The sequence below is a fragment of the Dendropsophus ebraccatus genome, chromosome 2 (genome assembly GCF_027789765.1).
Source record: "Dendropsophus ebraccatus isolate aDenEbr1 chromosome 2, aDenEbr1.pat, whole genome shotgun sequence".
In the NCBI taxonomy this organism is placed as follows: Eukaryota; Metazoa; Chordata; class Amphibia; order Anura; family Hylidae; genus Dendropsophus; species Dendropsophus ebraccatus.
This window is the reverse complement of record NC_091455.1, coordinates 173,066,467-173,210,645: the sequence shown is the minus strand read 5'-3', so window position 1 is coordinate 173,210,645 and position 144,179 is coordinate 173,066,467. Positions and strand designations below refer to the sequence as shown.

At 42.5% G+C, this 144,179-nt stretch overlaps 1 protein-coding gene across 1 annotated transcript; it reads right to left on the bottom strand.

Annotated features, from left to right (window-relative positions):
• Positions 1–25,931: 25,931 nt before the first annotated feature.
• On the bottom strand, positions 25,932–134,503 carry HIBADH (3-hydroxyisobutyrate dehydrogenase). The gene is made up of 8 exons (XM_069960438.1): positions 134,365–134,503; positions 125,014–125,171; positions 119,270–119,379; positions 112,571–112,692; positions 43,615–43,748; positions 43,454–43,530; positions 29,109–29,265; positions 25,932–26,555 (listed from the first exon to the last, which is right to left on the bottom strand). Exons 1-8 carry the CDS (start codon positions 134,435–134,437, stop codon positions 26,397–26,399), a joined length of 990 nt encoding a protein of 329 aa, XP_069816539.1. The 5' UTR covers positions 134,438–134,503; the 3' UTR covers positions 25,932–26,396.
• Between the last annotated feature and the right edge of the window lie 9,676 nt (positions 134,504–144,179).

Genomic DNA, 144,179 nt, shown 5'->3' with positions numbered 1-144,179 from the left:
AAAGATGCTTGTAAAGCAAAGCTTTGGCTGTCCAGGCATGATGGGAATTGTAGTTTTGCAACAGCTAAAGGGCCCGAAGGTCAAGCCCATCCCTCGTCTATAGCAAAAAGTTAACTCTTTTTGGACTTTATTCCTTTATTTAAAATACAAGATCTCTTGAGATTTTATAGAGTATTTTAGAGTATTTTTTAGGTATTAGAGCTAACTAAGCTTCGATTTACTGGAGACCACATGCCTCCAGTCTACTGATCGAATTCCCCTTATTCTCCATTAGTCATAGGTGATCCTGCACTTTCCCCGATCTCTTTCCTTTGCTATTTAAAGTTGATTTTCCCACTGAGGGAGTCTTTACGGAGATTTGTTGCTGTGTATTTTCATAACTAAGGCTAATTATCCCTTTACTGTTAGGTGTGATGTCTGCTACACTACTTATTGCTGGAGGCTTAAGAATAGACTATTTCACGCCTCCGGGACCATAGATGAGCCTGCAGTTCCCTCACAAAGACTTGTTTTCTTCATATCAAGTCTTTTGCCTCCCGGCTATGGTATTAGCTACAAGCAGCTTGGGAGATTCTAATATTACCACAGGAAATGTATATATCTCGTCCTATTACTGTCTGTATCTTCTTTATGCTTCAGTGAGTTGTTTTTTTTGTCCCAGCAGGGAAACTGACTGGTGGAAGGTGTGCTGGTTTCTTAGCTAAGTCTATAATTAGGTCCCTATCTGATTTAATCAGAAGCTAACCTTGTCCCTGGTTATACTGAAATCTTTACAAATATTTTCTGATTGATGCCCCATTGGGACAACTTGGCTGTGCGCTGATTTTACATTCTTTACATTATATATATCTGGAGGCAATGTCACATCTTATGGAAGACATCAAGTACAATTGGTTTAACTAAAACTGTGTTGTTGGCAAGTACGATTGGAATGGAAAAAATTGGATTGTCATCTATGATATCTCCAAATCCATTAAAGTATTATTTTTTAAACTTTTTTTATTATTATTATTTTGAAAAAAATATTTAACGAAAACAGGAAAATAATAAATTGCAATTACATTTTTTTTCTTACAAAAATGAAAACAAAAGTTCATATTTTTTTTTTTTATTTTACAAACAGCACATTTGCACAAAAATGTCAGACTTTTGGCAGGGTCTGTGCCATGCTTTTCAAGTGGGTGGGCAGTGAGAGGGTGCGGTATGATGTGAAGGGGGGTGTAATTTGCTGTATGTGTGTGTGTAAATAAGAAGTTGCAATATATCTGCCCAAATTGCACATTGTTTGTTGTTTTGTTGGGATCATAGTAAGGATCCCAATAACGACTATAGCAACGATCGCAACTAACGACCATCTTTCTGTGTAATATGGTGAACGATTTCAGGTTAAAGATAAACAATCTCGTTTGCGATCGTTTATCGTAAGTCGTTAATCGCTCTGTGTATAAGAACCCTAACACAGGAGAAAATGGAAACCAAAGGGTAAGAGCAAGGTGGTACTACAGCTCTGGGAGGGCACAGGTAAGTATATATTTTCTATTACGTTTCCACACACCCCTGCCTGCCCTGTATTAATTGTTTTCGCCGCAATTCTCCATTTCTAATTTCTAATTTTCAGTGATCCCTAAGCTAGTGGGTGAAGCCTAACCTTTATAATGGCTCGCATACACAATACAGAGAAGAGGAGATCCTGCCCTTTTATTCCTTTATAGTACTTCCATAGAAACAACAGGAGTATAAGGACATTATAGAGCAGTTCTGAGCATTCTAAGTTGTGAATCAAGCCATGGGTCAAGATGTAACACTTGTATTAAGCTCTCCTGTAGTCTCTTTGCAGTCTCTGTGTACTTCTTGCTCTCTCCATTTACTCCCCCATTCAACTCGGGGGAAGCAACAAAGTGTCTCATTAAGAGCAGAAATAAATACTTTCTCTGATACATTACTTTTTTTTTTACAATTGCTTTTCTGATTGTAATATTGTATAATATTTACAGCAAATCCTACGGGTATAGGCACAATAGCACAATAGTCTGGAGCAGACAATATTCACATAAATGGTTTTAAGCATGCTCAGTAACCTACTTAGAGGTCTTTCCATAGGGAGGGGGAGACTGAAATCTGAGCTTCAGCTATTATGAAAATCATCTCTTATCTATACATTGGTGTCACTGTAACTCTGCTATGATAAGGAGGACACTGCTGGAAAGCAATCTGTACAAAATAGGAAGTCTTAGCTTATTATTTGGCTTAGTCACCAGATTAAAAATTGCCAACCACTGTTAAAAATATGGTGTATTCTTTGTCTAGTCCAAGTTATACTTTTGATCAACATCCTGAGCGTGTTTAAACTTTTGGCAAAAGTGAAGAACAAGCCTGGAGAAGACTGCGCCAAGCACTGTCCTCTCCAGCTCTATGTCACTTGATGAGTCGGGCTCATAATGTAAGTCTATGGAGCCAGACTGATTATGCTGACACAGAACGGGGAGCGGACGGGCTGCAGCACAGTCCTCTCCCCACTAGTTCTCACAATTGCTACGGGTCTGAGTGTTCAGACCTGTAGCGATCATCAGAACGAGTGGGGAAAGGACTGTGCTGCAGCCCGTCTGTGTCAGCATAATCAGTCTGGCTCCATAGGCTCATAAATTTTTGACATGACATGTCAAATGTTTTTTATGATGACAGTGACACTTTGTATTTTAAGACAATATTTTATTATATTTTATGACGCCCTCAAAGAGAACAGCATAAATTAGAAAACAGGTTAATTTTAAAAGAAATACAAACAGTAGGTATAATTGAGGTATACTGACCAAATATATATACAGAATCCCAGGCTGTATAATTTTAAAAGAAAAGCAGATGTATACTATACATAATGCATAGACTCTAGATCTGCTAGCATCAGCGCTTTCTCAACACTTCTATAATCACCATTGATGTGTTGCTATGTGGCATTGCTGTTGTTATGGAGTAATTGCTGCTAATTTGATCTCTTTTAATGAAGCGACATGAGAATACTACTTGGGGGAAATTTGTAGAACAGCTTTTAAGCTTCCACAGATTTCCTTCTCATCTGCCCCATGAAGCTTGGACAACCTTTATATGAATTACAAATAATGCTTTATTGGTTCATTAACATACAGATATATTGTTGGCAAGCTGTTCCCAATGGATCAATACAATATATTACAGTTCATCTACAGTTATATGAGGCATATTCGATTCAATTGCTTTTATGTTATAGACTTGTGGTTGACCTAGCCAGTTCTAATACACCTCTGGGTGGCATGGCCACCAATTATCATAAATAAGTAAATAACCATCTAGATACAGGTTTACGTATGAGCCATAATATTAAAACCATTGATGACTGAAGTGAATAAAACAGATTATTTCTTTACAATGCCAGCTATCAAGGCGGAAATGATATTAGTCAGTGAGTGACCAGTCCATTCTGTGACTCTCAAACCCATAGCAACAAACTTGTGATGGGTAGATCACTGGGTCAGGGCAACACAGCAGGTCATGTGAGGAGGACGGGGGATGGGGGAAGATGAGAGGGATAACTGTTGGGAAAAAAAAATTTTACAGTTAATTTCATCTGCTTGAATGTGCATTTTTGTTGCAAATCTCTTTTTTTGTACAATTTATTATCTAATTCAAATTTTTATGAAGGTGCTTGCCTGTTTTAATATTTAAATGATATATTATACATAGTATGGATTCTCAAAAAGTTTAGATTTTGGTAACTTATTGGTCATTAGTAGGGATGAGCGCAACTTGAGCATAACTCGAGTCCAATCGTTCGGCATTTGAACACCAATGGCTGAAGATGGATGCAGCTGCAAGGCTCCCTGGAAAACCGTAAGCTGTATCCATGTTTTACAGGACTCCCTAGGGCTCTATTCAACTTCTTCAGTCACCAGTATTCAAATGCCAAATGATTGGCATCAGACAGTGGATTATATGATAGCAAAATAAGGGATCAGGTATGTTGAAGAACATTCTGCCCAGTCCTTATTCACTTATTCAATATCTGCCACAATGCCCACATATACATTCATTTCTTGCATATGGGCATATTGTTTCTTTTCATTGTACTCGGTCCAGCTCCTCTCAGGTTTGATCACACTGTTCAGCTTTTGTACTGCATTTTGGGAAACTATAATGGGGTCTATGATTTTTTATCATTATTATCATTAGTAGTATTAGTCGTTTAATAACATTTTGAACCTAGTCTAGCAGTATTAAGGGTGTAGGTCTAACACATTCTACATCTACATTTCACAAGTACATTTTCCTTTTAATTGGTACCATTTACTATTTGCAGTCTTCAGTAAAATTAACTAGTATGTAGCCATGGAAAATAACAGGCCGAGCTAGCTTCATCTGCTAGCCTAATTAAAAACTACACGTTTGATGTCGGGTACAAAGTGAAACTTTACAGGCAAACAAATGGGAGCAGTGGCCAATAAAACCACACTTCATTCTAAAATCTTACCTGGCGGAGAAGAAAGACAGTGTAGTGAAATGTCAGATATTAAGCAAGTCCCATATTATAGTCTCCATGAATTGATTAAGGATTTCACAAGTGTTGAAATTATTTGCAGGCTATTAAGTGACTCCTGTCTACTCCTGCTGAACCTAAGATGTGGCCCCGCATTATATTAAAGCAGCATGCCAGGTTCCAAACTGCTGACACAATTAGATAGCTGTGCAATTAGATGTGCAGACACATGGTACCTTTCATATATCCAGCTGTGCTTCCATAGCATAGAAAAATGCCTATTTTCTTTAGTGCTAAGTGTCAAAGAGGCTCTCCTAAGCCCCTGAACTGCAGATATATAAAAGGTATCATTTGTACTCTTGATCTAACAGCTATCTAACTGTGTCAGCTGTTTGGAATGTGAATTTCAACTGACAGATTACCTTTAAAGGGATACTCCGGTGAAAATCTTTTTCCCAGTAATTGAAACACATTACAAAGCTATATAACTGTGTAATAATTGCCTATCTTTTCCCCCCTCAATGCCTCACCAGGAAGTGAAGTAAACTCATTCTTATCTAATGACTATTGATCCCAGTCTTTTCTGTGGCAGCCATTTTGTGACAATGACATCATTGAGAGGGAAACTGGTCTAAGCCCTGTTAGGCCAGTTTCCCATTGGCTGAGCAAGCTGTAAGCCATCTAACAGTTCTACAGAGTCAATTAGACATCACAGGAGACAAAGTGCATCATGGGAAAGCCCAAACCAGGAAGTGAAGAAAAAATGAAGCCACCAACTAGAGCTTCAGTTCAGTTTTTTTTTATCAGTGTGTGAGTTGTCCTTTAAATGTCCAACTCTCCTGATTGGCTGAACAAGTCCACATGGCCATATGTGTTGTGCTTTACATATCAAAAATCACATGATCTTATTTGGCCATATACCTTCAACTATCTTATTTGGCCAACAGCTTTCTTTTCCAATCTTCCTATACACATGAATGTACAGCATATAAACCACTCTTCTGAAAACTGGCATGCATTTTGCAAAGATTTTTAAACTATACAGTCAAAAGAGAATCGCTAAAGTTTGATAGAAAGGTTAAGTCAAGATCCTAGGCTCACATTGAGCAAGTAAGGCTGGGTTCACACTACATTTTTGCAATCCGTTTAACGGATTCATTTTTTTTAAGTCGACCACGTTTTGTGTCCGTAAAAGAAAACGGATCCGTTCTTTTTTTTTGTAATGAAAGTCAATGGAAAAACGGATGCACACAGTTGCAACCAACTGATTGCAAAAACGTAGTGTTAATGGATTGCAAAAACGTAGTGTGAACCTAAGCATTCAAACTCTTCCTTAAAGTGGTTGTCCAGAGAACAGAATATGGCTGAAGCCTTCTGCTCCCTGGCACTCACTCTCTGGCCACATCTCAGAAGTAAGCCTTCTGAGATGGGGGGGGGGCATCTTATAACTGTGCTGAAAGTCATTTAGCTCTATATTACAGTTTACTAGACTAAAGTTTATGTAGGGCTCTTGCATGGATGTATGTGTGTAAAAAGGCCAAACATAGAGGGAGATTTATCAAACATGGTGTAAACTGAAACTGTCTCAGTTGCCCCTAGCAACCAATCAGATTCCACCTTTCATTTTCCAAAGAGTCTGTGAGGAATGAATAGTGGAATCTAATTGGTTGCTAGGGGCAACTGAGCCAGTTTTACTTTACACCATGTTTGATAAATCTTCCCCTATGAACATTACTCAGGGGCATAACTACCACTGTAGCAGCTACGGGCCTACCACATCAGGGGGCACAGTGGCCCACTCCTGCAATACACTGAGCCCCTTGAGCCATCATCATTTGCAGCACCCGGTGGCCGAGCAAGCCTCCCAGGTTCTGCAAATATTGCCTGACTACACTTGATGGCTTAGTGGTTAGTCAGGAGGGGGCCTGATCAAAAGCTTGATATGGGGTCCAGCCATTTCTAGTTATGCCCCTGGTGTTACTTATATTGCTCGAAAATGTACTTTGTAATTCCTACCTATGTAGGCATTGGGGCAGCCATCAGCTGCTAACTAGCCACTTCTGCAATCATGCCGGTGATTGGGGACAGCCCCTCTGTGATGATGCAGGCTCCTTTACGCAGAGGGAGGCGTGAATGCCGAAGAGCTGTCCCACCAGCTGTGACTAGTTAGCAGCGGTGGACCGCCCCCATACCTACATAGATATTATTTACTATGTACATTTTTGTGCCATATAAGTAACACTTATAGCTCATGCCTGAAAGTAAGTAATGTATTTATAGCTGTAAGAGCAATTTTAGTCATTTCTCACATGCCTCTATAGGGCGGCACAATATTATAGATCTATGTCTATTTCAGGTATACTAAAAATAATATAAAGTACAAGATTGCCCTAAACTGCTAGAAATCCTATTGCTACTCCACCTGGAGTTAAGTATGTTATATGTATGACATTTCTATAATGCTCTATTAAGAATGACAAGGAGCTGTACTCTAAGCATCTTTGCTTTTCTGATATATTTAGGCTAAAACATCTGTTACTAAAAGCATCAACTTGCATGAAACAAGACAGCTAAATATGCCCCAACAATAATCCAATGACAGTTTGGCAATTGTGTTATTTCAATATCAAAGAAGACATGTAAATTAGTTACAAGGGCCAACTCTATTCATATGCTATTAGGAACACATCCCAAAGGAACTGACTCAGCCGTTAGTGTGCAATTGGTTCTTCTAGACACGCACACAGCTTTATGCAGTGTTTACCCCATTCTCCTTGATTTGCCGTACTGAGGTTTTAGAATACGCTTGAGCATTTCTCTTATATGTTTCCCAGCCTTCTAGCAAATCCAGATTTGATCATGAATAAACAGAATCCGAATCCATTTCATAAATGTGTTTTATAACCACTATAGCCCCTGGAGAAGATTCAGATGCCTCATCTAGGTTTAGTTATCTGGTTTTACACACAGCGTTTTTGCACTGTTTTTAATCCCTTTTTTTTCTGTAATGTCTGCATATACAGTATTTTGGCTTATGGTAACTTTTTGTTAAGTTATTCTTTTTTTGTTAATTTTAACATACACTATATTTGCCAATTCTGCTATTTTTCTTCATACTCCTCCCTATAGATTGTCAAAAAGAGCACCACAACAAACTGCTACTGCAAATCTGCGTGCAGAAGGTTGCGTGTTGGCTTAATAAATTAGGTAAGATATTGACCTCTATTAAGTTGTGAGTTAAGTTGGGAGCAAAGCAGATATGGCTAGGAGTGGTGTAGAAATAAAAAAGTCATACTCACCTACCTTGATCACCTGCAGCTGCCATTCAGACAGCTTCAGTTCCCGGTTCTTCGTTTACTTATTCACTTATTAAAACCCAAACAAACAAACAAACAAGAAATCACATGTCCAACCCAAGAGAAAGATTAAAAATTATCACAGGGTAATGTAAAAACAAAAAAGAAGTATTGTCTTGTCCCTTGTCCTTATTCCCCACAGCTTCCTGGTATATTCATCCTGCAGGATCACCATCTTAGCCAGCAGTGATCCACCATGCTAGTGATTGGCTTAGCAGTCAGTTTCTGTGGTGTCAATGCATAACATGAACCAGCAGTTAGTGGTGGGGAAAAGGAACATCAGAACTGCATTGGCCAGGGGTGGTGATAGGTATGACTTGTTTTTTTGTTTCACCGTGAGCCTTTTTTTTTCTTTTTGTGTAGGAAGGGGGGAGGTGCGGTGACTGAAAACTTTTTTAAGCAGTCACGGGAGTTTTAAATGGTGAGTAAAAATAAAGATATTGCAGCTAGAACCTATTACCTAGTACAACTTCAAGAACAGTACACAAATATTCATGTGAAATCTTCACACAGTGTTTTTAATGTTGAGATGAAACTATTTTTAAACCCACCAGATGCTGGAGAAATCCAAGTATTTTTCCTACTTGCCAATAATTAGACATATCTAAGTCAATATGAAAGGACACATGGTAATATGCTCCAATTGCAACACCAAGAAGGGCAAGCTGGAAGTTTATGCAAATATAGATAGTATCAGGGGTTGCAAAGATCTGCAAATTTTCATGATTTCTCCTAAGTGTTCCAGGAGCCGTATTTCAACATGGCATTGTAGGGTTGCATGTGGCTCATGTTAATGTGTGCAGCCTACATGGCATAAATGTGCCACTGTAATGCCGTCAGACGATATTTACCATCAGCGCCCTGTTCACTCTTCTGCTGCTTGTCCGGGGGCTGGTTATCTCTGCCTGTGTCCACGTACAACATATGTGTCCACGTGTTTGACTTCCTCCCTGCTTCCTTCTTTTGATACCTGTTGCAATGACACCTCTGACCACTAAGATGCATGCGTGGCCCCCTGCTCTGGACTTATTGGCCCAGCTTGTCTCCACCTTCTGGTGCCTTCTGCCAAACTCCACCTGCATCTATTTAAAGTCTGTCTGCTTGCTCCTTTTTTGCCTGAGTGTTGTTGCATTACTGCATTCTAAGAAAAGGTGTCTTTCTGTGATTCTGCTGACTCTGTGTATCCTGACCTGTGTCTGTTTTTTGGTTTATGATTTCTGCCTGACCCTCATCAGTACTGTCTGCCCTTCCCATTGCCGAATTGCATTGCCTGACCTGTCTTAAAGCTACAAAAAGTGATTTAAACAAATCAACCAAAAATTATGCCATAGAAGTGCTAGGTGAATATGTACCTGGGCTCCATGATCAGAGGCTGTCGGCTGTCAGCTTAGCTGTGATGAAGGCTTTTGGCCACAACAGGTCTAGCATAGGTGAGCAATCACCACGTTTGTTATTTATTGTATTTTTGACTACTAAATGAAGGCTTTTTTGGACGTGGTGCTGGATTACCTTTTTCTTACTTTACTGTCTTAACGCAGCCTGTACTGATCCTTTGCCTCTTTGACTACGATTCATGTCTTATCCCTGGTACTGCACTTACTGTCCACTGATGACTCGACCCGCTGAAAACGTATACTGAGCCTATTCCCCTTGCCCCAACTCTGTGAGTTCCTAGGGGCGAAGCTTATGGAGCAACCTGGTGTCCTCCCTCCACAACCTGCAACGGGATAAAGGGTGAAGACCTGGAAGGCACTTAGACTCTGCTCCTTGTTCGGCCATAAGCCAAACCAGTTGAGTAGCACAGCGGGTCCACACTTGCTGTCTGTTACAGCCACTGTACAACAACTCAGGACTCCCATAAGATCTTTCAGCATGGCAAAACATTTCTCAACCATTCCATTAATAACCTCATCGGTAGCCAAGGCTTGTGCGTGCATGTATTTCTGCACATGATGCTCATATGCGATGCTGAATAAAGAGATTTCTAATCTTTTGTTTCCTTTTTTTATTTCATAATTCAATGACTTCTTTTTGGTGTAGCTTGGCTCAGTCAGCAAAACATGAAAACATTGTAGTGGAAATCCTGCCATGTCACAATAATCAAACATAGTAGGACATTAGGTAAATGACGGTACAAGCTTAAAGGGGCACGGGCAGAGATGGTAAGCAGATATAAAAAAGATCAGCATGTGGTGCCCAAGGAACTAAGGCCTAATAGGTAGGACTACATGTGGAGGAGGCAAAAAAGACCAACCATTCTCTCCATATAGTAGAATATGCCTCAGACATCAGCATACAGCACAAATTAGGTATTGCTCTGAACCAATCTGTAATTGATGGAAAATAAGAGTTCTTCTTTAGTCTAAGGATTACCATTATAGTGGCAATACAGAAAAAAACTATATATATGATATTATATTTGGCAGCTAGGATGATGGGCTTCAAAAGGCTGCAGGTTTTAAGTATAAAGTAAGGAGGTGGCATGGGTGGGAGAAGTTTGACTTCTGAAAACGTTTTAATGGATGTGAGAGATCTGTGCAATTACAGCTGTCAAATGAGAATATTAGAGAAGTGTTGGATATAACAGGACCCTGTCTGCAGTGTGGGGCGACATGGGGACAATGTCTGTGTAAGGTTTCAGAGAGGCAGCAGTTGTAACATGATGAGTATGAAAGTACTTATCAGATAGGGCACTGACAAATACAGAAGATAAACCTGGAGGAAATTCTAAGTTGTCCATAATAGGAGATGTATGAATCTGGGCTATAGAGTGTAGTTCAAGCAGTGAAAGGCATACTCAGAAACAGGGGATAGAAAGAGGACTACTGTCAGTGGAAGGGTAGCAAAGGATACCAATCCGAACTGTTTCTTAATTTTTATGTGGTGAAACCAATCACCAGTTCTCGTTGCTCGTAAAGGGAATCAGTCAGCTCTTTATTATAGTCAGAGCTCGAGTGTCACAGAGGCAGAGCTTAGCTGTACCTAACAGTCTAAGAGGCATGTCTGATGCCCCATAGTGGTCTGGCTTTCACTTTACACTGCCTAAGGGCCTATTACATGGTCTATTTAGGAGCAAGCGAGCGCCAACCTGTCAGCTGTTAGCTTACGTCAGGCAAAGATTAAGTGTATGCAGGACTGTATTTACCACTAGGCACCTGAGGTCCGGTGCCTAGGGTAGCACCTCCCAGGGGGGCAGCACGTGGGAGCAGGGGGAAGGAAAGACCTTTTTTCATGTTTTTATTTTTTTTAGTCTTTCACCGCCAGTTCAGACTTTTCGGGGAGGGGGGGGGGCTTGTATAGCGGTGTTAACTAGTCACAGTATGGCGGTATTGGTCTGGTATAGCGGTGTTATCCAGTCACAGTATGGTGGTATGATTCAGGTCTGGTATGGCGGTATTATCCAGTAACAGTATGGCGGTATTGGTCAGGTCTGGTATGGCAGTAGTAAATGTGACGCCTGGAGCTATTACCTACCAAACTACCAATCCTGTGGTGAGAATTCCTTCAGACAATATGCAGACTGCTCTAAACATTGATTTAATGTAAAAATGTTTATGTTTAAGCAGTTAAAAACCCTGAAAAACGCAATTCAGACGATGTTTCTACATGTAGAGAAATGCATGTGGCTGAAACCAGGCTTCCATTTCTTCCCCAGTAGTCATGTGCTGTTACCAGGATTAGTGCTCATATGTCTATTGGTTATCGCATGAGGGTCTGGTTTTGGCTGCATGTGGTGACATACAGTAAATGTGGAAACATGGTCTAAGACTGATCACATATCAATATGATGTTCAGAAACTAGAAAATCCTGATAATAATAAACTGCATAACCATGGGACGTCTGCAGGTTTAGTGCCTAGGGCAGCAGCAGCTGTTTATACGACCCTGTGTGTATTTATGGTGCTTTAGGCCACAACTTCTTTCCAACCATGTCATACCCTTTTCCCACAGCGACTCAGAACAGTATGAGGCTCCATTCGTAATTCCACGGTGGATATAATGACAGTCTATAGGAGGCTTGCGCGTCTCCTCTCAGGGGTGAGGAATGGACATGAGAGAGGAGACGTGTGAGCCTCCTAAAGACTCATTATGACACGGAGGCTAGCTGGGGATTCCACGGCGGAGAATTATGCCTGTTTTGCTCAGTGTGAACGGAGCCTAGAACAAAAAAATGTCTTTTTTGCTGATGATAACCAATCACTGCTCGGCTGTTATTTTACTTGTGCACAAAACTCAAAGCTCAAATTTATTCAAAACTGCTCTTTATTCATAACATTACTGTGGTGTTTCAATTAGTTAAGGGGTAGAGGCTGAGTCATTTAGTTGTCTGGGGTCTGATCTCTAAATAAATTTAGGAGTTTGATTTAACTCGCGGTCTGGTCATTAATTTTTCAAATTACTATTTTTTTCAGGTACAGTGAGTTATAGTATAGTTAGTATATCAGTATAGTTATTAGATATATTTAGGGATTTTCTGATACAATTTTGCTTCAGACCCTCCACCATTTTTGTACCTGTCTTTGGAAATGTTCTGGAGAGGTCTCTAGAACTGGACAAAGTATTCCAGATGTGGTCTATACACTAGAGCTCTATACAGCAGGGTCACAATCTTCCTCTTTCTCTTGGTTATACCTAAAGCTACAGTATACAGCCCAGCATTCAATGAGTTTTCACTACTAACTGGCTGCACTGGCGACTTATTTTGAGGCTGCATGAAATGACTACCCCTAGTGCCCCTGTGTAAGCCTACATTCACATGTTCAGTAGTTTTCCAGGACTGTATATGATTGTCCGCAATCATCCGTAATCTGCAAAAAAATCATCTGTAATGCATCTGAAATCTGTATTTTTTTTGGTGATTACCAAAAAAGAGCAAGGTAGTTTTTAAAAAAAGTGGGAATGGTTTAAAATGAATACCCATCCATATTTTTTTATGGGTTTGCAGACATTACAGACGTTTCATACGCTAAAATTGATATGGATACTCACATAGATTTCTATGGGACAATCTGTGCCATCCATTCTAGAGTTTGTCAGTAATTTTTAGGGGTTGCGGATCCATAAATATATGGACAGTTTGAACATTCCAATGGAAATCAATGGTCAATTATGTACAAAACTACGTGTGAATGTAGCCTCAGTCTTCACCAACACAGAACTTAAATACAGTTCTCCAGTAATTCTTTTATAGTCGGAAATGTTAAACTGTGGTTTCCTTTATTTTGATCATTTATCCAGTAAATCTAAATCATTATCTATACACAAAAATGTTAAAAGCTATCCACACAGAGGTACTTAGCTCTAACATTACTTTTTAATTTAACAAAGCAATGTTTGATTTGTTTGCCTGTCATCAACTGGAACTTGGCAATAGCTTTTAATTAGCTGCTTCACTTCAACTTATTTTGCATAATAAACACATTTGTATTTAGACTAGAAATCAACCCATTGGGAAAAGTGGTCTCCAATTATTTATTGCACATCTCGATGGGGCCTATATGGGACAAGAATGTAGGGAGGAAGTGGAGGAAAGATTATTATTTTTAACTACAGTACCACATAACTATCAATTTCTACTTGTATACCATACCCATGGTGTTCTACACTTTACTGTTATTTATGTTTATTTATAATGAAACAATTTGGTAAGTTAGAGGAGATGTCTTCTCTAAACAGATCATTATAGTGCTTGAATAGCACTATATTGTAATCCGTATTCTTCTTCTTCTTCTTCTTCCGTTTCTTCTTCTTCTTACAGCTATTTTTCTGCGCGTAATACAGCCCGAACCGCTTTATGCACAGACTCCCTTCAAACTGCGTTTCGAAGCCCTCGGCGGTGTGAGGTGTGCTATCTATTTTTCGTTTCGATCAGATTTGTCGTTTTTAAGAAATTTACGTTTAAAGACCCCAAATTTTCCATAGAAAATAATGGCCCATTGCAAATAATGGCCACACTCTAACCGCTAACAGCCAATCACAGCACATATGCAAATAGCTGAGATATAGCAGCCAATAGGAACTCTAAGGTCTCGTCAGGCAAGTATCACAACATCCACAGTCACATGTCCACTATTGGCCAATAGAAGATGTAATATATGGAAGGTTCTTAACGATTTTGTCTCACTGACATGAGTAAGGTTGTCATGGTAACCGAGCAATGATCTTTACTATTATAAGTACCCAGATCGCTCTTAAAGGGACCCAGGTCGCCCTTAAAGGAACGCAAGTCGCTCTTAAAGGGACCCAAGTCGCTCTTAAAGGGACGGGAGCCATGTCGCTCTTAAAGGGATCCAAGTTGTTCATAAAGGGACCCAAGTCGCTCTTAAAGGGACGGGACCCAATTCGCTCTTAAAGGGACGGGACCCAAGTCACTCTTAAAGGGTCCCATGTAGCTCTTAAAGGGATCCAAATCGCTCTTAAAGGGACGGGACCCAAGTTGCTCTTAAACGGACGGGACGCATGTTGCTCTTAAAGGGACCCAAGTCACTCCAAAAGGTATGGGACCCATGTCGCTCTTAAAGAGACCATGTCACTAGAGCAACCTGGGTCCCTTTAAGAGCGACCCGGGTCCTTTTAAGAGCGACCTGGGTCCTTTTAAGAGCGACCTGGGTCCCTTTATGAGTGACCTAGGTCCCTTTAAGAGCAACCTGGGTCCTTTTAAGAGCGAAATATGTCCGTTTAAGAGCAAAATGGGTCCTTTTAAGAGCGACCTGGGTCCCTTTAAGAGAGAGATGGGTCCCTTTAAGAGTGAAATTGGTCCCTTTAAGAGAGAAATTGGTCCCTTTAAGAGCGACCTGGGTCCCTTTAAGAGCGACCTGGGTCCCTTTAAGAGTGAAATGGGTCCCTTTAAGAGCAACCTGGGTCCCTTTAAGAGCGAACTGGGTCCATTTAAGAGCGACCTGGGTCCCTTTAAGAGCGACCTGGGTCCCTTTAAGAGCGACCTGGGTCCCTTTAAGAGCGACCTGGGTCCCTTTAAGAGCGACCTGGGTCCCTTTAAGAGCGACCTGGGTCCCTTTAAGAGCGACCTGGGTCCCTTAAAGAGCGACCTGGGTCCCTTAAAGAGCGACCTGGGTCCCTTAAAGAGCGACCTGGGTCCCTTAAAGAGCGACCTGGGTCCCTTTAAGAGCGACCTGGGTCCCTTTAAGAGCGACCTGGGTCCCTTTAAGAGCGACCTGGGTCCCTTTAAGAGCGACCTGGGTCCCTTTAAGAGCAAAATATGTCCCTTTAAGAGCAAAATGGGTCCCTTTAAGAGCGACCTGGGTCCCTTTAAGAGAGAAATGGGTCCCTTTAAGAGTTAAATTGGTCCCTTTAAGAGCGACTTGGGTCCCTTTTAGTGTGAAATTGATCCCTTTAAGAGCAAAATGGGTCCTTTTAAGAGCGATCTGGGTCCCTTTAGGAGCGATCTAGGTCCCTTTAAGAGCGAAATGGGTCCCTTTAAGAGTGAAATTGGTCCCCTTGTGTTTAAAAGGCCATAGCAAAAATTCAAAGTGTGGTGAAATTGAAAAAAAAACGCATTTCTTTTATTTGGGGGAACTGGGTTTTTACGCCATTCGCCCTGGGGTAAAACTGACTTGTTATGCATGTTCCACGAGTCGTTACGATTAAAACGATATATAACATGTATAACTTATATTGTATCTGATGGCCTATAAAAAATTCAAACCATTGTTAACAAATATACGTTCCTTAAAATCGCTCCATTCCTAGGCTTATAGCGCTTTTATCCTTTGGTCTATGGGGCTGTGTCTGGTGTCATTTTTTGCGCCATGATGTGTTCTTTCTATCGGTACCTTGATTGCGAATATACGACTTTTTGATCGCTTTTTATTAAATTTTTTCTGGATTTGATGCGACCAAAAATGTGCAATTTTGCACTTTGGGATTTTTTGCGCTGACGCCGTTTACCGTGCGAGATCAGGAATGTGATTAATTAATAGTTCGGGCGATTACACATGCGGCGATACCAAACATGTTTATTTATTTATTTGTTTACTTTTATTTAAAACCTGGGAAAAGGGGGGTGATTCAGACTTTTATTAGGGGAGGGGGCTTTTTACTATAAACAACACTTTTTTTTTTTTTTTTACACATATACTAGAAGCCCCCCTGGGGGACTTCTAGTATATATACTTTGATCTCTCAATGAGACCTCTGCAGCATAGATATGCTGCAGAGATCAATGAGATCGGCACTCGTTTACTTCCGGCTGCTGCAACCGGAAGTAAGCGAGTGCCGAGCCGGGGACGATGCCATCTTGGACGAGTCCCCGGCCGGCATCAGTAACGGAGATCGCTCCTCCGGGACGTTGTCCCGGAGGAGCGATCCCCCCCACTAGACCCCAGGGAAAGGTTGCCTCCGGTAATCGGAGGCAGCTGTCAACTTTGACAGTGAAATGGGTTCCTATAAGAGTGAAATTGGTCCCTTTAAGAGCTAAATATGTCCCTTTAAGAGCGAAATGGGTCCCTTTAAGCGAGAAATTGGTCCCTTTAAGAGCGAGATGTGTCCCTTTAAGAGCGAAATATGTCCCTTTAAGAGCAAATGGGTCCCATTAAGAGCGAAATTGGTCCCTTTAAAAGCGACCTGGGTCCCTTTAAGAGCAATCTGGGTCCCTTTAAGAGCGACCTGGGTCCCTTTAAGAGCGACCTGGGTCCCTTAAAGAGCAAAATGGGTCCCTTTAAGAGGGACCTGGGTCCCTTAAAGAGCGACCTGGGTCCCTTAAAGAGCGACCTGGGTCTCTTTAAGAGCAAAATATGTCCCTTTAAGAGCAAAATGGGTCCCTTAAAGAGCAAAATGGGTCCCTTTAAGAGCAAAATATGTCCCTTTAAGAGCAAAATGGGTCCCTTTAAGAGCGACCTGGGTCCCTTTAAGAGAGAAATGGGTCCCTTTAAGAGCGACCTGGGTCCCTTTAAGCGTGAAATTGATCCCTTTAAGAGCAAAATGGGTCCTTTTAAGAGCGATCTGGGTCCCTTTAGGAGCGATCTGGGTCCCTTTAACAGCGAAATGGGTTCCTATAAGAGTGAAATTGGTCCCTTTAAGAGCTAAATATGTCCCTTTAAGAGCGAAATGGGTCCCTTTAACCCTTTAAGGACATGGCCCATTTTCGTTTTTACGTTTTCGGTTTTTCCTCCTTGTGTTTAAAAGGTCATAGCACTTGCATTTTTTCACCTAGAAACCCACATGACCCCTTATTTCTTGCGTCACTAATTGTACTTTGCAATTACAGGCTGAATTTTTGCATAAAGTACACTGCGAAACCAGAAAAAAATTCAAAGTGTGGTGAAATTGAAAAAAAAAAACGCATTTCTTTTATTTGGGGGAAATGTGTTTTTACGCCATTCGCCCTGGGGTAAAACTGACTTGTTATGCATGTTCCTCAAGTCGTTACGATTAAAACGATATATAACATGTATAACTTATATTGTATCTGATGGCCTGTAAAAAATTCAAACCGTTGTTAACCAATATACATTCCTTAAAATCGCTCCATTCCCAGGCTTATAGCGCTTTTATCCTTTGGTCTATGGGGCTGTGCGAGGTGTCATTTTTTGCGCCATGATGTGATCTTTCTATCGGTACCTTGATTGCCCATATACGACTTTTTGATCGCTTTTTATTACATTTTTTCTGGATTTGATGCGACCAAAAATGCGCAATTTTGCACTTTGGGATTTTTTTGCGCTGACGCCGTTTACCGTGTGAGATCAGGAATGTGATTAATTAATAGTTCGGGCGATTACGCACGCGGCGATACCAAACATGTTTATTTATTTATTTATTTGTTTACTTTTATTTAAAACCTGGGAAAAGGGGGGTGATTCAGACTTTTATTAGGGGAGGGGGCTTTTTACTATTAACAACACTTTTTTTTTTTTTTTTACACATATACTAGAAGCCCCCCTGGGGGACTTCTAGTATATACACTGTGATCTCTCATTGAGATCTCTGCAGCATAGATATGCTGCAGAGATCCATGAGATCGGCACTCGTTTGCTTTCGGCTGCTGCAGCCGGAAGTAAACGAGTGCCGAGCCGAGGACGGCGCCATCTTGGACGCGTCCCCGGCCGGCATCAGTAACGGAGATCGCTCCTCCGGGACAAGGTCCCGGAGGAGCGATCTCCCCCACTAGACACCAGGGAAACGTTGCCTCCGGTAATCGGAGGCAGCTGTCAACTTTGACAGCTGCCTCCGATTAGCTAATTAGCGGGCACGGCGATCGGACCGTGCCCGCTAATAGCGGCGGTCCCGGGCTACACGCGGCACCCGGGATCGCGGCACTTCAAAGCGGGGCCGCCGCGCGGCCCCGCTTTGAAGTGCTAATGAGGACATAGGACGTACCGGTACGTCCTATGTCCTTAAGAGGTTAAGCAAGAAATTGGTCCCTTTAAGAGCAAAATGTGTCCCTTTAAGAGCTAAATATGTCACTTTAAGAGCAAATGGGTCCCATTAAGAGCGAAATTGGTCCCTTTAAAAGCGACCTGGGTCCCTTTAAGAGCGATCTGGGTCCCTTTAAGAGCGACCTGGGTCCCTTTAAGAGCGAAATGGGTCTCCTTAAAAGTGACCTGGGTCCCTTTAAGAGCGAAATATGTCCCTTTAAGAGCGAAATGGGTCCCTTTTAAGTGTGAAATTGGTCCCTTTTAGAGTGAAATTGGTCCCTTTAAGAGCAATCTGGGTCCCTTTAAGAGCAAAATGGGTCCCTTTAAGCGTGAAATTGGTCCCTTTAAGAGCAAAATGGGTCCCTTTAAGCGTGAAATTGGTCCCTTTAAGAGCGATCTGGGTCCCTTTAAGAGCGAACTGGGTCCCTTTAAGATCGACCTGGGTCCCTTTAAGAGCGAAATGGGTTCCTTTAAGAGCACCCTGGGTTCCCTTAAGAGCGACCTGGGTCCCTTTAAGAGCGACCTGGGTCCCTTTAAGAGTGACCTGGGTCCCTTTAAGAGCAAAATATGTCCCATTAAGAGCGAAATATATCCCTTTAAGAGCAAAATGGGTTCCTTTAAGAGCAACCTGGGTCCCTTTAAGAGCGAAATGGGTCCCTTTAAGAGCAAAATGGGTCCCTTTAAGAGCGACCTGGGTCCCTTTAAGAGTGAAATATGTCCCTTTAAGAGTGACCTGGTTCCCTTTAAGAGCGACCTGGCTCCCTTAAAGAGCAAAATGGGTCCCTTTAAGAGCTAAATGAGTCCCTTTAAGACCGAAATGGGTCCCTTTAAGAGCAAAATGGGTCCCTTTAAGAGCTAAATGAGTCCCTTTAAGACCGAAATGGGCCCCTTTAAGAGCAAAATCGGTCTCTTCAAGGGCGACCTGGGTCCCTTCAAGAGCGACCTGGGTCCCTTCAAGAGCGACCTGGGTCCCTTTAAGAGCGACCTGGGTCCCTTTAAGAGCGACCTGGGTCCCTTTAAGAGCTACCTTGGTCCCTTTAAGAGCGACCTGGGTCCCTTTAAGAGCGACCTGGGTCCCTTTAACCCCTTAACGTCATCGGGCGTAAATTTACGCCCCCGCGCCCTGGTACTTAGCGCAAATGTGCGTAAATTTACGCCCGATGTTTCCCCGATCGTTGTGTGTTCACACACAGCGGTCGGGGAAGATGGCCTGCTATAATGTACAGCAGGCCATCTCTGCTTGTCGGCACGGGGGGTGATTAACCCCTCCCGTGCCGACGATCGCTGCTATAGGCTGATCAATACAGATCAGCATATAGCAGCTAAATTCAGCTTTCCGGGTCATCGGTGACCCGGAAAGCACTGGCGATTGGTACTGTCCGAGACAGCACCAATCACCATTAGTGTCCAGGGAAAAGATGGCGCCGATGCCACCCCAACGATCGCCGTGATAGGCCGGCCAGTACCGGCCGGCCCATCACGGCGGTCAAACAGTTAAAAACAGTGTCCCCGGATTCTGCACCTCTCAGCTAGGTAGCTGAGGGGTGCAGAACAACTGTGTATAGTGTAGGTGCACTATACTCACCAGATCTGGGCGTCCGGAGCAGCGATCGGGTTCCGCGCGTCTTCACTTCCGGGTTCGATCGGCAATTTCCGGCTCTTCGGGCTTTCCCGTGGCCCCTATCTTCGGCAGTCTTCGTCAGCTTCTCTGTACTGCCCCCTAGCGGCTGATCAGTGAATATCATTCACTGATCAGTTGCTTTAGGTTAAAAAAAAAAAAAGTTTCGTTTTTTTTTTTCAAATTTTTTTTTTTTTACTTTTTATTTGCCCTAACGCCGCCGAGTGCTGATCAGCATCGCACGTAAGTGCGCCGCTGATCAGCAACTCCTCCTTTTTGGCGTAGGGGCGTATTTCCCCCCTATATCCTACCGCCACTGTCTGCTGATAAGTACCGCACACAAGTGCGGCATTTATCAGCAGCTTCTTTTTTGGCGTAGAGATATTTTTATCTTACTGTCAAAAAAACGTAAAAAACACTACACTACACCACACTACATGAAATAGTTTTACACTACACCACTACACATTTACATACCCCATATACCAATCCCCGTATAAAGATGGCCCCCACTGCTGAATAAAGGTCACCACCTACACCTACAGTACCTCGCTGCCCGAGCTACTGTAGCTTGCAGCACGATCCGAAAATATCAGAAGCAGTAATAGAGCCCTAATATTTAGCAGCCATGGAGCGGACCCAGCGCTTCTGGATATGAAGGACCCCGTATCGCACCAGGACAACATTTTCCAGGTGACGTCCCCCACACTGGAAAACAGGAGACCCCAGAAGAAGTGCAGAGTGTGGCGTAACAGGGGGATCAGGAAGGACGCCATTTTCCAGTGTGACACCTGTCCTGATCCCCCCGGCCTCTGCATACTGGATCGCTCCAAGGCGTACCACACGTCACTGGGGTTCTACATGATCTAAATTCTGTCCCTTATTCCTATTTCAGGGGTCACGTTGATCCAGTGATTATTCTGATCGCCATTATGGAGTCAGGAAGGAATTTTTCCCCTGTGATGAGCCTACTGTTGTCTGCCTTACAAGGTTTTTTTTTGCCTTCCTCTGGATCAACACAGGTTGAATTTGATGGACACCTGTCATTTTTAACCTTATAAACTAATAATTGGCCTAATACCCCCAAAATAAATTAGAATTGTCCCTTTTCCCCAGCTAAATAGGTATGGCCGCCATTCCCATTAGAGGATGCCATGATGCAATTACAAACCCTCGACAAGTGACCCCATTCTGGAAACTACACCCGATAAGGAATCTAACAAGGGGGGCAGCGGGTATATGGCCCCCTGGTGACGGGCACATTTGGGCCGTGAAATTGAAAAAAATTGTATTTTTTATTTTCACGGCACATGTTCTACACATGTGCCCATCACCAGTGGGGTCCATATCCTCACTGCACCCCTCGTTAGATACCTTATGGGGTGTAGTTTCCAGAATGGGGTCACTTGTGGGGGGTTTCTACTGTCCTGGCAGCACAGGAGCTTTGTAATTGCGACATGGCCTCCATCCTCCATTCCAGACTCTAAATGGCGCTCTGTCCCTTTGGTCGCTTGCCCTGTCCCCATATGGCGCATTATGTCCATATGTGGAGTATTTTCGTACTCGGGGGAAATTAACCTACACGTTTTGCATTCATTTTCTTTTTTAACCCCTTGTGGAAATGGAAAAAATCAAGGCTAGACCAACATTTAGTGTAAAAAATGTTTGATTTTTACACTAAATCATTGATCTTGTCTTGATTTTTTCATTTTCACAAGGGGTTAAAAGATTAAAAAAACACAAAATGTGTAGAGCGATTTCCCCTGAGTACGAAAATACCCCACATGTGGACATAAAGCGCCATGCGGGTGCAGGGTAAGCCTCCAAAGGGAAGGTGCGCCATTTGGCTTTTGGAGGCTGGATTTGGCTGGAATGGATTTCGAGGGGCCATGTTGCATTTAAAAGGCCCCTGTGTTGCCAAGACAGTTGAAACCCCCCACAAGTGACCCCATTATGGAAACTACACCCCTCAGGGAATGTAACAAGGGATGTAGTGAGCATATGGACCCCACTGGTGACGGGTACCAATATGGAACAATGTGAAAATGAAATATTAAATTTTTTACACTATAATGTTGGTCTAGCCTTGAATTTTTCATTTTCACAAGGGGTTAAAAGAGAAAAAAGCCACAAAATGTGTAGAGCAATTTCTCCCAAGTCCATAAATACCCCACAGGTGGACATAAACCGCAATGTGGGTGCAGGGCAAGCCTCCAAAGGGAAGGAGCGCCATTTGGATTTTGGAGGTTGGATTTGGCCAGAATGGATGATGAACACCATGTCACATTTACAGAGCCCTCATGCTGCCAAAACACTGGCAACCCCCCACAAGTGACCCCATTCTGGAAACTACACCCCTCAAAGAATCTAACAAGGGGTGCAGTGAGGATATGTACCCCTGGATGAAGGGCACATATGTGCCGTAAAAGTGAAAAATATGAAAATTTTCACTTTCACGTCACAGTTTTCTACATTTGTGCCAGTCACCAGTGGGGTCCATATGCTCACTGCACCCCTTGTTAGATTCCTTGAGGGGTGTAGTTTCCAGAATGGGGTCACTTGTGGGGGGTTTCCAGTGTTTTGGCAGCACAATCGCTTTGTAAATGCGACATGGCCCTTGAAATTCATTCCAGTGAAATCCAGCTTCCAAAAGCCAATAGGCGCTCCTTTCCTTTGGAGGCTCGCCCTGCACCCAAATTGCGCTTTATGTCCACATGTTGGGTATTTCCGTACTCGGGAGAAACTGCGCTACACATTTTGTGGGTTTTTTTCCTTTCATCCCTTTGTGAAAATGAAAAATTGAAGGCTAGAGCAACGTTTTAGTGTAAAAAATAAATTTTTCTTTTTTCATGCCATATTGTTAGGAAAATCTGTGAAGCACCTGTGGGGTCCAGATGCTCACCGCAACCCTTGTTACATTCCTTGAGGGGTCTAGTTTTCAAAATGGTGTCCCTTTAGGGGTGTTTTTTAGGTTTTGGCACCCCAGAGCCTCTGCCAACCTGAAGTGGTACAGTCAGAAATGACCAAATATAACGGAGCCATTGAAATTCACTAGGCGCTCCTTTATATCTGAGGCTTGTGGTTGCGTCAAATAGCGCAATAGGGCCACATATGGGGTATTTCTATAAACTGCAGAAACGGGGCAATGAATATTGGGGTGCATTTCTCTGGTAATAAGTTTATAAATATGAAAAATATTGGATTACAATAAAATCTCTGCACAGAAAATAAAAATTTTCAAATTTCTTACGCACTTTTATTTCTGTGACTCTCCTAAAGGGTTAAAAAACTTTCTGGATGTGCTTTTGCAGAGTTTGGGGGGTGCAGTTTCTGAAATGGGGTACTTTGTGGGGCTTTCTAATATACAGGCCCCTCAAATACACTTCAAACCTGAACAGGTCCCTAAAAATATCTGATTTTGAAATTTTACAGAAAATTTGGAAATTTGCTGCTTATGTTTTACGCTTTCTATTGCCTAAAAGAAAATGAAATATAGTTTAATAAATGCCGCCAACATAAAGTAGACATGTTGCTAATGCTATTTAATATATAATTTATGTGGTATAACCACTTTCTGTATAAGCAAAAAAGTTTCAAAGTTGGAAAAATGCATTTTTTCACAATTTTTCACATTATTTGGTTTTTTTTCATAAAGATTTGTTATAAGTATAGACTCCAATTTACCAGAAATGTAAAGTACAATATGTCACGAGAAAACAATCTCAGAATCAGCCGGATAGGTAAAAGCATCCCGAAGTTATTAATGAATAAAGTGACACTGGTCATATTCCTAAAATTTGTCTCTGTCATTAAGGCCATTTCAGGCTCTGTCTTTAAGGGTTTAAGAGCGACCTGGGTCCCTTCAAGAGCGACCTTGGTGCCTTTAAGAGCGACCTGGGTCCCTTTAAGAGCGAACTGACCCAGGTCGCTCTTAAAGCAACCCAGGTCGCTCCTAAAAGGGACCCAAGTCGCTCTTAAAAAGACTGCACCCAGGATTAAAGTTTCTCTTAAAAGGAAGTCACTGGTAAAGGGGCGCTCTGGAAGTCACTGGTAAAGGGGTGCTCTGCAAGTCACTGGTAAAGGGGCGCTCTTTTCAAGCACTATGTATTTCCCTGGAAATGCAAATCTAGTTATGAGTTACTGTATTTTTCAATTTATAAAGATGCCCCAAGATTTTAGAGGGGGGGAAATGGTAAAAGCTGTTTGGTGTCGTACTACACAGTGAAGGAAGTTTGTCTCCTCATTATTTAACAGTCGTAATATATCTGCAGCTCAGCACACATTCAAGTGAATAGGAGCTGAGCTGTTGTTACAGCTGTGTAGTTCTATGGACAAAATGTATCAGGATGTTCTGAGAACTGTGGTGCCATGAAGTTAACCTGTAAAGGGGTACAGCTCATTGAGGGTTAACTCCCTGGCACTACTACTCCCAGAACAGCACTTGTGCTGGGTAGCTTGCTAGAGGGTTGGAGGGTAGAGGAGGAGGGACTCCATAGTGAAAAACAGATCTAGGATATACAAATGTCAGCTCAAGCAGCAGCCAACAACAGATCACAGCAGCTGCAGGACGTCCACTCACCCACTGCAATGATCTGTTGGCAGCGCTGGATGGTAGAGACTGATTGGCAGCGGCCTGAGGAATACTTGGGGCAATTTTGTTATCAGGTGGGCAGCGGGGAGAAGGAGGAGTGGCAGAAGGAGGGCAGAAGGAGGAATCCTAGAGCGCTGGGGGAGGTTTCTGGGACAGTGCCCTGCGGCCTGAGAGGTTTTAGCAGCAGCATTTTGAATTTGGCAAGAGCCGCTGACGGATCAGCTAGCAGAGCCATCCAGCGCTGGAGGAGGCTTCCCTGGGCTGGTCAGGCCAGTGGCGCTGTCCCCGTGGTGGGGAAGAGGTGGGAGGTATGGCTCTTTGGACTTTGCCGCGGCCGGCATCGGAGGCCACAGGTGTCAGCCATGGAGAGGTGCAAGGGGGGCATGCCAGCATTTGGCACAGGCATGTTCGCTTTATGAGCCGTACCACTTTGGGGGGGAAAAGTAAATCATATAAAGCAAAAAATATGGTAGATCCCTCACCTAACTTCCGCTGTCATTGTCAATCTATTCACATGTAGTGTGATTTTTACCATCAAAACAGCATTTCAAAACCACATTTACATGTTTCAGAAAAATGGGAGTGGAATAAGTCACCATACTTCGGCAAACAAGAGGGCTGTGGAATATAGAACTGTAGGGGCTTTTTTATCTCACCCATGGCTTTGCTTTGTACAAGAGGCCTCAGCAGTCTTAAATGGGCACAATTGTTAAAAAAAAACAAACAACTTTTGATCAGTCGGGGTCTGAGTGTTCAGATCATGACTGATCAGGAGAACAACCCAGGAGAAGTCAATGCATTCAGCTTTGCGTCACAATCTAGACAAAAATGCAAAAATACTGCAGAGACACTACCACTTGTTTCTCAAGATAAGTGAGCTAGCCAGAACTTCTACTGGGAAGGAACAACCAAGCCACAGTCAAGAATTACATGACTTAGGAAATACCCAAGCAAGGTATCCATTCGCAGTATTTTTTGCATATTTGTCTTCCTAGGAAAAAATGTTCCTAGATTCACTGACATTGAGAAACTCGTGATGGTGTTCCTTTGAATGTATTCTAGACAGACTTTCAATGTGAGTTTATGGGGACCATCTAAGACACAGAGCGGGTAGAGGAGAGTGCAGCAGCATGGTCATCTCCCTGCTCGTTCTACTGATTGGTCAGGGTCTGAACAGTCAAGACCCTGGATGATAAAAACCTTTGACTTGTCCCCAAAAATTTTTTTACTGACAGGTACTCTTTAAGGTGGCTATACAACTTTGATAGCTGTCAGTCAGATATCCCCTCCTAGGCCAATCACTCTCTCCTGTCCACCCCATACACATAAAAGCTTGGACAAATTTTCTTTAATGTGCACGTGGGCCTTTAAGGACATTTATTGAAAAACAAGTCTGAAAAAATTCATATAGCGAATATACATGGAAATGATCTTTAACTCTTTCTTTGTTGCAGGGCTGAATACAGCAGCTTGTGATGAAAGAAGACATAAACAGTTTGTTATATTTGTTTATTAAAGGAGACATGATAATTTTTTTGTCAGAAAAGTCCAGAAAAAAATATTTAATACCATCATCCAATAAAACATATAGTAACAGACATATATTAGATCACAAACATACATATCATTCCCTACATACAACATGATGCATTGACAGTTGTATAAAAAATGTAAAACCCTACTGTGATCCAAAGTTCAGTACTCTAAATACTGAGTAAGAAGTGAGTAGACATTAGGGCAGGTATTGTAACCTTACTGTACAGCAATTTAAAAAAAATTGCCTATGCACTTTTACCACTGAGACAGTATTCAAGGGGATGGCTGTGTTCAAGACATCACTTCTGCAAAGAGTTTCTTTTCACTTAAATGATTACACTTTGCCATATACCTTATACCTGAAACTTTACAAGTCAGTTTTCCCGCCAAACAAGTCTATCTTTACCAGCTATGCTCACAAATTTTCTTCTTCACGTAAAAATTGGAAGATGGAGGAGAAGTCCTTCTGGGCATAGCCCTTGGCACACATTAGTCGATATATCTGATGTGAAAGGGATCCCAGTGGGGTTGGACTCTTTGTGTTTGTAGCAGAGTCTTGGGCTAAACCCAGATCCTATCATAAAAAAATATTTATTAGACAATGTTCAATTAAAAAAAAACATCACAAAACAGTAGCTTACATGAAATAGAAAGTTAAAGGGCATGGGCCAAAATGTCAGTGTATGATTTATGTGAAGTGTTAATTATTGTCATTGAGTCTAAATTGTTTTCACATCTCAGAAAGAGTCTAAAGGGTGAAGTTCTGAAGTCTGTTCTCTTTTAGGGTATGTTCACACTGAGCAAATACGGCAGAATTCCGCGCGGGATCTCTCTGCCGCAGAATCCCGCTGTGCTCAGTGTCCTGCTGTGAGTGAGGGCACTCGCTCCTCTGCTGCCGCAGCTCTCCGCTCAACGGAGTTGCATGTCACTTCTTCGAGCGGAGAGCGGCGGCGGCTGCGGAGTAGCACGCGCTCTCCCATAGACGGGCTACAGAAAACTCAGACAGGTGGGATTCTGCCACGGAATTCCGCCTGTTTTACTCAGTGTGAACACTCCCTTAATGTGAGTACACATAAGCAAATCAGCTTCCAATATCAGATGGTGGCAATTTACCTTTAGGGCCAGTTCACACGGAAAAAGTGGCGGAATTCGAATCACGCCTGCCTCAGTCTGTCTAACTGATATGTCAATTCTTTGAGCGGAGAGGCGCAGAGAGCAAAGGCGCGCAAGCCCTCCCATAGACAGACTGTAAGACACTGAGGCAGGTGAAACTCTGCTGCAGAGAGTTCCGACGCTTTTACTCCGTGTGAACTGGCCCTTAGTAAGGGTAGGTTCACATCACAATTTGCCGATATGAAGCATGCATATGTCTGCATCCTCTCAAAATAGGATGCCAATTTACACATGCACAGGCCAGGGCTATGAACTAAACCTTACAGACCTAAAAACACAGCATATCCCAGTATATACATCTGAAAAATGCTAATTTTTAAAAGGCATCCAATTTTCACTGTCATATATTATGGTACTGTTCAATGGCCATCTTATGAAAAGCTATAAGAACAGGTAATGACATGTTTATTAGATGTCTAATGGATGAATACATTACATTTTTTTATATTTTCTTTTTCAGGACTTTTTCAGTATTTTTGGTATGTAGTGATCAACGAACTTGCCGAAAGTTCAAGTTCGCAGAACCAGAATGATTGGCATTTGAATTTTGGTTGCATCCACCTTCTCCAGGCAACGGGATTCAAATGCGATTGTTGGAGTTCATGCGAACCCGAACTTTCAGCAAGTTCACTTATCTCTAATGGTATAATGATATATACTATATACAGGCAAGATCAAGGACAAACAGATATTCATTCGGCCTATTCTAGCAATGGACACAAACAGGGCCGGATTAAAGGGAGGGCACCAGGGGAACGTGCCCCGAGGCCTCCACCACTTAGGGGTCCCCACCAGTTCGAACCCTAGCAGAACGGTGCTGCTTACCCAGGATATCAGGCCATGTAATAGGGCCCTAACACAGTGGGCAACAGCGCGCAGAAGGTGCTGTGTTCTCACATTGCGTTAACACAAACACAATGTGGGAATACACTCTGATACTTAGTCCACCCCCCCCGCCTCTGCTCCTGTCTCTAGGGCCTGGCATCTACCCCTGTACTGCAGCCTCTAGTGACCATGTGCATAACAGAAGAGGATGCTGACTAGAGATGAGCGAACCTCGAGCATGCTCGAGTCGATCCGAACCAGAACTTTCAGCATTTGATTAGCGGTGGCTGCGGAAGTTGGATAAAGCCCTAAGGCTATGTGGAAAACATGAATATAGTCATTGGCTGTATCCATGTTTTCCAGACAACCTTAGAGCTTCATCCAAGCTCAGCAGCCCCAGCTAATCAAATACCAAACCTTCGGGTTCGTATCGACTCGAACCCGAACCCGGTTCACTCATCTCTAATGCTGACCCATACAGCCAGGAGCGAGGAGGGGTCTGTGCTAATTCACCTACAGTAAACAGCCATCTGTATAGATCCCGGTATAGTTTATTTATTTATTTTTTTGGGGGGGTGGGGGATTGTCGCCCGGGGCCTCCACCAACCTTAATCCGGCCCTGGACACAAACTATTTTGGCGAACAAACCTTAACAAAAAGACATGAGAAAAATGTCATTTTTGGTTACACGTATACAAGCTTTGATCCATTCTGCCATAAAGGTATTATATGGATACATGATGCACAATCACTTTATGTATAGGATGAATGGCACAAGTGATACAGGACTCAAACATGTACGATAAAAGCAGTTTATGGTTCATTTAAAATTTACGAGAAAAACATGGAAAGATATATGACCAAATCACTGTAAATTACTAGTATGTACCTACAAGAAAAGATGGTGTTATGCATTGTAGCAAAGTTGTTTAATTCCCATTCAATTTGATGGATGGCACAATTCATAAGAATAACCTCTTCTCTTGGGGGGAGACCTCTCTCTATGGAAAGGTCACCCAAAAGCATTCAATTGATTAAACAGTTTATTATTCTCTAAACACAATAAACCCAGTATAGTCAATTGTATACAGGGGAACAAAGTATCACCGCAATCTGCATAATAATCTACCTTTGCCATAAGAGTTGTTCCAAATCCACCCTGGTAATTATTGGCCGAGGGAACGCCTTCCATCACCCCAGGAACAGGATTATAGGTATCGCTTGACCAACAACGTCCAGAGCTCATGTTCAGGATTTTGGCCAACAGCTTTGGGTCAAGCCCTAATCTATAAAGGGTCAAGGAAAGCATATTAATGTCCAAATGCAACCAGACACGGATGAATTGTTTTACACACAAGCAATACAATGTCATTTTTCACTCTTTATTAGGTGTCCAAAAATGGTAGAGCATTGATATGAAAGATAGACTAGCCAATATAAATTAAAAGGCATAAATCCATCATCATGTTATGCTTCTTTGTTTACAGCTTCTATTTAGAGATTTAGCACATATGCTATGCAATGACCCGAGCGCTTTCATTACATAGCTAAATATCTTCGGCAAATGTATGAGGGGTTTCTTCTATTAATGAAACCAAAGCAAACATTGGAGCAATTTCCTAGAAATATGGCATTGGACTGAAAAAATATAAATATATGTAAGAATAAATGAAAAGTAAAGGTTATATGTATGAAATTAAAAAACATCCTAAAAAACTCAAAAACATACTGTACGACAGCACCTGTAGACTCTGTGCCTTGCTCTATGGTGCCCAACATGATGCTATATTTTGGGGGTACTGTCCCTTAAAAGCAATGATTCTAGAAGATAACAGTTAGGCTTCATTCACATGTTCCGTACGGAACACTGACATGGAATGCCTGTAACGGACTCTCCCCCGCCCGGGCAGCATCTGTGATAAGATGCTGGGAGTGGGGGAACTGTACAGATATGTGCCGTGCTGTAATGACACAACCGCGCGGCTGATTCATTACAGCGCGGCGCATATCTGTACAGTTCTCCCACTCCCAGCATCTTATCACAGATGCTGCCCGGGCGCGGGGAGAAGTCCATTACAGGCAGTCCATGTCCGTGTTCCGTGCGGAACACGGAAAGTGTTAATGTTGCCTAAGGGCCCATTCACATCATTATTTTGGCTACAAACTTTGCATTACCAGACATTTTCTGTTTCTGTGTATTCAAAAATGTGGCAGACAACTTTAAAAAAAATAAAATAAAACATTTCTATATGATTTTAAAGAAAAATACAATACATAAAGTACTACATACAGTACAAATTGTGAATTTAATATAGGTTCAAATATACAATATGACTCAAGCAACAAAGCAGAATAAACCCTTTACAGTGTGGCACCTCTAAGACTCCTAAATGCGCATAGTGGATCGCTCTCCCAATAGCATATATTTGGGAACTGGACTGAATGTAGTCACACATTGTACTATGTTTGTCCTATTAAAGGGGTTATCCAGTGCTACAAAAACATGGCCACTTTCTTTCAGAGACAACACGACTCTTGTCTCTAGTTCAGGTGTGGATTGCAATTAAAGAGGATGTCCCATCACAACAGTAATATAGACATATGCATACCATCCTGTCGGCGCTGCTCTCTAGAATCCGCCGCTGTGGAGCATTTTCAAATCCGTTGTTCGGTTGCTGTTAAATCTGCCGAAGTATAAATATGCTAATTAGCAGTGCTGAAGCACAGGAGGCCGGCCCGGCATCTGAGATTCAAGCTCCTCTCCTCCCCCCTCTGTGACGCGCCAGACGCACAGCCCCACCTCCTATGCTAAGCCACCGGGCAGAAGACAGGAGGCGGGGCTGTGTGGCTGGCGCATCACAGAGGGGGGAGGAGAGGAGCTTGAATCACAGACGCCGGGTCGGCCTCCTGTGCTTCAAGCACTGCTAATTAGCATATTTATATTTTGGCGGATTTAACAGCAACGGATTTGAAAATGCTCCATGCGTCGGATTCTAGAGAGCAGCGCCGACAGGATGGTATGCATATGTCTATATTACTGTTGTGATGGTACACCTTCTTTAAGCTCCATTCACTTCAATGGAACTGAGCAGAAAAACCCCGCACGAGCTGGAGACAAGAGTGGGGCTGTCTCTGAAAGAAAGTGGCCATGTTTTTGTAGCGCTGGGTAACCCCTTTAAAGTCAATGGACCTGCTGGCAACACGTCAAGCATCATAGGTTGCCAACTAGGGATGAGCAAATTTACATTAATAGTAAAGAACTTAGCTAGTCTCGGCGGTCAGCTTGTCAGCCAGCTGCCTCTGAACTCTGTGCCGCTCCGCGTTCCGGGTAAAACTGGATCCAATCCTGGCAAACTAAGAGAAGTTTTCCAGAACTGGATCTAGCTTTTCAAGGCACCTGGAGCAAAGTCGCGTGGAGTTCAAAGGCAGCGGCTGACAAGTGAACTAGTGAAGTGTTTCACTATTACTGTAAATTTGCTCATCCCTATTGCCAAGGTAAAGTGAGGTATGGGCAGAAAACATGATATGACTGGAGCCTTAAGCCCCTATTACATGGTGCGATGTGGAGAAAAAGTGAGTGGCGACCTGCACCTCGTTCCCCCGGCCGCTGCCGGTGCTATTACATGCACCGACATTGAGCGAGGAGGAGCGGGTAAGAGCTGGAGGGGGGGGGGGGGCCGGGTGGTCATCATATCGTCCGGGCAGCCTATAAAAGACAGTAGCAGTCTGCTGTCGTTTGCTGCTCCTCTTACAAAGCAGCAGATCATTGCCAGGCTGATCGTTAGCATTTTAGCCTGTTGAAAGACAACGATCAGCTGACATCAAGAATGTTAACTAATCGTTGTCTTCTATTACACAAATCGATTATGGTCCGTAACAGCCGATAGTCGTTTTGTGTAATAGGGCCTTTAGTAATACAGCAACTTTTTTTCTGTCAGTTAATATCTTCAACTTATAGATAACCAAGTACAGGAGTACAATAGTCACGTATTAGGGCTTCATTCTGAAGTTGTTCCTAGCTGTAGTATGCTCATGTATGTGATCACTATGTCATGTATGTTTGATCACCATGTGAAATCACAGACTGAAGAAAAAGCAAGGAAAAAAAACCCAACTTCCTAGCATAAAATAATAGCGTTTCCTATACTCACAGACACAGAGCTGGAAAAGGCCGCTAATGGCAAAGTTAAAACTGCCAGTTAATAGTTTACAAGATCCTATCCAGATAACACTCTCCGTACAGTTCTTGCATATGCTCATTATTAAATCTTCATTAAACTGTGCTGCCCAGGAAGCATTTAACATGGAGATGTGACATATGGTCTCCTTCTATTTGCAGACATGCACTGGAGTTCTGGGTGAACTGCTGATAAGGTTACTGCTCCTCATAAAACAAAGCTTGGCCATGCAGAAACACCATTTGTTCTACCGCTAGGATTATGGCATAAAATCATGTTCCTTGTAGCCATGAAGTTACTGTCCAGAATGTATTCTCTGCTATAGCAAATAAGATGATCATTTGGGCAATTTTTGTACCAAAATGAAAAGTTTGGGAGATACAGAGGTTAGTACTGCAGTGTAACACTGGGATCAGGGCTCGGAAATCAATCAAACCACTTTCTGCAAAAACTGTTTATGCTATTGGCTGTAGTGGTCATGTGTCCGTGTTGGCAGGGGTGATGCCGCAAGGTTCACCTGTTCCGCTAGTAATCACATCACAAAACACAACAAAAACACTATTGCTATTTCTGCAGTGTGTGTTTTTTTTAAGGGTGCACGTAAAGGATCTGCAGCAGATTTGATGTTGTGTTTAGTTATTTAGATTAAATCTGCTGTGGATCTGCAGCATAAAATCCGCTGCGATACAGTGTGTGTGAAGGTACCCTTAAAAGGGGTAGTGTGGTATAAAACCTTTTTTCACTAAATAACACACATTACAAAGTTATACAACAGTGTAATGGTGCGTTTATACAAAACGATAATTGGCCCGATCCTACGATTAACGATGTTGGAGTAACGATTTTTTTTTCATGACGATCAGCATTTAGACGGTACGATATATCGTACGGAAAAATCGTTTTGCGATCGCGCGCCCGCATGAGGGAGGGCTGGAGCAGTCAGGCCGGCGTCCTGAAGAGTGACGTGATCGTCCCAAGATGGCGGCCGGGGTCGACAGAGATTCCGTGAGTATACAGTATCACACTACCGGGTCAACGGTCAAGGGACCGAAACATGGGGAAGGGGGCCATTCACATAAATAACACACATTACAATGTTGTATAACTTTGTAATGTGTGTTATTTAGTGAAAAAAGGTTTTATGCTGCACTACCCCTTTAAAGAGGTATTTCCATTTTATTATTTTTTATCCCGTATTCACGGGATGGAGATACTGTAACTAGCAGATTTGTGGGGGACTGACTACTGGGATCCCCATAGATCCTAAGAACAGGGACATAATGGTTTCCAGAAGCAATCATACACGGCCAGAGCTCCATTCATTCTCTATGGGGCAGCAAAACATTTCCAAGTTTAGCGCTGTGCAGTGTTCGGTGGATCATACAGGATTACTGGAGCGATGCGTGCCATCTATTCCATTGACAGTCATGCCCTAATTTTTGGGATTGCTAGGGGTCCATGTGGTTGGACCAGCACCAATCTGCTAGTATTCCCCGTTTTGTGGAGAGAGGATCACCTAATGAGATAAGAATACCAGGTCTGAAAATCCAAAAGGCCCCCCGCCCTCTGCCACATAGGAAGAGACAAGTGTTATAAACAGCACATAATAGGAGGGCCTGGTTACAGATTTTGTACTGGGATTTATTTGCACCCAATGTGATCCTGATATGGATATATGAACTCATTTACACCTATAGGCTGGGTTCACACTACGTATATTTCAGTCAGTATTGTGGTCCTCATATTGCAACCAAAACCAGGAGTGGATTAAAAACACAGAAAGGCTCTGTTCACACAATGGTGAAATTGAGTGGATGGCCGCCATATAACAGTAAATAACTGCCATTATTTCAGCCGTTGTTTTAAAATAACAGCAAATATTTGCCATTATATGGCGGCCATCCACTCAATTTCAACATTGTGTGAACAGATCCTTTCTGTGTTTTTAATCCACTCCTGGTTTTGGTTGCAATATGAGGACCACAATACTGACTGAAATAAGTAGTGTGAACCCAGCCACAAGGCGCATATAAATTTCCAACCTCAAGGAGATCTCTAACCCATTTACCAATTAAACAATAAATGTTATTCCTTATACGGCACCACTGCTTACTGCACCAAAAGGGAACCTACCATGAGCACTAACTATTCAGGTCAAAAACCAACAAAAAATATCACATTTCATCCTGTTTTCATTATCAGGATCCACAAAATAAAAAAAAGCAGAATGGACATATGTTCCCACATTGGACTACCACTTTATAACTTTCCTTAGGGTTTCAACGGGGTGGGGGTGATGATTTGAGGCCCCCATATACCTTATATCTTCATTGGCTGTACCCTGCGCTCCTTTGTTCTGGGAGATGTAAGCTGCAGTCAGAGGTTTCTGGCTGAAGCCTACCCCTTCCCATAGAGAACACAGAATTGCTTGCTTAGATGTATATAGGGAGGACAGAGGCTGGACGGGAGAGATAACTGCCGGTTGAAAAATCACTCTGCCGTCAGGTATTGAAGCTGTATGGCCACCTTTAGAGTACCTTCAAACCAAGGTGGGCAGGGGGTAGAATGATGGGAGTGGTATGCTGGGTGACCAAAGACTGATCTAAATATGGTCATCAAAATGGTCATCTGTGGGTGCACTTTATTATGCTATAGGAACAGCAGCTCTGCAGAACTAAGTGCTGCTATAACAACTAATTTATGGCCACATTATTATTAGTACACAACAACTTAATCCAATATTTTCTATCAATTAAAGGATGTTTTTTTATTACAAGAGTGGTCTATGGGCCTATGTTTTTTTCTCTACATGTTAAAGTGACACTGTCACCTCCTTTTTGCATTCTGACTTCTCTACAGGTGTAATGGGTAAATTTAGCGGTTTTCATACCTTATTTTATATTATACGTCATGGTGCTTGTTCAAGTAAAAAGTGATCTTTTATCAACTGCAGATTGTGCTAAGTGGGCGGGTCTTCACAACAGCGCCACTTAGCCCCACTCACAGCGCCACCAGTGTCCCCCCGTGACGTCATTGGCACAAAGGCCCCACCCCCTCAACGCCTATTGGTATGGGCCGACCTAGAGGGGGTAGGGCCTAGACCTTTAGGCCAGCCTGTTCCAATGGTCTTCGAGGGGACGGGGCCTATGTGCCTATGACGTCACAGAGGAGCAGGGCCAAAGGTGGTGCAGCTAAGTGGCGCAGTTGCTGTGAAGCCCCGCCCACTTAGCACAATCTGAAATGGATAAAAGATCACTTTTTACTTGAACAAGCACCATGATGTATGATATAAAATAAGTTATGAAAACTGCTAAATTTACCTTTTACACCTGTGTGGAGAAGTCATAAAGCAAAAAGGGGTGTCACTTTAAACGCTGTACTAGGTGCTTATGACTGTACGGCTAATTTTGCACATGACAGAGCATTGTTTTCTGGATAAAGACGAAAAAACTCTATTCTCTCTTCTCCACTCATATTGAAGCCTGTGACAGGTTTCATTTGAAGCTGTCAAAGAAACGGTGTGGCACCTCTCATTCCTGTACATAACTACAACAAACATTATAAATGAGCTTCTATGGGCTCAGCAACTGAGCATCTGACTAATAGGGGATCCAGATCAATACAACTAAAACATATTGACTGCTAAATCTATGCTGGAAAAATTCATAAATGTCACCACTAACTGGGTGTTTCAAGCATCACAAAAGATTCAAAGAACCATGTATGATGCATTTCAGGATGGTGCGGTATCCCTGAATGTGATATATTTATTCACATCTGCTTCAAGAGATCAGGAGCCATGTAATAAATGACATCCTGCTACACAAAACTTATAGTTTAATAGCAACACATGCTTGATTTTAAATTGTTAGGTTTACCTGTGGTATATGCTGATATGGCTACAATGAAGTGGCATTAGGAAAACGGCAAAGCTTTTCTTTGGCTGTTTCTACATCTTTACTATAGCCATGGACACTCACTGATTGAATACTGGTGGCATAGCCTAGCTATATGCCCATCAACGTCTCAGAGGACATATCCCCTTGAAGATGTGGTTCTCTATCAGGTTACAAACAACCAATACGTCCACTATTAAAATTCCCATAAAAAACTTGCAACTTCACATTACAAAACAAAAATATATGCAAAATGTTTTATAACCAAGAAATTACAGCTATACCTCCATATCTGCTAATTCACTTAACCACACTGTGTGCCCTTCTGAGTAATGTAATTTAGCCCTGTCCAGGATGGTTTGTAACAGCTGTCTCGGCAAAACAATCAGGGAATGCCCCCAAAGGGCAAGAGTAGTGATGCCGACAAAGTTGTGAATTTATTCCTTTTCATATGGCCTAAGTCAATAGAAAAATTATATAAGAAAACTTGTAATATATCTTACCGGAGAAAAAAAGCCAAATTTTTCACATATGATGCTCTTTTCCTGCTTCCTTCTCCTTGAACTCGTTCTGTAAAAAAAATGCTGAAGTCCATCTCCAGACGAATCAGCTCGGAGTTTAAGGAGGGAGGAAGGAATGGCTGGAGATGCAAAAAGGTAGACACAGACAAAACCTAGTTGGTGCTGTATCTCACCCTAGTGCTTAATTCACAGATCATACTGATCTATTATGTCCTCCATGCTGCTGCTGATTTAAAGGGTTTGCTATAGATATATAACAGAGCAGGATTTCCCTTTTCTGTATAACTATATGGTGGTACATACTTTCAATCAAAGTATTTTAAAAGTGATACCTTTATTGGTCAACAAAAAATTCTTAGAATTGCGAGCTTTCGGGATTCAATTCTAATAATTTTTTTGTTGGCCAATAAATTTATCACTCCTAAAATGTCACTGATACCTTGGTTTTCTATACACCATCGGGAAAGATATCACATGGGGCAGAGGAAAACCCAATAATTGCTTCCATAGTTGTCATTTCTATTGGTGTACACTCAATAATACATATAAAACAAATTCTAGCATAACATCCAATACAAGTCTTCAATTACAATGAAACAAAATACCCAACAGAATCTTTGACTACCAAGGTTAAAAGTATGGTTTAACGAAACCACCCTCAAATATATATATACACAAACACACTACACACAAAATACATACATAAATATAATAAACACTAAAAAATTCTGTCCATGTTCTGGCAACTAGAGAGCTTAGATGACAGTCAACTAAATTATGCCAGAAGTGAAAAAATATTTGAAACAAGAATTCCTGCCATTTAAATGTCCTACTGGTGACAGAAAATGCATGTGGCCACCCTGAATTTGTTGGGTATAAAGCTGATAATGTCAAGATTGTATTTTGACCTCAAAATAAAATCTTTTGCCAAAGTGGTGAAACATTAAGGGACAAAGTTATGAAAGATTATGCTGAAATGCAGCATTAAAGGGAAACTGTCAGCTCTAGATCATGCTTAGAGCTGAAAGGTCAAGAGGCTGTGTTGAGCCGCAGGATGCAGTCTCCACCCTCCCCCACCCCTCCCTGCAGAAAGGGGTGGGGGAGGGTGTAGACTTTATCCTGCAGCTCTACACAGCGTCTTGACTGATTGAAGTGCATGGTTTAGTGCTTAATTACGAGCTGCACATAAATCAATCAATGCAGGGAGGGGTGGGAGGAGTTCTGAGGCTCATCACGCACTCTGAGGCTCATCACCACCTTCTTGACCCTTCAGCTCTACGCGGACAGTTTTCTGTTAAAGTCACTTTAACAGACTGACTTAAAAGGAAAGGGATGTCATTCAATCAAACCGTGCCTTTGAACAGCTTTGTTTAGAAGAAACCCTTCAACTTTTGGGGATCATCTGCCCAGAAAAACAGGCCATCAACATTACTTGAAGAACCAGGACCACATGAAGCAGATAATCCTTTTCATTTATGGTCAGAAGGTCAATGGTAGCCAAACACTACATCACATTGTCTACAATGTTTCATTACTGTCACATAAGTAATATTTATATAAAGTTTGTTCAATACTGTCCTGGGGCCAACTCTGGGGCATGAAACCTTTTCTGCAAGGCTATATTACACGTAGCGATTACCGTTTAAAGACTCGCCTTAATGATTAATTGCTACTGATAAATAGTGATTTTGTAGCGAACAGTTCTGAAGTTATTACATTCACCGATTACTGTTATTAATAATCGTTTTTAAGTCGTTATATGGTCCTAATCATTCCTCAGGAAAACCCACACAACATGTTTTAATCAGCAAACGACTTATTACATCAACAGATATGCTAACGATCGTCGAACTACCAACGCTAATTTTTCAACATGTTGAAAGACAAAAATGAATAATTTTTCATTCGTCTTTTGATCGTTGGGTCTTATTACATGGAATTTTTAAACGATAATTGCTCTGTGTAATAGGGCCTTTACTCTATAACCTATTAAATATTTTTAATGACAATGGTATATTAAGCATTTGCTCAAGTAGAATGTATTCACCTTATGGCACTATTCCACGGAACGATTATCAGCCGTATTCGGCCGATAATCTTCCCGTGGAATAGAAGGCAACAATCAGCCGACAACGTTCATGTCGGCTAATCATTGTCTCATTTGTCTTTCAATCATATTGAAAGACAAACTACTCAGTCGTGGAATAGGAGCAGCGGTAGCAGACCGCTGATGTATGCTATGGGCTCCCCGGATGATCTAGCGATCACCCGGGCAGCCCCTCTGCGGCCCCTCCTGCACTCACCCGCTCGCTGCTGCATGGAATGCTAATAGCGCTCGCTTGCTCCTCTCAGTCGGCCCGTGGAATAGGGCCTTTACTGATACTGTAGTCGGAAAAAAAGGCAGATTCCTTCCAGCTATGCCCCCCCAAAAAAATCAGCATCCCAGCATGAAAAAACATATTTTTTTTATGATTCAATCACATCACGGTTTATTGTTTATGGCTAGAAACATTGGGTAGTGTGTAATGACAAAGCCATTTTTGCCTCTTCTAAATTTCCTTAGCCATTGACATTCGGTGTAGTTTCAACTTAACAAGCACAAGGATCAGTTTATTTTAATTTTGTTTGCTGTCAGCCACGAAACCTATTACACTGGAAAATCCTGCGATAGCCACACAGCTTCATCAACATCAAATAAATACCACAAGAAAAATAAATTGTTAGCGTTGAAGGAGATGATGCCGGCAAAAAAAAGAAAAGAAAAAAAAAAAACATAACAAATCTCAACACAGAGTTTTACCAATTAATTACAGAGCTAAAAAATTACCGGGTGCCACCGAGAAGACTCCAATAAAGCACGTCAGCTTATACCTGCAAGTTTTCAGTATGACATATCCCCACTAAATGCTTATTTTCTTCTGAAAACCTGTACGGTGTTAAGCCCTTTTTTGAAAGCAAGTGTACCATTAAAAGAGCAAGCAGGAAGCATTTTGCATTTCATCTTTTTCTGTATTCTTCCTACTGGTTTCCACATAACTGACAGTGAAAATTAGACATGGTATTAAAATCAGTTACTGAAGTCCTCTGTCTTCCTCTAAGACCAAAGCATGTAATGGTCTAAAGCCGGCTGGAATATAATTGTCATTCAGTACGAGCCTTTCCTAGAAAGTCATGCTTCATTGGAGAAGACTGAGTTTCCATTTGAAATCAACAAATTAATCCGAGACAGGTATCTGAAAGGGCAAGTTTAATAGGAAGCAGCTACTGGGCTCTCAACCATGATAAAATGTTATTGCTGTTCCCCTGTAAATTGGCTGGGAACATATGATACTTTCTGCATAAGAGGCCCATTGCTGTTCGAGAGATATACTGCTGAAGCTATCAAAATGATGACAGTCTGTCAGTCCCCATAATAGGCTGCCAATGGCTTTGCTGTGTGAGCGCTACTGTTTACAATTGGGAACATTCTCCCAGCAGTAATAAAAATAACATAAAAGAAAGCCATTATTGTTACAAAATATGAAATAAAACACTGAATCGCTTGTCACAATTTCAATGAGGAAAAATGGAATGGGGAAAAGTACTTTAGAAGCATTAAAAGCTTATTCCCCCCCCCCCCCCTAGCTTTGATTTTAATATTATGCGTGGGCTTGACATAATCACAACACACATGGCTATAACCGCCATAATCATACTACAGAGTCTTACTGCTGCTGACTAACAGGTCGAAACAACAGAGCCAAATTCTGGAGAAAGATTCCAAAAATTAATAAACACACTCTCTCAAGGACCCAAAATATAGTATACGGGATGGGGGACAGTAGTCGGTATTTACGGTCAGCACTCTCAGGATTTCATGATCAGTGGAAAAAAAAGAAGTTTTGTAGTGTCTGGAATTACGGACAACTTCCAGATGGGCATCAGGAAATCGTCCGGAAATGAAGACAATTTCTGGATGCCCATTCTGAAAACATCTGTAATTCTAGAGGATCCAACAGACTTTTATGGTGTCAACCGTTCCAGAAGTATGGATGAAAACAGGACCTGATCTACATTTTCCAGGTCTAATTTTTGGAATAGACATCCTTCATGAAAAAAACACTGAAGGGTGTCTGTGCCTAATAAAACCCTATGGGTCTGAAAATGTATCCGTATTTTCTGATAAGAAATTCAGTTTTACAGTCATGAACTGGGGGCTTTAAGGGCCTTTTATACAGGCCAATTATCTAGCAACGCCCCTTTAGCTGATAAGTAGCCAGTGTAAAAATGACAGTGAGAACGCCTGATCCTCGACTGATCGCTTTGGGGTACAAATCTCTCCTCCAGAATCATGACCAGGGGTGATAACCTGCAAAGCATCGCTGTTCGTTATTTTAAGATGTATCACCAATAAAGAGTTAACTTTTTAAGGAGCTGTGGACAAATCTATATTTAGATTTACGGGTAACGGCCCACATCATTGGGTTCACGTGCTCTGCGGCAGGAGAACTACAGCTTTAAATGTACTGGACAGGGGTGAGCTGATAAACTTGTATATTTAAAAAAAAACACTCAAGACTAATATTCTATAGAAATGTGATAAAGAGTGGTTTGAACTAGTTGTCTATGATAATAATCATAGATAATCCATAATTGCAGGCCATGCATGAAACGTGTGAATGCCCCCTTACACTTCTGCTTCATATACTTCACAATAATTTTTATTATTTTATTTATATATAGTAATCATTTATTATATTATATACATTATATACATTTTCAATCATATTCCAACACAAATATCATCATATTACATATGTCACATGAACTACTCCTTAAAAAACTGTTTGTGAGTTCGCTGTCCACAAAAAAAACAGTAAAAAAGGAGAAGCCACCCAATGCCGTACCCCATATTTTCTTCATTAATTTGATTTTAGTACATTTTAAGAAAGTATATTTGTATTTAAAACCATTTAATGGATGTATAAATGTTACACTAGGTTCAGAAGTACAAGTTATAGCCTTTTCCAGGATCTATAAAACAGAAATTTATGTAAGATTTATATTTCGGTTCCACAATTACTATAAAAATGCAGGGAAATAAAAAAAATTATATAAGAAGTGTATACCAGATGGGAATACATTGTCTTTGTTTACTTTCCTCATACGCTTTCGAGATCTATTCCCATAACTTGTTCCTATTCAATTTTACAATGTTAAGGGTATTGATAAAACAATTATCACTGATGCAAAACAAATTTCCAGTTTATCTCAATTACTCTTTGACAAGGAAATAGCATAAAATAGTTTGCTAAATGCACACTTCAATAAAAACTCAATTTTCAGAACGTTAATTAATAGACGGCCGAAGTATGAAATGTAACCAGTCATCAGAGTGCTTCACTCATTTACAGGACTGTGCATATTAATCTTGGAGAAAAAAAAAAATGCAACCATAGTATAAAAAAGGCAATGAAACATGAGAACAATACAATGAGAAAGGCTCTGATCAAGCTTGATTTATACACCCTCTAAATTTGTATGGTCTCCTCTGACACTTTTCCTCCTCATCTTATACAAAATTACAGAGTCCAATAAGCATAGAAAATTAAGGTTTCAGGTCACGAATAGCCTGAAAGTCAAAAAATAAAACCAGGGTATGCCCAAAGGGCCCTATTACACAGGGCGATTATCTGCTGAATCAGGCCAATTCAGGCACATATCACTAAATGGAATAACAATGATCAGCCGAGGAGCCGATAATCAGCTGATTGTTGACTATAAATATTTTTTTTAAATCATCGGCCGCCGACCACTCGTAACAGTGACGTGCAGTCGATGACTGGTGACAGTGTAAAATAAATAATAAAAATTAAAAACTTACCTGTCCAGGCTCCTGCAGTGTCCCAGCTCACCACAGCCACTAAAGCTTCTGAAGCCATCTCTGAAAAGACAGGCCGCTCAGCCAGTCACTGGCCATGGGGCTGTCTAATCTTGGCCAGTGATTGGCTGAGCAGCCTGTCACTGCACAGACGTTTTAAGGAGCTTCGACGGTGGCTGTGGTGAGCGGGAAAGAGGCAATAGGACACCAGAGAGCATGGAGAGATATGTATATAAAGTAAGGGTGGGACGAAGTTCGCTAATAATGCCCATGCTGTTCTTACTGCACAATCATCAAGCTGTTTAATAGGCTCTGTAAGCGAGTGCCGATCTAGCAGATCGGTGCTCACTTACTGTATTAGGGTACAAACCCACTTGACGTATTTGCTGCGTGAATCAGTCTTAAAAATAAGCAGGCAAAACGCAGGTTGGCTTTATACAATTGTTCTGAGTTAAAATACGCAATTGCGTATTTTTGAAGCGTGAAGCATCAGTTGTTAACAACCTGTGCGAAAAACGCATGTAGCTTCACGCTTCAAAAATACGCAATTGCGTCTTTTAACTGATCAACTACTTTCAATGGATAAACTGAAAAAATAGCTGGGATCAGTTCTTACTCTGATCCCAACCCTTAGCATGAGAATATAGCTGTCAATCACAGCCACATTCCTGCTCTACATCAAGTGGGTACAGCTTTTATACCTGAGCGATCACTGGTGATGTACATCTACAGAACCATCAAAAAATTAAATGCCACCGTTGATGTACATGGACATAATCAGCTGTTGAGGGATAGAAACGGGAAGCCACATTTGGAATCCTCATCTATAAGTAAGAGTGGCTACGATAAGTCTTTTTCATTCTTCAGGACACAGCAATGTAGCCCATTTTTTTCTATGACGACTGTGTAATGCTTAAGTTTTTCCAGTTGTGACACTGCAGGTGAATTAAACATGTGCAGATAGGTCCCTCTCCAATTACACCCGATTACAAAAAAAATAATAATTATATTGTGTATACCTGATTCCAAGATTCATGGTCTCTGCTGTACCAATCATGCTAATAGCTAGAAGCATGTTGTTGCAAATTTTTGCTGCCTGAAAATACATTTAAAAGGTCATTAGTGAAGAATAAATAAAAAGTACCCAGAGCCTACAGTATTCCAGGTGGATAAATCATACCTGCCCTGTTCCAACCTCTCCACAGTAGATGACATTGGCTCCCATACATGTCAAAAGTTCCTTTGCTGCATCAAATTCTTGTTCAACACCACCAACCATAAAAGTGAGGTTTCCAGATCTGGCTGCACCAACACCTAGAAGACACAATGGAGACAACATATAGATTAGTGTAGTATACACACAAATCCAAAGCAAATATACTTTAAATCCTTCAAAGGCCTTAAAGGGCTTATCCAGCGTTAGAAAAACATGGCCACTTCCAGAGACAACACAACTCTTGGTGCGATTTGCAATTAAGCTCTATTCACTTCAATGGAACAGAGTAAAAAAACTCCACCCGAACTGGAGACAAGATTGGTGCGGTTTCTGGAGGAGCGTGCCCATGTTTTTGTATCGCTGGATAACCCCTTTAATTACACGTTCAGTGATTTTTCAGGTCTGCTTATAGGTCTGCTATTTTTACTCTGTGATCTGCGAAAAATGGTCTGTGATTGCATCCATAGTGCGTCTGCATCCGCAAAAATGCTAAATTGCTAAAAAAAAAAAAAGCAAGAAAAATGAACTAAAATAAGTAGTTAGTGTTTTTCACGGATATCGTGGATGTTTGACATTCATGAAAAACACGGATCCCACAGACTTCTATTCGCTAATCTCAATCCGCACTAGGACATGTCCTATTTTTTCACAAAACGAATTGTGGATCCGTGAAAAAGTGGAATGCCTACATAGCCCAATAGAAATCAATGGGCACTAAGCTGATCCGTGATTGCAGATCCACAATAACGGACAACTTTGTGGGATGTGTAAATAAGGCCTTATTGTTGCAGCGCTAACCTGTGCTTGTGTTCCCAAACTATCCCTGTAGCTATGATCTTAGAGATTAGCACTGAAGTGGTGAGGAACATGACTGCAGCGGATTATCACTTGGGAGTTTATATACCAAGACAGGTCAGAAGTTCACAATCCAATCCCAGGGACATTTTTGTAAGTACTAAAATATGTTTTCTCCACTTCAATATTTTACAGAAAATGATTGGATATGAAATATTCCATACCACTGACAAATGCAGACACAAAGTAGACTTTGTAGAAAAAAAAAAAAAAAAAAGCTTAAAAGACCACTCTATGGTACTCAGTTATAAAATTAACTAGAATTATTAAGAGGTGCATGATTCTTCTTAAATATCTTTTTGGATGTCTGTGCACCAGAAAGCAAACCTAGACCTCTGGGATCCCATTGCTTTACTAAACCCTGACCGCTTTTCTTGTCACCAGGACAGGAGAGGTGCAGGAGCGGGGGAGACAGGAGCGGTGACAGGAGAGGTGACAGGAGCTGGGGAGACAGGAGAGGTGACTGGAGCGGCGGAGACTGGAGCGGCGGAGACTGGAGCGGCGGAGACAGGAGAGGTGACAGGAGCTGGGGAGACAGGAGAGGTGACAGGAGCGGGGGAGACAGGAGAGGTGACAGGAGCGGGGGAGACAGGAGAGGTGACAGGAGCGGGGGAGACAGGAGAGGTGACAGGAGCGGGGGAGACAGGAGAGGTGACAGGAGCGGGGGAGACAGGAGAGGTGACAGGAGCGGGGGAGACAAAAGAGGTGACAGGAGCTGGGGAGACAGAAGAGGTGACAGTAGCTGGGGAGACAGGAGAGGTGACAGGAGCTGGGGAGACAGGAGAGGTGACAGGAGCTGGGGAGACAGGAGCTGAGGAGACAGAAGCGGGTGACAGGAGCTGGGGAGACAGAAGCGGGGGTGAGACTGTAGCGGGTGACAGGAGCGGGGAAGACAGGAGAGGAGACAGGAGAGGGGGAGAGATGGTAGTGGGTGACAGGAGAGGTGACAGGAGCTGGGGAGACAGGAGAGGTGACAGGAGCTGGGGAGACAGGAGCTGAGGAGACAGGAGCGGGGGAGAGACTGTAGCGGGTGACAGGAGCGGGGAAGACAGGAGAGGGGGAGAGATGGTAGTGGGTGACAGGAGCAGGTGACAGGAGCTGGGGAGACGGGAGAGGTGACAAGAGCAGGGGAGAGACGGCAGCGGGTGACAGGAGCAGGGGAGACAGGAGAGGTGACAGGAGTGGGGGAGAGATGGTAGTGGGTGACAGGAGCTGGGGAGATGGGAGCGGGTGACAGAAGCAGGGAGAGGCACGGATGGTATGAATGCACACATAGCATTAAATGGGCCCTAAAATTGTCAATGGTTGCAGATCTGTGAATAAGGCCATAGACTGTATCCATGTTTTCCAGGACTCCCCCTATTGCTACATCCACATGTCTACTGATCATTTATTTATTTTATCATAGAAATTCTTGAAAAACTTGCATTGGTAATATTTTTAATATTTTTCCATGAATCTAAGCAGCCAGTGTTTAGATACAGGTTTACTAATGCACTGAAAAGGCATCTTTAGCATTCTCTCCCAGTTGTCTCTCTGTCTCCTTTCAGTTCACACTACTTGACTGAGAAAAACAGCCCATTAATTACTGGCAATGATACTTTACTGATGCTTTAGCTGTGTTTATCCACAGTGCATAATAATGAATTCGAGTAATCCTGTGATATGACCTAAAACAAATTAAGATGACAATTCAAGCCAGATCTTACAAATAAAAGCCAGTATTATCCATCATAGGTCAACAGCTTTTTTATCTAGATTACAGGCTGCTAAATAGCTACAGAGAGCCATTTATTAGAGCAAAATTAATGCTGACAACAGCTCTCAGCTGGTTAATTCTTTGACAGCTGCACTCTCTCAGTTGTACAAACACTTAAGTTGTAAATAGCAAAAAATAAATTACTTAAGAAAAAACTACAGTATAAAGAACAATTAATCATTTCAGGGTAGGGAAAAAATATAAGAAAATTGATACTTCATTCCACAGTGAATTTTATTTAAAATTACTACTGTCCCTAACTTTGTATTAAGAGAATAAATTATGAACAGGCAAAAGTATGTGGCCTTTGAGACTTATGAAAAAAATAAAGTCCATTAAATAACTAATTCTTGGAAGGATAAAAAGGTAAGTGGAAGATAAAAGCAAGAATGTCTAATATTGTGTTAGATGGTGGTTCCCAGGATGTTATTTTCTAGGGTGGGTTCCTGCGTTGCGACTGTTTGTCTGGTCAAATACTGTGTAAGGTCAATGGGGTCTACTGGGCTCCGTACGTACCCAGCACGCATAAGACTGTCCAGCTCCGTTTACAGGTGCTCAATGTAATGCAACGGCGGCTACTGCAAAATTGTGAGGCCATTAGCCACTTCATGTGGATGTGGTTTTATCTACATGCAACCAAAAAAAAAGCTCAAGCTCTTAGTCTTAAGCCCCTATTACACTAAACGATTATCAGACGTATTCAGCCATTATCGGTAATTACGGCCAATAATCTCCTTGTGTAATAAAAGACAAAAATCAGCCAACATGCACAATGTCGGCTGTTCATTTGTCTTTCAGTGTCTTTCAACATGTTAAATATGCAAAACAAGAGTCCAAAGAGACTCTGTTTCGAGTCTCAAAACACGGGATAGCCAGATATCTCTAGTCTGTTGCCACGGGGTGCCTCCATGATGGGGAGACCACCACACCACCCTGATAAATAGCCCCTTAAGTCACACTCGGTTGCGAGTATTGGAACATAAATAGAGAAATACCAGGGTGGCCCCTTTTTGTCAATGTCGAACTCAAGGTACAAGTATTGCGATCATGACAAGGGCTTGCCAAGGCAGGCTTCCATCCACAGACAGCCGTTTCGGGGTATTTGCCCCTCGTCAGTGTGGAGTAGGATTCTGGCTAGTTGGGGCAATGACAAACTAACCCCAACTAGCCGCCAGAATCCTACTCCACACTGACGAGGGGCAAATACCCCGAAACGGCTGTCTGTGGATGGAAGCCTGCCTTGGCAAGCCCTTGTCATGATCGCAATACTTGTACCTTGAGTTCGACATTGACAAAAAGGGCCACCCTGGTATTTCCCTATTTATGTTCCAATACTCGCAACAGAGTGGGACTTACGGGGCTATTTATCAGGGTGGTGTGGTGGTCTCCCCATCATGGAGGCACCCCGTGGCAACAGGCTAGAGATATTTGGCTATCCCGTGTTTTGATACTCGCAAGAGACTTGTTTTGCATATTTAAATTTTTGGGGGCATCAGTGGAGACTCTTGATTGAGTACTTCATTGGAGTTTTTTTCACTGTTCTCCTTGAGTTCAGTGATTACTGTGTTTTGTTGGTTAGTCTTTCAACATGTTGAAAGACCAACGATCTAGACAGCATCTATATGCCGCCGTTGTGCAATAGGAGCGGCGGCAGCAGACCGGTCGGCCCTCGCTTGCTCCTCAAAATCGCCCCGTGTAATGGGGGCTTTAGGGTGTCTTTACACAGAGAGATTTATCTGACAGATTTTTGAAGCCAAAAGCCAGGAACAGACTATAAACAGAACAGGTCATAAAGGAAAGACTAACATTTCTCCTCTTTTAAAATCCATTCCTGGCTTTGGCTTCAAAAAACTGTCAGATAAATCTCTCTGTGTACAGACACCCTAAGGAGCTCACATACTATTCTTAAATTGGGAAGCTAATTACTTCATTTACATGATTAAAAGGGTTGTCCACTTTATAGTAAAATTGATTAGTATTAGTGAATGTATGAGCTGCATTTAACCACTATAGCTCCATGTGTGCCTGGCACTGCTGATATCAGACTCCCCTCCTCCAATCTGTGCTGTTCTGGTATGCTGTATGCTGATTCTGTCCATAAGATGGCGAAGCATGTGACCATGCCCCTCCCCTGTGTCTTACACAGAGTCTGTATATGCCTATGGAGAGCACATAGGGAGGGACATGGTCTCATGCTCCTCCATGCTCAGCCATCTTATGGGCCAGGATCGCCATTTGGCACTGAACAATTTAAAGCGACTCTGTACCCACAATCTGCCCCCCCCCCCCCAAATCCCTTGTACCTTTGTATAGTGGCCTTTAATCCAAGATCTGTCCTGCGGTCCATTTAGCAGGTGATGCAGTTATTATGTTAAAAAACAACTTTTAAACTTAAAAGCACCGTGCCCTACAGGCGTGGCTTAGAATGTCTGTGCCCTAACTTTTCACCACCCCTCCGTCCCTCCTCCCCACCATCTTCATCATTAGGAATGCCACTGGAACATTTTGCACAGATGTCTTAACGAACCAGCCCATGTGCTGGGCTGACACAGCTGATGAACAGGAGGCAATCTGCCTGGAGCATTCCTAATGATGAGGAGGGCAGGGAGGAGGGACAGAGAGGTTGTACTAGCCTAATGCATACACAATCTAGGCCACTCCCGTAGGGCACGGGGCTGCCAGTTTAAAAGTAGTTTTTTTTTAGAACAATAACTGCATCACGTGCCAAACGGACCGCAGGACAGATCTTGGATTAAAAGCAGCCATCTACAAGTGGTTTGGGTGGGTCAGATTGTGGGTACAGAGTCGCTTTAACTATAAAGTGGCCAACCTCAATAAGTATTAGTTCCCATTTAGACAAGGAGGGTTGGGCCTTCCATTTTGCTATCAACTAATTTTAAATTGAAAATGGAAGGTCTGAAAAGGAGATTTTCTCAAGCAAATCTTTGTGGGACGTCTCACTTTGCAAGGATCCTTAGGCAATTATTTATAAATCAACAAAGGCAAAGCAGGCAAAAAAAAAAAAAATAGTTAATGTGCATGCAAAACTTTTCCAGTATATTTTCTTAGCACTGGATGAAGATTAAAATTATAAGACTTGGAGAAATATTCTGACGTAAGTATACAAAGCAAAAAAGGTGCACAACAATTTCAATTCAGAATAACTTCATGCATATTGTGTATCACACCAATGCAAAGCACCTTTAGGGTGCATTCACACCTACAGGATCCACAGCAGATCTGCAGCAGATTTGATGGTGCAGATTTGATGCTGTGTTCAGTTATTTAAATGAAATCTGCTGCGTATCCGCAGCGGAAAATCAGCTGCAGATCCGGTAAGTGTGAACGTACCCTAAAAGTTTTTTTTTTTAATGGATGTAAATAATAGAGATGATTGAACAGCACTGATGTTCAGGTTTGTACGAACTCGAACCATCGGTATTTGACTCCTGCTGCCTTGCTGTTCGGTGGGGAAGGTGGAGACAGCCCGAGTCCGACTGGAAAACAGGAATACAGCCTGGGCCATAGGTTGAATTCCTGTTTTCCAGACGGGACTCAGGCTGTCTCCTACCTTCCCCATGGAACGGGAAGACTGCGGGAGTCAAATACCAATGGTTCGAGTATGTACAAACCTGAACATTAGCGCTGTTCGATCATCTCTAGTAAACAACTGTCCCAATTTGTTCAGTGGAGTTTGACTCCCAGCACCCCTGCCAGAATGTGGAATTGTACATAAGGTTGTGCCTGGTACTGCACATAAGGCCCAGTCTCTAGACATGAATGTAGTACCAGTGGAAAAAAACATGTTCCACTAATGTATGGAACATGAAGATTGTATTACGGAAAGAAAATAAAGTGAAAAAACAGACCCATTGCATCTATAAATACGTAGGTGTTGTTATCCCAAGATTACAAGATACCTTTAAATTTGGGAAACCCTTTAACATACCGCATTTCTGCCATTCCTGTAATCTTTCGATACTGGGATATAATATTTAAAGCTTGACATTTATGTTGTGAGGCCAATATAAAAGTAAAGTAAAATAGTCACAGATCAGTGTCAATGTTTTTTTTTTTTTTTTTTTAAACCTTTTAGAATGATATATTGTAGATTATCTTTGAAGCTCCAGTAATGGTAATCAATTTCTTTTAGTATTAGGGACAATTGCTCCATGGGCGCACACTTCCATTGTATTATTTTAGTGTACAGCATGTAGAACAAATGGATTATACTACTCTGCATGAAAGCATGACACGCTTGTACAGTTACCCCACTGGGAGGGTTATTGAGTTACATTCAATAGCCACAATTGGGCCAAAAGTAAGTGCGAATTGACTGTAGCACACTTACACCATCTGGGCAAGTTGTTGTCTTTGCAATTATGTATATAAGATGGGCAATAATATGGATGAAGCAAATGTGTAAGCTGCCGGATGTGCAATAGCACTTCATTTACCATCCCCGGGGTTGGGTGCAATATACAACATGCATCAGTAACCTAGCAACCAGACATGAATTTGCTCAAAATGTGGAGAGTTCTATGATGGAAGGGGACGCAGGATAATAGATCTTCATTGTTTCAACACATTTACTAAGCCACATAAAGATCTGGAATAAAATAATGCTGAAAAAGTGTCATGTGGTAAATGGCTAAAGGATTGCACACATGTGGTGGATACAAGCCACACCAGGACTGGGTCACAGCTGCTACTACTACCACAATGGTCACTACTGGATCCTGTTACTTTTAACTAGAGGAATTAAACTTGTAGACAGCTCGCAGACATAATTCGCAATATTTAAAGCTATCAAGCCATGTACATTAACACAAAAGGGAGTATCATATTGTAGACGGATTTTGAGAAGTTAGAGGCTTTTAGGCAGAGAAGGAAGGATGTTGAAGGGGCATTATGGATTGGGATTGCTTTATTGTCTGGGCACCTTTGAAGGGTGTCAGAAAGTTATAAAAATGTGTAATTTACTTTTATTTAAAAAAAAAATCTCAAGTCTTACCATACTTTACATTTATCAGCTGGATCCACTTCAGCGTTTCCTTCAGAAACTGATCACAACCGATGCCAAAAAGGCATCAGTTGCCATCCGGCTTTCTATCCTTTTTTTTTCCCCACCACCGGGCAGGCCGTAAGACAAAATACTGCAAGGCATGTTCTGACCTATGGCGTGTCCGGTGATCCAGCAGCACTATTAGCATGCTAGATTCTTTAAACTGTCCCATTAAAATGCATGGGATCAGTTTAAAGATGTACAAGCCAAAAAGACAGAAATGGCTGCACATTGTACCCATGGCTGACACGAAAGCTTATTCAGCTACATTTAAAACCAACATCAGAAGTTAGAATATAATTTGGCCAAACCATATTGCCTCATGTACCACGTGCAGGTCTTCTGATACACATGAGTCCCTAACCAAAAAACATCACTGTGCCGGTCAGCGACCACAATCCCCGCAAAACGTGCGCAAGCAGAGAAGGGGGGGCCACGGAATGGCCCCGAAACCCCATTGTCACAGGACAAGACCCTAAAGGGCCCCCCCGAACCCCGCAGGCGCCACCGGTGGAAAAAGTGGACGCCAAGCAACACAAGTGTGAACAAGCTCTTACCTCTCTCCATTCCTCTGCAGGTAGAATGGGAGAATACTAGGAGATCCTCCCCTTATGTACACAGATGCTTCCTGCTAATTTGGATCACATGGGTCTTACAAAGCACGAGTGCTAGCCACAATGAAAAAAGGGACAGAATACATAAAATATGCACAAGCCAAAAAGACAGAAATGGCTGCACATCGCACCCATGGCTGAGTTTAAAGATGTGTTTACATTCATCTGGCAACGTTTCCCTCCAGCAAAGTGGAAAAGCGCCGGAGGGAAAGACCGCCGAATAAATGTAAACCTGGCCTAAAAGGGAAAGTGAGTGTGGACTCACTAGAAGGGCATTGCATTTGCTTTCTTTTGTTTAATTTAGCACATTATGTCAGGACCGTTTTCGCTAGCACCTTTATTATACAGGTATATTAGGACATGATAGTTGAGTCCACATGTACTTCCAACAGAGCGTTGTTCTCATTGCTGCACTTTAATTTTAATTCTTTTTTTTGTATGTACATGGATTTTTTGCATATTGACTTCATACTTTTTGTTTTTACATAGGAGGGACAGATTTTTGATAGGTGTTTAGGACAACGTAGCGCAGCTGTCAGTGACATTAAGCTAAAGTGGTACTGGCAATGACCCAAAGCACACACAAAGTCAACTAAAGATATATTGGTAAAACCTGAAAAAAACTGTGCACTCGACATCCTAGAAAATTTAATGGACTGAAACACATTTGCAGAGAGGAATGGCCTAAAATTTCTCCTCAATGTTGTTCACATTCCACTTACGACAACAGGAAACGATACGTGGCTAGAGAAAAGGGGAATCTACAAGTTATCAACTCAAGAGGATCACATGCTTTTTTTTCTTGTTTTCTAAGGTAGAGAGATTTAGAGGCCATACGGAGTAGGAGCAGACATGCCTCATCACTCAGAATAGCTCCCTGCCCTGCATGATGGGTGCACAAGGCTTAGTACTGGAAGCCAAGCAGCAAGGAGAGGGGGAAGGTGGAGGCACACATGCGGCAACTCAGCACGGCTTCTATGACACTTGAGCTGGGATGGAAAACATGATTTTAGGACTTTGCAAGCAGCCATCTCCTATGAGACAGGTATCCTTTCTTTTATCTCAGACATCAAAATGTCTGCAGCTCTGTGCAGGATATAGAACAAACATATTTCCTTTAAAGTGACTCTGTACCCACAATCTGCCCACCCCAATCGCTTGTACCTTCAGATAGCTGCTTGTAATCCAAGATCTGTCCTGGGGTCGACAGGTGATGCAGTTATTGTCCTAAAAAAACAACTTTTAAACTTGCAGCCTTGTGTCAAACTGGCCGTGGCCGAGAATATCTGTGTATTAGGCTGGCAAAACCTCTCTGCCCTCCTCCCAACCTTCCTCATCATTAGAAATGCCCCAGGCAGATTGTCTCCTATTCATCAGCTGTGAGAACACGGCACATGGGCTGGATCGTTAAGGCACCTGTGCAGTTTTCACTGCAGAGGAATAGAAAAAATCCTGCCAGTGGCATTCCTAATGATGAAGAGGGTGGGGAGGAGGGACGGAGGGGTGGTGCAAAGTTAGGGCACAGATATTCTAGGCAACGGCAGTTTGACACAGGGCTGCAGGTTTAAAAGTTGTTTTTTAGGACAATAACTGCATCAACTGACAGATCTTGGATTAAAAGCAGCTATCCGAAGGTACAGGCGGTTTGGGGGGGGACAGATTGTGGATACAGAGTCTCTTTAAATGGGTCTTCCTGGATTAGAAAAATATTGCTACTTTCTTGCAAAAAGAGCATCATCCCTGTCCTCAGGTTGTGTGTGGTATTACACTTCAGCTCCATTCTTTTCGATGGAACTGTGCTTTAAAAACTGCACCCTAACTGAGGAAAGTAGATGTACTGTCTGGAAGAAAGTGGACTTTTTCTGAGCCTGGATAACCCCTTTAACATGCTCAAATCATATAGCTGTACGAGACTATAGTCTATCGGCATAAATGACAACCAATGTGTTGCTAGATTTTAAGGATAAACTTATCTGTCTGTTAATTTCACCATGACACACAGCAGTGCCAGAACAACAGTGAATGCAACAATTCTGAGAATTTATCAAACATATGGTAACCCATATGCCATCTTTGTACCAATAATTTATCATTACAGACGCTTAAAGAGGTATTCCAGGAAAAAAAAATCACTTTTTCTCTATCCACAGGATAGGGGAAAAGTATGAGATAACAGGGGGTCTGACCTCTGTACCCCCTGCCAATCTGCGTATCAGGCCCAGTCGCCTTTGTTCATTCCCATAGAGCGGTGGAAAGAGCCAAATATTTTGGAAAAGTGCTCTACTTGGCTCTTTAAAGGGGAAGTCTGGGCAAAATAATTTTAAGATATATGTTATTGCCCAACAAAAGTTATGAAAATTACTAATAGACACTTATTATGGAAAATGCACCTATAGTGCATTTTCCCTGCACTTGGTTGGTGATGTCATGTCACATAAACTGCCCACTCTTGCTGCTCTAATTTGTTACATCACTGCAGCAAATGTCGGCAGTTTATGTGACATGACATCACCAACTTTACAGAGACCTTAACACGCGCATGCTGTAGTAGGTGCAGAGAAAATGCACTATAGGTGCGTCTCCCATTATAAGTGGCTGTTAGTAATTTTCATAACTTTTGTTGGGCAATAACATATCCTTAAATTATTTTGCCCGGACTTTCCCTTTAAGTCGCCTCCATAACAACTAATAGAGCCGTGGGTCACGCATCGTACCCGCGGCTTTAATCATAACATTTGGGGCCTGATACAAAGATTTGGGGGGCGCGGTAAAGAGGTCAGACCCCCAGCAATCTTCTATTTTCCACAGGATAGGGGAAAAGTTCATTTTTCCTGGAATACCCCTTCAATATGTAGGAATAAAGTTTCGAGATCTAATACAGGGAACACAGCTACATGATGAAGGAAATCCAGTTTCCGAACCTGGCGAAGTGTATGTGCAAAGTTAAGAACTTTCACATACTGTATATGTATATTCCATCCATGTATGCCATAGACGGAAAGGTAAATGCCGGATACCAAGAAAAGTACTGAATAAATCCCATCACAGTGCAAAGAAAAAAAAATATTTAACCCTGTGCCACCACCAGCATTAAATCACAATGATTCTTGAAAAGAGCCAATCTGCTTTAACCAGTCTCACAAAAAGAGGGTGCCAATGGGACCAAGCAAAGCGTCTAAACCATCTTTAAAATGCAATTGTTCTAATCATTTTCTACAGATGCAGTCTCACAAGGGGCTGCTGTCACAGGGACCATTTACGACGTATTATGGTGTCTCTATTGTTTACCAGCGACATTCGCTAACCAGGCGACAGCTGGGACTGAAAGCTGCTACTCAAGGAACAATATAATCCCGTGAAAGCAATCAACAAATTTAAGGGTGTTAATTAACTTTACACTTTATCATGTTCAATTAGTTGTCTTTTTTAGCAGCGATTGCCGTGCACAATCGGTTTAGAGCGTGCCATGTTTGATTTGTAAGTGATCACGGTTTTAGCTGCTCACTCCATGTCAGATGTTCTCTTGGGTCTTGGTGACACAGACGAACGACTTGCACACATGCTCAGCAATGGGATGATCAGGTTTAATATAAACCACCATAACATAAACCCTTGTTAACACATGCTGCTCAATGTCCAGCATAGGAAATCAATGCCAGCACCAGTATTCAGGCTGTTAATTCACTGAAATTATAGACCAACATTTCCATTACTATTCTAAAACTGTATGATATAAGATACATAATAACACAAATAACAAGACTGGACATTAATATTATGGCATAGTAAGGCTAAGTTTGCCCCTTGCGTTTTCAGCATCCGTTTAACGGATCATTTTTTTGTAAAAAAAAGGATGCATTTGTGTGCATCCGTTTTTAATCCGTCTTTCCATTGACTTCCATTATAAAAAAAAAAAAAAAAAAAAAAAAAAAAAAGGATCAAAACGGATGCGTTTTTTTTTACGCACAATAAAGTACTGTTGACACTACTTTTTTGACCGTTAAAAAAAAAGGATACGTTAAACGGATTGCAAAAACGCAGTGGGAACCCACCCTAATCCAACATAAACCTGACTAGTATGCATCAAATCTGTAAAAATGTATGAAGACAAGGCTGGCAGTTTTAGTCTCCATTTTATCATATGTACCCCCAAAAAATCTCCCAACATATACTTTCAATGAAGGCTGTATAAGATAAACAGACGTAGACTTATAAGGGATCCACATCATAATACATTGTCAGCAGAGATGAGCGAACCACAGTGTGCACAGTTGGATGCAGTCCTAAGGCTGCCTGGAAAACACAGATACAGCCATAGGCAATATGCTGTATCCAAATTTTCCAAGAAGCCTTAGGACTGCATCGAATGGTAATCAAATGCCGCACGCTCATGTTCAGATGAACCCGAACATCCTCCAGGGTCAGTCATCTCTAATTGTGAGTTTTTCCAGCACTTTAAACAAAAGGCAAAATTCAGTTCTCTTTATCGCAAATCTAATATACAGATTTACAGCAACATGGAAAAGATAGACGCATTTCAGCCAAGTGCCTATGGGTTACGGATTCCACTACTACACAATATGCTTAATGCATCTTACACTCAAAGACTAGATTGGCATCAGTATAACGCATATATCAAAAAAGCTCATTATGTACCCGTTAGAAGTAAGTTAATGAAGGACAACAGTGGCCTCCATCACCCACAAGCTAATATGGTGTCTATTTAAAAGATAGATTAAAAATTTTTTTAATCTTTTTAGGCCTCATCCACATGGCCGTGAGTAAGACTGTAATGCATGATCCGTGATTGCAGGCAGCCCATGGAGGTGCCAATCATCAACTGTGCTTTTCTTCTATGATTACTTCTATAGGTGAAATGTCAGTATGCTGAATCCAGTATTGCACTATTTGAGCTGTAGGTTGTTTTACTTAACCCTTGGGGGACACAACCAGTTTTCATTTTTGCGCTTTCGTTTTTCCCTCCTTCTGTATATAAGGCTATAGCACGTGCATTTTTCCACCTAGAGACCCAGATGCCCTTATGTTTGTGCCACTAATTGTACTTTGCAATGGCAGACGTAATTTTTGCCTAAAATATGCAGTGAAAGCAGAAAAAAAATTATATGTGTGGTGAAATTGAAAAAAAAAAAATTACATTTTTTTTTAATTTGGTGTGTGTGTGTGTGTGTGTGTTTTTACGCCGTTCGCCCTAGGGTAAAACTGAATAGTTATACATTTTCCCCAAGTCAGTACTATTACGACGATATGTAACTTGTATAACTTTTATTTTATTTGATAGCTTTTAAAAAATGTTTAAAAATAAATTATGTTCCTTAACCCCTTAAGGTCAAAGCCAATTTTTGTTTTTGCGCTTTTGCTTATTCCATTTTAAGTTTAAAAGTCAACAGCGCTTGAATTTTTTCACCTAGAGACGTATATGAGTGTTTATTTTTTGCGAAACCAATTGTACTTTGCAATGACAGGCATTATTTTTCCATAACATATGCTGCGAAACCGGAAAAAAATCATTTGCGCTGTCAAATTGAAAAAAAAAACGAATTTGTTTTGATTTCGGGGAGTTTTGCATTTACGCCGTTCGTCCCAGGGTAAAACTGACTTGTTATGCATGTTCCTCAAGTCGTTACGATTACTATGATATGTAACATGTATAACTTTTATTGTGTCTGATGGCCTGTAAAAAATTCAAACCGTTGTTAACAAATATACGTTCCTTAAAATCGCTCCATTCCCATGCTTATAGCGCTTTTATCCTTTGGTCTATGGGGCTGTGTCAGGTGTCAGTTTTTGTGCCATGATGTGTTCTTTCTATCGGTACCTTGATTGCGCATATACGACTTTTTGATCACTTTTTATTACATTTTTTCTGGATTTGATGCGACCAAAAATGCGCAATTTTGCACTTTGGATTTTTTTTGCGCTGACGCCGTTTACCGTGCGAGATCAGGAATGTGATTAATTAATAGTTCGGGCAATTACGTGTGCGGCGATACTAAATATGTTTATTTATTTGTTTATTTATTAATTTATATTTATAAAATGGGAAAAGGGGGGTGATTTGGACTTTTATTAGGGGAGGGGATTTTTTATTAATAAAAACACTTTTTTACTTTTTTTTTACTGTAACTAGAAGCCCCCCTGGGGGGCTTGTATATACATAGCACTGATCTCTCAGAGATCAATGCTGTGTATATACACAGCAAAGATCCATCAGATCGGTCATAGATTGCTATGGCCTGCTGCAGGCCATAGCAATCTATTGCTGAGCCGGGATCAGCATCATTCCGACGCTGAGGCCCGACACGGGCAGAAGAACGGATCTCGATGCGATCGCGGGGGGGGAGATCCGACCCACTAGACACCAGGGATAGTGTGCATAAAGCACTTCAATGCAGCTGTCAGGTTTGACAGCTGCATTGAAGTGCTTAATTAGCCGGCGCGGCAACGGGACCCGAGCCGGGATCAGCGTCACTCCGACGCTGAGGCCCGGCACGGGCAGAAGAACGGATCTCCCCCCCCCGCGATCGCATCGCGGGGGGGAGATCCGACCCACTAGACACCAGGGATAGTGTGCATAAAGCACTTCAATGCAGCTGTCAGGTTTGACAGCTGCATTGAAGTGCTTAATTAGCCGGCGCGGCAACGGGACCCGCGCCGGATAACAGAGGCACTGCCCGGCTGCACGTGTCAGCCGGGATCAGCGCCGTTCAGAGCGGGGTCCGGGCGGGACCCCGCTCTGAACACCCCCCGCGGCACCATGACGTATCAGATACGTCATGGGTCGCTAAGGGGTTAAAATTGCTCTATTACCAAACTTATAATGCTTTCATCCTTTGGTCTATGGGGCTATGTGAGGTGTCATTTTCTGCGGCATGATCTGTACTTTATATTGGTACCTTGTTTGTGTATATGCAACTTTTTGATTGCTTTTTATTACAATTTATCTGTATTTGATGCGATCAAAAATGCTCAAATTTTGCACTTTTGCAATTTTTTTGCGCTTATGCCGTTTACCGTGCGAGATCGGGAATGTGAATTTAATAGTTCAGGCGATGCACCTGGTGATCCCAAATATGTCTATTTATTTATGTTTATAAAATGGGGAAAGGGGGGTGATTTAAACTTTTATTAGGGGAGGGGATTTTTTTTACTAATAAAAAAAAAAGTATGTAAGCTCATGCATGAGAGCAGGGACCTCACTCCTTATGTATGGATAATTATATGTATATCTCTGTAATGTCTATTTTTTTGTCTATGTATGTACCCCCAGAATTGTAAAGTGCTGCGGAATCTGTTGGCGCCATATAAATAAAAAATATTATTATTATTAAAAAAAAAAAAATTTCACACACATACTAGAAGTTCTGCTGGGGGACTTCTAGTATTACTACACTGATCTCTCCTTGAGATCTATGCAGTATAGATATATTGCATAGATTAACGAGATCTATGTTCTATTGCTCTCGGCTGCTGCAGCCGAAAGCAATAGAATGCCGAACCGGGATCAGCGCCATTACGGTGCAGGCCCCGGCCCGGGAAAAATATGGGGATCGCTCCTCCGCGATGGCGTCGCAGGAGGAGTGATCCCCCCACTAGACCACCAGGTATGGGGGACAGCAACACTTTGACAGCTGCATCTAAATACTTAAATAGCGGGCCTGCTAATAGCCGCAGTCCCGGGCTGCATATAGCACCCAGGATTGCGGCAGTTTAGAGCGGGGTCGCCGCACAACCCCCCTCTGAACTCCCCTAGCGACAACAGGACGTTGAGTTACGTCCTGGTGCAGTTAGGGGTTTAACATCCTTGTTTTTCTTTATAGTAGCAATATAAAAAGTAAGATATGCCCCACAAAATCTGACCCTATTCTGTTTAGTAAAGACATTCATGCAACATCTATAGAAAAGGAATCTGACACCTGTACCCACCGTTCGGGCACTGATGGTATATCCTTGCAATTTGCCATCAATGTCTTTAAGATAATCTGTCAGGTCCGCACCAAGTACAGAGCTGCAGACACAGGCAGATAGGTGGTAGAGAGATAAAACAGGTGATGCTTTTGTCTTTGCTGACGGCCATTTTCATGTTATAATATTACATTTTTCCTCAGAAGCTGAAGTGCCACAGCTATCTGCTTGTATCATTTTCCTTGGAAGCTGAAGTGCCACACCTGTCTGCAGCTCTACCTGGTAGAGACCTGACAAATTCCCTTTATGGTGCGTTCACACCTACAGGATCTGCAGCAGATCGGCAGCAGATTTGTTGGTGCAGATTTAATGTTGTGTTCAGTTATTTAAATGAAATCTGCTGCAAATCTGCAGCAGAAAATCAGTTGCAGATCCTGTAGGTGTGAACGCACCCTTAAAGGGGTTGTTCAAGGACATAGTTTTGTTTTATATATGGCTGTGGACTTATTCTTTTATAAAAAAAAAGAATAAGTCATGTGCTCCAATACCACTCTGACAGCTCCCGACTTCCGTTCACTGCCACCACTTTGTAGCTCTTGTTATGAATCATCTTAGTCAGAACTACCTGCTCAACCAATCACCGGCTGAGGCAGGACACTACTGTGGCCAATGACTTTCTTTTTTATTTTTAACCTCCAGGCATATGTAAAATATTTTATACCCCTGGACAAAATAGAGTAAAATTCATTAACTACAATAGCAAATATATACACACAAACAAACTAGACCCAGTGGGGGCCCCTTACAGTTGTAAAACCTGTACAAAAGGTTACTAGAACTTAAAAAAAAAAAAAAAAAACTGACTCCCAAAAGTGCAAGATCCCCCTTAATAAAAGGAAAGTATTAGAATATGTTGCTTTGCCCTAAAGTCAATATACAACAGAAATATCACAATTATACCCTTCGCCATCTTTGCAAGTAAAATGAGACAGTGCTTTTAAATATTAAAATTAAATTTATTTTTATTAAATCTGCTTTTATAAAAAAAAAAAAACTATATATATATATATATATATATATATATATATATATATATATATATATATATATATATATATATATCTTATGTACGTACAAACTCGCACCATAAATAACAAGGCACCAGATATTACCACTGTTAATACTCAAAGCCTAATAATGAGTTAAGTTAAATTTTAAAGAAGGAAATTATGGGCTGTATACAAAAAACAGCTGAAACCTCAATACACAGCAGCAGAAAACATTAGTTTTCCGCAGCAGATCTGCAGGGAGCAGGGAAGCGGTCGATAGATCCTTAAATTGGAAGCAATAGTCGTTCTTCTGTCCCAAGTTGGCAGCTTCTGCATTTGCAGACCTGGTTCATTATTTACCCATAATGACCATCAAGCTCCAGTCAAAGTCAGATCACAACAACTGTCAGCCGGCCTTTTAATTAGCCTTGTTTGAATTCAGATAAATATCACAATAGCCGAGCTTCTGCTGAAAAAGCAACAGAATGCAGCCAGGGCCGGATTTATCTGCCACTGAAGCGCAAAGCATTGTTAAAACATTCAAAGACAAGATGGATTGCTGGGACACAGAACATGCCACTTAACCAGCCTCTGGATGGGAAGATACAGGCACAGGCTGTGCCACTGAGCCGCCATTCAGACTAGTGGGAGAATTTTAAACATGGTGTGAAAGAGAGGCGACAGCTTCGACATAATGCATTGCAAATTTCAGCTGGCCGCGTGTATTATAAAGCAAGGGCTATCCGTTCTGACCTGTAAAAGCAGAATAGAGGATTATTCTGTGCTAGGTGCACAGATGCCATATACTGTAATCTTGCCCCCCAGGACGCATGTATTTATAATTTATACAAATGTATAAAGGTATCATCTGCAATGCTAAAGGCTGGGAGTAATAACACCTTATAAGATTCTGTGGGGACTGTATGGTGACTGTCATACCGTATTCTCTTCTAGAACCAATGCTTCTGCGGAGAATACTTCCATGAAAGTGGGGTTTTTTTTCACATAAATTCCATATGAATCAAGGAGAAATACACATCTGCGCATCCCAGACTAGAGGAGAATAGATATGTATGGTCTGGTATTCATCTGATAAATTACTTGGAATACAAGCGATCATTGACAGGCGAAAAACTGTGACCTTGTGAGTGTGCATTAAAGCCAAGGTACCACCTTACTGCCTATATTAAATGCTACATACCACCAGAATCGTGCCGCTGTACTGAATCAGCTGACGTGGTCCTTTTTTGAATCGTTTGTCCCGTTCTTGTTATGTTGTCTTCCGATATGCAAATCAGGTTGGTTGTGCACAGGAGGTAAACCCAAGGAGACCAGTTCAAAGATATCGCCTCCGCCCAAATGACACGTGCCACCTCTTCTCCTCAGTCCTGCCTCCAGTATTGTGCCTGGCCTGTTATACATTGGTAGTGTGAGTGGTACCTATAATACAGTGGCGGTGGTGGGCCGATCTTCTCAAATATACTCTACTCTTCACCACCGGGGCAGAGCAGGGTATGAGTCTACGCAGTAGGACTCATACCCGCTCTGATGATGGCTCTAAAATCCAGCAACACTGACAGCCCAGGGACGATACCGATGGCAGGACTGAGGAGAGGAGGAGGAGGTGTAGATAATCTGGGGGAGAAGATATCTTTAAACTGGTCTTCCTCGGCTTACTTCCTGTGCCATGTCAGTCGATTCAGCGCAATGGCACAGATCTGGGTTATGTAACACTTAAAATAGGCAGTTATGTGGTACATTTGCGTTAAACTATTCTCTTAGCTCCCTAAATAAATTTAGGATCAAGCAATAGGCTGGAGGTCATAATATTTTTTTTTATCCATAAAAGTCTAAAGATTGTAATTCATAGACAAACCTCAATTTTAACAAAAACTGCACCAATACTACCTTATTATTTATTTAAACAACTTGTATCCATATGAATAGTTAGCACAGCTCTTCATCTGAAGGACCAAGCTCCTCCCTGTATTATATCAACTTGCGCACATGCAATTGAAGCAGTAACAGTATAAGGCAGGGAGTTTGAGAACACAGATTGACTTCTTATGTGAAATATCAAACCCACAGAAACAATCCGCTGTCCACTGCCAGTTGTCACAGAAAATCTGTCTCTAGTAACATCTACAGCAGTGGAGTGGGGGTGGGACATACTGTACCATGCACAGGTAAGAATTAGAGAAAGCCTTGGCTATGTACTTGCAACCAGAGCCAGTCTGTCTTGTTATGATAATCCCTGCTGCTCCCGCAACATAATTCAATGCTTCTCTCTCAACTCTGGCCATCCATAAAGCTCAGGCCATCCCCTGTGTACCTACTGCTTTATGTCCACAATGCTGCAGTTTAATTTCCTCATAGCTTGTCAGCAGCAGCAGCAATTCAGTGCTGCTGTTTCTTTCCTTTTGCTCACATCGCACCTTGCAATTCCAGTTCACGTCATCTATAGTTGCGTACTATGTAGATCAGGAATATCAAACAGCAGTTTTCCAGCAGTAAGAAAACTACAATTCTTTGGATGATCAGACATAATGGAAACTGTAGCTTTGCAACAGATGTAGATCATCAGCCCACCACAGTTCACTTTCTTTGGCAATAACAGAAATGAGTGTGTGTTTAACTGGCCAGTGAAGTAAGGGAAAGAAATCCTGTGGATGTAATACTGGCAAGAAGCCCATCTCTGGTCCCGTCCCTGAAATATAGAAAATGAACAAAAGAAACAGAAGATTGTCGGCAGATTGTCTGGTCCATTGAGTCCACCCTTATATTAGTTCTTTATTATCATCATCTTAGGATAGATATATGCTTATCCCAGGAATACCATATCTACTGGAAGCTTGTTTCAAGCATCTACCACTCTTTCAGTAACGTAATATATTCTCATGTTGCTTCTGATTTTTCTCAACTAACCTCAGATTGTGGCCCCTTAGGGTCCATTTACACAGAATTATTATCTGTCAAAGATTTGAAGCCAAAGCCAGGAATGGATTTGCAAAGAGGAGAAATCTCAGTCTTCCCTTTATGACCTGATCTCCGTTTATAGTCTTGTTTCTGGCGTTGGCTTCAAATCTTTGTCAGATAATCAGTCAGATAATCTTTGTGTAAATGGACGCTTATTCTTCTGTTCAGTTTGTTAATAAGAAACAGCTGTGCATCAGGAAGGCTCAGTCGGTAACCGCACTAAAATCACCTTGTTACCATTCTGAAGGGTTAATGCAACAAACAGGTTTTTTTTTTTTTTTTTTTTTAAATGCATCAAGAACGCCTTAAGCGTTTCTTTCCGATTTGACCACAGTATTTGTGTGTAACTTTATGTGGGCATCTACAGCAATTCTACATTTATGTGAATTTTCCACTTGAGAGTTATTTTCCCTTTACCGCTTACGGATGACCTCATTGTGTCGCGTAATAACAGTATATACTGTATAATACCGCAAAAACTCCTGTGCAGAAGATAGAGAATACCACACCTGACCAAAATGCCCATGCTTCCAGTGCTCCATATATACAGAAGTCTCTTATTATCTGGGCACTGACCATCAGCAGTCAGAGTTCACACACACTCATCATGAGGACTACAGGGGGTGCAATAAAGGGACAGCTTCAGGTCACTCCACCATTTCAAGGCCCTTTGTCTGACATACTTCTAGGAATTAATATCCCTAAAGACCTGTCATGATCCTTTCTGTGTTCTAAGGACCCAATACTTACCAGCCAAAGTCTTCTGACAGACAAGTGAATACAAAAGATCATCTACAAAAGAACATGGCATGTCTATAACACTGCTGTCTACAGCCCAATACATCTGTGCCTTCTGGAAGCTTGTCCTTGCAGTCATCCACATTTTTTTTTTTTTTTTTTTTTGAGATTTTTACCAGACGCATTTTCATAAGTATTATTTTAAAAGGTGAAGGTGTTCGAGTTATTTATTGGACTGGGGAAGTAAATAGAAAGAGTTTCCAAAAGGAAAACAGTTTACCCACTATCAGAGGTAGCATCTCTACCAGTTAAAGAGTCACTGTCGTATTTTTTTTTTTTTTTTTTGCAGAAATCAATAGTCCAGGCGATTTTGAGAAACTTTGTAATTGGGTTTATTAGCCAAATCTGCCATTATCTGCATGTAAAAAGCCTTTTCCCAGGTCCCCCCCTCCTTCCTCTTTTTCATCCACTCTGAAAAATCTGAAAATTGTGACTTGTTGCAGGAGACGTCCCCTGTCTGTTCTAGGGAGAGGGGAGGGGGAGGAGGAAGGAGGGAGTTAGCCGGCAGCAGAAAGCAGATAACAGAGGATTACAGGCATGCAGCTGGGTGACAGCTGTAATCCGAGCTCAGACAGGTCACTGGTGATGGTCAGAGGAGATATCCCGTGAGGGATTTGTAGATTAACTCTTTGTTGTCCTGTTTTGGTCTTTTCTTTAGCTCTCTCCATAGGAGAACAATGAAGACAGGAGGAGAGCTTCAAACTGCTTTTTCATGATAAAAATGCATTTTTCGGATAATAAACCCAATTACAAAGTTTCTTAAAATCGCCTGGACTATTGATTTCTGCAAAAAAAAAAATTCACGACAGTGACACTTTAACCCTTTAACCTCTTAAGGACATAGGACGTACCGGTACGTCCTATGTCCTCACTTGCACTTCAAAGCGGGGCCGCGCGGCGGCCCCGCTTTGAAGTGCCGCGATCCCGGGTGCCGCGTGTAGCCCGGGACCGCCGCTATTAGCGGGCACGGTCTGATCGCCGTGCCCGCTAATTAGCTAATCGGAGGCAGCTGTCAAAGTTGACAGCTGCCTCCGATTACCGGAGGCAACGTTTCCCTGGTGTCTAGTGGGGGAGATCGCTCCTCCGGGACCTTGTCCCGGAGGAGCGATCTCCGTTACTGATGCCGGCCGGGGACGCGTCCAAGATGGCGCCGTCCTCGGCTCGGCACTCGTTTGTTTCCGGCTGCAGCAGCCGAAAGCAAACGAGTGCCGATCTCATGGATCTCTGCAGCATATCTATGCTGCAGAGATCTCAATGAGAGATCACAGTGTATATACTAGAAGTCCCCCATGGGGGCTTCTAGTATATGTGTAAAAAAAAAAAAAAAAAGTGTTGTTAATAGTAAAAAGCCCCCTCCCCTAATAAAAGTCTGAATCACCCCCCTTTTCCCAGGTTTTAAATAAAAGTAAACAAATAAATAAATAAATAAACATGTTTGCTATCGCCGCGTGCGTAATCGCCCGAACTATTAATTAATCACATTCCTGATCTCGTACGGTAAACGGCGTCAGCGCAAAAAAATCCCAAAGTGCAAAATTGCGCATTTTTGGTCGCATCAAATCCAGAAAAAATGTAATAAAAAGCGATCAAAAAGACATATATGGGCAATCAAGGTACCGATAGAAAGATCAAATCATGGCGCAAAAAATGACACCTCGCACAGTCCCATAGACCAAAAGATAAAAGCGCTATAAGCCTGGGAATGGAGCGATTTTAAGGAACGTATATTGGTTAACAACGGTTTGAATTTTTTACAGGCCATCAGATACAATATAAGTTATACATGTTATATATCGTTTTAATCGTAACGACTTGAGGAACATGCATAACAAGTCAGTTTTACCCCAGGGTGAATGGCGTAAAAACACATTTCCCCCAAATAAAAGAAATGCGTTTTTTTTTTCAATTTCACCACACTTCGATTTTTTTTCTGGTTTCGCAGTGTACTTTATGCAAAAATTCAGCCTGTAATTGCAAAGTACAATTAGTGACGCAAAAAATAAGGGGTCATGGGGGTTTCTAGGTGGAAAAATGCAAGTGCTATGACCTTTTAAACACAAGGAGGAAAAACCGAAAACGTAAAAACGAAAATGGGCCATGTCCTTAAAGGGTTAAGGACATGGCCCATTTTCATTTTTACGTTTTCGGTTTTTCCTCCTTGTGCATAAAAGGTCATAGCACTTGCATTTTTCCACCTAGAAACCCACATGACCCCTTATTTTTTGCGTCACTAATTGTACTTTGCAATTACAGGCTGAATTTTTGCATAAAGTACACTGCGAAACCAGAAAAAAATTCAAAGTGTGGTGAAATTGAAAAAAAAAACGCATTTCTTTTATTTGGGGGAAATGTGTTTTTACGCCATTCGCCCTGGGGTAAAACTGACTTGTTATGCATGTTCCTCAAGTCGTTACGATTAAAACGATATATAACATGTATAACTTATATTGTATCGGATGGCCTGTAAAAAATTCAAACCGTTGTTAACCAATATACGTTCCTTAAAATCGCTCCATTCCCAGGCTTATAGCGCTTTTATCCTTTGGTCTATGGGGCTGTGCGAGGTGTCATTTTTTGCGCCATGATGTGATCTTTCTATCGGTACCTTGATTGCCCATATACGTCTTTTTGATCGCTTTTTATTACATTTTTTCTGGATTTGATGCGACCAAAAATGCGCAATTTTGCACTTTGGGATTTTTTTGCGCTGACGCCGTTTACCGTACGAGATCAGGAATGTGATTAATTAATAGTTCGGGCGATTACGCACGCGGCGATACCAAACATGTTTATTTATTTATTTATTTGTTTACTTTTATTTAAAACCTGGGAAAAGGGGGGTGATTCAGACTTTTATTAGGGGAGGGGGCTTTTTACTATAAACAACACTTTTTTTTTTTTTTTACACATATACTAGAAGCCCCCCTGGGGGACTTCTAGTATATACACTTGGATCTCTCATTGAGATCTCTGCAGCATAGATATGCTGCAGAGATCCATGAGATCGGCACTCGTTTGCTTTCGGCTGCTGCAGCCGAAAACGAACGAGTGCCGAGCCGAGGACGGCGCCATCTTGGACGCGTCCCCAGCCGGCATCAGTAACGGAGATCGCTCCTCCGGGACAAGGTCCCGGAGGAGCGATCTCCCCCACTAGACACCAGGGAAACGTTGCCTCCGGTAATCGGAGGCAGCTGTCAACTTTGACAGCTGCCTCCGATTAGCTAATTAGCGGGCACGGCGATCCGACCGTGCCCGCTAATAGCGGCGGTCCCGGGCTACACGCGGCACCCGGGATCGCGGCACTTCAAAGCGGGGCCGCCGCGCGGCCCCGCTTTGAAGTGCAAGTGAGGACATAGGACGTACCGGTACGTCCTATGTCCTTAAGAGGTTAAGGCTTGGTTATTTTAAGAAAGTTGACTAGGGAATAACAAATAAGCCAGAATCTCTCCCAAAAGGAAAAAAGTTACCCATTTGTAGACAGCTGTTTCAGTTTTGTCACCCCTTCATCAGTGCAGGATAGGGTTCTGCTGTTGCCCTTAAATCAGTACAGTACATGGCGCTGTTGCCTTCGTTAGTACAGGATAGGGTGCTAATGGTCTTCATCAGAGCAGTAAAGAGTGCTGTAGAAGTTCATCAGTGCAGTACAGAGTGCTGTTCTTCATCAGTGCAGTACAGGGTGCTCTTCTCCTTCATCAGTGCAGTATAGGGTGCTGTTCTTCATCAGTGCAGTACAGGGTGCTCTTCTCCATCAGTGCAGTATAGGGTGCTTTTCTTCATCAGTGCAGTACAGGGTGCTCTTCTCCTTCATCAGTGCAGTATAGGGTGCTGTTCTTCATCAGTGCAGTACAGGGTGCTCTTCTCCATCAGTGCAGTATAGGGTGCTTTTCTTCATCAGTGCAGTACAGGGTGCTCTTCTCCTTCATCAGTGCAGTATAGGGTGCTGTTCTTCATCAGTGCAGTACAGGGTGCTCTTCTCCTTCATCAGTGCAGTACAGGGTGCTGTTCTTCATCAGTGTAGTACAGGGTTCTGTTCTCCATCAGTGCAGTACAGGGTGCTCTTCTTCATCAGTGCAGTATAGGGTGCTTTTCTTCATCAGTGCAGTACAGGGTGCTGTTCTCTTTCATCAGTGCAGTATAGGGTGCTGTTCTCCTTGCCCTTTATCAGTTCAGGACATGGTACTAGCTGACTAACAGTGTGTCCTTTATTGGCACTAAGGGGACAATATTTCTCCTTAGGTAACTCCTCCTTTCGGGAGAGATTCTGGGTTGACTAATTTTTTTCACTCCTTTAAAGCAGAAGTCTTATGCAGAGCAAAAAAAAAAAAAAAAAGAAGAGGTCATGTTCACCTTTCCCGGCGCCCGTGCAGGGCCGCATCCTGCTCCTGGACCCCAGCTGGCTATCTTTTTAGCTCACCTCTGGCTACGTCACAACCCAGCTGACGGATATCCTGCTGACCAGTCAGCGACTGGTGCGGGACACCACTGCAGTCACTGATTGGCTGAGTGGGCTTGTGATGTTTCAGCCGGGTCGTGACGTACCCGGAATTCAGGAGATGATACCTGGCAGGGTATGGGAGCCCGGTCATGCGGCACAACACAGGCACAAGTAAGCTTGTTTTGTTTATTTTATTTCCCCCCCCCCCCCCCCCCCCAATCAAACTTTCCTTCAAGGTTCTTAAAGATATCAAGCATTGACTTAAAGGGATGCTACCTGCGATAGGTGGCGTCAGAGGGCAAGCTGTTTTCCTTCTGGGAGAAAGATACTTCACATAACCAGGCTATTACTGTGCTGGCCTATTATTTAGCCTACATGCCATCATGGGCACAACAGTGGGAATGGTTACAAAGTACAACCAATGTGACCAATGTGTAGGTATGTGCTCTTCGTGTTGGCACAGTCCATTGTGAGCACTAATATGAACACAGAATTGTTTGGAGGTTACAACCAAGGGCGTAGCTGTAGGGGGTGCAGAGGTATTGCTCACATCTGGTGTCTTAGAGGGCCCAAAGGACCCTCTGAAAAGTAAGTACATTAGTGCAATAAATTGCAGATGGATAGAAGAAAACAGTAAGATTTTTTTATTTATTTAGGACATATTTTAGCCGAAAGCATGTACACCACCATTAATACAACCAATCTTGTGAGCTCACTCTACACACAGGTGCAATGCCCCAACCAGTGAAATCTGCAACCTAATCACTCTGGAATGACAATTATAGCATTGCCGATCAGATAAATAATTTTAGGAGAGAAACTAGCAAGATGTTTGGAGGATGAGGGTTCCCTAGAGTGCAAGTGAAAGGACATCATCTGCATTTCAGATTACAGGGAGAATGAATGAGAACTACAGATCGGTACAAAGCTGCGGATTGCACAATTACATCTCTCTCATGAGTACTGCAATGTCTGCAAGGTCACCCATACTTCTTATGTTAAATCTATATTTACCTAAATACAGATGTGGATGAACAAAAATCCCGATGATAGCAAACCCATGATCAGCTTCTAAAGCCAGGGATTCTGCAGACGTTCTGCACCTTTTTTTGTGTAGGGAGAAATATATAGACATAACGTACATGCTTTTTTTCTACTGTATATAGGAAAAGGACTGAGGGTAAGGAAGTTAATTATTCCTCATCATCAGTAATTATGATTAGATGAACACAGTTTTCGATAATAAATGGCTATAATGATGGAGGGCCCCATCCCAACAAATGCAGTGCTACATTAGCATAACTGTGCATGCAACCTCCAGAATGCTGCTGCCTCTGCAAGCTTGTCATTGAGTGATTATTTAGGAATTCATAATTACCGAAAAGCACACTGTAATTTATTAGGCTCCGTGACAGTTCTAGTTCATTAAAAGTTGATTACCAAATACTGCCCTCTAGTGGTCCTCCCCCAGGCTTTCACAACATCTTGGCTCTTGTTAAAAGGAACAGCAGGATGTGTAACAATTAAAGAAAGCATATGCTGCCTGTTCACATCCCAGGCTCCTAGGAAGTTGTATTAAACAACTAGAGCAGACAGGGGAGGGTTTACGTTCATACACTTTAAAAAAAAAAAAAAAAATACACAAATCAATCCTATTTGAACATATAAATTACTGTGAAGTATAAATTGTCTCAAAATGAAATAAGGGGAAAAAATAAAAATAAAAAATTAATAGGTAAATAAATATATAAATATATGCGCATACATCACTACACTGTACAGAATTGGCTCCAGAAAATGTATTCTACTGATATTCAGGGTTCCAGAGGAGTCCTATGAGAATATATATACACATATATACACACAAACACCAATTTCTTTATTTGCTTAAATGAGCTTATGAAAAACGTATACAAATCTGTATAAAGCGTTTTTTGGTCTCTGCTATTTTTAAACAGCTAAAAAGACTAAACGTTTTTATTTTTTTTAAAATTTTGAAACAACTTATTTATTTTGATACAGCAAATACCATTATAAAATTGACAAACCAGCCTTTTGGGAACAAATATTGTAAAAAATATATATACATTTAAAACCATAAAAAGGCAAAAAAATTATGATCCTGCACTTTACAGCTGTAAAAGTGTACTGAAAATTTTTCTATCACCTTTACAGGACCTAAAAAAAAAAGCAATTTTTAAAGATGGCCGAAATACTGCGTGTGAACACTATAGCTGAATAAAACCAGTGTGTTTCTATTTGGGCTAAATGCTGGTGCAATTTTATATATACTTCTATTTTCCGAATACATTTATTTTGCTATGACACCTCGTGTTTATTTACACACCACATTACAATTGTTATTGGAGATGTAATTGAAGGTAGCCACCAGTTTTTACATAAACAATACCCATAAATATTGTCTGTGCCCGCTCCAGTCTCTGGCATAGTTGGGAAGTGTTAGCAGTGATGATTTAATAGTGGCTACCTAATGAGTTGTGCTTCCTGCTGCAACTGAATCACTATTTAATGCTATTATCAACAGTTCATGACCTACCAGCATGAAATGTCAACCTGATGAATCTAAAAACTACTGACCTCCTAAAAAGTGACTTATCCTATTAAGGGGGGTTACTACCTATTACCTAATGCCCTGCTAGGGAACCATCAGGTACAAGAAGACTGGAGAGAGTGAATATACATATACATATATATATATATATATATATATATATATATATATATATATATATAACATTTAGGGTTGTGTTCACATTGTATACAAGACATCTAATTGCCGCTAGGTTGTGTTGTGTTTTTTTTTTTTTTTTTTTAAACAAAAAATTACACAAGACATAAATAAAACTGCACTTTAATGTATGGTACCCCATGCCCCCAAGGTGTAGGGACTACAAAAAGAATAAAATAGTTACAGTAATAGTTACATAGGTTATGTTTCCACTCAGTATTTTTGGGCAGATTTTTATAAGATTTTTTTTTTTAGTGTTTAGAAAAGATTACCGAAAAGACATCTAAATAATAAGAAAATAAAAAATTAAATATTCAGATACAATGATGCTATACCAATGTGTGACCTCCTCTGTCACCGTTTTTTTATGTATGGTGAGAACATGCTTCATGAATTAGGAATCTGCTCCTATTGTTTATGTGCTTTTAATAGCTAAAGAATAGGAGGAATGTATTTGTACTAAAAATACTTATGTAATAGGTGGTACATGGGATACACAGTGATTAACACATTAAATTAAGTGACAATTTCATTGCACTTTTAAAAATCTTTGTCACTACATAGGAATTTTAATAGCTTTTGCAATTTTTGCTCGGAGCCAAAAGCTTTTCATTACAGAAGTAAAATTATACTGGATAACGGAAAACAATGAACATAAGTTTTTAAAAATCAATGACTAAAAAATATCCTCTTCATTACTTAAGGCATTAAAAAATATTACGTATAAAAAAGAAAAAAAAAGTCAAAAAGAAAATATTTCAAAGACAGTATGAAAAAAGTATCCATAGTACAGAAGAGAACTTTTTACCTTATGACATAGTAGGGGAGAACAGACAATGGACAAGACGGGCAACTGCTCCAACTCAATTTGAAATATTAAAGCAAAGGTAGTAAGTGGTTAAATATGCACAGAAAGAGAAGAAAAATTATTATAACATAACAAAATAGTAAACACATGTTATGGTAAAAGCCAATGAAGCAAAAGGTAAAATACTGCTGCGCTATCAGTTACTTGCCCCAAGGCTTATATCTACCAACTAAACGAGGGGGCCCAAGCTTACCACAATCTATAAAACTTTACTAATGAGAATTCATCATCATCATCCTCTAGTGACATCTGCAAGATACTATGCTTGGGGTAAGGTGGTCATAGACAAAAGATAGCTGTATACACTGTGGGGAGATGATCTGCTGTCAGGCGCTGCTTATCTCCTGAGGAAGTAGTAGGATCAGACAAGTAAAATCCAATCTGAACACAGAATTAGTGGCAGGCCCTATGCAATACACTGACAATGAAAAATCATAGATATGCAAATAGATGACAATCAATTGGGATGTCCGATTTCACCATTAAGATACTGGTCATCCCAAAGAGAAAAAAAATTAGACAAAAAAACAAAACAAAAACAAACAGATCTTAGATTACCAGGGAGGGTTGGTGAAACTATTTATCGTGAGGAGTTATTTTTTTAGTTAATGAGAGACGATAAAACTTTCAGATGGGAAAAATAAGTTGTACATGAATAAGCCTTTTTATAGATATCAAGTTGTAGTTTGTCCCATATTCTTTAAGGTTTGACAATTTTCACCAATTTCTCTACCATTAGCTTTCAATAACAAGAAAACTTTTTGATCACTAATACAAAACAAAGCCAAATGAAATGAAGAGATTATTTTTATATGGTAAATCAATAAAATAGGGGCATACAGTAAATGTACTGTATGAAGGGTAAAAAAAATTTTTAAATTAGACTTAACGAATCTTGATGGCGGCAGTATTAAGTTTAAGATTCATCTTCCTCGCTGTATACACATTATATATATATATACACACACACACACGGAGGGTTGAACGCAGCGGTTACAGTAAAATCCAGTCTTCTATTTAAGACCATCTTGTTTTACACACGCACAACTACAAATTCCTAAAAGTGCTTTCAATATGTCAAAATAAAAGTCCCTTTCTTTTTGGAAAGGGTCAGTTCGGTTAAGAGGAAAAATATTCACCACTTTTTATTCTTCATGAGAAACCTCCATTGGAAGGGAATGAGAAGCGAGGCAAAAAAAAAAAAAAAATAAAAGAACAAAGAATGTAAACTAGGAGTTTAGAGTTTACAAGAGAAATGGTCTGAAACAATTGGGGAGGCTACTTGCTGAGAGAGCCTGAGAAAGCAGACATTTTATGGGAAGCTAGCGCATAATTAACAGACCAGAAACATAGAATGCGTGAGAGTAGAGAAAGTTATGCCAAGCCAATACAAGGGGGGCAAAGAAAAAAAATGTACAGACTACTGTGTGGAGATGGAGCCAGACAGTCAATGCCTTCAAAGCAGACATGATGCTTAAAGCTGGAGACTACGGGCCTAACCGAACAGGTCCTGATGTAGGTTTTTTACTCAAACAGATTCATAAGCTTAAAATTACAGATATTCCTTTAAAAAAGGTTGCCTATAAAAAGAGGTTGTTTGAAAATAAACAAAAAAAAACAAAAACTTTTTTACATATACAGTATTTTCCTGCGTAAAAGGCTACTTTGTAACCCAGAAAAATCTTCTCAAAAGTCAGGGGTCGTCTTATACGCCAGGGGTAACCTTATAGGGCGGTGGATGAAAAACTTCTGAACCACACTGAAATATCTGCGGTCGCCACATATGGAGGGAACTATAAAGCGTCAGCATCCCTGCTGTATGCGGTGACCATAAGAAGGGCAGAACAAGCTGAAGGCTTCCGGGGTATGGGGAAAAAAAAAAAAAAAAAAAGATATGGTAGAGGGGAGCTGTGCCCCCCCAAAAAAAACACCTCTAACACCCGTGTGGCCTGCCCTTGTATCCTACTGGTATTACTGTGCCTTCTACTCTGCCTCTCACATCTCGCTGCTGTCTGATTTTTTTATTCATTTTTATTTGGTGTGCGTTTGAAAAGGGCTAGTCTTTCACAGCAAGTATATCCCAAACTCTATATTTTAGCTGGAAAAGTTGGGGGTCGTCTTATACACCCAGTTGTCTTATACGCCAGAAAATACGCTACTTTTTACATATACATTTCCAATAGCTGTGGATGTCACTGAAACATTCTGCACCCATTGGACATAACGTGCAAGTCTGGTTCTACCTACACACAATGCTCGCGAAAAGCACCCACCCAGAAGTATACCACATGGAGGAACAGGTAGAGTCCTTTTGGACAGGTCAACAAGGGGAAAAATGAGCGTCTCTCTCTGTGATCAGTGCTTGTTTACTAAGCTCTAAAGTTGAGTGAACCTCGAACATGCTGGGTTTGTCAGAGAAAGATTGTGTGGCATTTGATTTCTGGTGGCTGAAGAAGTTATGCCTATGTAAAAAAGCCTTTCCTGTTTCGGTCCTTGGATAGGTAAGTTACAACCACCATTGGTACTCCAATAACTGCCATATTGTTTCATCACACAGATATATGTCTCAACACAGACTTACGTTGCTCAATGAAACTTAAATTATGAAGCAGGTGACAAGCAGTAGTGCACCTTCGATAACTGTCAACCATTCACAAGTATATATGTATGTAACCAACCAAGTTATGCAAATGTGCACACAGCTGCATCCATCTGATCCAGAAACCCACTGTAAAAGAAAAGTATACAGTGCATTCTTGTGCAGTGTACCACCCCTCGCAAAAAGTACTTCAAGTAAAGTGGTAATGATGTTATGCCTAAGTTTTGCCACTAGATGTCACAAATATTTGTCTATGCACTTGTATATTGCACAGCTGTAGTGAAGAAGTGGGTTATTGTTTGTTTGTAATCTGTGCACCAATAAGAGCTCTTTTTTTCCCTCCACCTCTCTCTATTCTCCTGCTTTTCTCTGCATTATCTTCTCCGCCACTCACAGGAGGTATTACACACCCTGTAGGAAGTTTTCACACAGGGAGAGGAAGTACATACCCACACTTAGGAGTCTTATCCAAGTCTTGGTAGAGAGAGGCTAGACAAGGGAGAGAGAAAAAAGCCAGGCAGCAGCGCCTCGTGTGATACCGTACAAACAAGTCAGTTAAAAATGCAAGGTGCTGATGGGGTGCTCACCTTCAAGCCCCTTGGGCTTTATGCATATCACCCAAATGGGTACCAGGTCTTCAGAAGATGCCAGGATATGGTGCTTCGGTGGAGAGTGCAGGTCTGCAGGCCAACTAGGATAGCCCAAACGGGATGCTCCCAAGTGGGGGCCCGTGGGAATAAGGCTAGTCTAGGTACAAAAATGGTGCGTGGCTAATCCATAAATGTTAGCGCTGCCCAAAAGACTCCAAATAGAGGCTGAATAAAGTAAAAATATTTATTAAAAGTGCACAATATTTACGCGTTTCGAGGAACAGAGGTCCTCTTCATCAGAATAGCAGTGCATACAATGGTGTGGATAGGCAGGTATTAAATAGTACAGCAATCCTTGGAATTGCCGCCAGACAGCTGTAGTTCAGCTGGGCCCTGGCTAGGCCAGGTCCCCTGTCGGGGACGAAAGAACAATCCAGTGTAGTCTAGTCTGGAGCGTGGTAGTAGACGGACACACATGGGAGACGCAGAGACTTTCTTCCTAAAGCAATCCTTATTCTAGTTATGCAGTGGTAAACCACTTGAGAGAGAGGACAAATCAGAGATCCCCCAACTCACGCCGTGAACATCTTTAAAAGGTGCAGGACAGTATCCTGAAACAAGGGGAACTGATCCGGATAGAGCAAAGTTGCTACAGGCCTACGTACTCTCTCTCGCAGCGCAGGTGTAACCAGGTAATCTTGTCCACCTTGCTCAACTCAGGTAACAAGGTCTGGACAGGTCACCTGACACTGTAGGGCAATAGATGGTATCACGGCAGAGGTCGAGACACAGGCACAAGTAGTTTTCTACTTTCAAGTATTCTACTTCTCCTAAAAGTTCTGACAGAGCACACTTCTACCCTGGGTTGGGACTCTCAAGACAAACTCCTCGATGCTACTCTGAACTCTCACGACCTACTCTACTCTGCTATTCTGAACCAACTCTTACTTCTCAGCACGCGACCAGTTCAACTCTACTAATCTACTGTACCTCTAAAGCTCTTAGCACAGATTGTGTCTAGTCAGAAGCCTATTGTCAGCTGGTGTACTAAGTATTTATGCAGTAAAGAAGATTTTATTTATGGTAACAGGACATTGTTGTTCTGGCACCTACATCCTTGGGTCATCTCCCCTTTCTGTGGGTGGCGGTACAGATAGTCCAGGTGGCTCACAACTCCACTCCGGACCACCGTGATAAGCACCCAAGGGCCCCCTTCATAGCCCAGCAGTTTTGTGGCATTTTCCTCCGTAGTGTGTATTAGTATTCTTTTCAGGCCCTTTTTCACGTGTGTCTTTGATCATGTGATTTAAAGATTTTTATTGACCAAAAAAACTAAAGAAGCATTGTAGGTATAGAGCAGGGATGGAGAAACTTCAGTCCCCCAGCTGTTGCAAAATTACAATATCTAGCCTTCGGCTGGCCGTGTATGATGGGATGTGTAGTTTTATTTATTCTTTTTTTCTTTTTCTTTTTTTTGGGGGGGGGGGCGCGAAGTGTGAATTGCTTATGGAATTTTTTAAAAGGTACCTGTCATAAAGTACACTGACCTGATTGGTATGCAATCCATTCTGCACAGGAAGTTCAGGTATCAAGGGATACGATCACACCAGGTCAGAGATAAAATAGGAATCAAGGTTACAAAACCCACAATGAGGCGCACAGAATAATGAAGTGCTGAGCCAATACGCTATATGTCATTTCTTCAAAAGTTTAATATTGTGCAGAAATCTATAGCTAAGGTTTAGAGATTAGGTGGCACAAATTGTTGTATATGGTTGACTGCTCGTATTTTTATGCATATCCTGTGTATCTTGCCGAGATTCCCATTTACTCTGTCATTGATCGAGCTGCATGATGGTTCAGAATAATACCTGTGGATTTGGATAGGCCTGCATGACAATCGCTACAATAAATTTGCATCTTTTAAAGGTTTTCTTTAGCCTAGGATGGGACTTTCATTTCAGTGTTAACCTGCTTTGCATTCCTTCTCCCTGTATGACTAGAACTCCTGTTTTTGTCGCTGTGGATCTTTACAGGGTTATCTATGAATAGTTACCAATGTGAGTGAAGCAATAAAAAGTCAGCCTGAAATTATAATATTTTAGAAAGAAAAATCCTTAGCATACCAGCAACAAACACATACATACATATATATATATAACGTTAGGATCGCCACCAGAAAAGTCATTAAAAATGGTGGTGGAGGACTGGGCTGGGTTATATAAGTTACATAATTACCAATATTTCCATTTTTTGCAGACTGGTTCATGGAATTGTGTTGTCAAAATTGTCAGTTGGCAAGTATAAGGACGGGTTTACAAGTATAAGGACGGCAAGTATAAGGACGGGAAACACCCCACAGGGGCAGAACAGCGTGAGGATGAACTCCCATAATGAATACAGGAGACTCATAACTACATTCCACTTTAAAAAAAAAAAAAAAAAAAAGGATTTACCAGAGCACTCAAAAGATCCTATGGGAATAAGAGGTTTATTTAATCAAATGTGAGATTGCAACATTTGTGATTTCCCTCAGAACATTTTTCAAGTCTTTAACATATTAAAAATCATGTAGAAAAAAAACAAACTACATTTTTTTTTTTTTTTTTTATTCACTAACTTAAAATCTATGGGCATAGCTTAAAGCAGGGGTGGGGAACCTCCAGCTGTTGCAAAACTACAATTCCCATCATGCCTGGACAACAGAAGCTGTAGCTTTGGCTGTTCAGGCATGATAGGAATTGTAGTTTTACAACAGCAGGAGCGCTAAAGGTTCCCCATCCTTGACTTAAGGGTACTCCAGCAAAAAGCTTTTTTTTTTTTTTTTCCAAATCAACTGGTGTCAGAAAATGCGAGAGATTTGTAATTCACTTCTTTTAAAAAATCTCCAGTCATCTGGTACTTATCAGCTGCTGTATGTCCTGCAGAAAGTGGTGTATTATTTCCTGTATGAAGAGCAGGAGAGGTTTTCTATGGGGATTTGCTACTGCTCTAGATAGTTCATGGACAGCGGTGGCAGCAGGGATCACTGTGTCAGACTGAAAAAAAAAAACACCACTTCCTGCAAGACATACAGCAGCTGATAAGTACTGTAATACTGGAGATTTTTTAACAGAAGTAAATCACATATCTCTGGGACCAGTTGATTTGAAAATAAATAAATAAAAAGTAATAATAATAATTAAAAAAAAAAAAAAAGATCGCTAGAGTACCCCTTTAAAGTTCCTGGATCTGAATGCAACAATTTATACTAACTAAGCCAGTTTATACTACAATCTACCATGTCCTTCTTATGTGGCAGAGAGATGCATGGACTGCAAAGACAAATACACTGGCAATATTGCATGCACCTGCTAAATTGACCATTAAGCTAGACACTTTTTTTTTTTTCAATTTCATTTTTATTGGTTTATATGCACAATAGTTGCTATTTTTATACAGACAATATTTAAACAACATATTAGTTTGCATTATTGATACATAAATGTATGACATCTAAACCTTTTGGGAGAAAAATGTAAAGAAAAGTCTAGTAAATGCACAGTGTGCATCAAAATTAATTCATATCAGATATTGATTGCAAACTTGCTGTACAAATAAATAGTGATTTGCATTTCTACAATTTATTTGCCGACACATTATTTAAATGAAGATTGTTCTTTATTAATCCCATGTGATCGCTGCAATCTTGTCCAAGTTCTGCCATGCATTCCTAAGCTTTTGAAATGTGAGTACCATAGCTAATGAACAATTTTCTCCTAAATTTACCATAACATTACTATCCACTCGGTGCCCACTGAATAAATACATCCCCATTGACCCTCCATAACCCATCAATAGACCTATCTTAGAAATGGTTTAGTATTATCCTCAGTTACATTGCACCGAATCAAAAATTAATTACCGTATTTTTCGGACTATAAGGCGCACCGGACTATAAGGCGCACCTCCAATTTTAGCCTGCTAAGCCATCTAGGTTCATATAGAAGGCGCACCGGACTATAAGGCGCACCGGACTATAAGGCGCACCGCATTATAGTGTATAAGTTTGGCGGAGGAAGCACGGAGGAAGCTGGAAGCCTCTCTCCCCTTTGCCCGGTCAAAGCAACATGGCGCCGGAGTCCCTGCGGCTCCCCCTCCATCCTGCTCATATGCCGGCGGTGGAGCGGTGTGGCAGACTGCTCCGTCACACACAGCATCAGCGGGGACACACAGGGAGCCCATGGCAGCCCGTACTCTTCCCTCATCTGACAGAGGTAACAATCGGTACAGCCTGCCTGCAAATACCGGCTCCCCCGGACCCTTGCTGGGCTTAGCCGCAGAGCCGCAGCATCAGTTCCCCTCTGCCTCCACTCGGGCTCCCCCTCCCCTTCGGAATGCAGACAGCTCCTCAGCACAGCAGCACTCAGGCCTCCTTCTGTATCCATTTCTGCCTGCCTCCACTCCTGTTAAGTCCTTGCCTGTAGAGGATCCCTTTGACAATCTGTGCATCCCTGACACTCAGCTTACTACTGCTGGAGAGAGCGGGAGAGAGCGGGACACCTTGAGAGTGGGAGAGCGGGACAGCAGGAAAGGCCTGCGGAGCCATGGGCCGGGAGTCCAGGTGAGGGAGCGCTGCGCTGTTCTGTGTGGTTTGGAGATGTGAGCTCGGCAGCCTATCTGCGCCATGGAGGCCGGAGCTATCCCGGTCCATATATAAAGCGCACTGGACTATAAGGCGCACTTACAATTTCTTAGAAAATCATAGTATTTTAAGTGCGCCTTATAGTCCGAAAAATACGGTAAATGTTATTGAAATTTCAGACCAAAATATAAAACCACACAAAAAGTCAGCTATGGAAGTGGACTAAAGTCTTTGAACACATGGTGGAGATTAATTAAACATGGTGTAAAGTGAAACTGGTTCAGTTGCCCCTAGCAACCAATCAGATTCCACCTTTCATTTTCCAAAGAGTCTGTGAGGAATGAAAGGTGGAATCTGATTGGTTGCTAGGGGCAACTGAGACAGTTTCACTTTACACCATGTTTGATAAATCTCCCCCAATGAATTTATAGGTTACAATGCAGAAAACAGAATATATATAAAATCACTCCCCACAGTGGTCCAAACTAGAGGCAAGAGATTAGAGGTAAGAAACTTACCTCCATCCTCAGCGCCCCCTGCACAATAGAGAGATATCAGCAGGTTGAATTCGTATAACCTGCTGATAGTTTCCCTTTAACTTTTTTCTCTCCCTACAGTATTGTGAATTTAAATTAACTAATTTGGAGAACATTAAAAAAATTTAAGTAAATAACCCATACCATAAAACCTCCACTGACTAGTGATGTCTATGTAAACTACATATATCCATGTTTTAAAATTTTCGTCTACTTTAATACACAAAAAGAGATCAGTTAGGGGACGGAAAAATGCCATCGCTTTAGTTATATAGGACGCAATGATTACAAAAAGAGAACATCGAAAAATGTTTAAGCCGTTCAGACTGAATACGTACGGGGCCACCCAACTCTCTCTATGGCAGATGGTAGTGAAGAGAAAAAAGAAGAAAAAGAAGCTGGCATGTTGGATTTCAACAGTGACAATAAAAGAGGATTATAGTTTATAAGAGTAAGGCCATAAGTTGTGGTTTTATTGTACATTTTTGCCAAGCATTTCAGATAACTGCAACCAAACTGTGATTAAACCTGTATGTGTGGTATCAGCACAATAACCACAACAACTGCCTCAGTAAAAGTATGCTATGAATATACTCCACTCATAAGCAACACCATGTTAACAAGTATTTTAGAGGCATTAAAAGGGTACGTCATGGACTCATACACCGATCCTGAATGTATCCCCCCTCCATACTGAACCCCCATACACCAATCCCGAGTGAATCCCATTTACTCAACCCCATATTTTACACATGCTTTGGCAATGCTAATGTGTAAACTTGGACCTGCCAATAAAGCTTTTTTGATTTGATTGATTTGATTTGTATTCCAGTAATACTTACCTAACCCAGTCCCTCACAGTTCTTGTTCTTTTTTATTTCTCATCCTGCACTGCTCTCCAATTCTCTTGTGATTTTAGATGAGAAGTCTTAAGGTGACCATATACCTTCAATAACCAACAGGCGAACAACCATTTAGCATTTAACTCCTTTGGCCCCTGTCCTCTAAGACACAGGAAGTTTTTGCACGACTGGGCATTCCCATGTTTTCAATGTGGAGGGGTAAGTCTCTAACTCTGAGAGCTGACTGTGGCTTATATTTCCTGGAATAAATTATGGAAAATCTCCACCAACATCACCAGTCAGTGAATGGTTACGAGAGCTCCATACACCTTATACCAATGTCCAAAACATGCCATGAATGATGGGTACGGCCAACAAAAGTATAGAGTGTATCTTTAGCAGGATCTGCAATCACCAGCCAAAAAGGGAACACCACTGATTGGCTAAGCAAGCAGTTGTTGCTCCAACATCTAATTTTGGAAGCAGGAAGAAGTGGTAAGCAGCAGGGGACTGGGTTAGGCAAGTATGACTTGTTTTTTATACCATCCCAAAAAGTGAGGGGGAAATTACAGAGAAAACCACTTCCTTGGCCCCATTAACAATAACATTTTTGAAACTTTACTATACAGTTGGGGCACTAGATTTCTGGCGATGTGTCACTGATTCAGGGATTTTTTTTCTGATTATTGCTATAATTGTAGTTGGAATTATTTGTTCCTCATAAGGGTTTTTGTTTTATTAAATATGTAACTATGACATTTAGTCAACTACAGTATATAAAAATAAATAATAATACAAGGAGAATTTCGATATATATGGGAATGTAGCGCTGAAATGCTGTTAGCTTTAGACAACTCCAGTGAAAAGCCCTGTTCCCTGTCACCTGGCATCTGAATTTGTTTAGTAGTCCCTGCATTAATGCAGGAGAAAGTATCTTGAACAGCGGTTCAAATCCAGATCCTGCTCAGTGTATGTCGCCCCTTACTAGATGTTCTTTGATCGGCTTGAACACTAATAGCCATGCTATTTTTAATATATCCCCAATGAGTATTCTAGCTTAAGTACATTTTGTTCTATAAGGTTTCAGAATTTCTCAAGGAAACACTTGCAGTAATACAGCAAACACAGGCATCAGTATACTCACAGACATCAGTATGCTAACTGTATCATCCCATCCCCGGCTAAGTGTAGCCCGCTCAGCCAATCAGTGACTAAGGCGGGACACCACCCCAGTTACTGACTGGATGAGTAGGCAATCACCGAGCTGCGCACATGAGTTTGCTGCTGCAGGAGTTGGGTACCTGGACCCCGATGGTGGCACTACGAGGCAGGGCAAGGGTGAGTTAACTTGCTTGTTATTTTCCCACCCACCCTGTCCGCCTGCAGACTTCAAATTGGTGGGACTTCTCCTTGAAAAATATCTGAAATGGTGACTCTACATTCAGATAATATGGCAATTTTTATATCTTATATTGTCAGGACCAGAAGTGATATACGATAGGGAAGAGATGGGAGACGGACACAGACAGTGAGCGCTAGTTGTGCTCCAGCAGTGTGCGGCTGCCGGCGAAGGTCCCTGTAAGTCTGGGGCGGCATTTCGGATGATGCTGAAGACGTCACTGGAGCACTGGAACACCGCAACTGTTATAGATTACTTTAAGGGGTTATTTAACGGTGGACATCGGCATGATCGCTTGTGTCAGTCATTGTAACAGCTATTGGCACTTATGGGGAAAGCCAGCCGATGGGAAGGTGTGGTGCTGCTCACACTGAAAAAGTGCAGCACGCTTTAATGTCCCCTCCACACCACCATGTATATATACATTCCAACTGCATAAGGCGTTGGCAGTTGGAACATATACAGCCATATGTCGTGAAGGGGTTAAAGATTCTATTACTGCAAAGCTTCAAGAATGCTAAAAAATTGGAGTGCAAGATCAGTAAACCAATGGGTGTCAATGCAAGTACTTAATGGCCTTTAAAAAACATGCTCAGTGAGGGGCTAGAAAAAACATCAACAACAAACAATTATACTTACCTTCCATGCTCCCCCGGTACCCGTGTCTCTGCTAGCTCATGGCTTCCTGGGTTCAGAGAGATGACATCATAGGTCTGCTCAGGCAATCAGTGGCTATAACAGCTGTAGTTGAACAAGTGCCGCTGCTGACTGTGGTGGGCTGTTATGAATGCAGGAGCAGGTGGGTCGGTGCACTGAGGGATACAGGAGCGCACCCACTACACCAAACTGCTTCAATTACATATTAAAAGGGGCCAACCAGGGAGAAAAAGACAGCTGTAGCCTTCTGCTCTGCGCCAATCATTTCCTGTGACAACATTTTGCAGCTATTGAGCATTGCCTGCAAAGTGGTTTTTCCCTGTGCGCAGTAATCGCTATATAGACCTGCCCACTGCCATCTCAGAAAGCATACTTCTGAGGCGTGGAATCACAGGGCCCTATTACACGGGACGATTATCATGCGAAAAGCTGTTATATCGTTCGTATGTAAACAATAATCATTCTGTGTAATTGCAGGCAACGATCGAAAAATTGTTCGTATGTCGATCGTTGATTTAGATCTGAACCTAAAATTATCGTTAATCGTTCGCAGTAATTCCACATTCATTTGCTCAAGTTTCGCATTTTTTCACTAATCGTTCAGTGTAATAGCACATTGCCCATTGTTTTGCTGGGATCAGAAGGAGTAAACGATCATATTAACGATCGCAATAACAATTGTAACTAACGACCATCATTCTGTGTAATATGGTGAACAATTTCAGGTTAACAATAAACAATCTCGTTTGCAATTGTTTAGCGCTAAAAATCGCTCAGTGTAATAGGACACTTAGATCCCCAAAACTAATAGATCTGACCTGTATTTTGTGCTTTACGTTAGCAAGCAAGCAGTGCATTTACCACACTTTTGATTTAAAAAAAAAAAAAAAAGTATGCACTCATGAATGCATCCCAAGGGTATGCACACACTGTTAATAAAAACCACAGGTATAAACCATGGGGAAAAACAGTTTCCAAAATAGCTTGCAAATCACCATGGTTTTTACAAAAAAATGTCCCCAAAAATGTCAGAAAATTGAAACAAAAGTGGAATAAAAAAAAACAAGTTTAGTATGTATATATACACATTGCTGCTGTAAAGGGGTTTTAATGGGACACTGGGACACTGTGTGCCGGGGCGATCACAATAAAGTAGTGTTCCAGAAGTTGGGCATAATGAGAGCAGCCGTGATCACACAGCTACTGGTCATTAACTCCTTAAACGCTGCAATCTATAGCAACTACAGCATTTAAGGAAGTCAGTGATATGATAAGTACCTGTCACTGAATGAACATGACTGTGAGGGGCCCAATCACTTAATTTGACAGGCGGAGAGGAAATACTTACCTCCATCCTCTTGGATCGGTGATCTTCTCATAGAGTCTGCCCCAGGCAGAGCACCGATAATTCTAATGAATGCTATGTAATGGTATAGCATTAAAAAATGTGAGGAGAAACATTGCTTTTGTGTGACCTGGACATCCATGTGTCAGTGACCTTTGGACATGAAGGGGTTAGAAAGTATATACCATGTTGATTTGTATACTTGGAGGCTTATTAACCATGAGAACATACCCACAGAGTCATCTCCAAAACTGGACACACATACTGGTAAAAACCACCAATGGGCAGACATTAAAACCAGGATTTCTACACAACCTGAATGTCTATGTTCACACACAGTAAAATAAAAGCCAATTATTACTGTAATTCTGAGTGAAAATAAAACAAATGTGTGAACAGGTTAAAAACCAGCCATATTTTACAAAAGCAGATCATATACAATGACCACGTTCATTATTTGGATGGACGTAATCAATTACAGCTATTATATATGGTGTGTTCACTGCTGGGCAATATCCCACTGACCTCAACAGAGCAAAATTGAAACTGTGGCCGTATTTTACACTCTAAATTACGGCTGTATTTTATATTTATTTCACGGTATGTGAATATGGCCTAGATCTGCACTGGTAGGGTTTTGTGTACCAGTCTTCACTATAGTTATAGAGTTTATTTATGAACCCAGAATTAACAGCAGTGACTATGCAGTATCTGTGTCTGTATTCTATGCCCCTCCCCCCCCCCCCCCCCAAAAAAAAAAAAAAAACTTACAAAGTACCGCACTCAAAAATGGCAAAAAAAACAAAAACATGCAATAACCTATTACAAAAATCATCTTCATTTGCTAAGCAGAATGACATTAATCCCATTTTCACACACGAGTAATTACCGGCTACTGCCATTTAGATAATGCTCCCTTTCCTGGATGTGAGCAAGGACTTCATATCATGCAATGAAGTATAATTATGCTTTGTTCCTTAAAGAAATAGAACAAAAACAAATTGACCTTGTAGAAAATCAGAAGACTAAAGGCCCCAGCAGCTAACAAGCATCCACCTCACAGAAGCAGATTTCTCAACCCTTCTAACAACCCTCATTGGTAACTCGTTCCATCCCAGCGCTGGTCCCTGCAGATAGCATAACCTGACAGCCAGCCTGAAAAGATTCTTTGACTGTGGACCCTGGCTGTCAGAAGCCACCAGCTGGCCTGCCAGGGCTCTGCAGTCACAGGGGCCAGCTGACAGCCTGGGTGTTGCTGACCATGCTGAGCCCTGTGCCGCCCAGCTGCTGTGTGGTCATGTCCATCTGGAGATCTCCAGCAAGACAAATATCTCTGCCTGTCAGATCCCTTCAGCGCCCTTGTTATGCAAATTCAATTACTCAAGTGTGCCTTATTAATGCTGGCTAACTGCTCCGAGAGTCATCTCATTGTGACAGTCAGTTCACATTTTAACTCGCCAGAAGAACCTCATTTATTTCTGCTTAACAACTCACGTGTAAAACTAAAGCAGAGCAGATAAGTACATCATGCTGTAACCTCTGAGCACAGAGATATTGCTACTAACAAGGAAAAATAATAAGGAAATAAAGCCTATAATTAGCTGGAATTTTGCTCCGCGTTTCTTTCACTCAGAGGATCAAACATATTTGCAGCATGTTAGGAAACTCGCGGAATAATAGAGCAAATTTATAAAGTGCAAGTGAATACGATTAAAACTGTCCACCGAAACCAAGGAAAGATAGGAGGACATTTTAAAAAAAAATAAATATACTACATCTTTAAATATTAGCCATTAAAGGGGTTATCCATTTTTAGAAATACTTGGCCATTTTTATCCAGAGACATAAGGACTCCTGTCTCCAGTTCAATTGTAGTATGCAATTAAGCTCCATTCACTTCAATGGAACAAGTTGCAAAACCTGCATCCGAGTGGTGTTGAAGAAAGTGGCCATGTTTTCCTAACGCTAGATAACCCCGTTAACCATTTGAAATAAACGGTTGGAAAATTTTTAGAGCTAAAAAACAGCTTGCGCTCTAGGGCTCAAATCGACAGTCAGATTTGATCCTGTCTAAACAGATTTGGTCTGAATTGAAAGTTCTGGATTTAGATCTACTTGATCAGCACTTACCAAGCCTATTAGACAGCTTGACAATCATTCAGTTAGGCTGCAATGTCATTGCTTTAAAGTGGTAAAATGATAACTATGTTTTATACATATCTGTCCACGGTCCCCCAGTATCCTCCTGCCTGTTCCCTGCTCATTGCAGCCACCGCTGGAACTGCCGAGACAGTCTTGGAATTGACAGCCCGCTCAGCCAATCACTGGCCACAGTGCTGTCCACTCTCGGTCAGTGATTGGCTGAACGGCCTGTCCTTTCAGAGATGAGTCAGCAAGGGCAGGAAAAAGGCACCGTGGACAGTCAAGTCTAATATTTATTATTTCCTTTACTCTTTCATTAGGCATCAGTCACACATCACTATTACACAATGATTTAAACTTGCTCAAAGACAATGATCAGCTGATGATCGGCTCCTCTTTATTACACAGATTCAGGCACAGACCACCTACAACCCGATGATCGCTAGCCCTATTACACAAGGTGCACTCTATAATAGAACCCTAGGTAACATCATCAAGGAGGTCAGAACCCAACATATCCCAGGATAATATTGCCTAGAACATTACACTGACCAACTACTTTACCTTCTCCTGATGTAATCTCTACTCATCTCTACTCCAGGTAAGGCTGGGTTCACACTGCATTTTTTTGCAGTCCATTTACCGTATGTTTTATGGGGGGGGGGGGGGAACAAACTAAAAAACAGACACAATTGTCTGCAATTTGTTTGGACCTGTTTTTCTATTGACTTCAATTAAAAAAAACACACACGGATAAAAATGCATACTTTTTTTTTTCTTTTTTAGTGTACACTAAAATGTGTGAACCCAGCATACATGTGGCTATTCATTCAATGTAAAAAGAATGTGATTCAGACAAGACCACCTCCTTCCATTGTTTTATAAACCAGCCCTGGGACTCAACTGACCATCATAGCAGCTTATGACAGAAGCCGGTGGCCAGTACACTGATCAATCTGCAGCTACACTGTGTGTTCTTACACCTTTCTGTCATGGTCAGTATTAAAGGAGAAGTCCACCATAAATTTGCCCCCCCCAAAAGTTATACAAATCCCCAATATACACTTATTACAGGAAATGCTTATAAGGTGCTTTTATCCCTGCACTTACTACTGCATCAAGGCTTCACTTCCTGGATAAAATGGTGATGTCACGACCCGACTCCCAGAGCTGTGCGGGCTGTGGCTGCTGGAGAGGATGATGGCAGAGGGATGCTCAGTGTCCCTCCAGTGCCCTGTGTCCCTCAGTGTCCCCCTGCCATCATCCTGTCAGCCACAGCCCGCACAGCTCTGGGGGTCAGGTCGTGACATCACCATGTTATCCAGGCACTTTATGTGAATTTCCTGTAATAAGTGAATATTGGTGAATTGTATAACTTTTGGGGGGCAATACAAGTCTTTAATAAAAAATGTTGCCGGACTTCTTTAACTTTATCATCAATTTATGCCACAGTAGTCAGACAGACTAGCCTTCACTCCCCCATGTACATCAGTGAGCCCTAACAGCCATGAACCTGTCAAATTGGTTGCCCTCCTTTGGAAGATAAGACCCCATTCACATCACAATCTGGACACTCCCTCATCTGTATGTCTTTTTAAGCCTTTATTACTGAAAGGCTCTAGCTGCTAAAAATTTGCATTAAATGAAGAGTTTCATAACCATTCAATCCCAGATCAGGAAAGTCAAGAAGATGTTAATTTATAACAAAACATTACCAGTACCAGTCCAGTCCCCCCCCCCCTTCGCTGCAGGCTGGCACATATACTTACCAATGTTGACCCATGTCGTGTGGCTTCGTTCCAGTCCTATGGCACTGCTTAGATACTGCTGTCGGTGATGTCACGGCTCTTCTAACCCTCTTCTTTCTACAGGTCTATTTAAGGCCAGAAGTCAGGGTCTCCAATGCAATGCATCTCTATGTGAGCGCTCTCATAGAGATACATAGCTGCAGAGCTGAAGAGGTCATGTGGGCACCAGTGGGATCCCAGCAGGGCCGTAAGACTGGAACAAAGCCACGCAGTTACCAATCATCATAAGTATATGTGCCAGTCTGCATGGGGGATGTGGGGGGTGCTGGGGGGGGGGGGGTAGAATGAAAAAAAAAAAAACTGGACTGTTTCTTTAAAAATACACCAATATATTAGCACCTTACTAAAAGTGGCAAAAGAAAATTTTACAAATATGGATTTCTGATCTATACATTATACAGGATGAGAGCATTAGAAAACATAAGATAAACTTCTGTGTAATACAAGATATGCGTGTAAGAAATACATAAAAGGAAAAATGTTGTTATTCTACACAAACTCTCTACACATCACATGCTAGCATGCTAAAAATGGGTTAAAAACATTCCTACCAACTTGTGAGAAGGATAAAAACCCACATCTGTACTGCTGTGGGAGTGTTCCCTTCTCAGTGTGAGTGCATCAGGGTTAGGCCACTGATTTCCAACATCAAATCTAATTGACACTCCTGGGAGCTTGTCATCCATGAGCGTCAGACTTCTCAGATAAAAGGCGGACGTTGTCAAAGTTTACACAGTCCTATAATATTGCACCATTGTTTCTGCGCTGCTTAGATTGAATCCAGTACCAAACAAGTGAGTACATGACATTTGTGAAGTTTATTAAGCATACAATATTTCTTTTATCCAGACAGAAAGATAGGGAACAGATGATGGATGACCGATAACTGTAAATTTCCGGTATAATGCCTTTATCTGCTCAAAATGATATATTTGCATATGACAAGCAATTTTCATCACATCCAGTATGTGTCTAGAAATCCCCCTAATCCTCTAACACATGAAGTGTCCTCTTCATAGGCAATAATGCAAATAGGGTCCTGGAAGAGAAAAGGGGCCCGGAAGCTCCACCATTGAAACAAGAGATATTTATGAAGGTGTCACCCTGTTCTGGGCCAAGACAAAAGACATGTCTGACCACTGGGATGCACATATGTAGCAAGAAAGTAGAAATGTACATAGAACTACATGTTTTGTTAGATTGGCAAATATAGTGCTTTTAATTACCATTTTTTCCGGCGTATAAGACGACCTCTGACTTTAAAGAGGATTTTCAGGGGTTTGCCTTATACGCCAGAAAACGTTGAACAATATTAAAAAAACAAAAAAAACAAACCACAATTCAACTCAACTGTGACCCGTTCTCACTAGAGATGAGCGAACCTGGCGGATTTCTAGTTCGTACGAACCAGAACTATAGGCATCTGACTCCCGCTGTCTGCCAGCTCCGTGCAGCGGGTGGATACAGCGTAAGGAACGCCTAAAAAACTGGGATACAGCCTATGGCATAGGCGTTCCTTAGGCTGTATCCACTTGCTGCACGGAGCCGGCAGACTGTGGGAGTCAGGTGCCGAGATTTCTGGTTCGTACGAACCAGAAATCCGGCAGGTTCGCTCATCTCTAGTTCTCAGCAGCCACACGTCTCCTGTCCCATTGCCAGTGCAGGTAGTGTGATGCACCTGCTCCCCCAGCAGCCAAGCGTCTCATTTGAGAAGCCTCTGCCATTCTCCCGAAGCTCTCACGGTAGCAGAGCGCCTCCAATGAAACGCTCGGCTGCCAGGAGAGCTTTGGGGACCTCCGGCGCAGGCAGTGTGAATCACACTCCCTGTGCCGCGAACACATGGCTGCTGGGAATGGGTCGCAGGTGAGTAGTTTTTTTTTTTTTTTTACAGAGGTCGCCACATACGACGGGGATGCGGACGTTTTTGAGCTCCCCCACCGTACCCGGCGTATAAGACAACCCCCCGACTTCTGTGAATATTTTTGGGGGTTAAAAAGTTGTCTTATATGCCAGAAAATATGTCACTAGAATTTTAAGGGAATGTATTGCCTGATTAGAATCAAGTACTAAAACATGGTCTTTTCTAATCGGTTTCTATTCTCTAATTGTAATTTTTTTATTTTACTTTTTGTATATTGTTATAGGGGCTGCAATCTTGCCTTAGCTGTTCTTAACAGCATTTAGTGACATGCTTTACGACAAGCCCCATGGACATAGACAACAATAGACAGAGTCTGTCCCCTTGTGATGAATTTGAAGGATTACTGAGCGTGTTCTGTAAACTTTAAAAAGGTCATTCCACAGGGAGCTGCTATTGTCTCCTTTATCTACTGGTGTCACCTGACGCTGTAATGCTGTACAGATCACTTTACAGCGGCCTCCTCTTATCACCAAACACACACGAGACAAGAAGTTTTAGCGCCAGTAGTGAGAATGAAAACTGCAAGGTCTCAGGATTATTTTCTATTATAGATAATAAAACAGAAAAAAAACTTGATATAAACAAATAGGTCATTTTCTCCTTACACATTCCCTTTAGGGGTGCGTTCACACGTACAGGATCCGCAGCAGATTTGATGCTGTGTTTAGTCATTTAGTTACATTGATATCTGCATCAAATCTGCTACAGATCCTGTACATGTGAACACACCCTAAAGTATTTGGAATGAATCCTCTACATATCTTTATTTTGACCCCCTCAAACACAGATTTATTATGCTTTTAATAAAAAAATCCCAGCTAAGTTTACCCCATCCACTTGCTAGCAATGCCTCTTGGGCTGCATGTAACCTCATCCACCACTTTGACTGACAACGACTTGACTGTATAGTCGCCTCCACCTCTCCACCTGCGCAAGTGTCACAAAGTGACTGGGAAGCACGTACACAGTAAGGGCCCTATTACACGGGACGATTATTGTGCAAAAAATCGTTAAATCGTTCGAATTTAAACAATAATCGTTCTGTGTAATTGCAGGCAACGATTAAAAAATCGTTCGTATATCGTTGATCGTTTATTTATATCTGAACCTAAAATTAACGTTAATCGTTTGCTAATCGTTCGCTGTAATTCCACATTTGTTCGCTCAAGTTCCGCATTTTTTCACTAATCGTTCAGTGTAATAGCACATTGTTCATTGTTTTGCTGGGATCAGAAGGAATAAACATTCATAGTAACAATCACCACAACGATTGTAGTAATGATTGTAACTAACGATTATCGTTCTGTGTAACTAACGATTATCGTTCTGTGTAACATGGTGAACGATATCAGGTTAACGATAAACAATCTCGTTTGCGATTGTTTATCTTTAGTCGTTAATCGTTAAAAATCACTCAGTGTAATAGGACCTAACATTGTCTTCTCCCAGCGGCCACAAAGCATGTTCTGCAATTGCTGTGTTAAAAACCTCAAAAGAGAACCAGCAGAAGACAACATTACTGCACATGCACTGCACCGCTGTTCTATGGTGCTTGCGCAGGATTTTAGGCTATGCACAATATCATTGTCAATAGTTGAAGCAGACAGTCAGCACAAACCTTCCACAGAAGCACAGGTTCTCAGCAACATCAGCAGGGAGGCCAACATATCGTCATGCAGTAGCGGTTTCAGTGCGACCGAAAATAGAAGGAATCGCGGCACTCACCAGCAGGTAAACTATCATGATGCTTTATTCAAACGTGGAGCAGTTACAGAGATCAGCAACAGCCATTTCACGTGATACCGCTCACGGTTCTTCCTGCTCACACGTTGTCAAGCGAAACGGCCATTGCTCATCTCTGTATCTGCTCCACATGTAAATAAAGCAGTGATTCCTTCTTGTTTGCTTTTGATAATAGAGCCTAGTGGAAGTACTGGAGGTTCGACTACTGAGAGGTTTCATTTAAAATGAATAAATTTACAATTTATACAGTTTTATGTTTTACTACAAAAAAAAAAAACATGGGGTATATTTTTTCGGCCGTCATCTGTGAATACTGCCAATATGGAGCCCCCTACCAGGGCCGCTTTAACCAGAGGGCACATGGTGCACGTGCACCGGGCCCACTGGTTAAAGGGGGCCCCCCCCCCCGAGCAGGCCGGCCGTTGCTATGTGCGACCAATGCGGTCGCACAGGGCTCCGGCCACCAGCCTGTCAGGGGGGAGCGCCATGGATGGGTAATCTACTTACCCCTCCATGGCGCCCCCTGCAGGGGGCCCCCGGCGTTCGCCGCTGCCCCCGCCCGCCCGCTGCTGCTGCGGCGCTTCAGCGCTTCAGCAGCAGCGACACTGACAGAGAGAGAGCCATTGGCTCCCTCCCTGTCAGTCCCTCTTGTGGCCGCACTTCCTGCGGTCACAAGAGGCCGCACTCTCCCTCTAGCGCCCGACGTCACTGGAGCGTCGGCGCGAGGGTAAGGGGTGTGCAGCCTCTTGTGACTGCAGGAAGTGCAGCCACAAGAGGGAAGAGAAGAGGAACGCGTGGACCTAGGTGAGTAACAGTGTTTGTTTTTTTCAATGTTATATGGGAGGGGGAGCTATATACTATGGGGGGGGGGGGCACAGGGGGCTATATACTATGGGGGGGCACAGGGGGCTATATACTATGGGGGAGGACAGGGGGCTATATACTACTGGGGAGCACAGGGGAGCTATATACTATGGGGGATTACAAGGGGCTATATACTATGGGGGAGCACAGGGGGCTATATACTACTGGGGAGCACAGGGGGCTATATACTACTGGGGAGCACAGGGGAGCTATATACTATGGGGGAGCACAGGGGGCTATATACTATGGGGGAGCACAGGGGTCTATATACTATGGGGGAGCACAGGGGTCTATATACTATGGGGGAGAGCACAGGGGGGCTATATATTATGGAGAGCACAGGGGGGCTATATACTATTGGGGAGAGCACAGGGGGCTATATACTATTGGGGGGGAGCACAGGGGGGCTATATACTATTGGGGGAGAGCACAGGGGGGCTATATACTATTGTGGGAGAGCATAGGGGTCTATATACTATTGGAGAGCACAGGGGGGCTATATACTATTGTGGGAGAGCACAGGGGGGCTATATACTATTGTGGGAGAGCACAGGGGGGCTATATACTATTGTGGGAGAGCACAGGGGGGCTATATACTATTGTGGGAGAGCACAGGGGGGCTATATACTATTGTGGGAGAGCACAGGGGGGCTATATACTATTGTGGGAGAGCACAGGGGTCTATATACTATGGGGGAGAATACTATGGGGGAGAGCACAGGGGGGCTATATATTATGGAGAGCACAGGGGGGCTATATACTATTGGGGAGAGCACAGGGGGCTATATACTATTGGGGGAGCACAGGGGGGCTATATACTATTGGGGGAGAGCACAGGGGGGCTATATACTATTGGGGGAGAGCACAGGGGGGCTAGATACTATTGTGGGAGAGCACAGGGGGGCTATATACTATTGTGGGAGAGCACAGGGGGCTATATACTACTGGGGAGAGTGCACAGGGGGGCTATATACTAATGGGGGAGCGCACAGGAGGGCTGTATATAACTGGAGGAGCACATGAGGGGCTATATACTACAGGGACACCTTAAAACTATGGAGGCACAGAGGGGTGTAATTATGTAGGGGTACAGAGGGGTGTAACTACTGTATAGGGGTACAAGGGACCTAACTACTGTATGTGTTGGAGCCTAAAATATTTGTCTGTCAGATTCTGGAGAGAAGATTCACAGCCAGGAGAAGACTTCAAGGTGGCCCACGCTGGATGGAGAGAAAAAGAAAAGGTGACAGACTCTGATCGGAGAAGACGCCCCCGGTGAGTCACTGGATGTAACTGCACTCTGTTATAGAGTTGTAGTGTTAGGGGTCATGATGTGGCGGTATTATGTAATGGTATCATTGGTGATATCTTTCTGTTTTGTTTAGTGCAGTTTTTATGTAATATGTAATCACTGTATGGTGGAAAAAGTGTTATAAGGTAACTACTGTATGTATTGGGGCTCTTGATACAGTGTGGGGGCAAATTCAGTACATTATACAATGTGCCAAAAGGGAAGGGGGGGGGGGGGGCCCACTCTTGAGGGCTGTGCACTGGGCCCACCAATGTATTAAAACGGCTCTGCCCCCTACAAAGCACTATCACAGCAAACAATAGCTTTCCACTAGGTGCAATAACAGTCCTGAACTAGTTGCCTCCTTCAAGAGCTAAAATCATCCATTTCTGTCTCATATATCCCACCCCTTCCTTCAATCCATTGTTCTAAGACTTTAATACTTAAGACTTTCATATGTTTTAAATTGAAAGAGAATCTAGCAGCAGATTAGACGATCCTAACCTGCTAGGGTAGCAGGGCTGTGGAGTCTGAGTCGTGGAGTCGGAGTCGTGGAGTCGGAGCTAATTTTGGCTAGAGTCGGAGTTGGAAAAAAAATGTACAGACTCCAGCTTTAACAAAAATCTTTAAAAAAATGCAGAATTTAATTTTGATATGAATTTTACAAGTTTTGCTCATGAATATATATTATGAGCAACATTCTAATACGACACTGGCCCTATTACATAAGGGGGTCATGGAAAAGTTGTCGGTCACTATTTGGCAGTTTGTTCCTGAGCTGAAAGAGTCCATTGTGTGGGGGGAGATCTGTGCTGTTCTCTTCCTGGATGCTGGTTAATTGTATATGAGCAGCAGTGTAATATGAAGATATCCTGTGTAATATAGAGGAGGAGACATAAGTAGTGCAGCAGTAACCTCTGTCCTCAGTGTGGTGTTTTCTCTCTGGGATAATATTGTGTGTTTTTCTTCAGTGTTCAATGGCTGCAGCTGTGTGTATGTGTGTGCTATGGCTGCAGTAGGGTGTGTGTGTGCGTGTGCGCGCGCACGCTATGGCTGCAGCAGGCAGTGTGCATGTGTGCTATGGCTGCAGCAAGCTCTGTGTGTGTGTGTGGTGTGCGCTATGGCTGCAGCAAGCTGTGTGCGTGCTATGGCTGCAGCAGGCTGTGTGTGGTGTGCGCTATGCCTGCAGCAAGCTGTGTGTGTGCTAAGGCTGCAGCAGGCTGTGTGTGTGTGTATGCTATGGCTGCAGCAGGCTGTGTGTGTGTGCGTGCTATTGCGTGCCCCCGCAGTGACCTTCTATATCACTGTGTGACCTCTATATCACTATGTGTGACCCCCTGTATATCACTATGGCTGACCCCTATATCACAGGTATCTGGCATTGTTAGCAGTGTTTCTGTGTGTATGGTGAATATTTAGTTAGAAACATAGAAGATTGTAAGCAGGAAAAGACCACCTTCTCCATCTAGTCTAGTTATGAGTAGTTCAGGACATGGAGGCTGGAGAGGCTGCATCCACAGGAGAATTTGCTTTATATCTTTCCTTATTCCCTCAGAAATCATGTAGGACATTAGGGAGAAGCTGCTGAGCCAGTGTGATAATAACTCCCCTGGTATCTGACTGGCCATTTATGAAGGAGTAAGAGTGGGAGTCGGTCCTGATAAAATTCAGGAGTCAGAGTCGGAGCTGCGGCTTACCGACTCCACAGCCCTGTAGGGTAGGAGACAGAAAGGCGGTATGCACCTGTGCACGGCTGGGTTCACACTATGTATATTTGAGGCTGTATTTGGTCCTCATGTCAGGTCCTCATAGCAACCAAAACCAGGAGTGGATTAAAAACACAGAAAGGCTCTGTTCACATAATGTTGAAATTGAGTGGATGGCCGCCATATAACAGTAAATAACGGCCATTATTTCAATATAACAGCAAATATTTGCCATTAAATGACGGCCATCCACTCAATTACAACATTATGTGAACAGATCCTTTCTGTGTTTTCAATCCACTCCTGGTTTTGGTTGCTATACAGCCTCAAACATACAGCCTCAAATATACGTAGTGTGAACCCAGCCTTATTATGTCAGTGCACTTCTGTGTTATTGGGTTACTTTAAAGTGTACCTGTCATCCAAAAAAAAAAACTAAAAAAAAAAAAAAACTTTTGACATGTCATAGAGACACGTCAAAACTTTTGTTCAGCCCCGTACTGATAGTGAGAACAAGCCAGGAGGGGACTGTGCTGCAACATGGTCTGCTCCCCGCTGTGTCAGTAAGTCAGGCTCTATAGACTTTCATTAGGAGCCCGACTCATCACACCACACAGAGCTGTTCTCACGATCGGTACAGGTCTCAACACTCTTGAGACCAATCAAAACTTTTGACATGTCTCTGTGACATGTCAAAAGTTTTTTTTTATGATAAGAGGTAGGGCTGGGCGATATGGCCTAAAATTTATATCACGATATAATTTGATGCATGCACGATATAACGATATATCACGATATATCAATTTTTTTGTTTGTGTATACAAATTACAACACTTTAAGAATTTTTTAAGGTGTGTATTGTATAACAGATCTTTTTCCAAACAACGTAAAGATTAAGTGTTAGTAAAACACAAAATTGTTTAAAATAAAGTGCCAGTTATCAGCCCCTCCTTGTGCCAGTTATCAGCCCCTCCTTGTGCCAGTTATCAGCCTTTCCATGTGCCATCAGCCCACCCTGTGCCAGTCATCAGCACTCCCCTGTGCCATCAGCCCCCCCTTGTGCCAGTTATCACCCCCCCTAGCCAGTCATCAGCCCCCCTAGCCAGTCATCAGCCCCCCTTGCCAGTCATCAGCCTTCCCCTGTGCCAGTTATCAGCCCTCCCCTGTGCCAGTTATCAGCCCCCCCCCCTTGCCAGTTATCAGCCCCCCCCTTGCCAGTTATCAGACCCCGCCCCCCCCCCCCCCCCCCCCCGGTGCCAGTCATCTCCCCCTCCCCTATGCCATCATCACCTTTCCCTATGTGCTAGCCAAGCCCCATGCCATTGCCACATCATGTCCCCCCAGCCATAGCCATCTACACCCCCCGACCCCTCTGCTACTTACCTTTCCTGCAGGGCTGGCTGATGGAGTCCGCGAGGCGAGACGGGCCGCGTCTTCTTCCAAGCATGCACTGGGAGAGACCTGACGTCACACGCATCATCAGCTAACGTGCTGACTATGCGTGAACGGAAGGCCCTGCAGCGCGGTACCACGGAGCGGTGAGAAGCTTATTCACTACCACTCCGTGGGCATATATCGCGATATGACGATATGCCGAAAATCTATATCGTCATCCGAATTGATGACGATATTTTTGCATATCGTTCATATCGCCCAGCCCTAATAAGAGGTACACTTTACTTTTGTAACTATGTAAAAGGAGGACATTTTGTACACTAGCATTTAGTCCTTTAGCTCTCAGTGCACCGAACTGGCCGCCTACCTGGTCCTTCAGAATGCCTACCGATAAATATTCTGCTGCCACTTTGCAGTGACGTCACACTAGGCCAGGGATAGGTAACCTGTTCCCCTCCAGCTGTTGCAAAATAACAATTATTTGTTTTACAGTTCTGTACTAGAGATGAGCGAACCTTGAGCATGCTCGAGTCCATCCGAACCCGAACTTTCGGCACTTGATTAGTGGTGGCTGCTGAAGTTGGATAAAGCCCTAAGGCTATGTGGAAAACATGGATATAGTCATTGGCTGCATCCATGTTTCCCCCCCCCCCCCCCCCCCAAAAGAAAAACCTGCTGGGCTGCATGAAAAACCCCATACTCACATCCTTCTCACTCAATACTCCAATACCACAGTTCCAGACTGTATCTCTTTGCAGTGGCATAACTAGAAATGGCTGGGCCCCATAGCAAACTTTTGGTTGGGGCCCTCCCGACAGACCACTTAACGGTCAAGTGTAGTCATAACAACATAACTGCAAGCGCTGGTCAGGAGTGCTTGCAGTTAAAGGGACATTTGCAAAACCCGGGAGGCCAGCAGGGCAAATGATGATGGCTCAGGGGGCCCAGCGTATTGCAGGAGCAGGCCATGGGGCCCCCTGATGCAGCGGGCCCCATATCAGCTGCTATGGCTGCTAAAGTGGTGGTTACGCCCCTGTCTCTATGAAAAAAACATACGCAGCCAACCACTGACCTTAGCGGGCCTGACTTTTGAGGGCAGTGAGAGACTGCTGTATGGTGATGTCACCAGGGCACTTACCCCAGGAAGTCCAGAGCAGCATCAGCATCAGACAGTGAGCAAATCAAAGTGTTTTGAAAATGGCCAGAAAACACCTTTAACCCCTTAAGGACAGAGCCTGAAATGGCCTTAATGACAGAGACAAATTTTATGAATATGACCAGTGTCACTTTATTCATTAATAACTTCGGGATGCTTTTACCTATCCGGCTGATTCTGAGATTGTTTTCTCGTGACATATTGTACTTTACATTTCTGGTAAATTGGAGTCGATAATCATAACAAATCTTTATGAAAAAAACCCAAATAATGTGAAAAAATGTGAAAAACTGCATTTTTCCAACTTTGAAACTTTTTTGCGTATACAGAAAGTGGTTATACCACATAAATTATATATTAAATAGCATTAGCAACATGTCTACTTTATGTTGGCGGCATTTATTAAACGATCTTTAATTTTTTTTAGACAATAGGAAGCTTAAAACATTAGCAGCAAATTTCCAAATTTTCAGTAAAATTTCAAAATCAGATATTTTTAGGGACCTGTTCAGGTTTAAAGTGTATTTGAGGGGCCTGTATGTTAGAAAGCCCCACAAAGCACCCCATTTCAGAAACTGCACCCCCCACACTCTGCAAAAGCATATCCATAAAGTGTTTTAACCCTTTAGGGGAGTCACAGAAATAAAAGCTAAGTGTGTAAGAAATTTGAAAATTTTAATTTTCTGTGCAGAGATTTTATTGTAATCCAATATTTTTCATAATTATAAACCTATTACCAGAGAAATGCACCCCAATAATTATTGCCCCGTTTCTGCAGTTTATAGAAATACCCCATATGTGGCCCTATTGCGCTATTTGACGCAACCACAAGCCTCAGATACAAAGGAGCGCCTAGTGAATTTCAACGCCTCCGTTATATTTGGTCATTTCTGACTGTACCACTTCAGGTTGGCAGAGGCTCTGGGGTGCCAAAACCTAAAAAACACCCCTAAAGGGACACCATTTAGAAAACTACACCCCTCAAGGAATGTAACAAGGGGTGCGGTGAGCATTTGGACCCCACAGGTGCTTCACAGATTTTCCGAACAATATGGCGTGAAAAAAGAAAAATGTATTTTTTACACTAAAACGTTGTTCTAGCCTTCAATTTTTCATTTTCTTAAAGGGATAAGAGGAAAAAAAAAGACACAAAATGTGTAGCGCAGTTTCTCCCGAGTACGGAAATACCCCACATGTGGCGATAAAGTGCCAAGGGGGCGCAGGACGAGCCTCCAAAGGGAAGGAGCGCCAATTGGCTTTTGGAAGCTGAATTTCACTGGAAAGGATTTCAAGGGCCATGTCGCATTTACAGAGCCCTCGTGCTGCCAAGACACTGGAAACCCCCCACAAGTGACCCCATTCTGGAAACTACACCCCTCAAGGAATCTAACAAGGGGCACAGTGAGCATATGGACCCCACTGGTGACGGGCACAAATGTGGAACAATGTGACGTAAAAGTAAAAAATTTCATTTTTTCACTTTCATGGCACAAATGTGCCCGTCATCAAGGGGTCCATATCCTCACTGCACCCCTTGTTAGATTCCTTGAGGGGTGCAGTTTCCAGAATGGGGTCACTTGTGGGGGGTTTCCAGTGTTTTGGCAGCACGAGGGCTCTGTAAATGCGACATGGCGTTCATCATCCATTCTAGCCAAATCCAACCTCCAAAATCCAAATGGCGCTCCTTCCCTTCAGAGGCTTGCCCTGCGCCCACATGGCGCTTTATGTCCACATGTGGGGTATTTACGGACTCGGGGGAAATTGCTCTACACATAGTGTGTTTTTTTCTCTTTTAACCCCTTGTGAAAATGATAAATTCAAGGCTAAACCAACATTATAGTGTAAAAAATGTAATATTTCATTTTCACGCCACATTGTTCCACATTTGTGCCCGTCACCAGTGGGGTCCATATGCTCACTACACCCCTTGTTACATTCCTTGAGGGGTGTAGTTTCCATAATGGGGTCACTTGTGGGGGGGTTCAACTGTCTTGGCAACACAGAGGCCTTTTGAATGCAACATGGCCCCTTAAAATCCATTCCATCCAAATCCAGCCTTCAAAAACGAAATGGCGCTCCTTCCCTTCGGAGGCTTACCCTGCACCCGCATGGCGCTTTATGTCCACATGTTGGGTATTTCCGTACTCAGGGGAAATTGCTCTACACATTTAGTGGTTTTTTTTATCTTTTAGCCCCTTGTGAAAATGAAAAAATCATGACAAGATTAATGATTTAGAGTAAAAATTTTACAAAAATTACACTAAATGTTGGTCTAGCCTTGATTTTTTCCATTTCCACAAGGGGTTAAAAAAGAAAATTAACACAAAACGTGTAGGGTAGTTTCCCCTGATTACGAAAATACCCCATATGTGGGCATAATGTGCCATATGGGCACAGGGCAAGCCACCAAAGGGACAGAGTGCCATTTAGAGGCTGGAATGGAGGATGGAGGCCATGTCGCAATTACAAAGCTCCTGTGCTGCCAGGTCAGTAGATACCCCCGACAAGTGACCCCATTCTGGAAACTACACCCCATAAGGAATCTAACAAGGGGTGCAGTGAGCATATGGACCCCACTGGTGACAGGCACTTACGTAGAACATGTGCCGAGAAAATAAAAAATACAATTTTTTCCATTTTCACGTCCCAAATGTGGCCGTCACTAGGGGGCCATATCCCCGCTGCCCCCCTTGTTAAGATTCCTTATGGGGTGTAGTTTCCAGAATGGGGTCACTTGTGGGGGGTTTCTACTGTCCTGGCCGCACAGAGGCTTTGTAATTGCATCATGGCATCCTCTAATGGGAATGGTGGCCATACCTATTTAGCTGGGAAAAAGGGACAATTCTAATTTATTTGGGGGTATTAGGCCAATTATTAGTTTATAAGGTTGGAAATGACAGGTGTCCATCAAATTCAACCTGTGTTGATCCAGAGGAAGGCAAAAACCCCTCGTGAGGCAGACAACAGTAGCCTCATCACAGGGAAAAATTCCTTCCCGACTCCATAATGGCGATCAGGATAATCCCCGGACCAACGTGACCCCTGAAATAGGAATAAGGGACAGAATTTAGATAATGTAGAACCCCAGTGACGTGTGGTGCGCCTTGGAGCGATCCAGTATGCAGAGGCCGGGGTGATCAGGACAGGCGTCACACTGGAAATGTTGTCCTTCCTGATCCCCCTGTTACGCCACACTTTGCACTTCTTCTGGGGTCTCCCTTTCTCCAGTGTGGGGGACGTCACCTGGAGAATGTTGTCCTGGTGCGATATGGGGTCCTTCATATCCAGAAGCGCTGGGTCCGCTCCATGGCTGCTAAATATTAGGGCGCTATTACTACTTCTGATATGTTCGGATCGTGCCGCAAGCTACAGGGCAGCGAGGGACTGGAAGAGGGGGCGCTGGTATAAAGGTTATCCCCGTACAGGTGGTAACCTTTATCCAGCAGTGGGAAGATCAGTTCCCGGACGATCTTCCCACTTGTTCCGAGGATGGGAGGGGGGAGGGGGCAGCTGGGGGCTGGATTCGGGTGTTCCTTCCTACATACACTCTAAGGGTACATGCACACTGCAGAATCGCGACAGATAACCCTTTGTGCATTCCGCAGTTGGCACCCGCCGGCGGACTGATGCAGGCGCACGTCTCCGTCCGTGTCATAGACTCCATTCTATGCACAGGCGGATTCCGCTCTCCGTCCAACGTGTTCATTCTTTGGATGGACGACGGAATCCGCCCGTGCATAACATGGAGTCTATGACACGGGCGGAGACGCGCCCCTGCATCAGTCCGCCGGCGGGTGCCAGCTGCGGAATGCACAAAGGGTTATCCTTCGCCATTCCGCAGTGTGCATGTACCCTAAATCTGTAAGTGTACCCTGAGGTACGCTCACACAGTTTGTAGAATTTCACACCATACCGTCATCTCTTATTGGGACGGTACTGGCGGAAAAGACGTGTCTGGGGGGCAGCGTACGCTACGCTACCCCCAGACACGTCACTGGATGATGAGGATGAATGGAGGAAAGAACGATCCCCCCCATTCATCCTCACTGGCTGTTTCGGTGTCGGAGGCAATAATAACGTATGCGTCCGACACCGAAAACACCCTGGGGGCCATCTTTATATGGGGACTAGTATATGGGGTATGTAGTGGTGTAGTGTCAAACTTTATTCAATGTAGTGTGGTGTAATGTAGTGTTTTTTACGTGTTTTTTTTACAGTAAGTATAAAAAAAACCTACGCCAACAAAGGAGATGCTGATAAATGCCGCACTTATGTGCGGCACTTATAAGCAGACCGTGGCAGTAGAATATAGAAAAAAAACACCCTACGCCAAAAAGGAGGAGTTGCTGATTAGCAGCGCACTTTCGTGCGATGCTGATCAACACTCAGCGGCGATAGGGTGCGGAAAATAGAAAAAAAAAATTTGGGAAAAAAAAAATTTTTTTTTCTATATTCTGAATATCCCTGTAGCTGCTGATAAGTGTATTACACATATCAGCCGCTAGGGGGCAGCAGAGCGCAAAATCCGGAAAATGACGAGGCTGGAGCCGAAAATAGCCGAAAGAAGACGACGAGGACCGCCGGAAAGACCCGAAGACCGAACGGAATGACGGAGGACGCCGCGAACCCGGAAGACGCCGATCAGGAGCCCGGGACAGGTGAGTAATGTACAAATACCTGCTCTGGACCCCTCCGCTACCTAGCTGAGGGGTCCAGGGCAGGTATTTACTATTTTGTGGGACTCTGATCGCCGTGCCACCGGCCCGATCGCCGTGAACGGCCGGCCGGCCGTTCACGGCGATCGGGCCGGTGGCACGGCGATCAACATTACTTTTTACAGTAATGGCGGTCGGTGCCGTCCTCGGACAGCACCGAGCGCCATTTTTTTCCGGGTCATCGGGTCACCGATGACCCGGAAAGGTTCCGATCGCCGCTATTGGCTGATCTGAATTGATCAGCCTATAGCGGCGATCGTAAGCACGGGGGGTGTTAACCACCCCCCGTGCCAAGAAGCTATGATGGCCTGCTATGATTTATAGCAGGCCATCTTCCCCGACCGCTGTGTGCGAACACGCAGCGATCGGGGAAACATCGGGCGTAAATTTACGCCCTGATGCGCTAAGTACCAGGGCGCCAGGGCGTAAGTTTACGCCCGATGTCGTTAAGGGGTTAAAGAGTCACTGTCGTATTTTTTTTTTTTTTTGCAGAAATCAATAGTCCAGGCGATTTTAAGAAACTTTGTAATTGGGTTTATTAGCCAAATCTGCCAGTATCTGCATGTAAAAAGCCTTTTCCCAGGTCCCCCCCCCCTCCTTCCTCTTTTTCATCCACTCTGAAAAATCAGAAAATTGTGACTTGTTGCAGGAGACGTACCCTGTCTGCTCTAGGGAGAGGGGAGGGGGGAGGAGGAAGGAGGGAGTTAGCCGGCAGCAGAAAGCAGATAACAGAGGATTACAGGCATGGAGCTGGGTGACAGCTGTAATCCGAGCTCAGACAGGTCACTGGTGACTGTCACAGGAGATATCCCGTGAGGGATTTGTAGATTAACTCTTTGTTGTCCTGTTTTGGTCTTTTCTTTAGCTCTCTCCATAGGAGAACAATGAAGACAGGGGGGAGAGCTTCAGCAGCTTCACTGCTTTTTCATGATAAAAATGCATTTTTCGGATAATAAACCCAATTATAAAGTTTCTTAAAATCGCCTGGACTATTGATTTCTGCAAAAAAAAAAAAATTCACGACAGTGACACTTTAAGTATATAACAAGGGACAAAACAAGGGACAAAAGGTACAATAAACATAAATTTTATGAATAAAGCCTAGTACAGAGAGAACCCTGCCTGAAAGGGTTTAAAAGTCACAAGGAAAGGGAGAAGGAGGAGGTGGTCTTGGTACAAAACAAATAAGAAACCCTACTTCTATCACAACCATGATTTTTCTAAAAATGTGTTTGTAAAATATTAAAACTTATTACGAAGAAGTATATGTTATAAAGTTGGCTGATGCAAAATAAAGCAACGAGAGAGCACACGCCCCTGTACACCCTCCATGGATGAGGTCTACGGCTTCATTTATATATTATTTATACAGCCCTTTTTTTTTTTTTTTTTTTTTTAATGGAGACAAATAAAAACAAACAAAGTACAATTAAAAGTCAGTTAAATAAGAACTAAATAAATGGCATCAGCATTTTATAATAGAAAAGCATTTCCCATGAGTACAGTGGATACCCAGATTAGTAATCCTAATTACTATTTTACACATATTACAACATATAGGGTAAATCTTACATAAACGCCTGAACATAACAAATACTAAGCAGATTCAGAGTCTTTTACTTTATAAGTGATAAGTAGCAATCCCATGAACATCCAATTATGAGGTGTAATAAAAAATATATACACTGTATATAGAAATCAGCTTCTATACCAACAGGCCTATATAATAAGTATAATTTTACATTATTGAAGAAATACATACATATAATAAAACAAATATTAAAAGAGTATGAAACAATAACCTGCTGTGGACAACCAATTCACACACTCCACATATAAAGCTTCACAGATTTACCAGCTATATACAAACAAACAAGTAGTATTTAAACAATGAATAAAATATATCTGTTTATAAGATTTAGGGTACAAACCCACACACCGTATACACAGCAGATACGCAGCAGATTTGAAGCAGATTTGGTGGTGCAGATTTGATGCTGTGTCCAGTTATTTAGATCTAATCTGCTGCGTATTTGCTGCGTATTTCAGCAGTAAATAAGCTGCGTATACGGTGTGTGGGTTTGTACCCGTAAAGTGTAAAACCAGGACCACACTGGAACCCAACAAATTTGTCTGCATCTCTTGTAATATGTAAATGTATCTATATAAGAAAAATTTCATTATATAAATACTAAAGATGTATCTACCGCACCATTGTTGTAACCGTAATATCTCTATCCACACACACACACTTAATTATATTATATATATATATATATATATATATATATATATATATATATATATATTTATTTATTTTTTATAGACACATACATATACACACATACAAACATACACACAAAAATATAGAATATTTATATATGATCATTTAATGTCAATAAATATAATAAATAAATAATAATGTTTAAATATTTTAAATGGTTAAAACTAATTTTCATACAGAATCTCTTTTTATATGGAGACATTTTTAAATACATTAATACCATACCGTTTAAATTTCCTTCAAGGATAAACCGTAGGTAAAAAGCAGCAGTATGAAAACGACTGGACGGTTAATATCACAAATTGAAGTGGTCAAATAATGAGTAACTAAATAGGTATGCAATTATCTAGTCTACTCCCATCTATTACTACCCCAAGGATGTTAGAATGTATTGCCATCTTGTGGTACAACCTAAAAAACACTGAACGTGCGTCCTATGTTTTACATATTGATTCAACTGCTGGAAAAGCAGACCTGAATATGAATTCCATTTAAAATTTGCCTATTACTACTATACATGTACATTCTATTCTGTAGACATGCATACACATACAAATTATATATGTACAACAGATGCCTTGTATTCTGAATGGTGAAATTATGTTTCCATAGGCGCAGAACACAACATCTATTAATGAAAAATAAGGACATCTGATAAAGAAAAAAAAATTCCTTCTACAATAGTCAAGGTATGAACGAAACATGGATCTTAGCAGTTCAACACTGTATAATTAATGCCATGGTAAGAAAGTTTTTATGGTGTGTTTTGGTGAGTTTTTATTGCCATCAAGTTCACGATGTAGGTGGGCCGCCTTTTAATCCCTCCGCAGACAAAAGCCCTAAATAAACACAGATCCCTTCCTGGGAAAAAAGTCCACTTCGGTTAAATGGCAAGGAAATGAGTAAATCATTAGTAATCTTTAAAGCCAAAGCTATAAACTCAAGTTACCTTAAAGTTAAAATGAAAGTGCCTTGCGAAATTCTCCAAAGTTCTGAAGCAGATAGAAATCTTGAGCTCTCAGCTCCAGACTAGGCGCCAGCTGATAAACAAACAGCTTCGAGTCAAGACCAAGAGAAATCCCAGCTTCTCAATTTAATGGTTCTGGTCAAGAGTATTTATTGCCTTTTGTGTTTCTCTCTTCACTTAGAGGCAGAAATAGAAATAGAAACTCATCCTTATCTCTTTGGGTCACAAATGGGCAAAGATTACCGCTGGCAGATTAAAGGGGGGTCAGTCGCAATGACATAAAGAGACATAGGCACCGGCTTATCCCGCTAACTAGCTTCATTAGAAGAGATTAAAGATGCATGCAACCCAGTTATTACTTGTTTGCAGTGCTTTACTAATTAACACGTCTGTCAGATACACAAACAGCTGCTTCCCTGCTGATCAATACTGTAACCTACCAGTGAAAGATAAAAATATTTTTTTAAATATTATAAAAAAAATTCTAAAAAATTATAATAATAATAATAATTATAAACACTAAATTAAAGACAGCGTCTCTTCGTAGCATAAAAAAATTATTACTTTATTATGCCACATGCATATACAAAAAATATGACGTTTCGGCCCTTATACATCATACCAAGCCTTTCTCAAGCCTTTCTTAAGTACATATACTTAAGAAAGGCTCGGTATGATGTAGAGGATAGATATATCCGTGAACCATTTTATTATTTCTTCACCTATAAACAGGCCTAAATTAGTTAGAAAAAGTCATTCGCTAGAGTGACATTCTTGCAAAAAAAATAATAAATAAATAAAAAATCACGTAAATGCCAACATGTCCATTTGAGGCTCAAGATATTTTTCACTGTAATATATGCAGTTTGTAAGAGTTTATATCTGAATTGCTTTTTATATACTTTTCCTTTTTTGCATACTACAGTCACTTTATGATTATATTGATGTACGTCATGTAGGATAATTGCTACTAATTTACTATTTTTATTCTTTTGTTCTTTTTTAGAAAAAAGGAGGCATTTCAGCTTATATACAGTTTGGCACCCCTTGCAGTCATGTTATCAGCCATTTGATCATAGCTGTGTATTACATGTAATGCGCTCATCAATATCTCACTTGGGTATCCCGCTGTTCATGAAGCATCATTTCTAGTACACATCCGGACCAGCTGACATCAAATGTCTTTATGTGGTTATAAAAGGCTTAACGTATAATTGTTCTGGATACAGAATAATAATTTGTAGTTGTGTTAGAGGGTTTTGATGTGAGAGTTCATACTGAGAAGATGCTGTGTTCCACTACAGTGTTATACATGAGGAACTGTGCACGGCATGGTGGAGGTTATAATAGGCGGAAATATCTCATGGCGTTCCAAAGGCAAAAAGCCTTTATTCTTAAAAGTATCTTCATAGTATATAGTAAAAACAATCTATTCTACATTCAATGCACAAAAAATACTAGAGGGAGAGCAATTTGGCCCAAGGTAACTTACAAATTTATACTTTGATGCAACAATATAAGAAATCTGCATAGATTTCTTGACCCATAGGGTTATATTGGGCACGAATGCCCTTTCATATTTTTCCTAAAAGGTGTTCTTGTCAGAAAACAGGCCATGTCCTATAATTGTCCGGAACTACAGCACAAATGCCCCATAGAACCCTATGAGGGCATCCGGAATTCTGGACAGCATTGTTTGGCAGCACATGCCAGCTCCAGCACCCAGGCAAATGCTGTTGGGTGCTGATGCTGGCCCTTTAACTGTACACAATCCTATTATGGAGCGCATACAGTTAAAGTGTCACTGTCGTGAATTTTTTTTTTGCAGAAATCAATAGTACAGGCGATTTTAAGAAACTTTGTAATTGGGTTTATTATCCGAAAAATGCATTTTTATCATGAAAAAGCAGTTTGAAGCTCTCCCCCCTGTCTTCATTGTTCTCCTATGGAGAGAGCTAAAGAAAAGACCAAAACAGGACAACAAAGAGTTAATCTACAAATACCTCACCCGTTATCTCCTGTGACAGTCACCAGTGACCTGTCTGAGCTCAGATTACAGCTGTCACCCAGCTCCGTGCCTGTAATCCTCTGTTATCTGCTTTCTGCTGCCGGCTAACTCCCTCCTTCCTCCTCCCCCCTCCCCTCTCCCTAGAGCAGACAGGGGACGTCTCCTGCAACAAGTCACAATTTTCAGATTTTTCAGAGTGGATGAAAAAGAGGAAGGAGGGGGGACCTGGGAAAAGGCTTTTTACATGCAGATAATGGCAGATTTGGCTAATAAACCCAATTACAAAGTTTCTTAAAATCGCCTGGACTATTGATTTCTGCAAAAAAAAAAAATACGACAGTGACTCTTTAAATGCAGTGCTATGTTTGACAGGGCAGGGAGCCCTGTCAATCACTCTTCTGGCCAAAGGCAGCATTACGCCTCCTGCGACAAAAGGCTCCTCCTCCCCGCCTCGAGAGCTGCCGGAAGAGGGCGCTACTGCAACCTGCAGCAGGTGTGTGTTTTGAAAGTGTTCCAAATCAGTGTTTCATAAAAACGTCCACGAAAGTGTAAAGGCGGCCTTACATTTTTGGACAATGTAGTAAACTAAGCAACAATTGTTTTGAAATAATGCTAATTATTTGTATACAAAGATGTGAAGTTGTTTCTCCACAGGTTTCAGATAATAAGGGTTTACATGATTAGCAGATGGCGTCATGAGGAAAGAACATTATGTGGCAATACTGAAGCAACATCTCAAGACATCAGCCAGGAAGTTAAAGCTTGGTCGTCAATGGATCTCCCAAATGGACAATGACCTGAAGCATGCTGTCAAACTGGTTACAAAGTGGCTTAAAGGGGTACTCTGGGCTGGGGGGTATTTTTTAGGATCGCCGGGGAGGGGGTGGAAATTGAAGCCGGAGGTCACTTACCTCCCCCATTCCAGTGCCGGTGCGGAGTCCCGCCTCGGCCCCTGAATGGCAGAGCTGCCGCATGAGACGTGAAGTCTCATGCAGCAGCTCTGACAAGGAAGCGGCCGCAGGACGGGAGTACCGGGCAGCGTGATCCAGGCACCGGCGCTGGAACGGGGGAGGTAAGTGACCTCCGTCTTCAATTTCCAGCCCCTCCCCGGTGATCCTCCAAAATATCCTTAAAGGGGTGTTCCGGGGCGGGGGGGTAAGTCAAGGTTTTGGAATGGCCATCACAAAGTCCTGATCTCAACCCCTATTTATGGCAAGGTTGAAAAGGCAGGTGTGAGCAAGGCGGCCTACAAATATGGCTCTATTACACCAGTTCTGCAAGGAGAAATGGGCAAAAATTCCTACCAACTATTGTGAAAGCCAAGTAAATTGGCAATGGTGCCAAATACTAATGAAATGTGCGTAAACTCTTGACTTTGCAGAAAGTAAAAATGGCTTAAAAAAATTCTCTCTCTCTTTCATTATTCTGGCATTTGACAAATAATTTTGGTAATTCTAACTGACCTGAAATGAGAAAGATTTATTGTGATTTCACGTTGAATAGTGAGAAAAACATGCATATATGTCTTTTTATATAGTATATGTAAACCCCTGGTGTCAACTTTCTGACACCAGTTGATTTGAAAAAAAAAATTTCCGCTGGAGTTTCCCTTTAAGGTTATGTTGTTAATGGCTATTTATTTAAACACACTGGGGAATACATAAAAAAGGTTGGTCAGTCTGGCTGTCGTGCCGCCTATATGTAGTGCACACTGTTAAAAACAGGTTCCCTTTTAGGGTACGTTCACACTTACCGGATCCGCAGCAGGTTTTGTTAAAATAACTGAACACAGCATCAAATCTGCACCATCAAATCTTCTGCGGATCTGCTGCGGATCCTGTAGGTTTGAATGCACCCTAACACTTATTGATAAATATACCTCACCAAGGTCTATATACTAAGTCCTGCTTTCAGTCCAAAATAACAGTTTGGAGGGAAAGTGGCACAAACTCTGGCACAGATTTGGGACATCCAAAAAAATGAGAAATGTGTATTTCAGATTCTTTGGCTGTTAATATGGATTCATCTCTATTGCTTCTAGCCATGATTAAACGTGTTACCATGCCTGAAAATTGTTGGTCTTTAGAGCCTTGGCGGTATGACATGGAGCGGTGGACTGGGAGCTGAGGATTTTTTTTTTTAAGTTAAGTGGCGGGGCACATAGTATGTATGCTTAGTACCTACAGAGTCCAGCATTGACAGCCTTTCAATAGAAACCAAGCAAGCTGCAGATCATGTGACCACCGACACACATGACAAAGACAGGGGCAGAGCTGAGGAATGGCTTAACTGGGCACAGACGATCGGCCGGCCCCTAAATCATCACAGCATGTTGCACTGACATAAGATGGCTGCCGGGCCAACGTGTAAACGCGATTAAAAAAAAAAAAAAGAAAGATTCAGACTAAAAGACTCTGGGCAGGGGGGTGGCTTGTCTACCCGGACACTGTGGATGCCGGCAAGAAAGATAATTTTAAAAAAAAGTCAGCGCCGCACTACCCCTTTAAGTAGAATGGCATAGCAGTAACTATAAGCTAGGCAAGAATTAGTTTCTTCGTTTTTTTTTTTCTGTTCGGCCATTATAAAAGTGTTCGAGCACAGGGAGCACTTTACAGTATGGCACACAAGGGGCATTTTTATCACATGGGGGCAGGGGGCATTATTACTGCAACTAATTGATTAACAATAATTGTGCATTGAAAGGAATACAGATGGCAAATTCTGATTTTTTTCTATGTGCAGCTCAATTAGCCATCCTAAAAAGGGAGCCTGTCAAACTGAACATGCAATCTGACTGTCAGCATTATGTTAAAAACAGTAAAAAAAAACAGAGCAGACTGATGTATAACATTGTGGTAAAAGATTCAGTATAACTTGTTATTTATCCATCTAAATCCCTGCTCACTCTTGGCTTAGGAGTCCAGTGGGTGGTCCTTATCAATGACTGCTAGGCAGCAATCTGTGTATGTACACAAATAAAGAGAAGGCTGTCAATAAATGAACAAGACCGACTACTCCTAAGCATACAAATTTCAACATCAATTGAATCTTTTCCAACTAAACTATATATGAATCTGTTCATTAATGTGATTCCAGTAGATTAAACAATCTCATATTGACAGGCTCCCTGTAATGGATTATAGCTGTGCTCTGTATTACAAAGGGTTGCTACATTTTTATGCACATAACAAAACAGTTAAAAAAAATAAATAAAAAAATCACTATGCAATCACTTACCACCGGACACAGGGGCATCCATGAACACAGCTCCCATTTTTTCAACTGCCTTTGCTAATTCTTTTGACACTGCCGGGTCAATGGTGCTTGAATCAATCAGTAAAGATCCCTTTTTTACTTTCCTACATTTAAGAAAAAAAAAAAAAAAGTTTAGTAATGGAGATATGCACAAGTATAAGGGATCATACAGGCCAAGAAAAGCCATTTCCAAAACAGCATCACTCTTTGTCCACAGTTTGAATGCATTTTTGCTTTTCAGTTCTATTAAAGTTAAGCTGTGATACCTCACACAACCTGAGGACAGGGGTGGTGCTGTTTTTACAAGGCGGCAGTTATGTGGTTTCTCCTCCGGGATAACCCTTTTATTGTCAGCAGGAAAACTGGTGTTTAACTAAGGTCACAGCTTGAGGGGGTGTTCCTTTGCGCAGCAAGAGCTCAGTCAAGTCCATGTTCTCTTCATCACCACGCATGGCCTGTTCCCATCCACCTGATCCACACTTGATAGATTTTGAAATTTGCAGTATGTTCTTTTACTGATTTTTTATGTGAATTAGATTTGGAAAAACACAAAGCAATTTCACTGCAATGTGATTTGTTTCTATGTGAATTCTGCAACCAAAACTCCAAAGCACAAGGTGATGTGTAAGCCTGCGGCAGAAGGTTTTCTAGGATTAAACAACGGATCAATCTCAATAGTTGGTTGGCGAGGAGTCAGGTGTCTGCATCCCAATAAACAACTGGTTGGTGCCTATACTACAGTGAGAATGGAGCCAGAAGCAGTTAGCTCTGTTAGCTGTGTAGTGGTGGCACCAAGGTTATGCAGCATCGTCTCCTATTCACTTCAATAGACAAGGCTGTAGTACACCAGTGTCACCACTACACAGGGAACAGAGCTAACTGCAATCTAGGGGTCCTATTAGATGAAGCCATTTTTTGTTTTCTCCAATAACTGATCTCAAACTATCACTTTTGCAATTGACCTAAAATCAATCACCACAATATATGGAAAATTTGTTGTTAGTTCCGATAATTATTACACTCGTTCATATACTCTATACTCCTGATCCTAGTGAATAAATGAATGAGGTGTACATATACTGAAAGATCTGTGAACGATTAACAGTATTATCGTCAGCTCAAAATGTCAACAACGATACACGAGCACATTTTAGTCAGTAGTTAGCCTGCATATACACACAGAAAAATTATTACTTAAATTTAAACAAAATAATAATCTATGTAATCAAGTCCTAAGTAGAGATGAGCGAATTTACGGTATAAATTAAGCGAATGACTTCATGAGCTTGTCAGTCGGCTTATCTCCCAGCTGCCTTTAAACTCTCCACTTCTCCTCGGTTGCCTGAAAAAGCTGGATCTTGTCCTGGGAAACTTCTCCCTGTTTCCCCATTACTGGATCCAGCTTTTTCCAGCACCTGGAGTGGAGAGGCACAAAGCGGCACAGAGTCCAAAGGCAGCCGGCTGATAAGCTGACTGCTGAAATAATTAGGCAATTCGATTCATTTATACTGTAAATTTGCTCATCTCTAGTCCTAAGTCCCATCAAGTGCAGCAAGTGAAAGGCCAATGACAGGGAACGTCTGTTCTCTAAATCAAAAGAGTCCAACCAAAAGAGATGCAAAGACCAGCACCACCTAATTCACACTATGCAGCAACAAAATTTATTCACTTCTATGGAAGTCGGAGTATTATATAGAGACATACGTAAAGAGATAGAGTCCAGCAAAATTCAAGATACAAGAAAAAATAGAACAGCAGCACTCACTCAGTCTTCTCTTTTAGCCTTATTGAAGTATAAAAAACATAATATTAATGCCGATCAGCACACAGGTGAGGGAGGACAAACAAACACAAAGCTTTATGCACTTGTGTTTGTCCTCCCCCACCTGTGTGCTGATCGACACAAATATGTTTTTTTTATACTTCAGTAAAGCTAGAAGAGAAGATGGGGGGGGCTGTTCTATTCTTTTATCTTGAAGAATTTTGCTGTTCTCTAAATCACACTGCAGAGTATTCCTATGAGATGCAGCCGATCCTGCCCCCTTGTGATTGGTTCCTCCCTGTCAGCTGTAACAAGCAGGAGATACAGAAGATCGCCATCATACTCAGGCACACTAGAGAATCTCCTTTTAGAACAGAGCAGGTAGCAGAGAAAAGCAGTGTAAGGGCCCTATTCCACGGATCAATAATTGTCCGAAACGGACGGATTCGGCCGATTATCGCTCCGTGGACTAGAGACAACGATCAGCCGATAATCGTTGTCATCGGCTGATCGTTGATGTAGGTCCGGAGCTATATTTGTCGGGTGCCAACCGCGTACCGCTACGTGGAATAGCGGTGCGCGGCCGGCGAGTGACGATATACATTACCTATTCATGGTGCAGGGCTCCTCTTCTCCTGCTTCTTCATGGGTCCCACGCGCTCCTCCAGCGTCAAGGCGACCTGTATCAGCTGACAGGCCGCTCAGCCATCCACAGGCCGCAGCGGCTTGTCAGCTGACACAGGCCGCCCTGAAGCTGGAGTAGCAGAATAGGAGCCCTGCACCATGAATAGGTATGTATACTAGTTAAGCAAGAGCTGCAAGGACATCGGTAACAATGTCCTTGCAGCCCTTGTTTAACGATAATCGGGGCCGTGGAATAGGCCCAGTAAACGAGCGCCAGTCTAGTAGATCGGCGATCGTTTATCGGGCCCCATCGGCCCGTGGAATAGGGCCCTAAGTCAGGGGACTTCTCCAATTCTGCTAAGCAGTGTAGGGACTCACCTACTACATCAATATGCTCCTGTTCTCTCTAAACACTCTATATATCAAATTGGACAAAAGGGTAGGGCTCAGATTTGCCAAGAGGAATCCGATAGGTGATTATTTAAAGTGTCACTGTCGTTTAAATTCTTTTTTTGCAGAAATCAATAGCACAGGCAATTAAGAAACTTTGTAATTGGGTTTATTCGCTGAAAAATACATTTTTATCATGAAAAAGCAGTTTGAAGCTTTCCCCCTGTCTTCATGGTTTTCTATGGAGAGGGGAGGAGGGAGATGAGGCACCAAAACAGGACAACAAAGAGTTAATTTACAGCTACATCACCCGGCTATCTCCTCTGAAGTCAGCACTGACCTCTCCGACCTCTGAGTACCGGCTTTCATACAACTCCCACTGTGTAATCCTTTGTTCTCTGCTTTCTGCTGGCGACTAATATTTTTATAATGGGCAAGGGGGTATTTTAAACTTTATTGGGAGGGGGTTTATAAGGTTTTTTTTTAATACTTTTTTATTATACTTTTTTTTTTAAAAACACTTTTAACCCTTTGAGGACCAGGCCCAAAATGACCCAGTGGACCGCGCAAATTTTGATCTTAGTGTTTTCGTTTTTCCCTCCTCCCCTTCTAAGAGCTCTAGCACTTTCAGTTTTTTATCTACAAGGCCATGTAATGGCTTATTTGTTACAGGAATAGTTGTACTTTGTAATAGTGTCATTCATTTTACCATAACATGTATGATGGAATTCCAAATATATTATTTATGAAGATATAAATTGGTGAAATCGCAAAAAAGAATGCAATATGGTAACGTTTGGGGGGTTCCTGTGTCTACGTAATGCACTATATGGTAACAGCGACATGATACTATTATTCTATAGGTCAGTCCGAACACAACCATATGCAGGTTACACAGATTCTCTAATGTTATATATTTTTTTTAAATGAAATCCTTTTTTTTGGCAATTAATTATAAATAAAATGGGCCTATTGTGACGCTTATAACGGTTTTATTTTTTCACCTACGGGGCTGTATGGGGTGTCATTTTTTCCGACATGATCTCTAGTTTTTATTAATACCATATTTGTGAAGATCGGACGTTTTGATCACTTTTTATTAATTTTTTTTTATATATAATGTAACATAAAACCGCGCACTTTTTTCCCTCTTTTCGTGTACGCCGTTTACCGTTCGCAATGACGCTTGTTATATTTTCATAGATCGGACAATTACGCACGCTACGGTATATTATATGTTTATTTGTTTATTTATTTTTATATGTTTTATTTATATAATGGGAAAGGGGGGTGAATTCAACTTTTATTGGGGGAGGGGTTTTGGGGTAGTGTGTTAGTGTTTATAACTTTTTTTTTTTTTACACATTTGAAGTCCCTTTGGGGGACTTGTACATAGATTAGTTTGATTTCTACACTGATGAATGCTATGCCATAGGCATAGCATTGATCAGTGTTATCGGCGCTCTGCTCATTGAGCCTGCCTGTGCAGGCTCAGTGTAGCAGATCGCCGATCGGACCGCACGGAGGCAGGTGAGAGACCTCCGGCGGCCCGTTTTACCGATCGGGACCCCCGCAGTCACACTGCGGGGGTCCCGATCGGTAAGTGACAGGGGACTCCCCCTGTCACTTACACTTAAAACGCCGCGGTCGCGCGTTTCAGGAGTTAATGACACGCGGCAGCGCGATCGCTGCAGCGTGTCATTGCCGGTGAGGTCCCGGCTGCTGATTGCAGCCGGCCCCCACCTGCTATGAAGCGCGCTCCGCTCCGGAGCACGCTTAATAGCAGGAGAAACACCCAGGGCGTACAGTTACGCCCTAGGTCGTCTGGGGACAGACTTCCATGGTGTAACTATACGCCCTGGGTCATCTAGGGGTTAACACAGTAAAATATGCAATCATTAGATTGCATATACTGATCTATGCTATGCCATAGTATAGCATAGATCAGTGTTATCGTCAATCTATGTATAGAGCCTGCCTGAGAGCAGACTCTACACATAGATCGACGATCCGACAGGTCGGAGGTAAGGAGGTCACGATCACTCAGTGACAGATGCTTGATCTGTCACTGAGAAACTTAAACGCCGCAATTGCTGTAGATTGTGGCGTTTAAGGGGTTAATGAGAGTCAGCTAACCCCTGCAGCGATCCCACTCTCATCACAAAGCCCCCGTCAGTTACAGGAATGTATATATACATTCCCACTGCACGGGGTATGTGCAGTAGGAACGTATGTGTATATATATATATATATATATACATATACACACACCCACACGTTACTGACGCAATTCCCAGGAAGTCAGTCTCATAGATAAGACTGATCCCCTACTTACACAAGAAGATAGGTATGTATGTATGTATGCATGCATGTATGTAATTTACCAGGTAATCACAGGAACCAGGTGTAATTGTGAAATTTATGGGCTGGAGGCAGATGAGCTGGGATGAAACAAATTACACTGCAGGAATACTGGCGGTGTTATATGTTTAAAAAGGACAACTCTGACGCCATTAAAAAAAAAAAAAAAAAAAAATGGCAAACACCATTTCTATACTCACCCTCACTCCTGGGTCATTCGAATTTCCCACCATTCACGGGTTCCTAGAGCGCCGATCGGTGTCATCTTTTCTTTTTTTCTTCAGCATCTTCGTCTAGGAGCTTCAGATGACTGAGCCAGCTGTGAGTCATCAGACAACGTAGCAGAGGGGGAATGGCCTAACTAGATAGTACAGCCTCCCTCTGTGAGACGCCATCGACACAAGATCTCGCAGACCGTGGTCAACTGGGATCACGTAAGTATGCGCTATATAACTTTGTAATAAGTGTTAATTGCCAAGGGGAAAAAACAAACACCAGAACTGTCCTTTAAAGTTTTTGCTTCTTTAGCATACTAGTTTACTGCAAAATAAACAGCGCAAAAAACAAATAGTAGAATTGTTTTAAATAAGCTAACAAAAGCGAATAAAATTATTCATACCTCAACTTGGGCTCATTAAAACACAACAATTTTACAAAAACAACAAGCCTCTACACAGCTAAACTGACAAAAAGAAAAAGGTTACAGAATGTGATAATGAAAGAAAAAAAATGTTTGGTCTTTAAAGTGTCACTGTCCTTATAACTTTTAAAATCTAAAATCAACAGCAGATGGGAAATAAAGCAAGTTTGTGATTAAATTTTTTTTTTTTTAGTTATCATGGAAAACACAGCACTTCCTGTGTTATGACTTTTTTGAGTCTAAACACAGGAAGTCCAGTGTTTCCCAGGCCATCTGAGCGCTCACAGAGAAGGCAGCCATGTGATTGATAGACAAATTGAGCCAAAACATTCTGTACAGGCCGGGACTTACGTTTATTCTCTTTTTTGTCAACAGCACAAGTCAAAAAATCTGCCTTCAGGAGATTGAACCTGGATTTCAGGTAAGTACAGCTTTGTTTTATAGCGTAACAACAACAACTAAAAATAATGAGTGTATATTGCACACTTGCTTTATATCACATCTACCGTTGATTTAGATTTTAAAAGTTATAATGACAGTGACACTTTAAGGCCCAAAATAGGTCCCTACCAAGTAAATTTTTTTTTTTCTATTTTCCCATCAGTCAGTCTTTACGGTTTTATATTTTACAAACATGATGGAAAATATGTCAGGGTACATACTGACTATTAGCAGCCTTGTGCTGTATCATCCCAGACACTGTATACTGGAACTCTATTACTTTGAATGTAAATTTGGGTATAACCAAGCAAGCTAATACTGACTACAGACAACAAGCAGCACTCATTTGCATCGCTGGTATACACACAATTTGAATGGCCTAAATGAGACGGGTTATGACGAAAAAAACTGCACATACATTACATACAAGGACGTTAGTCAAATCAGCTCGGAGAACACATACTTCAAAATCCCATTTGCTCCTGTGTAGACATCTATTGCGTTCAGACTTGATGGCAGCATGGTAATAATTCTATCAGCCTTATCTGCTACATCGGATGGTGAATCTGCAATCTAGGAAAGAGGACACAATATGAATTATATCATCACTACCTGCCTAGATTCACAGGAAAAGCCAATTCCAACAATGGGGGGGGCGGGGGGGGGGGGGGGGCTAAGATATGCAGACTACTGATCTCCAAGATTACAGCTGACAAGGAATAAATCACAAATTAGTATATGCTAGAAGTGGCAAAAAACTTTATTTTTCTATTTAAAAGAATCCAACAATACAACGTTGTCAGACTTTTTGACCCTTTACAGGACCCTTAGGAGAGACAGTGAGAGTCCTGTTTAGCTGGCTCATACACAGTGATTCCAAACACACATACATACCAGGAAAGCTGTCAATCTTTCTGTGGGCAGGGTAAATGATTGTTTTACTGAAGTGCATAGATTGACTAGCTGTCTAGTAGGACTTCTCTACAGAAAAGCACTCCCTGAAGTGGTTATCCTAATATTACAATTTATTACCTATTCACAGTGGAGCAATTGGTTGAACACGCATGCTCCTGCTTCAGCTGCATTCACTCTATGGGATAAATGAGTGTAGACATGTACTGCACAGGGGTATCTTCATCAGTCCCAAACAATACTAAAGAGGTTGTACCATAAAAGAAAGTTTTGCCCTTTTCGTCAGGCTAGGAAATAACTAACCCTGAATCTACCCTGAGCCACACATGTGCTCTGCAGCTCCATTCATTCTCTATAGGTGCTGCTGAAGATGGTTCAGTGTGTACAGCACACAGCTATCTCCACCAGTTCCTATACAGAGTTATTGGCGAAGCAGACATGCATGTGCACTGCTGCTCCATTCAGCAGAGAGAGTTGGGTCCCTAAGTGAGTCTGACTTCTGCAATCATTTAGTTATTCCCAATCCCGGGGATAGAACATAACCTGACTTTGTGGGAAACCCTGTTAATAGTGTGGCAATACACATGCTTACCTGCCCAGCCCCTCTTCCTTCCCCATTCACACAGGGGCACACTGGATCCCTACCCTCGTGATCGGTGGTGGTCCCAACCATAGCTCTCCCACCTATTAACAAAAAATAAAAACTCGCAGCACTCAAGTAAATCAATAGCAGGTGGGTGCCAACATGCGTGCCGGGAAAGCAGCAGTCCAAGAAAAGCAGCGGCAAAAAAAGTGGAAAATTTATTCACATCCCAAAAAAGAACACAGCGACGTTTCTGACCATAACAGTGGGCTTTTCTGAAGCTCTAGTAACACACGTGCCCCGTAGGGGTATATATATCACACAACAAAGAAATCAGTGAAAACAGATGCAGTGAATTAGTGACGTAATTCAGGTAAAAGACTCAACATAGTCATGTGATAAGGGGATAAACCCAGGTTTAGATACATACCTCCCAACCGTCCCGGATCCAGCGGGACAGTCCCGGTTTTGGGGTGTGTCCCGCAACAGCCCCCATGTGTCCCGCTGTCCCAGACCCCAGCGTTCGCACCGGCAGCTGCAGGTGCCGGGTGCAGACTGTGGCCCTTACACTAATGAGCGCTCACAGCGACACCTACTGGCCCCGCGTACGCCGCTCCCGACGCTGAGGAGGCCAGGGAGGTGATGCACAGGCTTCTGGTGCAGGCTTCCTCTTCCAGCCCCGCGGCGCCCGCACTCCTCTCCTGCCTGGCACAGATGATGTGAGAAGAGTGCAGGCGCCATGGAGCTGGAAAAGGAAGCCCATAGTTTTCAACAGGTATGACCCGGTAAGCCCCACTCCCACCGCGTCAAGCCCCGCCCCCCCCTGCGCCCACCTCGGGGCTAACTAACCAGCAGAGTACACAGGGCCAGAGGAGGAGAGATGCCATGGACAACAGGAAATATGGTAAGTATAATGGGTCAGTCTCTTACCATATTTCTAGTTGTCCATGGCGTCTCTCCTCCTCTGGCCCTGTGTACTCTGCTGGTTAGTTAGCCCCGCGGTGGGTGGCGGGGGCGGGGCTTACCGGGTCATACTTTTTGCAACTATGGAAGCCTGCACCAGAAGCTCCACGAGATTGAGTACTAAGGGGCATACTAAGAAGGTACTAAGGGGCATACTAAGGGGGTACTAAGGGGCATACTAGCATACTAAGGGGTATACTAAGGGGGTACTAAGAAGGTACTAAGAGGCATACTAAAAGGCATACTAAAGGGCATACTAAGGGGGTACTAAGGGGCATACTGAGGGGGTACTAAGGGGCATACTAAAGGGATACTAAGAGGCATACAACATAGGGGATTGCTACATACCATGTGGGGGCTAAAAATGAGGGGTTATATTATGTGGGGGCTATACTATGTGCTTTTTGGGGGCTCCTGCACAGGAATGGGTCCTATACTATATAGGGGCTGCTACGGGGGAGGGCTATACTCTATGGGGACTGCTGCACAGGGGGAGGGGAAAGATGGCAAGAAACACAAAATTGAAGCAGAGAAGACGTCCCCTGTGAGTCACTGAATACCGTCAATACAATTACCTATAAGGTCTGCAGGTGTACAGCCTCATCTACCGCTATATGGTGACTGCTGAGGGAGAGTACTGCTCTGTGTATAGTGGATGTTATGTAGTAATGGTATAAGGGGGTATAAGTTACTATGTGGTGAAGATCTGGTGATATTATTTGTTTCTTATGTAATGGTAACAGGTGATGCGGTTATGAGGGGCGTGTCTGTGGGGGGGCGTGGCACATTGCCGTGACTGTCCCTCTTTCCTCTGCTCAAAAATTTGGAGGTATGTAGATACAATATAAACAAACAATGGAGAGGAATCATACAGGAATGAACATCCTAGTGTGCAATGCTGGCGGCGGCGGAACGCAAACCTGCTTGGAACGCAACTATGTGCGTGTATGTTTGGTCTGCGCATGCATGCCCCAGATGGCAAACGCGAGAAGAAAACTCGTCCAAGGGAACACCCATCAGTTATGTTTCTATGAATAGGGATCTAACACCTAGTGGCAGGACATGGCATTGAATAGAATTGTATGGAAGGTATAGCAGACTTACTGTTAAGTAACTGAAACATTGTGAATAAAGAAAACAGAGGATCTAGTTAATTCTGCGAGTCTGGCCCTCCCATTAGCACGGACCGGGAACTAGGAACATACGTCCCATAAACATTCCCAAGTAGGAATCACCCGAGTCCCACGCCGATGCCGCATTAAAACCGCATGGCATGTGTACAAGGGCAAAACCCGCTGGTGTCCATGGGGGCCTAAGTACTCACTGCTGATGTTAATGGATGTTATAATCCCACTGTAGGCAAGAATGGCTAAATTAAGTGGCCATAAATAAGGAAAATAAATAAATGAGAAAAATAATAATAATCATCATCATCATGAACCTAAATGACTTGGTATAGATCACTATTCATAGCATGTTTACAAATAAAGACGAGTCCAAAGAGAAAGACTATAGGATGTTCGCCGTATGCTCCTCGGCCGAAGACGATCACCTATTAGATACTTGTCATGTAGCTGATAATTTATTATCTTGGGATATGCCCTTCATTTTTAATTTTGTATTATTACAGGTTGAGTGATGATCTTTTAACCCATTCATATTCTAAGTAATTATCCAGAAGTTATATAGACTGCGGAATCCGGTTTTGCAAGTAAATATTACAGGAATTGTTTTACATTTTTAAGGGATGTAAAGAAACAACAAAAAAAACCCTCTTTGTTAAAAGCCTGGGCACTCCATCATAAAATAGGTATGCACTTGTAAAAAGAGAGTCCTGGAAAACATTTTATTGTGGGGAAAGGATGGCAATGCCTTCACACTTTTATGCCAAGTAAGTAACTGTGTGGAAGTCACGGTCCAAAGTAACAAGAATGCCTAGTACCCTTCAAAAGCTCAGCGGGGAGTTCCTTTCTGCTCCGACTGAAAAGGAACATTGCTGTCTACCACCAACACACTGAATGAGAGAGAGAGGGATCTTTACTCACTAATTAGGTCTGTTGGAATACATCCACCATGTCCCAGACTTACGGGGCAGATGGCCCCAATAAGCAGGTGGAGACCAGCAATAAAAATCCTGGGACCTATTTTTGTGATGAGTTACGTCATCAACCTAAAAACCTCATAAAAAACAAAGACAGGTGTCCGTTCTTAACAAATACTCACTTGTCAGGTGAACCGAGTAGTTATGGAATATTTTCCATCTATCCTATATAATAGGTAGTCATTCTGCTGTTATGGGACTTTGCTGGTTGACTCTGGGTAAGTGGGCCGTAAGTATAAAAATATCCTAAAGCAAATAGTTTCCTCAAGAAAAGTAAGAGTAACTTACTGAAAAGAAATCTTAAAATTCAAACCTTTACAATGTTTTTTAATGAAAAAAAATTATTGGTAGATTTAGAAATTGGCAGGGAGGCATCTACTACACCTGTCCACGCCTGGAAAGATTGCAACTCCTTTCCATTGGCCCACAATCACTTGAGACCCTCAACCATGAGAAAAAACAAGCCAGGAAAAAGGGGGGGCTGGGCACTTCTTTGTGAACCTCAAACCTCCAGACTTAGGGTAGCTTCACACGTACCGAATTACAGCTGGTTTTCTGCTGCGGATCCGCAGCAGACTTGACTAAATGAATGAACAAAGCATCAAATCTGCTGTGGATCCGCAGCAGATCTTACAGTGCGGATTTAATGCTGTGTTCATTCATTTAGTCAAATCTGCTGTGGATCCGCAGCAGAAAATCAGCTGCAATGCGGTACCTGTGAAACTACCCTTAGGGTGCGTTCATACGTACAGGATCTACAGCAGATTTGATGGTGCAGATTTGAAGTTGCAGATTCAATGCAAAGCAACTCTGGGCCATCAAATCTTCTGCAGATCTGCTGCAGATTCAAATCTGCGCTATCAAATCTGCTGCAGATCCTGTACGTGTGAGCGCACCCTTAAAGTAAATCAGATGACTTCAGAAAAAACTGATCAGAACTCATGGGAAATAAAACTGATCTCCATTAGGGTTCGTTCACACCTACAGGATCCGCAGCGGAATTTCATGCTGCGAGTTTGCAGCGAAATCAGCTGCGGATCCTGTATTGTGAAGCTCAATGGGTCCCATACATGCAGCGGATCCGCTGCCTGCATGGGAGCTGGCCCCTTTAACCCCTGCGCCGCCGTCGGCCGCCCGCAGCTTACAGCCCCGGCCCCCTTAAACACCCGCATGCCCGATCGCCACCCCGGCCCCCCGCACGCCCCATCATTTGTGTGGACATTAAAAAGTATTGCTATCAGCAGCTAATACCGATACATTTTACTGTCGCACAAAACTTGCAACCAGCCAACGAGCAGAAATTTTCTCACTCCTCGGCTGCACACCTACACGTTAACAAGGGCCGACTATCGGCCGAAGGAGCGTTTCTAGCAACACACCTTGACGATATTTGACCAATGTAAAAGGGCCTTAAGCCAGGAGTCCTGGGTAGCCTGTAGGCTCCTCCATCCTGCCATTCCTCTTGGACATTAACAGTTACAAGACAGCTTTCTGAATGGCAAGACTGAAGTTATGGAAAACAGAAAAGTGAGTAGTTAAAGAGAACTTTTTAACAGTTTGACATTAGATGAAGGACACAGATTGTACGGAGCTCATCCCATTAACCATGTACACACATTACATAAAAGAATGAAATAAATGAATATACCTGTGCACCAGAGTCCTGAAATTCTTTGCAGGCTTCTGGAAAGACATCATATGCAATAACTGGGTAACCTTGTTTCAAAAGATTCTTTGCCATTGGATTACCCATGTTTCCAAGCCCAACGAATCCGACAGAAGTCTTTGATGCCATGGACCTGTATACTGACAGAAAAACATTACTTTGTAAAACACAATTATTTCTATCACTAGAACACAAAATAGTAACAAAGGAGGAAGGCTGCCAGGGCTGTGTTCTGATATTCTGTGCCAGGTCAGATGATGGTGAACAGCAGCCTGTATTCTGCCTTTTTTTTGCAGATAATACAGCTAAAGGAATCAAGGAATAGAGAAATCACAAACTTTTGTTCCACTCTTCAACTATATGGAAGTTAATTCCTAGATAGGAGCAGGAACTAGTTGACAAGAGACTCAATAATATTCAGGGCTGGTGACTGGATGGTGAGGAGAGATGTATATTCAGTGTAATGGACTTTACCTTCAAGGACAACTATCGGACTTAAAGGGGTTATCCAGCGAAAATCTTTTCCTTTCAAGTCAACTGATTACAGAAAGTTATATAGATTTGTAATTTACTTGTATACTGTATGTCCTGCAGGAAACGTTGTTTTGTTTTGTTTTTTTCAATCTGACACAGTGCTCTCTGCTGCCACCTCTGTCCATGAGCAGCAGCAAATCCGCATAGAATACATCTCCTGCTCTGGACAGTTCCTGACATGGACAGAGGTGGCAGCAGAGAGCACTGTGTCAGACTGAAAAGAAAACACTTCCTGCAGGACATATAGCAGCTGATAAGTATGAGACTTGAAATTTTTAAATAGATGTAAATTACAAATCTATATAACTTTCTGAAACCAGTTGATTTGAAAGAAAAATATTTTTGCTGGATAACCCCTTTAAAGAGTCACTGTCGTTAAAAGTTTTTTTGCAGAAATGAATAGTTCAGGAGATTTTAAGAAGCTTTGTAATTGAGTTTATTAAACAAATCTGCCATTATCTGCATGTAAAAAGCCTTTTCCCAGGTCCCCCCCTCCTCTTTCTGCTGTCCACTGCTCAGAATCGGGAAATCTCGACTGTTTTTTCATCAGTCGGATCCTGTCGGGTCTATGAAGGGGGGGGGGGGGGGGGAGGGGGAAGGAGCAAGATTAGTGGGTAGCTGAGAGCTGAGAACAAAGGATTGCTCAGCAGGGGAGCTATTCAGAGCCCTAACTAGAGGTCAGAGAGGTCAGTGGTGACTGCAGAGGAGAGAGCCCCGATGTGAATGTAAATTAACTCTTTGTTGTCCTGTTTTGCTGCCTCTACTTTTTCTCTCCATAGGAAAACCATAAAGACAGGGGGGAGAGCTTCAAACTGCTTTTTCATGATAAAAATTCATTTTTCGGCTAATAAACCCAATTACAAAGTTTCTTAAAATTGCCTGTACTATTGATTTCTGCAAAAAAAATTGTAACGACAGTGACACTTTAAGAAGTACCATTATATTACAACTAGAGATAAGCGAACCTTGAGCATGCTCAAGTCCATCCAAACCCGATCGTTCGGCATTTGATTATCGGTGGCTGCTGAAGTTGGATAAAATTCTAAGGTTGTCTGAAAACATGGATACAGCCAATGACTATATCCATCTTTTCCACATAGCCTTAAAGCTTTATCCAACTTCAGCAGCCCCCGCTAATCAGATGCCGAACGATCGGGTTCGGATGGACTTGAGCATGCTCAAGGTTCGCTTATCTCTAATTGCGAGCAGTAGGCTGATTGTAAATTATTTCCACTGAATCACGCTAAATCCACATTCAAAACTGCAGCCAGAAATCCAAGGATTTGCCTCAGAATTCTGCTTCAGACTTTTTCAATGGAATGAATTGTTTCATCTCGGGGCTTGGTATACTTTTTAAAGCAAACTGTAGCCTAAGGGCCCTATTACACGGAGCAATAATTGGTTGAATCGTGACTGGCTCAGCACCCTGTCAGTCAGCTCAGACAGGCCACTTTGATGCAGAGTGCAGGACGACACCGGGAACGTGGACAGGTAATGTAAACTGTTTGGGCAAAGACTGCACGGACATCGCTAACGATGTCCGTGCAGCCCTTGGCCATGTAATAGGCCCAGTAAATGAGCGCCGATCTAACAGTATTGATCTGGCCGCTGTTGGCGCGTTTAATAGGACCCAAAAAGTGGATCTGGATTCAATAATACAAAACACTGGATTAAAACATATCAATTTTTTTTAGGATATGCAAAAATGTGATTGACCACGTCTTTGTGTATGTTAAAACTAACCAGTTAAAAATGGATCTGTTAGACTGCAAAAACGTAAATGCAGTGTGAACCTACCCTTACCCAGAGCAACCAGAGTTTAGTGTTCCTTTCACTAGATCAATGGTAAAATGAAAGCTGAGCTGCCATTAGAAAATCAGACAATTTCTGAAATAGAAAGCAGGAGTTCCAGAGTGATACGGGGAAGAGGAAGTTGTTAGCTTGGTATGGAGTATTTAAAGAGTCACTGTTGTGTTTTTATTTTTTTGTTTGTTTTTTGCAGAAATCAATAGTCCAGACGATTTTAAGAAACTTTGTAATTGGGTTTATTAGCCAAATATGCCATTATCTGCATTTAAAAAGCCTTTTTCCAGGTCACCCCCCCCCCTCCTCTTTTCCATCCACTGCAAAAAAATCAGGAAATTGTGACTTGTTGCATCAGACGTGCCCCTGTCTATAGAGAAGGGAGGGGGGGAGGAGGGAGTTAGCCAACAGCAGAAAGCAGATAACAGAGGATTACAGGCACAGAGCTGGGTGACAGCTGTTATCAGAGCTCAGAGAGGTCAGTGGTGACTGTCAGAGGAGATAAAGGGTGATGTATTTGTAGATTAACTCTTTGTTGTCCTGTTTTGGTCTTTTATTTAGCTCTTTCCATAAAAGAACAATGAAGACAGGGGGGAGAGCTTCAAACTGCTTTTTCATGATAAAAATTAATTTTCCAGCTAATAAACCCAATTACAAAGTTTCTTAAAATCGCCTGGACTATTGATTTCTGCAAAAAAAATAAAAAAAATTCATGACAGTGACACTTTAAGTACATTTTATTATACATCTTTTACATTTCTCTTTGCATTCAGGGGTGATAGAAAAGGTGTCCAGGTAATGATCTGGACCATGAAAATCTCAGTATCACTGAACCGCAACAGTGGCACAGCAGACAATGATGGACATTGGCCGCGTCAAACTTTCCAGTAAAACCTTTTATTTAGCCCAGACTATACTCCCAGTTTTTGCAGAATAAATGTAACTGGTCAAAATGAAGGACCCATGTGGCTTTTTAGGGGTCTGTATTCCCACAAACACACATATATAGAGCAACTGTTGTAATAAATCACATCTCACACATCAAACAGCAGCCCGGCACAAGGAAGAGAGAAGAATGCGGAACTGTAAAATGGAAATGTCTTCAGGGCTTCACGTACTGCACAGCACAAAGGTGAGGAAAAACACACAAAAACTAACATATATGCTCCTCGCAGGACCAAGAATACATGAAACACTAACCAAAGTATAGGAATGTACAACATGAGCAAATGAGATAATGCTTACCCGGCTTCATTCTCTGTATACTTACAGCACATAAGGAAAGGATAGATTCTGGTATGAAAGGGTTCTCTTACATGCAGAGATCTTTGGCTTTCCGAGGCCACAAATGGGCACAGATCAGGACCATTGCAGTTCCATTACAAGACAGGATTAATTGCACGACCAGGCTACACAAACAATCTCTGTATCATTCATGTGGCCATTAAAGGAGAAGTTCAGCCATTTTTAAAACCTGTAAGCCTGCCAGGCTCCGGGTTCTGAGGCCAGTCCCGCCGTTCACTGCCGGTAGGGGGAGAGGCAAGTTTGTATGGTGATTCCCCCCTGCTGGCTGCTGAATTTTAAAAATGGCCGGACTTTTCCTTTAACATTCATTGTTATTAGCTGCACATGCCCTGTTTAGAGGCGCTACGGCAATAAAGATAAATTTTAGCACCAGGCAAAAGATCCAGTCAGCGTTTTCATTGACTGATCTCTGGCACTTTTACACGGGCCGATTATCAGCCAAATGAGCGCTCTTTGCCAATAATCAGCCTGTGTAAAGGTGTCATTCGAGATGGGGTAAGTAACCCGAGGCTCTAGCAGGGGGTCGGGTGGCCTTCACCGCGGCACGGGGGGTGACAGGTTCCATTTAAGAATGACTGTAAAAAGAAAAGACAACAAACAGGCATGGGATTCACACTGAAAACAAGGAAGCTGCAGGGTAATCTCATCCTCCACAACTTTCCTTCCAGCCTTATAACTGGCTACAGACAGTCTATACCCACATCAACCATAAAGGACTGTAAGGTTCCTTTTACACTGGCCAATTATATTGGCAATGAGCTTTTATAGGAATGCTCATTCAGCCGTGTAAAAGTGACAGCAATCAGCCAATTACTTCTATTAAAAAATCTCCAGTCTTCCAGTACTTATCAGCTGATGTATGTCCTGCAGGAAGTGGTGTATTCTTTCCAGTCTGACAGTTCTTTCTGCTGCCACCTCTGTCCATGTCAGGAACTGTCCAGTTGGGTAGCAAATCCCCATACAAAATCTCTTCTGCTTTCCAGACTAGAAAGAATATCACATTGTGTTTTTAATTATGTTTGGGGATTCTAGTCTGTTTGTCAATTTTTGATACCAATCATCAACGTCCCTTTTAAGCTGTGCGGCACGCTGCCGGTCAGCTGACAGGGAGGCCCCGCTCCCTGCCACCGGAAGCCCACTCAGCCCGAGATCTCTGGGTGGTGGCTCGCAAAGAACACTGTATCTGCGTCCTCTTCTGGACACAGATTCAGAAAGAAAGCTCAGTGTGCGTCGGCCGGGACTTACGGCATAGGGAGTGCGTGTTAGAGACGCTCCCTGTACCGGAAGTACCGGCCCTGGCGCACACTAATGCCCCTATTACACGAGACGTTTGGAGGAGCAAACGAGCGCTATTAGCGCTCGTTTGCTCCACGTTCCCCGCTCGCTGCCGCCGCTATTCAACGCGGCGTCAGCGAGCGGGTGAGTGCGGCGGGGAGCTGCTGGGGGGGCTGCCCGGGGGATCGCTGATCGTCCAGGCAGCCCATAGGATACAGCAGCGCCTGCTGCCGATGCTCCTATTCAACGGAGCGACGGCAGCAGATCGCTGCTATATCAGTCGCTTGTTTTTCAACATGTTGAAAAACAAGCGACTGCAACGATCAGCCGACATGAACGATGTCGGCTGATCGTTGCACTCTATTCCACGGGACGAATATCGTTCGTAGCGGCCGATATCGGACGAATACGAACGATATTGCTCCTCTAAACAACCCGTGGAATAGGGCCTTAAGCTTCCTGATGTGTGCGCCGCCAGAGAAACTCTCAGGTAGCAGAGCAGCAGCCGGGGGAGGAGAGCAGCGACGGGGGAAAGATTTGTTAGGTGAGTTGTTTTTTTTTCTTTTCATCTGCACTGGGGACCATCTATAAGGGTGATAACGGATGCGATCTATAAGGGGGACAACACAAGGGGGGCATCTATAAGTGGAACAACACAGGGGACAACACATGGGTCATCTATAAGGGGGACAACATAAGGGGACATCTATAAGGGAAAATACACAGGGGTCCATCTATAAGAGGGACAAAACAGGAGCCATCTATGAGAGGGAATATACAGAGGGGGCATCTATAAGGAGGCAGAGGGGGCATAAACTATAAAAGGGGCACATAGGGTCAGCCTACCCACTAAATGAGGGCACAAAGGGGTCAATACAGATGTGCAGTTTGAGATGAGGATGGTGCCAGAGTGAGGAGCCCAATATGTTTCTCTGGCAGATTCTATGGATTTGTGGCTCAGAGAAGTTCTCATAATGGCCCAGGGCAGATGGAGAAGAAGATGAAAAGGGAAGAACCCTGTGAGTCCCCTGTGAGTGATTTGATATAACTGCACTGTAATGTATATGGTGTATAGAGCCTGTGGTTATTGTGTCAAGTGTTTGATTTGCCCAACTTTGCCTGACCATTGCTCAGCTCTCTTGCCATTCCACTCAGCTGTGGCTGAAGCTTAGAGGGAAAATTGCCAATCATGAGTGTTAAATAAAGATATTATTATTTGTATTATACAATTGGTGTGCTCCTTTTCTAGTTTGGCATACTTCTTTTTGCTCTTTAGGTTTTGAAATTACAAATCTCTGTCATCAGTTGATATGAAATAAAAAAGATTTTTCCTGAACTTCCCTTTTAACATTACCATTATAAACTGTCTATTTTTTTTCAGCAAATATGGACCAAGTCCCACTTTCCGGTGTCCATGCAGCTCTAGAAAGCTTCAGAGGTATACATAGGTGAATGAGAGGGCACGCATATACTTTGTCCCTTCCATGTTTTTATGACCTTGGAATATATTCCTGATCACACTTGTCCTATAACATTCTGTCAGCAAGGTCTCATAGTCACCTGTCACACAACAGATCCTTTAGAGTACCATAATAATAATGCTTTTATTTCTATAGCACCAACTGATTCCACAGCACTGTACATAGCTTGCTAATTTTGGTCCCTGTCACCCTTAGGGCTCACAACACGGAGAGAACATACAGGACCCCGGTGCTGCAAGGCTACAGGGCCAAGCACTGAGCCACAGTGGTGCATCAAGACCGGGTGATCGCTAGATCGTTCGGCAGCCCATAGCAGATAACAGCAGTCTGCTGCCGCCGCTTCTATTACACGGGGCAACAGCAGCATATCACTGCTATCGTGATTGTTAATTTTTCAACGTGTTGAAAGACAACGATCAGCCAACATTGTGCATGTCGGCTGATCTCCGTCTTCTATTACACAAATCGATTATTGGCCGTAACAGTCAATATCAGCCGATAATCGCTTTGTTCAAAGTGAATGTACCATCAGGCCCGGGCTGAAGCACTGGAGGCGGGCCGACCCACCCTGGTCAGTCATGGGAAGTGAGAAACTTTATTACCTGCCGCACTACGTACATTGTGTACGCATTGATCTGTACATGCGGTTTTTACTATCAGGGAAAAACAAAAAGACAAATATATATACGTTTTTCAGAACACGTAAGATCTGTAAGAACACGCGCTTGATTGCACATATGCGTACAGTACATGGGGGAATTATGTTTTATGGGTATAACAGGTGAAGCAAACGACCAGAGGAGGTAACCGTGATGTCAAACTATTACAGAAGGAGACAGACTTGATTTTGAGAATGGAAGCGCTTGGCCCATTAGGTCTGAATGACCGTTTAGGGATTCACAGTACCTGCAGGTGACGATCTTAAGCTTATTCTTCTTATTTTTGCAAAATGTTCGTGTCCTATGGGATATTGCACTGTGCATAGATGTTCAGCGTCTATTCATCTACTGTTTAGTGGATATTTTGGAAATTAAAAGTCTTTTTAATTATGTTAATTTGTTGTGTGTTCGTATATATAAAAAGATGTCATGACGTCTAGGGCTGTGACGTGCGAAACAGCTGTTGCCTATTGCTCATCTGCTAACTTCATGTGTTACCTGATGATGGAATAAAAAAATTTATACTTTGCTACAATCGGTGAGTGCCTCCGCTATTCCTTACTGAGAGAAACTTTTTTTTTTTATTTGAAATAAAAAATAAAAAGTGTCACATTCCAAGACCCAGACCTTTTTTGATTTCTTGAAGGACGAGCAGGGGCCTATTCATACAAAAACACTTGTCGTTTCTATCGGTATTATTTTCAGGTACATATAACTTTTTGAGTGCTCTCTTTTCTATTTTTATAGGAGGTGAATTATTTTTTAAACTGGCAGGATCAGAGGTTTCTACAGTCCCGACAGTACGGATGTCCAGGTGTTATCCTGAGAGCCAAGCTACCGCAATCCCTGCAGTAGAGGCCCACGTCAGGTTAATAGGCTGCTGCCATAAGGCGGCAATAGACTAGCCCAAAGCCCTAAGGGTCCAGAAGGATTATCTGACAGATTATCTGCCAAAAAATTTGAAGCCAAAGCCAGAAACAGACTATAGAGATTAGGTCATAAAAGACTGAGATTTTCCCGCTTTTCAAATCCATTCCTGGCTTTGGCTTTAAATCTTTGTCAGATAATCTTTCTGTGCAAATGGACCCTTAGTGACGGCCATAAAAACCAAGTATGGGTGGTCACTAATGGGTTAAGACGACTCTCCTCATCTTGTCCCTGTATACACAGCAAAGCTGACAAGGGACCTACAGAGAACAGGTTCGGTGGGTAGAATCCTATAAGGTGGTTTACAGGAAGCCTGGCACCATGATATGTTATGATAGGCAAAACATTATTATGGGACAATACATTTCAGTGTCAGAATGATCCCCCCATGAGGTCCTTATTACAACCTAATGAAGAAACCAAGCTGGCCTGAAACGCGTCATACTTAAATCACTGGCATTGTGCAGACCTAAAAGTCCTTGTGCGAACAGGGGATGTACAGCTGACCATGTTGTAAGTAAAGGGGCACACAGGCTATCCAGCAACCTGGTCACATAATCAAAGAGCTGTTTGAATAGGTTATTAAAGGGGTTATCCAGCGCTACAAAAACATGGCCACTTTCCCCCTACTGTTGTCTCCAGATTGGGTGGGGTTTTGAAACTCAGTTCCATTGAAGTAAATGGAGCTTAATTGCAAACCGCGCCTGAACTGGAGACAACAGTAGGGGGAAAAGTGGCCATGTTTTTGTAGCGCTGGATAACCCCTTTAAACAAGTAACACTCTACTAGTATGGCACTCATATCGGGCATGAGTCATGTCATAACAAGAAGCACAGGTGTGAATAGAGACATACAGACACCTTTCCCCAGATATGATACATACAGCAGGTAGGATATCCCAGCATGGTGCGTTGGCGTGCAGATACCAACACGAGAACACACAGGTGTGACATGTGAGGATATTGTTACGGATGACTATGGCTGGCACTGGAACAACCTTCATCCAACAGTGGGTGCAATGTGGGCACTGATAGTACACAGTATATTGTATACAGTAAAGTGCCAGGTGCAGAATTGGCAGAACTGGGCTCATTCATCATTGGGAGATGTATAGTATTATAGAAGGAACACAATGGCAGACATAGCTGAATAACAAGGGTTAATGAAGGGACATGAGATAGTCAGATCTGGATAGGAAACAGTACTGAGCTGCTGAGAGGTGTCCGTGCACCCTGCTGCCTGGCCACAGGGAGAGGTGACAGGTGTGCAGGGCAGCAGGGGGCACAGGGACTCACACATCCCCATTATTTATGGTGCTGCACACAAAGCCCTGCCCGGCTGAGGCTTACCCACTGCAAGGCGCGCATGCCTGCTGATAGAGCTGTGCAGGGCACTGCCAGACCTCCATAACAGAGCTGCCATGCTTCTTCCTCCCAGCTGACCTCCACTTCTAGGATCCTGGAGAAGACGTCCGCGGTGACGTCAGAGGATCATTTGACTGACACCTACTAAAGCCAATCCCTGGCAAAGTTCAATCTGCACGTCCAATTAAGGGAAGGGGGAATACCACGCCCACGTCGCTCCTCCGGCTGTTGCGTGGATGCGGCTCTGCCCTACGATGCGCTGTGCGGGATTGGCTGAGGCCAGAGGAGTAGGGGCGGGGCCTGGAGGGAGGTGGCCGGCGATGTACATATTATACTCTATACATTGTTCCCCCTACCGGCTGCGGCTGCTACTGGATGACAGCGCCCAGCTGTGCACGATGATGAGGGTTGTAGTTCTGCAATTATTAGAGACAGGCTGGGGAACACTGTACTATAGTGGTGCTGCAGGGTGACTGGTGTGTGTGACCTCCATCTCTACTCACATACATGTATGGGGAGAAAGATTCAGTGCAGCTTTTATATTATTCTTGTTTCATCTATGCTTAGGAGTCCAGTGGGCGGTGCTAATCAGTGATTGACAATTACGTTTATACAAAATGAGCTGTCAATCATTGTCAATTTTGGTTTAAGAGCTCACAGTTTTTCAAAATTGTGATTTGGTTTAAGAGCATTGCTTTGGTTTAAGAGCTCCCTGTACTGGGTGGGAGTTGGGAGGGGCATGGTCTGCATAGCGGGGTCTACAGCACTGTACTCTGACCCAGGAAGTCTCCCTCACCTTCCAAATCATAGTAGATCCACTTCAGGCTGGGGCTTACATCAGGGGACAGGACAGTGGAGGTAATCTCTCCATAGCTGTAACCCCTTTCTCCCCGGACAGAGAGTGCTGCTATACTGTGCCCACATCTGCCCTGCTCATTCCTTCATGCTCCCTGCAGTCTCTGTCAGCCCTTGTGTTTCCCATCCTCTCCATTACTGTACAGTAACTTATAATATTACATCACATATTCTGCTGTTTCTGAATGTTTGTTTCATCTGTTTTACATGTTATTCAGAATAATAAATCATTATTTTGGGATGTGGAACCAATTGTCTGCATTTCTATGATTTCTTATGGGAAAATTTGCTTTGGTTTAAGAGTGGATTTGGATTACAAGGACAGTCCCGGAACGAATTATGCTCGTAGACCAAGGCACCACTGTATATATATATATATATATATATATATATATATATATATATATATTTTTATTTTTTTTTATTTTTTTTTATTTTTTTTTATCATGCTAAGTAGAGATGAGCCAGGTGTGCCTCATTTACTTTCATAGGTAGCAGAAGCATGGGCGTTTGAATCCTGCTTTGTATAGAAGGTGGAGATGACCTGAAGACTGCCTAGAGAACATGGATACAGCCTATGGCTATGTTCCCACACTGTATTTTGCGCTGTATTTTGGTCAGTAACTTGGTTTAAGAGTAACTTGGATTAGGAGCGTTTTGCAAGAAGAGTTAACAGTTTTTCAAAACTGTGACTTGGTTTAAGAGCATTGCTTTGGTTTAAGAGCTCACTGTACTGGGTGGGAGGGGGAGCGGGGGAGGGACATGGTCTGCATAGCGGGGTCTAGAGCACTGTGCTCTGACCCAGGAAGTCTCCTTCACCTTCCAAATCATAGCAGATCCATTTCAGGCTGGGGCTTGCATCAGGGGACAGGACTGTGGAGGTAATCTCTTCATAGCTGTATCCCCGCTCTCCCCGGACAGAGAGTGCTGCATGTGCAGTGTCCCAGAACAGAGTTCCTTCTCTTGTTGTTTTCATCCAAGTGTATCTTTATATCTGAGTCAGTCAGTATTTTATTGCCTCTGTTCTGGGAATTTATGGTCCACTGCAAACTGTGTGTATTGTGTCACCCCTCTCAGTATTCAGGTCTGTTGTTTCCCCTTTTTCTTGTATGCATATTCAGTTATCAGTGCCTAATGGTATTATGTCGCCCCCCAGTGTTCAAGTATGGTACTTCTCATGTATATTCAGTCCCATATGTCCTAATGGTGTGATGATGCAATGGCTGGATGTCACGTGACTGCCCCTGCTTCCATGGAGACCCCAATGGCCATCGAGCTTTGGCTGGGAATACCATGTGACTTCCTGTCCTACCTCAGTCTTCTCTCCACCTTCGGGGGAGAAGGGTGTGTGTTGCTGCTCCTGTGTCACAAGGCCGCAACCTTGCGGTACCTGCTGCTGCACTGACTAGAAGTGTTCCGGTCCAGTCGGGACCTAACTGTGTTCTATTCTCAAGTTCTCAAGATTCTCATCCTAACCACAAGATCTGGGTGCTGTCTTCAGTTATTACTCCTATCCTCTCTAATCATCAGTAACAGCAAGTATTCATCTCAGCTCCATTCCGCCCAGCATCTTATCCTCAGTATTACTACTACTCCCATCATTCAGTACGCTACCATCACAGCCTATTGCAGCATCACCCATTACTCTGCCTTATCCAAGTCTGCCTTATACCCGGTTGCATCCGGAGAGACTGTTGCTACGAGTTACCACTGTTATAATGATATATATTGGTGTAATTATTGGTGCCCTGACTAAGGACAACGAAGAATTGCTCGGCCTAACCGGGTCCCTACCCAGTACTACCATCTACTACCACCCCCAGCGGAGTGGCCCAGCCACATGTATGTGCCCACATCTGCCCTGCTCATTCCTTCATGCTCCCTGCAGTCTCTGTCAGCCCTTGTGTTTCCCATCCTCTCCATTCCTGCTCTAATGTGCCGAGGATGGGCTAATGCGACGGCAGGGCTGCAGACAGCGAGGGGTTAAAGCACATATTCACAGCGGGATGTCAATCCCGCTGCGAGTATGTGCTCTCATAGGAGTGAATTGATACTGGATCCGCAGCTGATCTCGCTGCGAATCCGCAGAAGTGAGATCCGCTGTGGATCCGGTAGGTGTGAAGGCACCCTTAATTTGTTTTACATGCTATTCAGAATTTTAAAAAAATAATATTTTTGGGGTGTGGAACCAATTGTCTGCATTTGAGTGTTTTTTTATGGAAAAATTTGCTTTGGTTTAAGAGTGGAATTGGATTACAAGCACAGTCCCAGAATGAATAATGCTTGTAATCCAAGGCACCACTGTATTTTCAACATGATTGGTTCTCTTTAAAGGAAGTTCGACCTTCAGGCAGTTTTTGCTTAAAGCGGTCGTCTAGCATTAGAAAACTTTCACTATGTGGCTGTGGTCATATAAAAAATTATAAAGTGACTATGCTTAAAGGAGAAGTCTGGCGAAAATTTTTATTAAAGTATTATATTGCCCTCCAAAAGTTATACAAATCACCAATATACACTTATTACGAGAAATGCTTATAAAGTGCTTTTTTCTCTGCACTTACTACTGCATCAAGGCTTCACTTCCTGAATAAAATGGTGATGTCACGAACCGACTCCCAGAGCTGTGCAGGCTGTGGCTGCTGGAGAGGATGATGGCAGGGGGACACTGAGGGACACAGGGCACTGGAGGGACACTAAGCATCCCTCTGCCATCATCCTCTCCAGCAGCCACAGCCCGCACAGCTCTGAGAGTCGGGTCGTGACATCACCATTTTATCCGGGAAGTGAAGCCTTGATGCAGTAGTAAGTGCAGGGAAAAAAGCACTTTATGTGCATTTCCCGTAATAAGTGTATATTAGTGATTTGTATAACTTTTGGGGGGGGGGCAATACAATATTTTATTAGAAATTTTAACCGGACTACTCCTTTAAGCAATTGGTTACTATAAATCGGTGTTAGATAAATTATTTATACCAACAATCTAATCTTCCTGTCTTGGACACACATTACAAAATACAAGGTGCCTTTAACACACTCAACGGCAAAACCTAGCAGCCTTTTTTCTTTCACATATCTTAAACTGATAAGCAGGTTTTCTTTCTGCTCTATGAGAAAAGAAATGCAAAGAGTTATAAGGGTTATTCAATGACTGAGGCAGGGTTCACATGCAGTCCCCCACCCGCCCGCCCCTCCTCAAGAATATTGAGAAGGCAATGCAATGACATCATTCTGGCTTCTCATCACTGCAGTGGCATAGGAAGGTGGAGGCAGGTCGGGCAGATCTGTACACTGAGTACAGTAGTCCTGCCCCAGTACACCAACCTGCCTAAATTCCATATTAATAAAATGCAAACAGTGCCGAGAAAACTGTGTTAATTTTTAGTGCCCCCTGCTCTATGAGTCTTCTAACCTTCTGTTCGTTTCCCTTTAAGTGAACAGTCGTATGCTAAAGGGGTTATCCAACGTTAACAAACCTTCCCTATATGGCTGCGGTCATAGAAAAAATAATAGTGCCTATGCTTACCCCTTCTCGCTCCCCCGGTGTCCTGATGCGGTGTCTTCAGTGTCCACCACTGACTGTAGCCTCACCACTGCTGAGACAGACTTATCTTGGGAGGCCGCTCAGCCAGTGGCTGACTGCGATGGGACAGTGCTGTGGACAGTGATTGGCTGGGCAGGTTGTCACTCCTGAGACAAATCCTTCTCAGAAATGGTGGGGCTGTATACAGCGATGGACACTGGAGACATTGCATCAGGACACCAGGGGAGCGTGGAGGGTTAAAGGGGTTTTCTGAACTAAAAATAATTGTCTCCCATCCACAGGGTAGGGGACAAGTATGAGATTGCAGAGGTCTGTCCTCTGGGGATCTTTCTATCAGCTCCTTTGTTATGAATCGAGCTGTGGTTCGGTGCGTGACCCATGGCTCCACTCATTTTCTACAGAGCCGCTGTTGGATGGGGGACAAGTATTTCTAAACTGATAAACCTTTTTAAATTGACCAATTTTATCTGCAAATTCCAATGGATGAAGCAATTGGTTCAAATAGTAACCAAACAGGATGCAAAACTATGTACAGTGGTACCTTGGTTTAACAGCTCACAGTTTTTCAAAATTGTGACTTGGTTTAAGAGCATTGCTTTGGTTTAAGAGCTCCCTGTACTGGGTGGGGAGGGCGAGTGGAGGAGGGGCACAGACTGCATAGCGGGGTCTACAGCCCTGTACTCTGACCCAGGAAGTCTCCCTAAAATTCCAAATCATAGCAGATCCACTTCAGGCTGGGGCTTACATCAGGGGACAGGACAGTGGAGGTAATCTCTTCATAGCTGTAACCCCTCTCTCCCCGGACAGAGAGTGCTGCATGTATGTGCCCACATCTGCCCTGCTCATTCCTTCGTGCCCCCTGCAGTCTCTGTCAGCCTTTGTGTTTCCCATCCTCTCCATTACTGTACAGTAACTTATAATATCACATATTCTGCTGTTTCTGAATGTTTGTTTCATTTGTTTTACATGTTATTCATAATAATAAATCATTATTTTTGGGGTGTGGAATCAACTGTCTGCATTTCTATGATTTCTTATGGGAAAATTTGCTTTGGTTTAAGAGTGGATTTGGATTACAAGCACGGTGCCGGAACGAATTATGCTCGTAATCCAAGGCACCACTGTAAGTGCAAAAAATGGTTACATAGTTAACAGGAAGGCAAAAACCCTCATGAGGCAGACGCCAACTGCCTCCTCACAGGCAGAAAATTCCTTCCTGACTCCCTTTACCAGCGTCCTATCACATGTAATCTAATGCCCAAAACTTGTAATATTATATTTTTTTAAAAAGCATCCAGGCCTCCCTAGAACTTATTCAAAGGGGTTATCCAGAGCTACAAAAACATGGCTAGTTTCTTCCAGAGACAGCCCCACTCTAGTCTTCAACTTGCGCAAGGTTTTGCGGCTCAGCTTAAAGTGACTCTGTACCCACAATCTGACCCCCCCAAACCGCTGGTACCTTCAGAAAGCTGTTTTTAATCCAAGATCTGTCCTGGGGTCCGTTCGGCAGGTGATGCAGTTATTGTCCTAAAAAACAACTTAAACTGGCAGCCCTGTGTCAAACTGCCGTGGCCTAGATTGTATATGCATTAGGCTGGCACAACCTCTCTCCCTCCTCCCCGCCCTCCTCATCATTAGGAATGCTCCAGGCAGATTTTCTACTATTCATCATCTGTGTAAGCACGGCACATGGGCTGGATTGTTAAGGCACCTGTGCAATGCTCAGACAGGAGAAAATGTTTTAGGGGCATTCCTAATGATGAAGAGGGTGGGGAGGAGGGACAGAGGGGTGGTGCAAAGTTAGGGCACAGATTCTGTAGGCCACGGCCGTTTGACACAGGGCTGCCAGTTTAAAAGTTGTTTTTTAGGACAATAACTGCATCACCTGCCGAACGGACCCCAGGACAGATCTTGGATTAAAAGCAGCTATCTGAAGGTACAAGTGGTTTGGGGGGTACAGATTGTGGGTACAGAGTCGCTTTAATTGCAAACCGCACCTGAGCTGGAGACAAGAGTCGTGTTATCTCTGAAAGAAAGTGACCATGTTTTTGTAGCACTGGATAACCCCTTTAATGAATCAGCCATGACAACATCATGTTGCAGAGAGTTCCATAGTCTCACTGCTCTTACAGTAAAGAATCTGTGTCGATAATGATGGGGAAACCTTCTTTCCTCTAGACGTAGAGGATCCCCCTGGTCATAGTTACAGACCTAAGTGTAAAAAGATCACTTGAAAAATCTCTGTACAGTCCATTCTTCTATTTGTACATTGTGATCAGATCGCCCCCAAGACGTCTTTTTTCTAAACAAAATTTTTTGTCTTGGTTTGGCAACCCACCCATTCCCTTCATGACTTTGGTCGCCCTCCTCTGCACCCGCTCCAGTTCAGCCATGTCTTTCTTATATATAAGAATGCGCAGGGGGCTGCCCCTCTCGTCCATTGATTGGCTGTCACCTCTAGACAAGTCTGTCTCGGAAGTGGAGGTGGGATCTGAGCATTACAACATGTCCATTTTTTTTTCAGCATGGATTGCGGCCCCGTATACACGTACAGACGTGTGAACGGGGCCATTGAATAACATTGGTTTTGAGTTCTGTCCGCAATTGCGGACAGAACAACGGACGTGCGAATATAGCCTAAAAGGGCCCAATAACACTGCAGACAGGAATTGTCCTCTCTAGGTCTACTTCAAGCCTGGGCTTCTACTGCAGAGTTTAAAGGGGAACTCCAGGTAGAGGTTAAAAAAAATGTCTATCCTAGTTTTGAAACTACCAAAAATCCATTTGTTTTGGGGGGTTTGCTCTGTTTTGTGTTTCTGTCTTTACTGGTTTAGCATTTCCCAAAATGCAATGCTTTCCCTCATGTGATCATCACAGCCCCCACCCATTACAATCAGTAAAATTAGTGCAGCAGCTGCTTCTGGCCGGACAGAGATTGTGAATCACTCAGGGGATTGGGTTATCCAGCCAAGCCTCCTGTGACATCACGCCCTGCCCCCTGTCTGTATCATCAGCAAACATAGCAAATCAGCTACCAGTATGGCAGAACCGTACAGATACAGTAATACATTGTATAGACACATCTATATAACTTTTAATGTACTTTTAATACAATAGTTATTCTTATCCAGAGTTCCCCTTTAATCAGGGTGGTGCATTTGTGATTACTGCAAAGGCCAGATGTTTTAGGCTAGAATAACGCAGCAGGTTTTTATGCACTGCAGTTTTTATGCTAATACCAGAAGTGGATCTAACAGAAAAAAAAGAAGTGCAAGCCCTCCCTTTATATTTTCCATCCCATTTGAATCCAATTTTGTGGCTTTGGCACAAAAACTGCAGGAAAAGTTATCCAAAAAACTGTCATGTGTGATTCCAGCCTCATGAAGCCCCTGGGCTCCAATGTAGAACCATTGCTGAGCAGTTATTGCAGAGTAGTAAAAATTATTATGGTGCTTAAAGTGACCCTGTACCCACGATCCTACCCCCCCCCCCCCAAACCACTTGTACCTTCTGATAGCTGCTTTTAATCCAAGATCTGTCCTGGGGTCCGTTCGGCAGGTGATGCAGTTATTGTTTTAAAAACGACTTTTAATCTTGCAGCCTTGTGTCTAACGGCCGGGGCTTACATTAGTATATGCATTAGTCTAGCACACCCTCTCTGTCCTTCCTCCCCGCCCTCCTCATCATTAGGAATGCTCCAGGCAGATTGCTTCCTATTCCCCTTCTTTGTGCATAATGAACATGGGCTGAATCGTTAAGACACCTGTGCAAAGCTGAAACAGCAGTAAATGTTCCTGGATTATTCCTAATGCTGAGGAGGGTGGGGAGAAAGGAAGGAAGGAGAGGTTGTGCCAGCCTAATGCATATACTAATGTAAGCTTCGGGCATTAGACACATTGCTGCCGGATTAAAAGTTATTTTTATGACAATAATTGCATCAACTGCCGATCGGACCCCAGGACAGATCTTGGATTAAAAGCAGCTATCCGAAGGTACAAGTGGTTTGGGGGGGGGGGGGAGGGGGGGTCAGATTGTGGGTACAGAGTCGCTTTAACCCCTAGACGACCCTGGACGTAGGGTTACGTCATGGAAGTCTGTCTCCAGACGACCCATGACGTAACTCTACGTCCTGGGTGTTTCTCCCGCTATGAAGGAAGTGGGGGCGGGCTGCAGTGAGCAGCCGGGACCTCACCGCTAATTGCCAAAAAAAAAGGATTTCATAAAAAAAATACATATATAACATTAGAGAATCTGTGTAACCTGCATATGGTTGTGTTCGGGCTGACCTATAGAATAATAGTATCATGTCGCTGTTACCATATAGTGTATTACGTAGACACAGGAACCCCCCAAACGTTACCATATTGCATTCTTTTTTACGATTTCACCTATTTATATCTTCATAAATAATATATTTGGAATTCCATCATACATGTTATGGTAAAATGAAAGACGCCATTACAAAGTACAACTATTCCTGTAAAAAAAAAGCACTTACATGGCTTGTAGATAGAAAACTGAGAGTGCTAGAGCTCTTAGAAGGGGAGGAGGGAAAAACGAAAACACTAAGATCAAAATTTGCGCGGTCCACTGGGTCATTTGGGCCTGGTCCTCAAAGGGTTAAAGAGACTGCTGAAATGAGTACATGCCATTGGTATAAATGTGGACAGCAACAATGTCTAGCTAGGTCAGTGATGGGCAACCTTTTGAGCTTGGTGTGTCAGTTTTCGGCAAAAAAACGAGTATAACTCAGTTGGTGTGACACTTCGTGAAAAAACATCATAATTTTGTGTTATTTGGAGTTTAAATAACTATTATTAATAATAATTAATAACTACTGTTATAATAATTACTGTGTGAAGTAAACTAAAAACCATACCAACAAACACATACTACCCCACCTGACCCCCATCCCTCCCCATACACTACCCCACCTGACCCTCATCCCTCCCCATACACTACCCCACCTGACCCCCATCCCTCCCCATACACTACCCCACCTGACTCTCATCCCTCCCCATACACTACCCCACCAGACCCTCATCCCTCCCCATACACTACCTCACCTGACCCTCATTCCTCCCCATACACTACCCTACCTGACCCCTATCCCTCCCCACTCATACACACAATACCCCACCTGGCTCCATCCCTTCCCACACAATACCCCACCTGGCCCCATCCCTTCCCACACACACACACACACACAATACCCCACCTGGCTCCATCCCTTCCCACACACAATACCCCACCAGGCTCCATCCCTTCCCACACACAATACCCCACCTGGCTCCATCCCTTCCCACACACAATACCCCACCTGGCCCCATCCCTTCCCACACACACACAATACCCCACCTGGCCCCATCCCTCCCCCACACACACACAATACCCCACCTGGCCC

Coding starts and splice junctions, on each gene's coding strand:
- HIBADH (XM_069960438.1), bottom strand. CDS start 134,437: ATGGCAGCTCTGTTATGGAGGTCTGGCAGTGCCCTGCACAGCTCTATC. Junction 119,380..125,013: donor TTCAGGACTCTGGTGCACAG/GTATATTCATTT, acceptor CCTCTTTCCTAG/ATTGCAGATTCACCATCCGA. Junction 43,749..112,570: donor GGATGCCCCTGTGTCCGGTG/GTAAGTGATTGC, acceptor TGTGTCTTCTAG/GTGTTGGTGCAGCCAGATCT.